Source organism: Manis javanica, chromosome X (genome assembly GCF_040802235.1).
Source record: "Manis javanica isolate MJ-LG chromosome X, MJ_LKY, whole genome shotgun sequence".
Classification (NCBI taxonomy): Eukaryota; Metazoa; Chordata; class Mammalia; order Pholidota; family Manidae; genus Manis; species Manis javanica.
The window spans coordinates 32,694,015-32,838,193 of NC_133174.1; the positions used below are offsets into that span (position 1 = coordinate 32,694,015).

The 144,179-nt window shown below is 48.9% G+C and overlaps 1 long non-coding RNA gene across 2 annotated transcripts; it reads right to left on the reverse strand.

Moving 5' to 3' along the window:
• Window positions 1-31,764: 31,764 nt before the first annotated feature.
• LOC140847391 (uncharacterized) lies at window positions 31,765-78,044 on the reverse strand. Of its 2 annotated transcripts, none has more exons than XR_012127375.1 (8): window positions 77,918-78,044; window positions 64,677-64,853; window positions 43,803-43,903; window positions 36,011-36,305; window positions 34,105-34,198; window positions 32,522-32,686; window positions 32,287-32,356; window positions 31,765-32,191 (listed from the first exon to the last, which is right to left on the reverse strand). It is a non-coding gene; the product is annotated as an uncharacterized lncRNA (long non-coding RNA). The 2 variants fall into 2 exon arrangements; XR_012127374.1 differs by lacking the exon at window positions 43,803-43,903 and adding an exon at window positions 57,626-57,687.
• Window positions 78,045-144,179: the final 66,135 nt, after the last annotated feature.

The window sequence follows — 144,179 nt, forward strand, 5'->3', positions numbered from 1 at the left end:
ATATCATCAAGTTCCAGGTCACAAACAGGAATTTGTCACTGACTGAATTTTATATGGAAACTGAGCCAGACTATCTTACTCCATGATTATAGATTCCAGCAAATGTTTAAATGCATCACGGGATAACCCACAACGCCCTTAAATATTGAATGCATGGTCAGTCTTTTGATGCTTCCAAAGGATGGAGAAAGCAGGTCTGATTTCCTTGTAAATTGTTGGAGTCACAGACCAGCAAGCTGATTCTAGTTACAGGCAGTCAAATGTGCCCCTACCCCCAGCCCCTTGATGAAATTATAAAGTGGCAGCCATGGCCTTGTACATCACAGTGCCCATGAAATTCTAGGTGCCCAGGTGGGAATTTGTCCTCTGTCTTTTGACCAATAAACCACAAAAAGATGTATGCTTGCTCTCACTCTCTCATTCTCTGATTCTCCCTTATCTCCCCTCCCCTTGAAAGCTATCCCACTTAGACCCAAGTCACAAACAAATTCCCCAGAGGAGAATAACAGGGTCAGGACATTCTCACTCCTCCCACCCTCAGCTAGAAAGCTTCTGGGCCACATAGGAAATTAAAGGAGACTTGAACAACCCTAAGAAAGTCACTGACTCTCAGGTCTCCAATACTGATGCCAACCCTGAGGTAACAATGACAGGCCACCCAAAATTCAGCCTCTCTCTGCAGCTGGGCAGAGTGCAGCAGCCAGGGACTAGTGCACAGCCCACACAGCAGATTCTTTGGTCCAGTGCCATTCTCAGCCTTCTAGAAAACTTCCTGCTCCCTTTATGGAAAACAGGTGTCCATGTCATCATGCATTAGGCTGGATGTCAGGCAGGACCCTGGGCTGAGAGCTGTTCCTGTTACCTCTTTCTGTTTAACAAAACACCCAACCTTGGTGGTATAAACAGTCACCACTTTAGTATGCTCCTGAATTCAGTGGGTCAGAAACTCAGATAGGGCACAGCTTGACTCCACTCCACGATATCTGGACTCTCAACTGAGAAGATTTGAGAGGCTGAGAGGTAACTCAATGGCTGGAGGCTGGAATCATCTGGAAGCTCCTTCACTCATGTGTCTAGTGCTTGGGCTAAAATGACTTGAAGGCTGGGTCAGCCAGGACTATTAATCAGCCCACCCACATGTAGCCTCTTCTTAATTGGGCTTCCTCACAGCATGGCAGCCTATAGTCAGACTTCTCATACAGCAGCTTGGTGCTCCAAGCATGAGTGTCCCAGCAAAGAAGACAGAAATTGCATGGCCTTTTCTGACCTAGGCTTGGAAGTCACGTAGCATGGCTCCTGCAGTGTTCTTTTAGTTGCAACAGTCACAAGCCCACTCAGATTCAAGAGAAGGGACTGTAGAGCCCACCCCTCAATGAGAAGCATGGCAAAGAATTTGCTACCACGTTTCAAAATCACCATGGGGCTGACTTCCGCATAGCACCCAATTTCACCTTCAGCCAGGTGTTCAGTGTCACTTGAACACTAGGGCAACATTTTTCCATCAGGATCGATGGTGGCCTTAGGGCAATGCTCAGGACAAGGAGGACAATGGGGGGGGGGGATGGCAGATGAGGCACAAAACTTCTGTTTGTCTTTTTTCAGCATCTATTTCTTTTCTCTCATTTCTGAGAATCTATAAAAGTCCTTCAGACCATCCCCCTGACGTTTTCTTCCAAAGTAAATGGAAAATGATGAGCCACATGATAGCCATAGTCTGGGCACAGATAATGTGGCTGCTGTCACTCAGAATGGTGGTGAGAGAAGCTGGAGACCGGCCTAGAGAAAGCAGGTTGCTCCGTGGTCCAGAGCTCAGGGGTGACCTAGATGGGAGTGGCCATGGTCAAGTTGGAGGTACAAAGCCATTTCACTTGTTTTCTTCCCACCCTCAAAGCTTGCATGCACACTGGGTTAGTCTGTGACTCCATCCCAAAGCTTCTGCCCTGAGAAGGGAAGTGTTAAAATAGAAAAGCAGAGAGTATCTGAGATTATGGCCAGAGTTCTCTGCAAGGAAGCCTTCTGGGGTGTTTATTTTCCACCCCTGCCCCAAGGATGCACCTGATAGCTTGCCCAGGCCTCTAAAAAAACACCCAACATTTATACAGACCCTTCCAAGTGTTGAGATAGGTAATGGAAGAGGGAACCCAACTCAGAGTTGGCAGAGAGCTTCTGGGCTGGGATGTGAGCCCTGCCACCATCCTTTTTACGGGTGAGGGAACTAAGGCTCAAAGAGGCTGTGATGTGCCCAGGGTCACCAGTGTGTCAGTGGCTGAGTTGGAGCTGGGCATCATCCTGCCCTCTGCCCAGGGGCACTTTTCGCAGCCGACTGGCTGCCAGGGTTTATACTTAGGGGAAAGCCACTAATCGCCAGCATTTAGCCAGCTCCACCAGCCACCCCGGGCCTCTGGGCAGCTCTGGGCCTGCCAGGAGGGTTCTGCCCACCCCAGCAGCCCACAGAGGCCCCCCAGGCTGCCAGGGCCACATTGCCGTAGCCTGCGGTCCGCCGGGCTAATGGCAGCAGCTGCGAGGGGAGCAAAGCCGCGGTAATTACAGCATCAAGGAATCACAGATGGATCAGCAAAGATGACATTAGGAGCATTAGACCTGGCACGGCTGCCTCCGGAGAGGTCGCTGGGAGGAGGCTGGGGCGGGGGCCAGGAGACGGGGGGGGGGGGGGGGTGCAGACTTGCCTCTGTCCCCTCCCCCCGCCCCCACCCCACCGTGCTCCCGGCCCAGGCTGTGATGACAATGCCAGGATTCTGAGCCCCTCACAGAAGCCACATCGGCCGCCAGCCTCGCGTGTGTCAGCGAAGATAACAGATGTCTTTCAGAAGTAATTGCTTGAAGCACAACTGGACAACCCCCCAGGAGGTTGCATTAGAGGGAGGGAGCCTTGCTTTGGCGGGCAGGGGAGGTGAGCTGGTAGGCAGCCCCCTCCCTGATTCCCATGATCCTCTGACATCCTAATGAGCTGTGCCGGCCTCTGTGGGAGATAATTATTATGTCAGCGATGCCCGCCTGCCCTTCTGCAAGCCTGGTTGGGGGCGATGGAGGTAGGGCGGGGCTCCCTGGGGGCATTTGTTGGGGGAGGGATTCCCCAGAGGCCAGAGCGGGCTGAGAGATCAGTAATGGAGGGAAGGGCAAAGTCTGGGTCAGTTACCACCTTCCAAAGCCTGAGAAATGGGTCTGAAGCAAATAGGCTGCCTTTGGCTGAAGCTGGTACCAGTAGGTGTCACTGTAAGGAAAGAAGGGGCCCAGGGGGCTGTCTGCGGACTGTGCTGGTAAAAATAGAGCTCGCCTGTGTTCCTACTGCCAAGTCGCCAAGCCTGGTGATTTATAAGGCTGGGAGCAGACGTGTGTATAAATGTTTTTGCGTGCGAGATGTGTAGCCAACCGCGTGGTGGCTTTTTGAAACTTACACGGAGAGAGCGCAGGGCGGGGGTAGTGAAGGCAGCCAGGGTGGGAAGCACATGGGCCACTTTTATGTAACACTCCTCTGATACACGCCGCAGTGGGGATTTATGCTCTCTTTGAAGTAAATTGCATCCCGGTGCACCATAGCATGAAAGTTAAGATTTACCATGGCTGGGACCTCCGAGACCCTGCTGGAAGCTAGAATAATTAGCACAGCATTTGGCTGCCTCTCCTCCCGCTCTGCGGGCGGTGACAGGAGTGGCACTAATAGATCTTCCAGGCTTGGGCCCCGTGTGTTATGGGGTCCACGGTGGCCGTGGGCAGAGGACTCTGGTCAACCGGAGACATGGGAACAGTGGGACCTCCTCCTCCTCAAGGTGCTCCTCTCTCAAAGGGAGGGACTGGGCCACAACGAGGGCTTTGGGAACCCAGGGAGCTCGCATATAAACCGATTCCAGTGCCAGACTCCTGGCTCTCTACAGGTGGGTGTGCTGGGGCACGCGGCCAGTTTGGGGATGCCTGCACTGTCTCAGCTCCAGCATTCAGTGGTTCTCAGAAGTCAGTGCCTGTCCCCCGCCTCCCCAAGCCCTCTTGACTTTGCTCCTTCCCCTGCCCCTCTTGCAGGCATTCCCAGGGTCCTTTCCCAGATCCTTCCCTGGGGCCTGGAACTTTCACGCTGGAAAAGCTGAGAAGTGAACTTGATCAACAAATCATGAACCCCATGGGGAGGGTCCTAACAGCTGCCCTGTCATCCCAGCTCTGCAGCTAATGAGCTGTGTGAACTTGAGCAAGTCCCTGCCCCACTCTGGGTCTCAGCTCCACTGTGTACCATGATATTGGGTCCAATTTTCACCAGATCATCTTGAACAGCCTCCTCAAACATTCAGTGGTATAGCTGACTCTCCTTCTCCCCAGGACACCCTAATGGAGCTCTAAGGAATCAAAGCACAGAAGTAAAGTCTAGTTATGGGACCCTGGGCTCATGCTAGGATGCCAGTGGGGGGTGGGGTCCAGATGGCACTGCTCACTGCAAAGATTACAAGCAACTACTCAGCAAGGGCTTTCCTGAGGTTGCAATAAAGTCATTCCACAGAGCAAAAACAGCTTCTCAGGACCCCTAGAGCCTCTCCTTCATAATCATATAAGAAAACTATACTAGGTAGACTTTTCCAAAGGCCCCATCTGATTCTCACAACGTTCATTTAAGACTGCTAATAAAATTGTCCCTATTTCACATCTGAGGAAAGTGAGGCTCAGGGAAATTGGCCCAAGTGAGTCACTGCAGTGTTGTAGAAATACAGATTTTGAAATCAAATCCACGTGGGTGCAAATCTCAATTCTACACACCAGCTGGGTGAACTAGGATAAATGGGAAGCTCTCCAGGCCTCAGTTTTGCCATCTGTAAAATAGGCATTACCTCAACCTAAACGAGGTCTCACAAGGGCTAACTGAGCTAGCACATGCGAAAGGGACACACAGGGCAGCCTCCCCGCAGGTGAGGTTAATGAGCAGAAGTTCCCCCAGCCAGCACTGCCCGGCCAGTAATGGGAGAGTAGGGCTTCCGAGCCAAGCCACTGGCTGCACGCCACTTTGCCTCCTGGGCTTTGCAGGGTAGCTGGCATGGTGGGGCCCAGGAAATACTTGCTGGAACGAATTACACCAGCTGCTGCAGAGGCCTTGCTGTCTGCACTGTTGTAAGGGTAAAAGGAGTAACACATAAAGCAGTGAAGAAGATTCTCCAAGGGAGCCAGGGGCTGGTGGCATGAAGAGTTTAGGAAAGAGGGAAAACCAAGCTTAAGAAGCTCACGCCACAGGATCCAAAGCACTGTGCAGGTTGGGACCAGAACAAGAAGGCGGCAGAGGTTCTTGGGCAGATTCCACAGGATGAATCCCCAAAATGCCCAGAGCAGTCTTTCTCTCAGATCAATTGTCCAAGGCTGGTGATTTGGGGAAAATCCAATCAATGAAGAGGAACCAGCAGCCACAAAGCCAAGTAAGATTCCTGAATGAACCACCTTCCTGCTTGTCTCCCTTCCCCCCACCACAGCCTAAATGCCCCTCACACCACGCAAACATGGGTGTGGGAGAGAAAGATGAAGTGACGGCCAACAGGGGTCTCCAAATCACCCCAGCAAGTTGCCAACCCCTCTCCCCAGTCCAGATTCTCTGCCTTCATGTGTCTCTGAGCTGAAAGTGACTGGCCATCCCACCCACTAAAGTGTTCCATAAGACCCAACTTCTGCCCCATGGAGGGGAGGGCACAGTGAGGCAAACCTCCCCCATTGATGGGGCCTGAGGCTCGCCTACATAATTACCCCTTGCTCCAATCTCTGAGGACACACCCAGGACAGGCGACACAGACTTACCGACCAGACAGGGCAGCAGAACACCCTGGGGTTCTTGATCTCTCCTCAAAGATCAGGGATGAATGGGTGGGTGATGGGGGAACTGAGTTCCCCAGCCCCTGCTGGCTTCTTGCTCCAGAGCCTTGTTGAAGGTCTTTCCAAGTGTCTTGCCTACTTTATCCCAACTGTGGCTTCAAAACATGCCTTTTCTCTGCTCCTCAGGAGGCAACAAAAAGACAGGTGATGTCCTGTAGACAATGGTCACATTTAGTTGACTGACATTCCACACATATGACATCATAGAAACAGAGAGGGCTTGGAAGCAGCCAGAACCAGGTTTGAAAACCAGACCTCACACCACTGAGTTGTGTGACCTTGGACAACCTACACAATCTCTCTGAATCTGTTTTGTCATCTATAAAATGGGGGTCATAATCATGACCTCTTAGGGGTGTTGCAAGAAAAGAGATCGTTCCCAAAGAAGTACCTGGCATTCAGTAGAATTTTTTTTTTCTAAGTGAGAGAGCTAAAGGTAGTAGAAAATAGCCTGGGCTCTGGCATCTAAACAGGTCTGGGTTGGAACCTGCTCAACCACTGACTGTGGCTTTTCACCAAGGTAGTGGATTCTGAGCTTTAGTCTCCTCCTCTGTGAAAGGGGCTAGTGATCCATACCTTTCAGGTTGTCTTGAAGAGTGGACGTATTTTACATAAAGCCCCCAGCATATAATAGGCACTTCACAAATGGCAGCCATTATTGTCTCTTGTGAAAAGAGATGGAGAATGGGAGAGACAACAGGGCCTGCTCAGACAGTGATGAGATCTAGGCTTCCATGTGGCCCATGAGCCAACCCAAGATGCCACCAAGGGCAACATTAACCATGCCTGGTCCCCACCCAGCAGGCCTGCAGGAACAGACTCCTTCAGGCTTCCCAGTGATTAAGATTTGACCTGACCTCTAACTGGCTGCTGCTGGCAGGGTGTGTGGGGGCCCAGAGCTAATTTTGTCCAGTTTCCTCAGCTCCCAATTCAGGGCTCTGCCCACACCTTCACTAGGGAGCGTAGCCAGGTGATCAAGAACACAGGAGCCACTCCACCTCGGCTTCCAGTCCCAGTGCCACCACATGGGGCCATGTGAACACTGGCCATGGAGTGGTCCCTCTGTGTTTCTGTAATGGGAATGATAACCATGCCTACCTCAAAGAGTTGCTGCAATGGTGAGACAGTGCCTAGCACATGCAAAGTCCCCAATTAATGTTAGCTACAATTATTATTCACTTCTTGCCACATAGAGCTTTGATCTCTCAAAGACCCATTAATCGTTCAGCCCCTTCTTCAAGTGATTTAAAAAAGCAAAAAACAGCAAGTGAAATTCTACATGAAACCATTCCTGTAATATTTCTGCTGCCAGGACAAATCATTAGGAGGGGAAAAGCCTGCCAGTGATACCACTGGCCTGCTCAGAAGGAGGAAGGAACATTAATACAGCACCTTCCTGTCTAATGGCTGGGGAAGAAGGAGGGGTGCTCAGGGCTGCCAAAGGAGGGGACACTGGAAGAAAGGGGGCCTGTCAGGCAGGAGGACCCGGGAGGCAGAGGGGTCTCTGTACCCAGCAGGGAGAGGTACAGAGAGGCTCCCAGGACCACTACCCAGCATGCCCTGGGCTGCATCCTGTGCTCCCAGCAGCGCCCCTGCAGTGCAGGCAGCACCCAGCTGGTATCTAGCTCGGATGCCCCTCCTCAGGCCTGGGGTCGTCCTCTTGCTCCAGGAACCTGCCTCCATTCCCCACAGGCCCTTTGCTATCCCTGAGGCTGGCCCCAAGAGACGACTGACTTGGGTTTGTGCCCCTTCTGCCTCTCTGACCTCCCCCTCCCCATTCTGGGCACCTGTTTCCTCAACTGAACAGTAAGAGATTTGGTCAAGGTCATAGGTTTTGAAAGCTGTGTTGGGGGTCCCAAGGGAGGACAGGGGCTGGTAGAGGCCTAGGTTGGGTGTGGGCTTCCACCTTGCTTCTCCCCGTGATGGCCCACCATTAGCTGATTTGAGGACTAAGGTTACAGATAAACAGGATTCTCTTCAGCGAAAGGGTTCTGTTACTTCAAACTCAAGAACATAGAAAGCCCCTGAGTAGAGGATCTCCAGCCACCCCTCCTCCTGCAGTGTCCCCTGTCCTGGGAGGCATTAAGGACAGGCAGGGGGAGTGGCCTGGCCCTGGCTCAGGGTCCAGAGGCCTTGCTGATCCTCCTTCATGAGTGGCCACCAGGCATTGCATGTCACAGTTCACCATCCAGCAAGGGCTAGCTGGACACAGCGTCCTGGCCCAAGGCCCACCTGCAGGAGTCAAGCCCAGCAGGCTCCTCAGCTTCCTGGCTGTGCCAGCACACTCCTCCTCAGAGGAGATGACCAATAAGCAGAACAAGCCCTCTTCTGCCTGGCCGCAGGCACACCACAAGGATGTCTCTCTGGTCCCTGTGGGATAGCTGAGTCACATTCTGGGATTAGGCCTGGAATGTCTCAGTGGGCAACTCGTCCTGCTGGGAAAGGTGGACAGCAAAGGGCTGTAAAGGTGTGGGGCCTGACAGAGCCCATCTTGGCACCTTCAGGAAGTGGTGTGAGCAACCAGGGCCCCCCTCAGGCTGTGAGCCCCCAGTTCTAAATCCAGTCTTGAGGTTCCTGATCAAATAGTTTGAGTCAGGAGGGTCCATCTCAGATAGTTTCCTAACAGCACATTTTGTCAGGGTGTTAAGCATGCCAAAGCTAGAAGTACAGGTGGGATTTCCTTGGAGGAGGAGGAAAGGCCCAGAATGGACAGTCAGAGACCCATAGCCCTTTTAATAGTTTTTCTGGGGTGTGGAGTGGAGCTCCTTGGTATAACAGTCATGGCCCTGTGAGTCAGGGACCCTGCTTAACCCTGCCAGGCCAGTAGCCAGCCTCTTCCTGCCACACAGCTCACATCCCAGCTCTCTGGACTCAGCAATTCCTGAGCAACAAGGCCACTGTTATGCTTCTGTGCCTTTGCGCATGCGATTCCCCACAGTGGAATGACCATCCCTTTCCTCTCCAGCCTACTTTCAGCCTTATCTGCTTGACAGACTCCTGCTCGTCCTTCAAAACCCATTTTCCCTTCCTCTGTGAGGACTTCTTTGATCCCTTACAGAGAGAGGTCTTCCTCTGTCTCCCCACAATATCTTACACACACATGCATGTACGTGCACAGCTTGTGGCAATTATTATATTTACTGGAAGAATTTGTCTTTGGCCTTCACGACTGGGCTGTGAGCTCCTTGATATAGTCTGTAACTTCTATATGCACATACACTTGATGATTGTATGTATTTTTGTCTCTCCTACCTAAAAAATTATTTGAAATCACATCAGGAATAATGATAACCAGCATTTATTAGCAGCTCTGTGTGTACCCGGCACCCAACAGATATTCCTCACAAGATTCCTGCCATGTGGGTATGAGTACTCCATTTCACAAATGAGGAAACTGTGGCTCGGGATGGTTAGATCCCCTGCCCAAGATCACACACCCAGTAAAGCTAAGCCAGGGCACCATCGTCATTGTTTTAGATGCCAGAGCCCAGCGTTGCTGCTGCTTTCTGGCCACACAGCCCTGCTGTGGAAGGTCTTCCTCCATGTCTCTGTCCCCAGTGCCTGCCAGGGGATGCACCATCCGTGCTTGTAAGCTGGAGGGACCAGGTGAAGGGACAGACAGCCTGACCATAAACAATCTGACAGTGACCCACAGAATGAGTGGCCCTGGCTACTCAAAGTCTGGCCCTTGGAGCAGTGGCATCTGCGTCACTTGGGAGCTTGTACTAAGTCTCAAATCCTACCAGGATGTCCTGTATCAGAATCTGCATTGGAACAAGATCCCCAGGAGATTTGAGTGCACAGTAAGCCTGTACTTTAGTCACCTGTTTCCACGATGAAGAGCCAGGGGAAGCTTCTGGCAAAGGAGCTCGCAGAGCTGATGGGATAGATCACCTTTAAAAAGCACTTCCAAAGCTTCTCACTGCACAGGTTAAAAATCACAATTTCCCTTTATCATTGCCACTTTGCTAATTTCTTCCACAACAATTTATTAGAAGGTAAAAAGTACCAAACATTTTTTAAGTATTTTTTTTCCTTTCTTTGATATGTTCAGCCTTGGGAATGAAAACCTGATGCTACAGAAAACCATCTGGCTTTTTGGACTAAAGCTGACTGTGCGTACACTCTTATTCTGCTCCTGGTACACCTCCACAGCAGGCATCGCATGGATCCACCAAGAGGCGTGCACTTGAACGTACACAGCAAGGCTAAGCTAGCCCAAAGCCCACCCATCCCACTGTGGAGCATCACACAATGGAATGTGAACACAGCCACAAGAACGAGCAGACTGCAGCTACCCCCAACAGGGTACACACATGTCACCATCATAATGTTGAGCAAAAGGCGCCAGACCCAAAACACGACACACTGTATGATTCATTTATGTAACCTTCAAAGATAGGCAGAGCTGCTCTCTGTGTGAAGTCAGGATCCCTCCCTTCGGGGCAGCAGTGCCTGCGAGAGGGCATGAAGGGGGCTTCCGTGGGGGCTGGTGGTGTTCCCTATCTCCACCTGGGTGCTCTTACACAGGGGCTTTTGGCTTGTAAGAATTTATCAGGCATACGCTTAGGATATGTGCACTTCTCTGAATGTAGGTTATACTTCAATACAAAGTTTTAAAAAAAAAAAGCTAATGGCGCTTAATGGCCTAAATTCTATGAATATGCAATAAACTTGCAGCATAAGAATTTTGTCCTGCAATTTGCCGCTGACTCGGAGTTCGGGAGGTGTCAGGGTAACAAAGCACCCCAGGGTGAGCATTTGACAGGAAGCATTAGCTACCCCCAGGAGCCTCAAATACCTGATGGGTTTTCTTCTGCTTAAAATTAAAAACCTGCCTGCAAAGATGCCGAGGAAGGGAGAATGCAATGTTATTAAGTGTGGGAGTTGAACTCAGTGGGGAGTGGGACTCAGCCACAATCGCTGGCTGGACACCAGGTGCCTGTGCCTGGAGGACGAGGCTGGTGACTTTTTTATTTACCTTTACATGGCCACATACACACACAGTCTTACCCACAAAGGCCCAGAGACATCCGTGGCTTAACAATGGTTGCCTGTGGACCACAGCACTATGGTGCTGGAAAGTGTAACAATAATATCTCACTCTGATTTTGCTGGTCCTGTGTGCCCGGCACATATTAAATGCTTTGTATGCATGATCTCATGGAATCCTCACGACCACCCTGTGGGGGACGGGCTGTCATTATTCCCATTTTCCAGATGAGGCTTGGCGCTTGCCCAGGCATAGCCAGGCTTACACCCACATAGGGTATTGCTCCAGAGCCTGCTTTGCCTCCAGGCTTCACTGCTTTGGAAGCTGTGCAGTCTCAGCCCCCGATTTTACAAATGTGACCATTGGGTAGGGTTGCCAGATTTAGCAAATGAAAAGACAGGCTACCCAGTTAAAGTTGAATTTCAGAGAAATAATGCATACTTTTTTTGGTATAAGTATGTCCCATGGAACATTTGGGACATACTTAGAGTAAAAATTAATCATTCATCAGAAATTCAACATATTTATCAGAAACCCAACTGACCTGTATTTTATGCAGCACCCCTTACCACTGGGACCCGAGGAAGTATGGCAACATATGAAGTCACATTGATGGTTTGCCCAGGACCCCAGAGTCTTCATTCAGTGCTCTTTCCACTGGCTATGGCCCTTCCCTGAACCTCCTCACATGCTGCATATTTACAACCAAACCCATTGCTTTCCCCAGTGCCCCCTCATATTCTTCATATTCATTCCCTGCTAAGCCAGGCTTGCTGTGCTGAGACTGCCCAGAGCTCAGAGCTGGGGTCACTGCAGCCCCCACCCTTAGGCTCAGCCCAACCCTAAGCTGTGGGGACATGGATCCCTTCTCCAGGGAAACCCTGGGCTTCCAAATTCATAGCACAGGGACTCAGCCTTGCCACAGATTCCTCTTCCACCTGAAGCCTCATTCCAGAAAGTAGAGGTTCCAGGCATCTCTTGCTACATGATAAGCCACCCGTAAACCTAGAAGCTTAAAACATGACAATCATTCCTTTTGCTCATAGATCTTCACTTTGGACAGGTCTCAGTGGAGAAGACTAGTCTCTGTGCCACAGAGTTCGCCTGGACTGGAGGAGTCACCTCCCATCTGGCTGGCTCACATGGCTGGCAAGCTGGGGCTGGTAGCTTCCACTTGGAGCCCAGCCAAAGCTGAAGACCGGGAGCCGTGCTTCCTCTGCACATGAGCCTCAGCACATACTCTGGGGCTCCTCACATGATGGCAGCCAGGTCCCAAGGGTGAGCATCCTAACAGAGCGGCAGGTGGGAGCTGAATCTCCCTTTCATTGTCCAGCCTCGGAAGTCACAGAGTACCACTTCTCCAGTCGAGGCAGTTGCAAAGATCCACCCAAGTTCAAGGGGAGAAGACCGATTTTACCTCTTGATAGGGAAGTGTCAAGGTTCTGGAAAATTGTGTGAGACTGGAAATATTGTGGCTATCTAATGCAAGTGATTTGGGACCACACTTGCATCTTCTAACCAAAGCCAGAGTTAAGACCTTTGGAGACCCTTAGCATGGAAAATGTTATGGCATGAACTTCGAAGGTGTTGGTTTGGAGCTCGAGAAATCATTTGTTTAAGAAACAAAATTCAAGGCAGCTGCAAAATAATGCGCTCAATATGATAGCATTCATATTAAAACACGTTCACAGAAATTCTAGGTTTCTGTGTACATGTACCTGTATGGAAATGCATTTTTTACAGTCTCAGAGAAGAAGCCTCCAAGAAGATAACAGTGGTCAGTCCTGGGAAAGGAACTGGGATTGGGGGCCACTGAGAATACAAAAGGGATTCAGGCTTTATCCATGTAGCCTGAATAATTTACAGTGGAAAGGCATTCCTGTGTTGGTTGGGTAATTAGAAATTTTTTTTAAATAATTAAAAAAGAAGGAAAAGTGGGACAAAAGGAAGAAAGAAAGGTACAAAGCTTTCTAGTTGATGTTAGAATAAAAAGCACAGTTCTTAACAGCTGAGACAGAAACATTCATACACCCACACCGTTTGCCATCTGACTGCATGCCTCCTAATGGACCAGTCCGCTGACTTAGGCCTTATGACTGGCTTTGACCAGTGGAGGGTGGACAGAAATGACAGTATACTGGTTCCAAACCTTGGCCTTAAGAGATATTATTTCCAATTGCCCTCTTGAGTTTGCCCTCAGCCATGAGAAGAGCCTGCCCCAGGTGGCTGTTTCGTCTTCAGCCTTGGTCCCAGAATGAGAGAAATGTGAGCCCTGAGCCCAGCTTTGACCTATAGAGCCTCAGCTGAGCCCTGCTGAACTATAAGACATTGAAAGACCTATGAGTGGGAAAGAAATGGTTTCAGGGTACAAAAGCCACAGTGGTTTCGGGGCTGTTTGTTGAGCAGCATTATTGCAGCAGAAACTTGACTGGTGCAATCTATAAGATCCTGAGTAATCTGGCCCTCGATAGCTATTCCAACCTCTTTACACTGCTTCTTTGTGCATGCAGTCTAGCCCCACTGGCCTTTTTAGTGCCTCAAAAGTTAATAATCTTCTCATGAGATACTCACTCTACCTGGACTATTTTCTACCTTTATTCAAGCTAATTCCAACTCTTATTTCATGTCCTGGAAGCTGTCATCTGAACATCCCCCACCTCCCATCTAAATTGGCTTCCACCTTGTTTGGCTTTCCTCATAGTCCTTGCCATGATTTATAATTTTACTTCTCTGTGATGATTTGATTTCCGTCTCCTCCCCCACTGTCCTGTGAGCTCCATGCAAGCAAGGGCCACACTTAATTTGTTCAGCCAATATAACCCCCCTGGTAGCAAGCAGAGAGCCTGGGACGTGGTGCTTTCTTGAATATGACTGAGTATTTCCAATCATGCTACAGAAATCAGAGGAGGGCCTCCTTCCCAGCATGGCTGGATTGCAGTAAAGGAAGTGGAATTTATTCTGAATGCTAAGGTATGGGTAGAATTTAATATGAGCAAAGACATGGCCATGGGGAGCTCCAGTGATTATAGAGAAGGACAGAGATGTTGGGCTGGGTCATGGAGTTAATACTGAGACAAGGAGGGACAGCGCCCTTCCCTACCCAGCTATGGCACTCCAACTTTATCCAGCAGCCAGTGGGGGGCCATGGGATGGGTTCGGAGCAAAGCAGAGAGTGATAAAAAGGCATTAGAAGTCTCTTCTGGAAGATGTCAGCAGGGAAGTCTGGCAAACTGGTGTGAGGTGAGGAGGGCATGAGGGATGAGAGAAGGAATACAGCTAAGCAAAGACAGTTACGGCTGGGGGGTCAGCACAGAGTAGCTTTTCCACTAACAGCTCAGTAATTATTTGTTGATGATAACGACTGGATATGGTGGAATAAGGTCCACATCTCTGCCTGGTATGACTTGGGGAAATGGCGTGAGTGCCAAGAGATACAGAGAAGACAGGAAAGTGTGCTGGTTGGAGGGAGACGTAAGCATAACTTTGTATGTCGAGTTTGTTGCGAGCTCAGGTTGTCCAGAAGACAATTTGGAGATATGTACCAGAACTGGGGAGAACTGCTGGAGACAATGCCCTAGTCGGCTTTCCTCAGAAGCAGATTCTAGCACAAGGATCTGTGTGCTGGTAGTTTATGGAATGATCTCCAGAAACACTGAGAAGGAAAGTGAGGTGGGGAAGACAAGGAACCAATAAAGGGTGAGTTTTCAAACAAGTTAGTACTGTGGGCAACAGAGGCCCCATCCTGCTGCAGCTCTCTAGGAGGCAGTCGTGAGCACCTGCCTGAGGGCAGGGAGCAGGTCCTTCCCCACTGACCCGAGGAAGTCCTTACTTGCAGACTGTTCTGGGGACCCCTTGTTCCTTGGCCCTCTCAGGTGTCATACACTCAGAGAGAGAGAGAGATCTCTGGTGGCTGAAGAAAGCCTTCAAGCCAGAAGATACAGGTTCTGGCGGTTGGAAGTGAGTAACCATGCACAGGAGTAGAATGGAAATGATCTGTTTTTAGTCCCTGTTATGGGCCAGGCACATCCTTAGATACCTACAAGTATTATCAGTTCCACCCTCAGAAGAACAGTTTTAAAGATGAGGAAACAGATCCCTAGAGCAGCAACTAAAAGCTCTAAGTGGAGGGTCACTGAGACCCACATTGCCAGAGGAACAAGCCAAGAAGACATGAGACCACAGTGTGTACAGGGTATTGGTGGGAGTCAGAAACTTCCAGCCCCCAGAGCCCACTTTTAAAGCCCACTTTAAGCAAGGGGAAAATGAAGACAGACAGAGAGCACTCTTGAGAGAGCCATGTTTAACTCTCTGAGTAATAACTTTTCATGAAAGCCAGCATTCGTAAAGAACATTGAAATCCTACTGCTGTAAATTGGCAGGACTGAGTGCTAGTCACTCTAAGATTCTGAAGGAAAGGAAGCATTTAAATTGCACTGATACAGACAGAGATGAGAAATTGAGTCAAGGGTGCCTGCTCCTGAAGATGAGAACGTCATCCGAGGGAGCTCGCTCTGGGGGAGTTCATCCAGGGGTGCCAAGCTGCACAGTGTATCTGACTCCCGGAAAGACCAAAATACTGAAGGGCCAGGTATTACAAACAGTATAACTGTGGTTTCTCAGCTACTTCAAGGACAAAAATAAAGGGAATTTTAAGTTATTGGTGCTGTGTGAGGGCAAAATAATTGGTTTTGAAGAACCATACCAAATGGCTGCGAAAATACGGGCCCAAAAACACTGGGAAGCTCAGTTAATGTGAAACAAATCATTAATCATTAACAATAGTTGGAAAACAGGCCTGTGCAGGCAGATGAAAGGAAACAGGGTTAAGAAGGTTGTGGAAAGGGGAGATGCTTAACTGTCTTTAACTACATGAGAGGTTACTCATTATCTTCTTATAGTTTGGTGATTATTACCAAGGCAGTGTGGGAGGTGGGGCTGAGTAAGGAGGAAAGGATGATTATATCAGAATTCCCTGAGAGAGTTTTTTCAAAATACAGGTGGCGCATGCTACCACTAACTTCAGCAAATCTCTCAGGATGTCTGTCTCATGCTCACTTTGATATCTGATGTCTGTGGTCCTACAGTCTTGTCAAAACTGCTATTTTCATGACCTGAGAGTAGGTCTCACTGTACCTTCTGTGCTGCTCCATGAAAAACAAAGGGCTGGCAGTAAGTTCTCCCCCGCCCCATGGTCCCTCTGACCAGCACCCAGGCAAGATCATTGAGACCCGAAGAATAAGACCTGGACGGCTTCACATGGCATTGTCTCCCCAGCGTGCAGCACATAGTCAGACATGTGGTTGTTGAATGAATGGCATAGATACAACCTCAATCCAACTAGAATGACCACTTCTAGGCCTTCCCTCAAAAGCAGGCTGGTTACTAATGGCTCCACGATCTCTCCTTAAGTCAAAATAGGAAAAGGAGAAATACCTACCCAGGGCTGACAGGAAATTGGTCCAATGACCTCATATGGAAAATGTGAGTTGTCTGAGTCATGAAGCAGCAGCAGCAGTAGTGAATGGGGGCCAGTCTGGGCCGCCCCAGGTCTTGTGGGCCTGACATGGCAACTGTGCTGTCAGGGCTGTCACGGCCGTCTCAGCTCCCTCAGGGAGGGCCACTTACAAAGATCCCGACCAGACTGCCCTTGTCCTGGGCCCTGGGTGATTTATGGCCACATCCCCACACACACACTCACTCATCCTGTCCACAGACTGAATCTGGGCTAAGGCCCATAAAATAGGCAACAGCTATTGGCAAATTCATTAATTAGGATTCTGTTTGTACTTTTATTGTGAAGGAAAATCATTTGTCAGCTTAAAGTCAGACCCAGTGCCTGATGAGAACTGTTATTCTAAGAAGGTATCGACTGACAACTCTGCATGGCATTGCCTCCTTCCCCAGCTCGGCATCCCAACCCTCCCCCACACTGGTCCGACAACACTTCCTGTCCCTCCACTTAATTCACAGCCTCTGTGACACATTTTGTTAGTTGCTTTCCCAGTAAGCCTACCCCTTTCTTCCCTGTCAACATAACTCCAATTTTGTCCAAGGAAAGGGCATCAATATGTGTCAAGGGTGACTGGACCCCTCCCATCTCTAGACAGTGAAGCTTGGTAAGTCAAAGCCAGTCACGGAAACTCCATTTCCTGTCCCAGGACACAATTCTGACCAAAGAGGCAAGACGGGAAGTCTGATGAGTCTCTTTTAAAGGGACTGGTGGAGGGCACATTCTCTTGTCAAGTTTGGACTTGTGTTGCAACACGACACCTACACCGAGTAAAGCCTAGTGTGAACACCTAGTGTGAACACGAGGAGGCAAGACAGAGGCTGAACACCAACATGCTGAAGAGAGCAGAGAAAAAGGCGGGAGGGACCTGGATCTTCACTGATATCAACAAGCACTAAATCAACCAACCCAGAGATTCTCTTGCTTTGGGGCTTCTGGGTCACAAAAGATGATAATCTCCCTATTGTCTACACCATTTGGAGTGAGCTTTTGGTTATTAGAACTGAAAGCAATGAATATAGGGACAAACATCTTGCTACACTATAACCAACTCAAGCTAAAACTACTCCAGATAGATGTCAGTTCCAATAGATGGCAATGCCTCTGTTCTAAATATTCCATGTGGTTGCCCAATTTCAGGCTCTCCCTAGACTCCAGTCACCCTGCCTTTGTTGGGAAAGAAAGAAAGGTCTCCCTGTGAACCACTTTCCCATCAGCCATCTTGCTATAACTGGAGAAAATCACCCTCCCCCCACAAAACCATCAGCACATTTTAGGCCAGAGAGCACAAACACAATGCACACACATACACACACATAGTCATCCTACATGTGCATGTCTTTGTTATGGGTTGAACTGTGTCCCCCAAAAATTTATATGTTGAACTCTTCAACCCCAGTACCTCAGAATGTGACCACACTTGGAAAGGGGGTCATTGGAAATGTAGTTAATCAATGTGAAGTCATACTGGAATAGAGTGGACCCTACTCCAATATGGCTGATGTAATAAAAAGGGGAAATGTAGACACAGCCACTCACCCAGGGAGAACACCATGTGAAAATTGGAATTATGCTGCCACACCCCAGGAACCATACAAGCTAAGAGAGACACCTTCCCTACAACCTTCAGAGGGAGTGTGGGCCAGCTGACAACGTGATCTTGGACTCCTAGCCTCCAGAATGTGAGACAATACATTTTTGTTGGTTAAGCCACTCATTTGGTGCTCATCTTTTACAGCAGCCCCAAGAAATTAATCCAGTGTCTTCAGTGAATAACAGAGTTGGTATAGTATGCAGAGGCACAGTTCTCCCACTGAGGACCATAAGGCCAGGGCCATACCTTTCAGGCAGAGCCCAGGTCTTCTCTAAATTGTAAAGTCCCTCCTAGGGTCCTCAGACACCACGCCAGCTGGGCAGCCCAACTGGGTAGCTGCCCAGGGCACCAGTCTGTTAGGGGGTCCAAAATACCACTGGAATAAATAGAAATACCCCTGCCAGTTGACAAAAGTTTCCACAAGCTTCTACCAAAGTAAATAGCAGCCTTATATGGAAATTTGAGAAACACCCCTGCCTGGCACTGACCCCTCTCTTTTGGTATTTTTGTAATATACACATACAGCTGCAATCAGCTGAAATTCTGAAACCAAATAAAGCATGGTGTAACTTTCCTACTTGCCACAAACAATGATGCATTTTATTATATAATTTGTAAACTCTTCAATATGCTTCCCCCACCCAATTGTCTGACTTAAGAAATTGTCAAAGAAAACTGATATGAGGAAAAGAACTATAAAAAGTGTAAGACATTTTGTCATTTTATTACACCATTAATTTTTCTACAGCCAGGGGAGGTAAGTTAGTGAGTAAATCTGTGCATAAAATGTTTTAATTAATAAGTTTGGCAGAGTTTGAGTCTGAACCCACAGTATCCTTTCTCCCCTTTTTCCGTGCTAGGAGAATCAGCAACTGCAGCTGCGAGTGTGGCCACAGCAAACAAGGACTCTATTTCCCAGCTTCTCACAGCTAACGTGACCACGTGGATAAGTTCTGGCCAATGAGATATAAGCAGAAGTATGATGTGATGATTCTAGGAATCTCGTACGGCTTCATCTCCTTGATCCCTTTTTCCTCTCTTCTGGGCAGAATGCAGCTTAGCGGTCATCCTGGACCATGAGGTGACCTGGGCATGGGAGACCATGCATGGCAGAGCAGTGGGGTACAGGGGCCTGGGTGCCTAAAGACTCCATAAAGCAGAACTCCCATGTCAGGCATAGTCTGCTAGTGAGAGAGGAATATACCTCTGCCTTGTTTTACATCTCTCTATGATTTGCAGCCCAATTCTGTTCTAATAGGAAATCCATTTTTTCCAAATTATTCCCATGTGCAAAGTGCTGCTAAGTCTGGGTCTGGCCTTGATCAGAGAAAGCATGGCTCTCTCTCTTGGTCTGGCTTCCATGAAGGCACTGCTGGGTGGTAGTTAAGATGATGAGGACTCTGTGAGGAAAGACACAAAGCATTGTGAAGGGCAGGGCCTAAGTTCCAAGTCCTGCTTCAATGGGAAGGAAGCTATGAGCAGCTGTGACAGTTTTTAAGCATAACTGCCAATTCTCTGACCTTCCTCCCATCAAAAGGCAGATTCCAATCCTTTCCCCTTGGATGTAGGCTGTCCCTTAGTAACTGGCTCCTAACAGAGTCTGTTGGGAGTGACACTGGGTGATATCCAAGGCTAGGTAGTAAAAGGTATAAAGGCTTCCATCTGGCTCTCTCTCATGGGGCACTCATCCTTGGAACCCAGATGCCACGTTGTGAGGAAGCCAAGAGCCAATTGGAGAGGCCAGGTATAGATCTTCTGATTGACAAGCTAGCTGGCATCTTGGCCTGCAGCCAACATGAACACCAAACATGTGAATGAGCAAGCCTCAGATAATCCAGCCCCTAGATTTGAACCACCCCAGCTGCACCAAGTGGAACAGATGAACTGTCACTGCTTAGCCCTGCCCAAATTATATAATTATGAGCAAAATTAATGTTGTCATTAATGTAAGCCACTAACTTTGGGAATGCTTTGTTATATAGAAAAAGATCATTGCAACAGGTGCCTACTCTGTCCCACAAGCCTACATGCCAGCATATGTGAGTCCCTTGCTAGCACTGAGGCTTCTGGAAAGTTCTAAGTTCATCTCAATGGGCTCCTGAGAAGAAAGCAGTGGTCCTGGGCCAAACCTTGGCTGGAGAACCAAAAGGGGCACAGGTTGGTGGTGTCAGGTGTCCAAAGGAGGGCAGTTCAGAACAGAGGGAACCAGCAGTGACTCCCTGCCTAGCAGTTCTAACCAGACAGCTCGTGCATGCTTGTGTGTGCATACATGTGCACTTACACAAAGACATGGGCAAAGATGGAACAGAACCCTAGCCCCAGGCTTCACGTGAAGCACTCCTCACTCCCCATCTTGCCACTTGAAGCTTCTCCTTCTAGGGTCCACCTGAGAGGACCTAGGTTTCATTTCATTAAGACCAATGGTGTTACCTAGGTGGACCCTCACATTTCTGGGAGAGTTTCTTGAAATGAGTCCCAGAGCCCCAGCAGCATTAAGATAAGGATGAGACACCCTCAAGAGACCTACCTGGTGAGAGAATCTCCAGAATCTTTGACTCTCTGCTAATGGTCAAAAGCCTCTCCCTGCTCCGGACTGAATTGTGCCCCTCCATTTATGTTAAAGCTCCATGTGATTGGAGATGAGGTCTTTAGAGAACTACTGAAGATTAAATAAGGTCATGAGGAATGGGTCCTAATAGGACTTGTGTCTTTGCAAAAATAGACATCAGATAACTTGCTCTTTCTGCATGTACCCACAGAGGAAAGGCCACCTAGCAAGAAGGTGGTCATCAACAAGCCAAGGACAGAGGCCTCCGGAGATACAAGCCCCCACTGGAACCTGGATCTGGGACTTCCAGACTCCAGAAGTGTGAGAAAATAAATGTGTGTTGTTTAAGCCCCCCATTCTGTAGTATTTTGTTGTGGCATCCTGAGGAGACTAAGACAGACACTCCCTGAGAGAAACAAATAGGGAGGGATCATGGGAGAGACAACACCTTAGGCCATCGTGGGCTTGCTGGCAGGGAGCATTGTCCTGGCACATCCTCGTTTCCTCGACAGCACAGTCCCATGCAGGGATTCCCTGCAGGCAGCATGACTGAGGGAATGTTTGCAAGGAAACCCAGCCTTACCTCTCTGCCCTCAAATCGCCCCTGGTGTTAAGCATGGCCCTCTCCTCACAGGGTCAGATGTGAACTCTCCCAGGGGGACACCACACGATCCCTGTGTGTTTGCCTGCAGGCATCAGGAGCTAGGGGCAGCTAGGCTAGGAAAGCCCTCTGGCCAGGGCACAGCGGAGCTGACATCGGAAGACAACTGCTGACTTCCCCTGCATGTTTTCTGGTAATCTGACAGCCTCTCTGCAGCTCAGAAGGAACCCTCCCACCTCCGTTCTAGCAGCTTGGCTGGTTCAGCAATTCCTGCTACTCCACAGCTGCCAACATCTGTAGGCTTCCTTCTGGGCTGCTTTTGTGCTTTGAATATAAGAGTATTTATGTCTGATTCCTACCCTCTACTCCCTATCCCCTACCCCCAACACGGAAGGGAAGGGAAGGGAAGGGAAGAGAAGGGAAGGGAAGGGAAGGGAAGGAAAGGGAAGGGAAGGAAAGGGAAGGGAAGGAAAGGGGAGGGGAGGGGAGGGGAGGGGAGGGGAGGGGAGGGGAGAGGAGGGAAGGGAAGGATCTATATTGCAGTTTGAAGATCCCCTCATCTCTCTATAGTGCCATCCTGTTGTTTCCCCTGGCTCCCCATTAGGGGCACTATGCAGGGAACCCTAAGCTGCCCCGCTGCCATCTGCCCTATCTGTGCACAAGCCCAGCAGAGCTTCTCTGCAGCCAGTGTAGACAATCTGGCAGAATTCCAAGACTTCGGGGTTAGGACCCCAGGGTGCAATGCGTTACTGAGCAACACTTCGTCATGCACTCAATTCAGCAGATTCTCGATCAACATTCACAGGCAGGCACAGCAATAAGCAAGGTACACAGGGCCCCTGCTTTCTACTTCAGAAGGAGACAATCACCAAATGAGCAAATGGCACATGGCAGTACGTCCTGCACCAAGACCCAAAACAGGGTGCTGTGGTGGGGCTCCTGTAGGTGGATGGGCAGGAAAGCTTCCCTCAAGGGACCTGTAAACCAAGATCTAAAAGACACAAAGAAGCAGGCATGTAATGACTGGATGAAAGAACATTCCAGGCAGAGGGAACAGCTAGTACAAAGGCACGGCCTCGGGAGGCAGGAATGAACTCAGTATGTTCTAGAAATAGCAGGAAAGCCAGTGCACTTGGAGTTTCCAAAAGGGTGACAGGCATTGGCAGCACAGAGCTCAACAGGGACCAGATCACATAAGGCTGGTGACACCAAGACAAGGAGTCAGGATTTCAACTAGGGTTAGGGAAGGGAGGTGACCTAATCAGATTTCCAGTTTTCAAAAGATTGTTCTGCCCATATGATACCTATCAATCACAGAGAGAAAAATAATCACCTGGTGGAGAAACCTGGCACACACCACCTTACCCAACTGATCAAAGTGAACATTGCTGGTACTGGATCAAATGGCCAGCATGTGCCTCCTGATACCAGGCACTGAGAGGGACATATATCACTCCACGGAGTTCCTGCCAAACATGCGAAACTTGAATCTAGTCACAGGCAACAGCTGACAAAGCCCAACCAAGAACAGTCTACAGAGTAACTGGCCTGTACTCTTCAGAAGTGCTCACATTAGGAAAGACAAAGACAGTCTGAGGCACCACGTCGGATTAAAAGAGATTAGAAAGACACAGCAACTGAACAGAATGTAGGATTCTGGATTGGATCCTAGTCAAGAAAAATATTTTATTTCTTTTGTGATGAAGGACATTACTAGGACAACTAATGAGATTTGAACAAGACCAGTCAATCAGGTAATAGTCCTGGATCAATGTTAATTTCCTGATTTGGATAAACTATACTGTAGGAATTTTGAGAGAATGTCTTTGTTTTTGCTTTTTTAGGGAATATGCCCTGAAATATTTAGAGGCAAAAGAGCATCGTGTTGCAACTTCATCACAAAAGATTCAGGGGGGGAAATAATCCTGTGTGTGAGTGTGTGTGTGTGTGTGTGTGTGTGTGTGTGTGTGTGTGTGTGTGTAGAGAGAGAGAAGGCACTTTCAAATCGGTAAAATGTTAACATTCAGGGAATCTGGGTGAACGGAATGAAGGAACTCATAGTGCTATTTTTCCAAATTATTTCAAAATCAAGATTATAAAATAAAAATTTTTAAGTTCACTGACTGCTGGGTAGAGTATAAACATCAGGGGAAGGGAAAGCAGGGCCTAGGTAGAAGGCGCCTGCCTGTGGCTTCAGATGCCCTGCTAGGGTGCCATATGGGCCAAATCTTTCAGATCTGATTCAGAAATCAGGACCTTGGGAAAGCCACTCGGTCCCCAACCATCCTGCTAATAAGGGGCTCAGCCAGTGCCTCAAACAGCTCCTGTGACTTCCCTTTGCAGCCATGCTGAAAAGCAATCAAACATGAATGCCCAGGGAGGACTGAGCAGTGTGCTGGGCACTCAGCACTGGAGGCCTGGCAGGGAAGGGGGGATGGGCTGTGGTGCCCACTGCCTAGTGTCTCCCACTGCCTGCGGCCCCCTTGGCTGGCCTCAGCCCTAGGAAATAAGGCCCTCCAGGCCCCAGCAGGCCTTTGCCAATATTCTTTTGACCTGAGCAGGGGCAGGCCAAGGCTCAGTTCTGAAAGTATAAAGGGACAGCTTCCTCAGGGGCCTTCCCCTCCCAGCCTGGTGCGGGTGACACGTGGCGCAGCCAGCCAGGCTGTCTAAACAAGCAGGGGTTTAGCCTCACACCAGACACTCATTAAACAGGCCAGCCACGGGGCTAATCTGGCGGGCCGCCTCTGGACGCCCAGCTCCCACAGGTGGACGGGTGTGCGTCGGTCCTGAGTGCAACTCAGGAAGCCGGGTGGTCTGATGATTCTGGACAAATGTGCCGGCTGTTGCCTGGGACAGAGAAGCCTGCTCCTCCTGCCCTCCTTTATCATGCACAGAAACAACAGCGCTGTCGGGAAGGATGAGGGAGGCTTACACACCCCACAGACACTGGATCTCCTTCCCTCACTTAGCAGTTCACAATTTGACACCCACAGCCTGCTTTGCTGGATTAGAGACATTGGTGGCTTACAGAGAAAGGAGGCCGGAAAGGAGACGTGGTGATAGATCGCTATCATCAGGCTCCTGAGGAAGCTGTCCTTTTATTCTTTCAAAGTCTTTCACAGGGACGGCCAAGGCGTAGTGACTCAGAGCCTCCGGAATTGGAAGCAGCCAGGGCTGTGGGTCTGGGTGGTGATGTCGGCCTGTGTCAGGCCCGGTCCCTGGCGCCCAGCCAGCTGGGAGGCTGGAAGACTGGAGGTTTGCAGACTCATAAAAAGAAAGCTCTTATTCCTCTGCCAGACGAGAGTGCACCAGGTTCAGCCTGGAGACAAGAAGGGGCTGCTGGTGCCAGGCCATTCACGCCTAAGACAGTGTCATCCCACAGATCGGGAGGCTGTCGAAGATCTGCTGCTTCCTCAGGGAAGGAGGCAGCCATGTCAAGGGAGGACCGCACCGGTGACCCACTTCCAGGTGACCCAGTTGCAGGTGAGGAAACTGGGACACTCGGGAGATGGGATGACTTAGCCTGAGGCCCCCTACTAGTACCTGTCCCCCACTTCCCTACGGTACTGAGGCCTCTGGGAAACTCGGGGACATAAAGCAACAATGACCCATGTCTTCCAAGGTAGCCTGGCCCCTCGGGTTTGAGCACTCATGCCTTTTTCCCAGGCTGGGGCAAGCCTATGATGTTTCCCTACTTTTCAGAATCTCTCCTCTTGACTTGAAATGGCATCAAGTGGGATTTCTATCTGTGGGTTTAAGACCAGCCCTGTTTGTGTCTGTTTGTTAATTAATTTCAGTCCATCACGGATGGATATTTTTGTCAAGTACAATAAAAATGATTTGCTAGAAAAATGAAATCAAAAGGAAACACACGCTGTAAAATACAAGCCCAAACTCCTATCAATTAGATTCAACAGACATAAACATAGTCCGTCAAGTTGCTATCAAAGTTTCTACACACTTGCTTCCAATTTCTGTACTTAGCTCACAGTGGACAGGTGCCAGTTCATGGGCTGTCACTGACCCTCAGAGCACACTTTGAGTAATGGCAGCAAAAAATCCAGGTCAAGGCGTGTGCATTCTAATGCCACCTCTATTATTATCTGCCTGCGTGGTTTCCCCTCTGAGCCACCACCTTCATTTGCACAGAGCCGACTCACAAATCAACTCACACTACAGGCCAATGAGCAAAGAAAGATGCCAATGCTTGTCTTTACAGCAGATCTATTCTTCCGAAGCAGAGCAGCACAGAGATGGCGATGAGATTTTAGTTGTCTCCAGCAGACTGAGTGCAATGCAGTCATGTAAATGGTCCCTTAAACACATGCCCAGTCTCTTTTAGGTTTCCATCCCACTGCACTGCTCTTCTGCACTATGCTGTTGGGCATACGCAGGAGAAAAATAGAACTTATGCCAGCGCTTCTCACACTTTACGGTGCACACGAATCCCCTGGAAAGATTGTTCTGCACAGGTGCTGACTCAGCACAGCTGGGGTGGGGCCTGAGACTCTGCATTTCTACCAAGCTCCCAGGTAATGCTGAGAATGCTGGCTCTGAGACCACACTTTGAATAGCTTATAAGGGATGAAGAGCTTAGCGGGCCTCAGGCAGAGAGAGAAATCAGGCCCCTGGACACCCCCCGCCAACCCCTTGGGACCCTCCGGAACCTTCCAGGTCTCCTCAGTGGAGTGGCTGCTCCTGGAATGGTGATTGCTGAGGTACGATGGCTCTCCCTCTCTGGAGAACTCCTGGTCCCACTCTCTGGGTGCATCCAGAACCCTGTTACCCCAGCCAGCTCGGCCTCCCCTCAGCAATCATTGCTGTCATAGAACCCTTGAAGACTCTCTAATGTACTGCATCTGGAGCCTGGCCTAGGCCCGCTGGCCCTCAATACAGTAACCTTCCACTGAGGGAACCAAGGGGTGCCATTGTCGGCCCCCAGGAGCCAAAGGCAGCCCTGCTCACCACACAGAGCCAATCTCCGAGTTTTCTTCAATATGGAGTCCACCAGATGAGTGTGGGGTTCAGCCTCCAAACTGTCCTCCCACAGCCCCAAACACAACCAGGAACAAACCTGCCGTTGCCCTAGACATGCCCTCACTTCTCAAATATATATCCCTCCAGCCAGACCCCAGAGTGGATGAGGAGGGCTCCCTTGGAGTGCTTCCTCAGCTCCAGCCCCGTCTTCCCACTGTCCTCCCAAAACAGAAGGGACAGCCTCACCGTAGTCCTCCTCCTGTCTGGTTGGGATTTCCCTCTCAACATAAAGTAATAACTACAGGAATGTAGGAAATCCTTTTCTCCCCACACAATGTCTGACTCCCACCTGATTTCCTCCCTGTGGGTTGAAACAGTCTAATTTGACCCAAGCTGAGCAGTGGCTTCCTTGGTGAGCAACAGCAGCTATTCCCTGGTGCTCTGGAAACCCTGAGACCCCCTGGAAATTCACATGAAAAATAGTGCTCCAAATGATCTCTGCTCCATGGGAAATGACAGCGTCTCTCTTGCTAGCCCCAATAATCTATAAAACGACCATTCTCTTGGCACCTTGGAAACAGAGCATATTTCCAAAGGATGCCTGTGGCTGGACGTCAGGTAATTAATGAGCACCTATGGGGTGCCAGGCACCTGTGGAGGGCTGGAGAGATAGGCAGTCAAGGTCTCACTTTCCAAGTACACACAAGCTTAGGGTGATGGCATCATTGTACCCCACGGTGGGTGCTGTGACATACCATTCTGGTCCCCGTTTGGGGTCTACACCAGCTGCTGAGAGCCCCCTGGTCAAGACTGCACTCTCCCAGGGAAGCCTGCACCCGGGGAGTGATGGCTGCAGGGGTATCACATGGGGACCACTCCAGAGCCCCCTATGGGTGGGCTGAGGATGACTATCTGGATCCCAGCTCATCTCCTTCCTCTGCCCACTTCTGTTTCCTTCCTCTCCCTTCCTCAGGTGTGGACCCCGAAGGCCATCCATACAAAAGTCCTACAGGCTGAACACTCTCTCAGGGTCTGTTTCTCAGAGAACCCAACCTTCATCAGCCCCAGTACCTGGGAGATGGGGAGATGGCAGATGGGGGATGAGGGATGGGAAAGCAAGCAGTAGCTGTGACCCCACTCTGAGAAAGAGTAGAGCTAAGAAGGGGGCACACTCTGCCCCTGCCACCACAGCTGCCCCTCCAGGAAGGCAAACCTGTGCTCACCACCACTTCTCCTTGGAGAAAGTGATGGGAGTAGCATCTGCTGAAACAGAACCCAAGGGAGCCAGACTCATGAAACTGCCAGAGAGGCAGGCATCAGGATGCGAGACAGACCCACAGGCCACAGTGGGGCGAGGTGGCGAGGCACACAGAGAGAACACCAGCCTGGCCATTAGAATTGGAAGTTCCCTCCCATCCAGGCTGGGCTGGGTGATCCCTTCTCTCTCTTGACCTGACCCCTCACTTCTCAGTTAAGGGGCGTGCATCTGGGGATCAGGTGGCCGGGGAGGCCTTCTGGCTCTGATATTCTGGCCTTGTGCCTCTTGGATGTGGACCAGAGAGCTGGGAAAGCAGAGCAGAAATCACCCAGGAAGATGGCATCTCTCCTTTTCAGATAGGTCGAAGGGAGTCTGGTTGGTTTGGGCTGAATTGTGTCCCTCCAAAAAATGGTACATTGCAGCCCCAGCCTCAGAACTTCAGAATGTGGTTGTATTTGAGATACGTCCTTTATTGAGGTGATTCGGATAAAATGAGGTCACAGGGCAGGCCCCAATCCAATCTGATGGGTGTCCTCATAAGAAGAGAAGATTAGGAAGGACACAGACACACACAGGGGGAAGACCATGTGACAACACAGTGAGAAGGTGGCCATCTACAAGCTACAGAGAGAGGCCTCAGAGGAAACCAATCCTGCCAACACCTTGATCTTGGACTTCCAGCCTCTAGAATGGTGAGACAATAAAACTCTGCTGTTTAAGCCACACTGGCTCTGGTCCTCATTATGACAGTCCAAGCTCACTAATACAGGGGTCAATTAAATGTATAGACAGTCCCAAACCTAGTGCTGGGAGGCTTTGTTCCCTATCAGGAGGCCCTGGACCACTCCCAATGCCCCAAGAGCTGACTCTACTTAGAAGAGGCTTTTTTCTAAATATTTTCTCTCCAGGTTTCGCTGGAGACAGACACAGACAGTCAGGGGCTTGGAGAGCAAACCAGGCCTGTCAAGAGCGGCCTGAGGACTGCCTTTGTGCAGAAAAGCCAGGGAGCAGGGCTGGCCCACTCCCAGGCAGCAAAAGGGTAGGCCCACACTCCCCTTCCTGGGTTCAAGCCAGGGCACCCACTGCGGCTGGGGAGCTCTGGGCCCAGGCAGACCCCAGAAAACAGCCAGCAGCCCTCCAGTCAGCTGCTGTGCGTTTGTTTTCACAGCTGCTCCTTCCGCTCGGCTATTCCAGTGAGCAAAGGAATCTGTTTGTCTGAGAAAAAGAATGCAGCAGAGAGGCAGGAGGCAGCCCTGGGCAGCCCAGGCAGCCTCAGCAGCTACAGAGCTCGCCAAAACCAGCCAGACACCCAGGAGAGTCACCCAAAGGCCTAGAGGCCCAGGTCACGGACACAGAGACACCCTCCGCCCTCACCCTCCAGACAGCCCTGCTCCTCCATGGGCTATGGCAGGCGCCAGCCTGGCAGCCTAAGCGTACAGAGCAGGGACCCACCCTCCTGAGGTATTTTATTTGCTTCTTTCTCATTTACAGACAAGCCCCCTCCCACCACAAGCACACACACTGCAAAGAAGGTCACTCAGCTGTGTGTACAAAGGCCAAGTACACAGAACTGAAAGGAACAAGCCCACAGCCAGGCCTGCTGTGGGCTGGAGATGAAGGAAGAGGGAGGTGGCGCCCGCTCCAAGGCCTGCTTGGTGTCACCCTAGCCAAGGGAGGCCGTCTGCTACACTGGGGGTCCAGCCACAGCCTCCAGACCTGTCATCTTTGTTCTGGAGCATTCTGGAGAGCCCAACAGGAGCCCCAGCAAAGCCAGTCCAAAATCACCCCGCAGTCACTCCTGATACCCACATCCCACCCATAACCCCTCACCTACTCCCTGGACTGAACAAGAAGTTGCCCTGGGGGTTGGGACAGTGGGGGGAGGGGAGGGGAGACATCCCTTCCAGCTAAATTTTCTAGATTACAGCAGGCTCCTGGCTCTGAGGGGTCAGATTTAGGTTGGAAAATTCCCCACTGCTATCTCAGGATGGCTTGTGCTGAATCCCTCAGAGGTGTAAGAATGGACTATACAGTAACTGACCCTTCTCCTAAATCTTTCCTGGTCAGATTAATAATCTAGGCATAATTGAGCTCCTCCCCTGGGTCAGCCAGTTCACCCTGGAGAGGCTTTAGGAGGTTGAGGAACTTGGATGCGGTCATACAGCAAGAATGCCCAAGGAAAGTTGTCTGAGGCTGGGCTTTTCCAGAAGCAATGCTTGAGACAAGGATTTTGGGTCAGGCGACTGATTTGGGAGTGAGGAAGTGAGGTGGGGAAGGGAGGTGTTATCAAGCAAGTCACCAAGTGACACACCAGAGGTCAATCCCCCAGGACTTCTCCCAAAGACCCTGTAAAAGATACCTCAATATTATGCCACCTGGGGTGTGAGAAAGCTGGGGTATTTATCCTTTAGTTCCCCTCCATCACTGCTCCCAGGGGCATTGCTGCAAAGCCCTTAGAGGGGAGTCTCTCATGCCCTCGGGAAAACATTCTGGACTAGTGAATATCAAGAGAATTTGGGTGGGCCACCAGGAGCATCTGCTGCAGAAGTTGACCACAGTCCTATGTGAATCCCAAGCCTTACTGGGTTCCCTGCACAACTGCCCCTCACCTAACACCTGACACTGGAATCCTCAAGGGCCACCAGCTGGTCTGTGATGAGGTCAACCTGTCTGGAGTTGGGATGGAAGACATTTGGATAGAAAAAGCCACCCCAGTGCATGCATACATGCACACACATACACACACACACATGCACTAGTGTGTGCCACTTGAATGGGTTCAGAATGGCGACACCCTTGAGAATCCCCAATGTCACATAGGGTAGGTAGGTGGAAACCCTCTCAGAGGGGCCCCACATCTTGGGAGTGAAGACCTGGATCTGATCCCCAAATATGTGTGACCTTGGGCAGGGGACAGGTTGCTGGATGCCTCAGTGTGTACAACGAGGGTATTAATACCTACCTCAATCCCCAAAGGCTTAGTCTAAAACTTTGAAGTAACAGGGTGGCCTTCCTATCACAGTACCTGGTCCACACAGGGTAGTTGGCCATATTTTTTTAATTGAGATAAATTCACATAACCTAAAATTCACCATTTGAAGCAGCTTAGAGTGTACAATTCAGTGGCATTAAGGATATTTACAGTGTTGTGCAACCATCACCATCATTTAATTCTAGAACATTTTATCACCCAAAAGAAGTCTGTGCCCATTAAGCAGCCACTCCCTTGACTCTCTTCCACCAAACCTCTGCCAGCCACTAATTTACTTTCTGTCTCTGTAGATATGCCTATTCTAGAGATTTCATACAAATGCAATCATACAATATGTGTTCTTTTGTGTCTGGCTTCTTTCATTTAGCGTAATGTCTTCAAGGCTCATCCATGTTGTAGCGTGTGTCTGTACTTTGTTCCTTTCTATAGCTGAATAATATTCCATTGCATGGATAGACCACATTTGTTTTTCCAATTCATCAGCTGATTGACATTTGGGCTTTTTTCCATTTTGGGGCTCTTATGAATAGTGCTGCTATGAACATTCACATACCCATTTTTGTGTAGACGTATGTTTTCGATTCCCTTGGGCGTATGCCTAAGAGTGTAATTGCTAGTCTTATGGCAACTCTGTGTTTAACTTTTTGAGGAACTGCCAAACTGTTTGACAGCAGCTACACCATTTACATTCTCACAAGCAATGTAGGAAGATTCCAATTTCCCCACACCCTCGCCAATACTTGTTATTTTCCTTTTTTAAAAAAAATTATAGTCCTCCTTGGGTTGAAGAGTTATCTCCTGGTGGTTTCGATTTACATTTCCCTAACAACCAGTGACATTGGGCATCTTTACATGTGCTTACTGGCCCACATATTTTTTTTAAGATGTCAATCATTCCCAGAATGAATAGCCCTGGGATTAAACCAGTACACAAGAGTAAACTGAGGTCAATAGGACAGGGGACTCCGGAACACACTGGGCCTCTGTCCCCTTGATCCAGCTGTCAGAGCCACTAGATGACTTCGAAGGTCTGGAGTGTGGGGACAATGAGGTGGCTAGGAGCAGTGGCCTTTGTAAGCAGCCCACAGATGGAAGAGGAGGGGCATATGGTATCAGCTAATTTATCTACTTTTTTCTTTCTTTTGGATAAATTCCCAGGATTAAGATAACCAAGACAAAGAGGACAGAAGTTATTGTTGCTACACCTTTTTAGACCACCACAAGCCACATACGTGTGTACAGAGGTTTTATGCTTTTGGCCTCTAAAGCACTGGCTATCACTACAACGTTTTAAATGTTTTTGGTAACTGCACAAAAATTGTTTAAAAAGTTTATATTTGTTGACATAATGTAAGAATGTAAAAGTTTATATACATTTCCCCTTTTTAGTTACTTGGTATTTTGGTCATTTATTAATATTTTCTTACCAATTTGGATGAGCTCTTTCATTAAAATTACTTTATCAATCATATTATTTGCCCATAATCTGGCTTCTTGTTATAATTTGACTGAACTGTGATTTAGGTTTTTTGTCTTTGTGTTAAGTATGTTTGATTATCTGTGCAGGTAACATTTATTTTCTATTTTCAGATTCCTTCTATCACATCCAAACTTAAGAAGTCCTTCCTCAGAGCAGAACATGGTTTTAAGATGAGATTCTTCAGAGGAAAATATTCTAGCTTCTAACAAATCACAAAATCCCTCTGATGGCTTAGGTGACATTCGTTTCTTCCTGTCCCCGAGGTCCTTCCAGGGAGGGGATATCATTTAACATCACAGTTGAGGGCATGGGCTCTGCAGCCGGATGGCTGGTTTGAACCCCAGCTCTGTCACATGGGCAGAATACTCGGGCCTCAGCTTCCTCATCTGTAAAATAGGGGTAATAATGGTACCACTTCATAGGGTTGTCGGGAAGACTGAACGGTACCCTAAGTATATCTAAGTCTCTCTAAGTAAAGCACCTGGGTCTCGCTGGGGCCTCAGATCTCCTCCGGCAGGTGAGGAAGGATGAGATGGGTATTCATTCTGGTCCTGCCAAGAGAGAGGATTACCCGCGAGTCTAAGCCTGGTTCAGTGGGGAGACGCCTCACTGGGCTCCTGGGGCTTCCCTGCCAGCTCTTCCCTCCCCTGCATTCCGTTTGGTCTGACCTGAGGTCAGTCAACTGGGATGGTGAACTCACCCGGCTGCCGGCTTACCTGCTCAGAGCCCAGCTTTCCCATCGTTGCTTTTTTACCCTGAGGGGAAGCAGCTGCCTGTGAAAACAGCCCTGCTGGTTCCGTCACTTGGTCTCCACTGCCAGGGCTGCAGCCCAGTCATCCCCCTGCCCCCAGGGTGGCTCAGACCCAGGAATTTTAATTGACCTGGAATTAGAAACTTTGTTAACCAGAGTAGCTGAAGAAAGGCCTGAGGGGAATTCAAAAGCCTGTGACTTTCAGGTGGGGGAGTCAAGTCCCCAGGAAGCCAGTCAGTGGGGGGTGGTGACAAGGCTTCAGTCAGGCAAGCCCTGGGGCTGAGCCCCAGAGACTCCCCACTGTGGAAAGCAATGACCCCTTTGTTCCTCCAATGGGGTGGAGTTCAACACCCTCAGCTTAAAAGAAATCCCCCTTATTCCTAATTTTCCCCCCATCCACAAACATGCAAAAGAGCGATTAACAGTAATAATAGCGGGCCCTGTCTTGGCTTTGCAAGCTGTTCTCACCTTCACTGTTTGAGTCATTCCATTTGTCAGGCAAGGGATGTGAGCATTATTGCTCCCATTTTACAGAGGAGGCTACTGAGGCTCATCAAGGTAAACAGTTAGGTCCAGGTGTTGTCAAGTTGGGTGCCAATCTAAGTCTTACCCTAAAGCAGTGGCTCTCCACCTATAGGGCATCAGAATCCCTTGGAGGCCCTGGGGGCTCCAGCCCCACCCCCTGAGTTTCTGATTAGTGGGTCTACCTGGGGCCAAGAATTAGCTTTTCTTTTTATCCCCCCATCTTTAGTGCAATATAGCTGACAAAAAATTGTATATATATCAGGGGTTCCACTTGATGTTTTGATATATGTCTACATTGTGAAATAATCTCCACAATCACCCAAACGAAATGAAATCTGTATCATCGCAAGGAGAATTTGCTTTTCTAACAAGCTTCCGTGTGCTGCTGATGCTGTGGGGCTGTGGTCCACACGTGGAGAACCACTGGCCTAAAACGTTTGCCACTACGTTGTACCTCCTCATTGTGTTAATAAAGAAATGCTTCCAGCAGCCACGGATGGGCAGATTTGGGTGTTTTTCCAAAGAATCTGTTAATGGCAGCATGTCTGAAACAGCCAGCAGAAGCAGCAGCCTCCAGCTGTGGGGTGTTTCACACAAAAGGAAAGGAGCTTGGATGGCAGAAGCTGGAGTACCTGGCTTGGAGACTTGAGCACAGGGGGTTAATTCTGGGTTCCTTCTGCGGAGTGCGCGTGACTGGGAAGGAAGAAAGTGAATGATTGCTTATATATAGAACCATCAAGGTCTTGGCCGTGTAAAACCCAATCATTACTTCCAGGTAGTAATGCGTTTTAGGCAATGTCTTCTGCTTATGCTCAGCAATGCATGAGTCTCAGAGCGGTGGCCAGAGAAATGGCGAGTTGTCGGATATTGAGCGAGTGATAATGGAATCCAGGAGGTGGAAATTACAAGTCGAAAAGTAAAATCAATGCCCTGACTGTGAAATGACTGAATGCCTGGTGAGGAACTGTGGAGAGATGCGCCCCCCACCCGACCTTGCTCAGCACCAACCTTTAAGATGCTCACCCGTTCAGAAGTTCCTTGAGGGCAGGGACCATGTTTTAATCATGGCTAATCATATCATGTCAGAGCTGAAATGGACCTTAGACAGCTTCCAGCCCTGGAATGGCAAATCGGTTTCATTTTGGTGCCAGCTCCGATCGTTTAGTGATGGCTGCCTGAAGCACTGGGCTGAGAAGCCTTCTGCCAGTCTCTGGGCTCTGCAGGGAGTCGAGCCTCCATCAATTAGCTATGCTTACCACAGGCAGGGGGAGGGGAGACAGCACTTCGCCCCCGATTAGCCAACCCCCATCCATCCTACCTGCCCTGCTCACAGATGAGGGGAAAAGTGCCCCACAGCCCTACCTATCTCCCTAGCCACAGCCTCTCACACTCCTTGTCCCCCAGCAGCCATTCCCTACCAGACCAGGGGGTCTGTGTGTAGCATTTATGAGTCCATGAACTTGAATAGGAAAAGAAAAATTACATCTTCAGTTTTACCAACCTCTAACTGAAATTGAGCACTTCCTTCCACTACGACATGTAAGCAGCAAGCCATAGTAGGTATCATCAGCTGTCCCTGTGACTGTCACCGGTGGAAACCCCAGCTTTCTGTACAGCACATCGCAGTTGCTGCTGGTACCTCTAAAGATGGCTTACACTCACTAGGTTGAAATGATAGTAGGTACTAGATCTGCCACTAAATCCTGTGGTTGAGTGCATCGATAAAGAAGCATGTATATTACTGCATCACCAAGTTGTTTTTAAATCTTTGGATAACTGCATTTCAACAGAACTGGTTTCCTCTGTAATCCTATTTTATGCATTTAAAGACATTATTCTGAGAAGGGCTCCATAGGCTTCACCAGATGCCAAAGGGGCACAGAATCAGAAAAAAAAAAGGTTAAAACCCCTGCTGGGGTTCATTGATGGCAAGTTCTGTGTGTCAGGACCCCTCTTGGCCCCAGTTTCAGTTGAAGGAGCGGATGTGGGCAACGTGGGCCGTCTTTGGTACCTTGTATTCTTTACTGTCACTTGGCAGCAACTGGCAGCTGAGACAGTGCGAACTGGCTTCTCTCCACTCTGGGGAGACAACTGACCTCAGGGGCTCCCTGGGCTCAGATGCCCAGACAGTGACAGCTCTGGCCTTGTGCCAGGCCTCACTGGTTTGGCCTTCCACAGCAATGGTCAGTCTGGGTTACAGACACAGCAGCTTGATGCTTGGCGCAGCCTTCTTCCTTCTCCTGCGGCAACCCTGCCCTTGGGCCATGCTGGCCCCCAAGAACCTGGGGAACCTGAAAGGCAGGCCTCCAGATAGCTTACTGCTTGTCTGCTTGCCTGCTTCTCAGCCTCAGGGAGGACGAGAAAAGCAACCTGAAGGTTTCAATCACTGAGCACAGGCCACATCACTGTTTTCATTTCATTTTCAGAATGCAGCTACCCTCCTTCTGCTAGGCAGGGAGATGCTGAATTCTAGGCTATTATCCCTGAAAGACATCTCAAAAAATTGTCTATTCCACACATCCCCCTCCATCCACTTTACAAACCAGGATGCAAGCTAGGAAAGGCAGGACGACCTGCCATGTAGCGCTGACCTCTAACCGCCGGGCCAGTCCTTTTCCCACCATCGCATAGACTTATAAATAATGTAAGATTGTGGCATCATAACCATCTGTCTCAGATCAGTGAAAAATAAAACTGCAAATTCGTTCTTATTCAAAATCACCATTTGATTAAGTGGGAAAATCAGAACCACTTTGGCTGCCCACTTCCAGGGGGCTCTGTTCACAGTGGCTTCTCTGTAACTGGCACAAGTGGAGGGCCTGTGTGGAATTCGTGTTTGTTTTTACTTTCAAAGACCCCCTGAGGAATTCTAGAAGTGTGGGGTAAACAGTAGAGGCCTTCCATTTCCCATCAGCATCAGAGACAGTACCTCCAAGATGCTTCCAGTTTAGAGGCTGCTCCTTTGCTCAAGGAATCTTCCCCACTGCCTTTCAGGTGAAGAGCCATGCCTGAGTACAAGGTCCTTCCCTCAGTCGAGACAGGCAAGGAGCTGTAAGAAACAGCCCCCAAATCTCCATGGCTTAACAGAATGTATGAACGTCTTATTTCTCACTCAGGTCACATTCCAATGTTGGCAATTCCACATGGTGATTCAGAGACCCAGACTCACTCCATCTTCTGGAAAATAGCACTGCCAACTTCAGTATGTGGCTTCCAAAGTCGAACTGGAACAGCAAAACAAAATGAATGATCCTGAGTGGGAGATTCTTATGATTCAAGCACCTCATTTCTACCCACATTCCACAGGCTAGAACTCAGTTACATGGCCCCAAACGAACTTCAAGGAAGGCTGGGAAATGTATCGAGCTATGGACTCAGAAAATAGATGTGGTGAGAACAGAGTGTTGGCATTGCCACGGTCATTAATGTTACACTATTGTTTTGGTAAAAGTTCTTTTGGATGCAAATGACAAACCAGCTTAAGTGGAATAGGAAAATATTGGATGGAGAGGACCAAAAGGATGCCAGATGCTTTGACAAATCCAAAAGGATGTTGGCCAAGGAGATTCAGGAAGAGCTGGATGAAGGAGTGGAGATCATCAATAGCTTCCCATTCTATAGGACCCCATAGTTTTTGCCCCTTTCTTTGCTTCATTCAGTCATTCAACAAATATTATTGCACATTTACTAGATGCCAAGCCTGGCTTTACTTCAGTGAAGCAAAAAGACCACATCCCGCCTCTCCTATAGATGACATTATATATTCAGTTCACTCTGCAAACCTGTTCTCCCTTCTTTGTGCCCATGTTTCCAAGGACTGCAGTGGTCCTTGTACAGAATGCAATGGTGCTGGCAGTGCCAGCTCTCCTCTTGCAGAACTCTGGTGGGGCCATGTTGGCCTGTGGCTCTCCCAACTGCTATTTCTGTCCCTTCCCCAGCTAGTGTCCCCCATCTTTTACCTACAAGATGTCTGGACAACTGGTTTGTGCAATCACTTGTGAGAGAGGGACAATTAGATGAGGGCTTCCTGCTTATCATGCAGACCCAGTGTCCCAATTTGGGTTTCCAAAGGCAAACCCAGAGACAAGAATTCCAGTGTAGATGGTTTATCTGGGAGCTGAGCCCAGAAAGCACTAGTAGGGAAATGAGGAAGTGATATGGAGAGAGGAGGAAAGGCAATAAAGAGTGAGTTCATGAGCTGGTTCACACTGTGGGCAACCGGGGCTCAGTTCCCCTGGGTACCTCTGACCGACCATGAGAAACACACCTCTGAATTGGCCCACCAAGGGGTAAGGAAGCTCAGTATTCATGCATCAAGTCTTTGATGGTCATTGGTTGAGATTCACCCCCACTGCAGGCAGCCAATCTCAGAGTGCCCTCAAGCAAAAACACTGAGGACGCTCTGGGCACAGCATTAGCAGTCACCTCTCTGCCAGGGACCAGGGCTTACAGCCAAGCTCCTCAAAGTGCAGTCCAGGACCCTCCACTCAGGAATCACCAGTGTGGCTCATTATGCTTTCGCCCTGCCCATAGACCCTAGCTTCCCCATAGCTGGGGAGGGGCTGGAGTGGGCACTTCTTACACATTCTCTGGGTAAGTGATGCTTACTTACCCAGATTGTGGCCCACTACTCAAGAAAATCATTCTAGCTCCTCACTATAGCCCACAAAACCCTCCTGATCTAGCCCTGCCTACCAATCAGGCCCCACCTCCCCCTCCCTCCACACTGGGCACCTTGTGTTCCAGCCATGCCAGCCTGTTTGCTGAACCCTCCAAGCTTGGCCCTGCCTCCGGGCTCTTGCACTTGCTTTTCCCATCCCTGACTGCCCCTCCCTGTCCGCCATCTGCCTCACCTTGTCTGGCTCTCTACTTCAAAGCCTTCCCTGACCACCTGGGCTGAAATAGCCCCCCACCCCCGCTCCTTACCCAACATGACTCCTCTCCATGTAAGTTACATGAGACATTCATTCATTTAATTGTTTGTTGCTTGGCCTCCACTTGGGTGGAAGCATCCTAAGGAGAGGGGCCCTCTCTGCTTTGTTCATCTCTCATCTCCCATGCCCAGAACTGAGCCTGGAACACAGTAGGTACTCAGGAAATACTGGTTTAAGGAGCAGACCTGGGACCCTCCACTTGCTCCATGATATAATTTCAGGAGTAATTACCTATTCATACAAAACCAAGGAAACTGGACATGGGTCAGTGGGGGACAAGGGGGTGTTTTCCAAGGTAGCAGGCTCAGACTCTAAAGTGGAAAGCATTTAAAACTGTTTCCCACCCCCTCCCACATACCTCATCAACCACCCATGAACCCCTCACCTACCCAGCCACTGACCTGTGGGAGTCCCAGTCCTGGACCACAAAGACAGGCAATCTGAAAACCAGAATCTCAGAATCTTGAGTTGGGGACACACAGTTGGGACTCCATAAATAAGAATGCATCCATTCTAACCTCACCTGGGCCTCTGTTCCTTCCTCTATAAAATGGGTATAATACTCACCTGAGAGCATTGTTGTGAACATCAAGAGAGCTGATTAAATTCACATATAAACACTTAGCATAGTACTCAGTACATAGTAGCATTCAATAAATGCTAGCCTAAGATGCTTTTTCCTACTATCAGGCTGCATAGGGCACTGCCTGGCACATAGGAGGCCCTGGGAATGAAAAAGAGGTCTTGATCTGGTCCCTAGGGTCTCTCTGGTCTTAAAGAGCCCAACAGTAAGGAATTACCACCTACAATGGGCACAGCGATGGAGCTGGGGAGACCTGGCCCAGAAACCCTAGGAAGAAATCAGGGATAACTTTGCTAGTGGGGCCTCTAGGAGGCTGAAGAAGAGACAGCTGAGCCACTGTTTGGTCTCATTCACCTTGCAGTTCCCAAGGATTGGGCTTGGAAAGGCTCTTAGATAATTGCTTTCACCCAGCAGGGCCGATTCTTCCATGTTCTTCACTGAGTCCCCACTTAGGAGCTCAGTGAAAATGAAAGAAAATTCTCACAACCGCCCTCATTTGCATCTCCAACCTCACTTCCTCCTACTTACTCATTTTTCTGAGCATTACTTTTTGACCCTGATCCCTTCACTTGGGACTTGGGGCACAGACACAGTCCAACTTGATCTTGTTTCTATTTGCCCCTTCTCTGGAACCCTCCACCTCTGTTTAGTGGTCAGCTTAAAGTGGGGCTTGGCAAGATATCACAGGGGAAAGATTATGAGGTATCAGTGGCCTCTTGTGTTTTGCTCTCCTTTCGGCTCTGGGAGGGGAAAAGAGGCAGCCCACGTGGGCGACTCAGAAAACAAGCCGAGATAAGAGCTTCTTGACAAGCCTGGCTAGCAGGCCCCTCATTCACACCGCTTCAAAGACAAACGTTTTCCGTTTGTCGATTTGTTTTAGGCCTTGCCGAATCTGCAACTCTGTGGCCTTGACTCTAAAAATAAATCTCCTGCAATAATGACGAGGCTGTTGCAAAGAGGAAGGCCTGCAGAGAAGGAAAGGTGGAGGGAAGCAAAGTGGAGAGCAGGCAAGAGAGAAACTAAATACCCCAACAGGAAGAAGGGATGTGGGGAAATTGCCCTGGCTCCGCCCTCCCGAACGCTGGCAGGGCCTCTGCAAAAGCCAAGAGCACTGGGGGACACCCTCCACAGGGCCCGAGGTCCAGTAGAGCCGGACCATGGAGGAGAAAACTGTCCTATCTAGCCACTGTGACCCAGCTCAGCTCAGCTGCTAACTGTGGTCCACATACCAGCAGCTTCAGCATCACCAGCGAATCTTTAAGAAATGCAGATTCTCTGGCCCCAGCCCAACCCTGTTGAATCCGGATCTGCATTTTAACCAGCTCTCCAGGTGATCCGAATGCACGTTAATTTGAGAAACAAGGCAGAGTCCCTGGTGCTTCACCGCATACTGCTTAGATGAGCCAAACAGATTCTTGATCTTCCTCCCTTTCCACAAACGAGAGCTGAAACCTTGTGCTGCTGAGAGGCTTCCTCCGGGAACTCTCCTCTGGAGAGAGGCATCCAGCTAGGATCCTCGTTGACCACAGTTCATTGATGAGAATGCCCCCACTTCCCCATCCACCCCCAAAATAATTAGGCATCTCTCTGAGCCATCCTGTGATCATCAGACGTTCACATGGCCACAGACTCATTACAGACCTAGTCACTCCCAAGGGTCTCTCTGGGATTTGTCATTTGAGTCCCTTCCTTTTTCCTTCCCTCCCACTCTCATTGCTTTGCTTCTCCTTCCCCAGCTCCTGGCCTGAAATGTTTCCCTGTCTCCTCATCTTTATGAAACTTTATTTCATGGTCTTGATGTGAGATTTTGATACACACTGATTTCCCCTTCACTCTCTCCTCCCCAGTGTCTGGCTGAGATATTTCAACCCTCCTTACTGCTCTCATCAGTTCTCCAAAGAGACTGTCCTCTCCTCCTTTCTGCCTGGGCGGTCATAAACTGGGTTATTTAGTGTGGACTCTGGTTCCAGGCCGGGCAGGTGAACAGTCAGGCCATTGTTTAGATGCTGAGCAGGTGACAAACAGTTATGGTTGCTCTTTGCTGGAATTCTAAATACTGGCTGTCACTCTTCATTGACTATAAAATGTACAAATGTGAATGATAAGAAAGAACATAACTGTGCCCCATCTTATCAAATTTATTTTAGCTGTGCTTTAAAATCAATTTAATTTGTAAATTATTCATGGCATGTAGCAACTATTACAGACTTGCACGACCAAAACCTATGCTTTAAAGATTGTGCTAAGTTTTTCAGAACATTTCGTGGATTTTTTTTACCACTTTTCACTATGAAAGTAATGCATATCTGTTTTAGAAAATGTGGATATGACAGATAAGCAAAAATAATTATTTTATTAATATCACCTCTAATCCTACAACCAAAAAATAACCATAGTTAACATTTTACTATATATCTTTTCAGTCTTTTTTCAGTCTACACATATGCATACACACACACACACACACACACACACACACATATATGTATCTCGCTTTTTTTAGTCACTGTATATGTGCTAGCTTGTCTCCAAAGATAGCCGCCATCAATTCCTTCCCACCTGTTCTAGAGCCCAGCCCAGCCCTGCCCCTTACTCCCCCCATCACCCCCACCTCCATGTTCTGGAGCTGGCTCAGACAAATGCTCCAGAGCAATTGTGCACATCTCTTCCCAACTCCATATTGCATGACATCATGTTGATAGCTTGAAATCAGCTATGATGGTAAATGTTACCAGTAGGGGCTTTTTGTTTTCTTCAGACATCCAGTTGTTAAACATTTACCAGCACACTGCTGTGTATGTATATGCCCAGGGTCAACTTCATGGGCATGCAATTTGAGCAGTCAAACAGGGACCCATGATCAGAATGGCCTTGTGCTTGGTTTAATGCTCTGCTGTCACCAGCTTGAAATTCTTAATAATGTTATGTTTGAATGTGAGCTTTGTAAGTGAAGTCTGATGAGACAATAGAATATGTGTGTGAGTGGAGGAGATACACACAGTATGTGTGTCTACCATTTCTTGTTTGCCCTGTTAGCATTGATATTCATAACGCCCCATGAGTCCAGAATTCTGGGGAACCCACAATGCATGGGATTCAGCAAGTTTCAGAGCAAGAACAAGGTAAGTGTGTGATGTCTACAACTGAGTAAATGGAGGAGCTGGCAGTCCAAAGAGGCCATGCTTTCCATTTGAAACAGTACTTGCTCCAAATGCAGAAAGAAAGCAATGGCATTTGAAGAAACACAAATGTCCAAGGAATGTATCATATTCTTTCTTGTTACTTCCCTCTATTAGCCAGCCCCTTACACCAAAAGTGGTGACATAGAAGGAAAGGGGAAGATGGAGCAACCCATAGCTCCTTGTCCTTTCAATCCTTCCTTAATCCACAGTAAGCTGAAGGTAGAGTGTTGGCAGCATGTGTGCATATCAAGAAGTCAAAAAAATACTGGAGTTAGTTTTGTGCAGCATTTCCATAAGACTGAAATACATATGCATGTACCAGCTACAAAACACAAATTGTATGATTTCAGTGATTCTGTGTAAGAGTGAAATGCTCTTATATTTGCATTTAAAATTGACATTGTACAATATATAGATGAATGGTAAATTCATGTTAATAATTTATAATTTTAGTTTTCCTTTACTCAGAACCACCCTGAATAACAAATGTAAGAACACCTTATCAAGAGAGAAACCATGGGAGAAAAAGGAAAAGCTCTATATTTTAGTACCTTTAAGGGAACTTCTTTCCTGTTTTTTTTTCTTTTAACAAGGGGCCCTGCATCTTCATTTCGCACTGTGTACAGCAAACTGTGGAGCCAGCCCCATGCATGCCACTCCCCACTGAGAGGTGGAGTCTATTCTTCCATCTCTTGAATCTAGCCTGGCCTATGATTGCTTCAACCAGTAGAATTCCATAGAAGTGAGTTTTGTTAGTTACATGCTTCACCATAAAAGGACCGGAGGTTTCTGCTTCCTGCCTCTTGGAGCCCTGAGCCACCATGAAAGAAGTCCAGGTTACTCCACTGGAGAGAGAGAGGCCATGTGCAGGAACACTGGGGTGCCAGACATGTGAGTGAAGAAGCCACCTTGAAAGTCCAGCCCAGCTGAGCCTTCAGATGAAACCAGCCCCAGCTGCCTTCTAACAGCAACCACATAAGAGACCCCAGGCAAACACCACCCAGCTGAGCTCTGTTGGCCCACAGCATAATGGGAAATAATAATAAGGTGTTATTCAATGCCGCTAAGCTTTGGGATGGTTTGTTTGGCAACAACAAATAACTACAACAATATCCTTCCCCTTTTGTAACTTGCGTTTCTAGATTTTAAAGAGAAAGTTCTAGATTTGTTTCTTCCAGGAATTGGAATGCCAGGTAGAAGATAGTAGAGTGAGATGCTAGCTGCAATGAATCATGAGAGTAGATCTCAAAGCTTAATGTGTCTGAGGTTGACCAGGGTGGGGAGAGGAGGAATGGGAAGATATGAAAAATGCAGCTTTTCTGACACCAACCCCCCAGATTTGAATTCAGTGAATCTGGGGTGTGACTGAAGCATCTGTACTTTTCCAAGACCTGACATGATTCAGAGGCAGGCTTTTGGCAGACCATTTTTCAGAGATGCCGCTTTGGGGGTATTACTGCACAGTGGCAATGGGCTGTCATTTTTTTTTAAATAAGGCATCGTTGATATACAATCTTAGGAAGGTTTCACATGAGCAACATGGTGGTTGCAACATTCACCCATATAATCATGTCCCCCCCCACTCCATTGCAATCACTGTCCATCAGCATAGTAAGATTCCACAGAGTCACTACTTGTATGCCCAGCTCCTCACATGGTACCTTCCTCAAAGTGGGTCAGCAGTAATTATTTGTGAAATTAATTAATTTGCATTATCAGTAAATGTGAAGCATCAAACAAAGCTACAGACTTGATGTTATACCGACATCACTGGATAGGATTAGGACTCAGTGGACCTGGCCTGAAGACCTGTCCCTGAAGGACATTTTATAAAATGTCCTAAAAGAGAGAGACAATGAGCACATCTTGGTAAAATTAATTCATTCAAAGATTCCCAGAAATGGGTGAATCCAATCCCTGGGAAGCAGCTTCCATCTGGCCCCTCTTTAATGGAGGGTTTGGTGAGGGCTCGTGGGTGCTGCCTGGTTCTTAGGGCCACAGGGAATGGGTTTGACCACTGACCTGGACCAAAGGACAAATGGGCATCTGAGTGGCCAGCAGAGGAAGAGCTTATGAACTTCAAGGCCATGAGCATGCACATTACTCATCTTCACCTTCCTCACCTGTAAAATGGTGGAAACAGTACATATCTGACGGGGTTTTCATGAGAATTCAAGGTGACACACAAAAGCATCTTGCACAGTGCCTAGCACATAATAGCTCCTCAACAAAATGTTATTGCCTCTTCCCTTTCCCCAAACTCTTACTACCTTAGATGATCCTCTCATGCATCAGCTTTCTCTGAAGATACAGCAGTGTTTGTTATAAAGGACACTTAAGATGATAGGTGTATCAGTCAGCTTTTGCTGTAGAACAAACTGCTTCAAACTTAGTACCTGGAAACAACATTCCTTTATGCCTGCTTTGCATCTCTAGATCAGCTCATCTCACTTGGTCTCCACTGGAAAGCTCAGCTCCTGATAGTTGGTTTACCTGGGCATCTACCCAGGTAGTCTACCATGTGTTAGTCTACCGTGGTTCCTCATTGCAGACTGGGGTCAGGTCTGACTCTGGGTCCTAAGTGGAAGGGCAGCAGCTACCTGGAGAAAGTGCTTCTCATGGCAACGGTAGAGGTGCAACAGGGAAAGTCCAATGAAGCAACCACATTTCCAGCTGGAAGGACAAAAGGAGGAGATGGTAGAAGTACAGCCCAGAAGCCGGCACCACCTGGCAAAAGCTGGGGCCACGGTCCATCAGAGGGAACTGAAGTTATGGAGGAGATCCAGCACTGCAAGGGTGCCATCCAGCCCAGAGAACAGGGAAAAAATACCCTGACTTCTTCCTTCTTCCAGCCCTGGGACTTCCACCAGTGCCTCCCACTGGCCAAATGTATCAGGAAGCCAGAGAACAAGAGAGCAGTTCTCCATGAGACAGAGCTGGGTAGAAATGGCAGGGATGGGTCTGGGAGCAAAGAGGTGACTGTGACTGCGCTTACTTGGCTCAGACCTGTACACACACCCAGGTAGCCCATTGCCCAAGCGCAGCGCCCCACCCATGCCCTTGGCACTGGTTGATCCACACCACAGGCGTCCTGCTAAACACATTCCTGCTCTCCTGAGGACTGCTCCAAGGAGCACGCTTGGGATGCATGCTGGGCCGGCTCACAGGGCTGAAGAGTTGGCATTTCTGGGAGTGGCCTTCAATCAACAATGGAAAGGAGCTGTGGCTAATATCCCAGCTTCTTCAGCCCGGAGCAAGCTCTACATTGTCCCTTAGAGGTCCTCTGTGGGACTGAGTCCTGGTTGCCCACAGTGTTCGTGTGCTCAGTACCACATTCAGTGCTGACTTCCTTGCCTTCCCTCTCATTTCTACTCCCATCCCAAATCAACTCCTTCAGCCAACCTCACACAACCACCCAACACAAATCGCAGCCAGGACTTGTGCCTTCTTGCCATCGTGCCTTAGTGCAAGCAAGTCCCAGGACCAGAAGCCAGGACCAGGACTGGGCACCGTCTACCCATCCCTAGGATTCATTAACCAACTCCCTCTCCAGGGCCCTATTTGCCTCCTCCTTCCCACTTAAGGACAGCTTCCTTTCCATCCCTTCCAGGGCTGGAAGAGCAGAATGAGAGAGGCTCAGGGACCCCCTCCAGCAAAAGTCAAGGGCAGACTTGGGTGTGAAACGTTCTCCCAGAATCTCTACCCTGTTCCCACTCATATGCCCCCTCATCTGCCCCCAGCACCCCACAAAAGACTGACTCTCCTCAGAAGGAATCGAGTTAAGTGCTGCGTTACCAAGGAACTGCCACACTAGCCACCAAAGTGACTGCTCGTTATTTGAACACTTTCTTCTATTTGACTGAATACAGGAAAAATGTCACAAATAGAATATTCATCATCCCCCTCGCGCGCCTTTTCTTCCTTGCTTATCTCCCTGCTGTCATGTACGAATCCCGGCTTCAGTTTCATTTGGTATGTTCAGTGCGTGCCGGGGGAGAGGACGCTGCGGAAAGCCTTGCCCACATGCTCTGTGCCATGACAGCCTGCCCTCCCCACTGGTGACACCCCACCAGACAAACGCCAGTCACACTGACCCCTCGAGGGTAGGACAACATCTGTCTAAGCAGAGAGGCCTTCTACTCCACATGGAGGGAACAGAAAGGACCCAAGGAGCCTTCACAGCCATTTAGTAATTCTAGGCATGTCACTTTTACAGACACCTCAGCTTCCAGAGCTTTTATCCTCAGGTGCTTCTTAGAAGATGCAGGATGGCATCCCCACCCCACTTCAAACACCGTCTGTTTCGAGATCCTCAGAGGGGCTAACACCGCCTGCCAATTTCTCAGCTACAGAGTCATCAGTGCGAAGCATCTCTCCCTGCCTCTTTTCCATCAGTGCCAGAGATGCAGTTTCCCCAGCCCCGTCCTCCTCCATCCAAACCCTGCCCAACAGATTGCCCTGTCAGGCTGCAGGCAACACGTTTCAAGGACTGGAAAATCAAAGTACTTATTGCCCTGACAATTAGATATTATGTTCAACTGCAGTAACACACGCCTGAAAACTGGTGCTTAAACAAGAGAAGGATTTATTTTTCTCTTCTGTAATATCAGTCTAGAGGCAGACCACCCAGGGCTGCTATGGCTACTCCATGAGGCCACCAAGGACCCAGACACTTTCTCCTCCATTCTTATAGGGTGAGCATCACCCCATGCTGTTTAGATGGCCAGTGGAACTCCAGCCAGTACATTTGAGTTTCAAGCAGGATAAAGAGGAAGGGCAGACAGGGGGTCCCAGGCTGATTCAGCATCTCTTCTAAGAAGCGTTCCAGAAATCCCACCCAAGAACTCCAGCTTACATCTTGTTGACCAGTAGCTGCAAGGGAGGCTGGGGAATCTAAGTGTTTAGCTGGATACATTTCCATCATGCATAAAATTGGAGTTCTATTCATGTTATGGGCTTAACTGTATCTCCTTGTGGTTCATATGTCCAATGATCATTAGTCCAGTCCGACTGGTGTCCCTATAAGAAGAGGAGATCGGGACACAGTCACACACAGTGGGAGACCACGTGAGGACACGGGGAGGAGACAGCAGCATCTACAGGCCATGGAGCCAAGGCTCAGAATGAAACCAACCCTGCCAAGTTGCTGCCACCTTCATCTTGGACTTCTAGCCTCCAGAACTATAAGAAAATTATTTCCTGCTGCTTAAGACACCCAGTCTGTGGTACTTTGTCGAGGTAGCCTGAGCAAACTAAGACAGGTAGTAAGGAGGACAAAAAGAACGGTCATGGTAGGCAATCACCAGTATCTGGCACATTTGGGAGTGCCTTGTCTCTACTACACGAGCTTTCTCAGGTCCTTTTTAAGGTATTTTTCATCAGGTGGTATCCAGAAGGCCTGCACCATCCCCACCTTCTCCAGCCAGCTCTCCCCCAACCTCCATTTCTCTCTCGTCTTTACACAATCCTCCTTCCTGGAAATGCTTGCATTAAAAACTGTGGCCTCTCTGGAATGGTTTGAGAAGGACTGAGTCTAAAGTCAGTGTTTCATTCCTTTGCTTCATCCGTTATCTCCTGTGAAAATGCAAACTGAATGGCAAATGATCTAGATCTGGTCAGCCAGGTTGTGATGAGGGGAAAGCATGGGGCAGGACCAGGACAGATGGCTGGAAAGAGGGTGTCAAGAGCCAGAGGCCAGAAGGGGGGCATAGAAGGCCCAGGTGGGGCTGCTACCAGCAAAGCAGTCTCACACACAATATTGAGCTCATCCTTCTTTGCTAGAAGGGGATATGGAAAGGTACTGGGGTCAGGATCAAAATCTTTCCCGGGGAAGACCTTGTGCCTCCACCCCATCTTAACCTCTGATAAAACCACATTCAGACATCACCTTCCCACACATTCATTCCCCTGCTCTCCCTTCACGGCCCACCAAGCTTCTCGGAGGAAACAAACAGGCAGGGGAACTGGGATGTTCTGCCTCCCCACCATGTGCCAAGACACTGGCTCCATCACAAGAGATGCCACAGGCATGGGACATTATCGCTGGTCTTTGCAGAGTCTGACAGTTCCCTATCTTCCTTCCTTCATCAATCCAGTCACTTTCTGCTCTGACAAAGAACACCTCAAACAATTATTTCAAGAAGTATTAAACTTGCAAATCCTTTCATATCCAAAAACACCTTTAATTTGCCCTCACACTTGAATATTAATTAGCCAGTGTGCAGTATTTACTTGTCTCAGCACTAAACCCACCCTTTTGAACTCAGCTCTATACCACTGAGGCTGGGAGACTGCAAACATTTCCCAGCTGCCTTTCTGGTAGGTCCTGCCAATAGGAGGCACTGGTAAGAGGTCAGAAGGCAGAAGAAATAGAAAACCTTCCTGCTTGGGGCTCCCCCGGGATGCAGCTACAGGTTTCTCTTTTCTTGGTTGGACCCTGACTAGTACAGGCATAGAATTCAAATTTCAAAGTAATCTTCCCTCAGAATTTTGAAGACATTGCACTACTCTTTTCACTTTCCAGCTGAAGTGTTTAACACCAGGTTACTATTCCTTATCTCTCTGGAAGATTTGGACTTTTTAAAAATTACTCTTGGAGTTCAACATGCTGATGCCTTCAGGGATGGTTCCTTTATAATTCTGCCTGTTTGGCACTTGGTCTGCTCTCTACATGTAAAGGTTGAAGCTTTCCTCCAGCTCAAGGAAACTGCTTCTTCTAGTGCTACTTTGATAATTTCCTTTCCTACAGGTTCTCTGTTCTTTGCTTCTGAGAATTCCTATTAGATCAATATTTGAATTTTAGCTCCTGATCTACACCCCCTAATTTTTCTCTTATGGCTTTTTAAAAAATCTCCTTGCCCCATTGCACTTTTTGAGAGAACCTTACAGCCCAGGCCCATCTTCAGCCATGGCCAGTCGGCTAATCCACCAAATGCATGTATGAAGTTAGCGATTGTACTTTTTGCATTCCAAGAACCCTGCCATATCCTTTTGACAGCAGTCAGCTCTTCATTTGTGGATAGCACTCTTGCCTAATTTAAATATCTCTCTACATCCTGGGAGAATACTGTGAGGGATTAGTTCTCTTGTTTGTTTAGTTTGGTCTCTCTCTTCATAGTGCTGGTTTGGTTTTCCTTGAATATGTTTGATAATTCTGTGCCCTCTGTTCCTGTTAGAGATGAAGGTCCAGGCTTGCTACAGTGAGGCTAGTGTGCATTTTCTAAACTCCAGTGACAAATGCCCACTCTCAGAACAGTGAAAGCCAGTTCTGTTATGGAAGCCTGAATGCTCCTGACTGTTTTGGTGAAAAAGGGCTTGGATCAAGCCACCCTTCCTTGTTGACATTTGCTAGCTTGTTCTCCAAGCATGGGGACTCCTTTCCCTAATGGCCACCAGCTGGGGTCATGCCCTTTTCTCCAGACACTGTGAGGTTTCCAGATGAGAAGCCCCAGTTTAGAGAGTTGTTCTTACAGCTTTAGCCTGGAGGCATGTATCAGGAGGCAACTCTCTGAGAGCTGGGCACAGGCGCAGAAGCCTTGAACTCACTATGTCACCCAAAGCCCCACAGCGCATCCTCCCTACCCCAGCCCTTGCTGCCTCTCGTCTTGTGATTCTTTCAGAGTCTGTCAGAAAACACACCTTTGAGGGAGAGAGAGCTCTCTTCGACCTGTGTGGAATTTGGGGATCTTCAGCACTGCTGTGAGGATCTTGTCTTCATTACATCTTCTCAAAATTTCTGGCCAACTGATGACAACTTACCCAGCTTCCCAGCTAGGCTTTTCGTTTCATGCAGCATTTTAGTATGAAAAGCTTCATGTGTATATTAAAATAGATAAAATCTTATAATAAACATTATGCTCAATAAAACAAGTCAGTCACAAAAAGACAAATACCGCATGATTCCCCTGATATGAGGTATCTAATCCAAATCATAGACACAGAAAGTAGAAAGGCGGTGGTCGCCAGGGATTGGCGGGAAGAGGGAAGTGGGAAGTTGGTGTTTAATGGGGACAGAGTTGCAAGGTGGGAAGAATTCTGGAGATTGTTTGTACAACAGTGTGAATGTATTTAACACCACTGAAATGTGCACTTAAATATGGTTCAGATGTTAAATTTTATGTCATGTGTATTTTATCACAATTAAATAGTTTTCTAAATATTATAGTTAATCCCCCCATGGACCCATCACCCAGCTTTAGCAAGTATAATTGGTTACCCTCACTCCCGCCATGCACCCCTCCCAACATTTTTTTTTTTCACTTTTCTATCATTTCAATGGAGTTTGAAGAGGGAAGACAAATAATAAATTAGCACTCTCAAAACACAAACTCGTTTCTTCAGCATTGCTTGAGGAGATTCTTAAAGCTGGGTAATGGCTACAAGAGGGGGGCTTCCCTTACCCTCTTCTCTCTGCTTCTGAGTATGTTTGAAACATTCCATAATTAAATTTAAGAAGTCTAAATCATCATAAGGTGAGACATCACCAAGGCCTTAAAAATAAATAAATAATAAAAAGTGAAAATCAATGTTCGAAGAATGAAGGCTCCTGAGTGAAGTGTTTTCTCCAAGCCATTCCTACACTGTCTTGTCGTCCAGCGATTCTCAGACAATATGGCAGCGACAGCTGTGCCATTCTCCTCCAGCTTGAGTCATTGAGAATTGTGGGGTGGGTGGGGTAAATGTGTAGGGAGGAGTGCCTTGTCCAGGTGAAGAGAATGGAAGTGGGGATGAAGGGCGAGGATCTCCAGACCAGCCTCCCCAGGCTGCTGTGGCCTGGGTCACACTCCTTTCCTGACAGAAAACTTACCTGTGAGCAAAGCAAGAATCAACAAAAGTCCATCTTACACTTTTTCAGGCTCTCCTTCTTATACTTTATTTGCTCCAAAGCCTTAAAAGTGATCTTATAATTGGAAACTGAAACCTTGACTGGACATTTGATTGTAGTAAGGAAATGTTCATTTTTATTATTTATTTTTAGGTATTTATCACCTAAACTGTCGAGCACCTAAGTGCCGCCACTATGGTTATGTCCTCTTTCAGAAATACATACTAAAATAATGGTAGATGAGATGACATCATGCCTGGCATAGGCTTCAGAATAACAAAGGAGGATGGATACATCCCCATATGTTCACCCAAAGATGCATGCTAGAATGTTCACAGCCGCTATTCATAATGGCCTCAAACTGGCACTACCCGAGTGCCAAATAAAAAGGGAATGGCTACACCATGGCACATCCATATGAGGGAATATTACTCAACAATAAAGAGTAATGAACTACTGAGGGACACAGAGCCTGGATGAATCTCACCAACATAACACTGAGCATCAGAAACCAGACTCAAAAGTCCACACTGTCCAATTCCATTCACATAAAGGTCAAAACCAGGCAGAACTCATCCATGCCATTAGAAGTCAGAAAGCAAAGCAGCCACCCTGGGAGGAGGCGGAGTGAGCAGAGGGAGGTGTCTGAGGAGCTGATCAGTTTCAGTCTATGCCTTTTGTGCTGGTTATGTAGCTGTGTTCAATGTATGAAAATGTGCTCAGTGCCTGCTTACCATATGTGTGCTTTTATGTACATATATATTATACCTGGATTAAAAAATTGTAAATTGTAATAACACAGGAAGAGCATACGGAGAGGGCAAGATGGGCTGTGGGTTGATAGTTACTGGGGCTGGGTGAGGGATATATGGGGGCTCGTCATACTGTTTAATCGACTTCCAGGTGTATTTGAAATTCTCCATAATAAAATAACTTTTTTAAGAGACCTTATTTTTTAAATACGTATTTTCTACCTTGGGGGTGGGTGAGGATTGGGATTATTGTTTTTAAGGAAGAGAGAGGGGAAAAAATACCCAAATTCAATGACCTGAATTTCTTTCTATTAAGAGTAGATTAGTTAGTCAAATCAACTTCTCTGCTCAAAGAATCCCTCAATCCTTCTCTTAGCTTCCTCTTCAATTACCTTCCACATCCCCATGAAATGGACCTATATAGTTAGGGGCAATTGTTTTCACAAGAAGAAAGCTGTCCAGAGCTTCCATTAGCCACTATGCATTTTCATTGATTTATAGATGTGTGCCTTATTCCAAAGATATATTTAAGGTACCCAAGATGCATACAATGGAACAGCATAAAATAAACTACAAGTAAATAAGAACAAATGAGATAAAGGGAAAACAAAGATAGGAAAGTAAGATGGAGCCAAGAGGGAGGTGACTACCCCACTACACTGGAAACAGAACACAAGTTTGAGGCTGAGTTCCCCAGCAACCCTCGTGGAAAAAGGAAGCTGGATCACACTATGATTCACAGAGCTGGTGATACAAAAACAAAGCCAACAGTCAGAAGCACGAGTGTTCCTAACAAGCAGATTGAGTACGCACGTTCTCACCATGGATTATCATAAATATAATATTATGAACACCCTCATATTACACACAGCAACAGAACACAAGACTTCCTTACCCACATGCATACAACTGTAGTGCAACGAGGGTCAACAATGTACACATCTACACAACCATAGGGACTTTCTCATTACTTCCTTCAAAATAGGCTGATGGAGAACCTCTAGATGCCCTTCAAGGAAAATTGCTCTGGGTGGCCAAATGGGGCCTTCACACTGGGGTGACTTTCCATGGGGCAGACTTCAAAGTATCCAAAGATTCCTAGCCTAGAAGCCATGCCCCAAGATTCAGGGGGTCCAGGATTCCTCGGCACACTAAGCAAAGGTGTGTGTGTGTGTGTGTGCATGTCTTCCAGACAGTGGGTCCATAGCTTTCTTTAGAGTCTCAAAGGTGCCTATGAATTGAAGGAAAGCAAAGAGCACCCACCTGGGGGAAAATAGGCAGCACAGGCTTCAAAACTTCCACATACGCGCTGCTACTCTCGGGCTCCTGGCACATAACTGCTTAGGTTGCCAGTGAGGACCAGCCATGTGGGTTTAACACAGAATGGAGCTCAGGGTAGGACCGGAATCCTCCTGTGAAGCTGAGCTGATCAAACCCAGGTCCAACTAGAAGACCCCCCGCCCCTGTTCAAAGACTTGCTGGGTAAAGGGGCCTCAGGAGCGAGGTAACTTTGAGAAGAGGGAGAGAGCAAGGTGCCACCATGGTCCCAGCCCATTAAGCAGGGCTACATTAACCTCTACCAGGAGAATTTTTTCCTAATTTAAGACAATTATAACTAAACACCCACCTAAATCATTTTTAAAAAGTCATTAATCTTTGATTGTGTGCTTTCCTAATGAATCTTCCAAGCTCAACTAGTGCCAAATGTGCTCCAAGGTGACCCAGGTGATTAGTGCCCCGGTTATAAGCCAAACACCAGGTACAAGCAGCAGAATCCCTACCGCAAACAGTGGCTTAGGATCCAGGACAATTAAGCTAGAGTTCTTTCTGCCAATAATTAGACAGTTGTTTATGAAAACTGTTGCTGGATGTCATTACTGATAATAACAATAATTAACATTTATTAAGTATTTATTACATGCCAAGCACTCTATTGTCTCCTATAAGCTTCACAACAGCACTCTGACTGTGGTGCTGGTCCATTATTCCCATTTTACAGATGGGCAATCCAAGGCTTAGAGAGGTGAAAGACCTTGCACAAAGTCAAAATGTAAGCCAAGATTTGTCTGATTTGCCTGCCTTTGCCCTCAACCACTGTGCTGCAACATTTCAGAATATGAAACATTCAGCTCAGCAACAGTGGTAAGGAATGGTTAAGGAGTTTCGAAATTAAGATGCAGAGGGGACAGTGGTAGGGAGGAAAGAAACTTCTGCTTATGGTCTTAAAAATAATTGTCATATCCATTAAGAAACTTCTCCCTGTTTCAATCATCTATTATTTTGTAATGAACCACCCCACGAGGTGGTGACATTAAACAACAATTTAGGATTGCCTCTCATGGTCTGTGGGTTGGCTGGGCTCAGGTGAGTGGTTTTTGCTGGGGGCCATTTATGCACTTGTAGGCAGGAGCTGGCTGAGCTTGGAGTCCTCTGGAGACTCAACTGGGCTGGACATACAAAATGGCACATGTATGGGGCTGGTGGTTGATACTGGCTGTCATCTGGGAGGTCACCTGTCAACCTGAGTGCCTACATGTGTGCTTTCCCTCTGACGGGCTCTGAAATTTGAATTTCAGTTGTTTAATTGTTCACTTGTTTAATGAATAATTTTTTTAGTATAAGTATATCCCAAATATTGCACAGGACATACTTACACTAAAAACATTCATTGTTATCTGAAAGTTAATTTGGGGATATCCTTATACTAAAAATATTAGTAATTCACCTGAAATTCAAATTCAGCTGAGGGTCTTATATTTTTATTTATCTGGCAACCCTAGTAAGAGGCTGCTCTTTCCCTGTGCTCAGTGATGTGGTTTGCAGGAGTTGGCCTTACCTCTTGTATTAGTTTTCTTTTGCTGTGTAACAAATTACCACAAACTTGGCTGCTTAAAACACCACCCATTTATTAGCTCATAATTTCCATGGGTCAGAAAGCCCAGCATAGAGTGGCTCAGCCAGATTCTCTGCTTGGAAGCTCACAAGGCTGAAATCAAAATGTTGGCAGGGCTGCATTCCTTTCTGGAAACTCTGGGAAAGAATCCACTCTAAGCTCCTCTGGTTGTTAGCAGAACCAGCTCCTCCTCACATTTTCCACCTGGCTAGGGTAGGACAAGTTCTTCTCATGCTTTGAATCTCTATGATTTTTTCTTCTCCTTTCTCTTCTGCCACCAGCCAGAGAAAGTTCGCTGCTTTTAAGGACTCGTGATTAAATTAGGCCCGTTCAGATTGTCTCTCTTTTTTAGGGTCAGTTGTACTATATAACGAACACACTCATTGGATTGAAATCTCATTACATTTACAGCTTCTGGGGATTACATGGCATGGGATCCTGAGGGGTCATTCTTAGAAATTCAACCTACCACACTCCCAGACCCAGGGGTAGGTCCTGAGAGTCTTAAATCAGTGAATGTTTCTGATGTCTAGCTTTAGCCCAGAGTCAATGAGATGGAAGGAATTATTTACCCAGGCTTTGGGGAAAAAACCTTTGTTCTCTTCTATAGGATTGGATGCTATCTGGGCAGAGGTCTGGAAGTAACAACATCTGAGAGCCACAAGGGGTGGATTGAAGGAGGGCAGGGGCAACCACAGAGCTGGAACTGGAGGTGGGCCAAGAGAGTAAAGCCAAGAACTGGGGTGGTGATAACATTGTAGCTCTGAATTAGGCCACTCTGGAACCCCACTCAACTTGTTGACTTTTTACTCATGGGGGCCTAAAAAGTTCAGGTAGTTGTTCCCCATCAATTTCCACTGAAATGTTCTTAACTGATGCAAGAGATGATGTCACTGTCCTGACTGGAGTGTTTCTGGCTCCTGATAGACTGTGTTGAACAATCACCAGGTAAGTTCCTCATTTGTAAAAACAAGGCCCTGAACCTGTGCTCGTTAGGCAATCCAACAGCAGGAAAATTTCTGTCCCTCAAAGTAGGGAGAGAATGGAATAACTCTCAGAGAACAGCAGGTGTCCTATAGATTTCAGAAGCCTGTTTTCCTAACTTTACCAATCTATTCAGGGAGGTAGTCAGGCTGACCCAAGTGTTAACATGCATAGGAAAAGCACCATGTTTGACCTAGCTCACCGTCACTTGCCCTTTCTGGAACTTCCTCATGTATTTCAATCACCTGCCCATTCTCTTTCCCAGGGCTACTTCAAGAAGAAAGTTCTCATGAAACTTCAGCCTAGTGCTACAGCTCTGCCAGCCCCTATTGGCATTGACAGATTCGGGTAGGGGGGCAGATTTTAAGAAAAACCACACAAAACAGCCGATGATATTTGGAGTGCTAAAACCTCATCTCAACATAACTAGGTTCCCCTTCTCCCCAGGATATGAATTTGCTCAGTGTAGAGGGAACTCAAATTCACTGAGCAGCTACTGTGCGTCAACAGTGCTACCTGATTAGTAACCCTGCAAGCACATAAAGCCCTGGATATACACAGAGGCACTGAGGCCTCCAGCCCATGAGTGAGGAGGGGATGTTTTTCACTCCTTTTACTGGAGAGGAAATGGAGATTCAGAGACATAAATTAACTTGCACCAGGAATCAAAGGAAGTAGGAGCCATGGGCAGGATTCACACAGAAGGTCACCTGACCCCAAAGGTAGTCTGTTCCAGTGCCCCATCCTGGGCTGGCTGAGTGAAAAGTGACTGGGACTATTTTGTTTAGTTTTAATCTTCCCAATAACCCTGAAAAGTAGGTATTATGAACACTGGCCCCATTTTACAGATGAGCAAACTGCTTTACAGAATAACTTTTCCAATACCATAAAATGAGTTAAGTGCAGAATTGGGGTTTGAGCCCAGGGTTGGTGGTTTTTCCTTCTGGCAATACATGATGGGGGGCAGAGAATCAGAACAGATAATACTCAGGTATCATTCATACACCCATTAATTAATTTGCTTGCTTATGCATTGTTTTTTATCAAATGCCTCTGTTGTGTTAGGCTGTGAGAAAGGCTCATATCACCAGTCTATGACCTCAAGAAATGTGTATTCTGTTAAGGAACATGATTTAACTGTGTGCCCAAAAGGAGCTGGCATCTGTAGAGGGTCGTAAAGGAGAGGTATGATTTTCTACAGGTGAGAAGGGAATCTGGGGTTATGTGAGAAATTGAGGGCAGAACATTCTAACAGAGCACAAGGGGAGGAAGGATAGCAGAAGAGGAATCCAGTGGCAGGGGAATGTCAGAATTCACTGCAGGGAACAGAACCTGCTTTGGGTATTTTAACGGAAAGGGTTTTATTACAGGGAATTGGGATGTACTAACTACATCATTGGAAGTGCCATGGAGAAGACATGCATGCAGACCCTCCAGGAATGACCTCGGGCTACCACAGGACTGACTCTCCAAGGGAGCTACTCCCTGAGCCACACTGAGAACACTGGGAGTCAGGGGGTGCCTCTGGGACTACTCGCTTCAAGAACAGAGCCAGATTACATGAGTATATACACATACCAAAATTCATCAAGCTGTACATTAAGATTTGTACATTTTATGGTATGTACCTCAATAAAAAATAAAATAAAAAAGAACATAGCCAGAGCTTGGATCTAAGAACCAAAGAGCTGTTGACATCCAGTTCAGGAAATTGCAACATGAGCCTGGCTGCTGCTGGCACGTCTCACCACCCACAAAGCCAGGGACCTGGTATCAGAAAGTAGCCACAGAAACCTCCACATCTCCACAACCTTGCCTGCATACAGAAAACCAGCCAAAGGCAGATGAATAGGACTGCCACCACATTTCCATCTTCCAAGTCTTGAGCAGTCAGAGCACATCCAATTGGTGTAACCTATTTTGCATTCAGAGCCTGAGTTGCAAGGGAATCGGGGAAAGATGGTATGTTTTGTTTTATTTTGTTAGCCTTCTGGCTTCTGCTATACAGGAAGGCACACACATGGAGGTGGCAATGGATACTGAGCACCAATAGGCAGCGCTCACTGGTAAACCACTAACCCCACAAAAATCGAAAAGCCCTGATTTGTAACATTTGCCAGTTTCCACGGTATAAATAGTCTCGTGGTGGCTGCTTTTAAGCTACTAATGTGACATCACTGAACTCAGAATTGGGAAGAAATGTGTACAGTTGGCTCTCACAAGTTAGTACAAACCATTCCAGTGCGCCTCTGCTAATAGATCACATCCAATTTACAGCGGCAGCACTGGGGAGAAGGGATGGACCTGAGCAAAGGATTGAGGATGCCATGTTTGCTCCAGTGAAAGACTCCCCACTCTTGTCCAACACGCCCATTAATGGCTTCCTTCCTACCTCAGCTGCGTCCTCTGGCTGCTTTCTCAATGCTGAGAATCTGATCTGTGTGGACGACAGCCCTGAATAAGGAAAAGAACACAGCCAGTGAAATTAGGGCTTCCCCACAGATGGGAGACCATCTCCAATGCTACGCCTCCCTGGCCCTGGCAGATTAAGTTTCATCATCCTCCCTTTTGTGCTCAAATGTTCACAAGATGGCAACATGAGGGAATTGGAGGACTCCACACGACAGAGCCAAACAGGAGGCCATTTGGTGACCAGTTTAAAGAATCTTGGCCAGAAGGGGCAACTTCTGCCACTCTCCTCCATGTTTGCTTTTATTCCATATTTAGTTGGAGAAAACTCCTCAAGTTCAACCACTGTGAATTATTTCAACAAAGAAGATAAACTTCAAAAGGAGCCCCCTTCAAAAAGGGAAAGAGAAAAAAACAAAAATAAAACATTAGATCTTAATTTAAATTGGACCTGTGACTATAGGGAAAGGAGGAGGTGGCTTTATTTTTTTAATTGAAAACACAACCCTTTGTGGCTGGAAGCAAGAAGTAACACAAGACCGGACAGGACCTTGCTGAGGCCTCCCAGACTGGCAGGGAAAGACAGCCCAGCCTCCTCACTGAGGACTAATGGGCTTAGGCAAACAGTAGTGTGGGAACACAAATGGGGGTGGGGGGGTGCCATATATAAAAAGTTACGGGACAGTTCATCTACCTCAAGTGTCTTACAGCACACACCTCTTGAATTTTAACGACCAGAGTTACGACTGAGCAATTAACCCCATGTGCGGTAGCCTTCCACCCAAGACAGCCAGAGACAAAAGGCAGAGATGGCAGTAGGCTCTCTGCTGTCAACAGCCAGGCCTCCACCGTCCTCCTCCTGGACAGGAGTAAATGGCTTTTCTTTTCACACCAGGCTCTCCAAAAAAGAAACCACACGAGCAGGGGAACTACTGTATAACTAATTGTTTAAAAAAAAAATCCTGTTTCATTCAAATGTACCGTAATTTTAAACGTTCAAACGCAGGTGGTAAACATCCCTTTAAAAATGCAAAAGGCCCAAAGCAGGTTTTAAGCTGTTCAGAATGTTGCCTAGTTAAGGATAATGATTAGCTATTCAATGCAAAAATCACTTTTCTGTCCAGGGTGGCACAACAGTGGGGAATGAGTTACTGAAAGAAGTTAAGAACATGGTTCCCAAGAAATCCTTCTGCTCACTGGAAGGTGGCTTTCTGGGGGTTCATACAGTGTCTTGGAAAAGGGTACCTTTGCCAAATGTCCCTTACCCATCCCCAAGCCCACACATTCTGACCAAAGCAGAGACAAGGGAGGAGAGCCTGCCACCCACAAAGGGCCTGGGAGCAGAGGGCAGCTGTTGCTCTTTTAAAATAGGAGTGATGACAGTAAGAGTGGATCATTAGGACGGAGTTGAAGATGGTCTCACTGCAAGTATAGCGGCTCTCAGTGCCCAAGCTGCCATGAAAGCAGTTCCAGAGACGGAAGGGAGAGGACTATGTGTGATCGACATGCTCCAGAGAAAAAAACAGATTGATCAAGTTAAGTCATGACCGCCAACCCCCCTCAAGTCACATGCCACCAGCTCTGTAGCCCTTTTCCATGGCCTCACCTGATCATGTCCATCTTGGCTACCAGAGATTGTTACATGGAGTTTAGTTAAATAATGGATGTGATTGTTTTAATGAAAAGTTCACTCTCTATAGGAAAATCAATAATGGCTACATTGTGTCCTACTCTTGTTCAGGTGTGAGTTGAATGTATTCTCTCCTAGCTGGGCTGCCCATGACAGGTGACCAGCTGGAGGAGTTGGCACTCTGAGTTGGAGGCCAAGTGCTGAGGAGAAATAGACAACCCCTTTAGGAGTAAGTCTTGCAAAACGAAACCTTCTGAGAATTCATCATATCCCCACACAGAGTTGGCTCTGTGGCTGTTCAGCCAGTGCAGTCACTGCAGGACCCCAGGCTCAGAATTGCCCCATGTTTGCAGTTCATGGTCTGCAGTGGCCATCCTGAAATTCTGAGTAAGTTCATCTTCCGATTTGCGTTATGTAAGTGAAGTCTAATAGGACAATAGAGCATGAGTTGGGGGCCTGGAGCCTCAGTTCACACAGTCTCACCCCTCGCCCGCTAGCCCAGCAAACACTACTGGCATCCACCCCTGGCTGGCGGGAGGACCAAGGTGGATAGCTGTCCCAGAATGACAGGGCGGGGCATGGCAGAAGCCATCCCCACCCCAGGCTGGTTGCACCAGAGAGCACCTGGCAAGCCAACAAGGCCGAAGCAAGCCCTTGGCCTACAGCTCTCAGGAACTGAGCACATCCCAGCAGGGAGGCGGCAGGCCCTTGGGATACTCCCAGGGGAAGGGGAGAGTGCCTTCCCTGCCCACAGCCAGGCCCCACCATGTAGGTCTGGCTGGAGAAAGGGGGACCTCAGCAGCTAGTAGGCCAAGAGTGAAGAATCATGAGGGGGGGCCCCCAGGCACCTGTGAGGGTTCACTCTGACCCCAGGAGAATCCCTATACCCAAGGGGAACATGACATTAAGTAGCAAGTAAAAAAACACGACTGGTTTCAAACAGAGAGACACTGCAGAAGAAAGGGAAAGGGTTGTCATTTTAGTAACTTTAATGGCACTTGTTCTTGTTTTTTGAACAAGGGGCCCTGATTTTTCATTTTGTACTGGGTCCCTTAAATTATGTGGCTAGGCCTGTCACTGTGTTTTACCCATATTTTTATCCTGAGGGCTAACACAGATCCTAGATTGCCTCTCACTGACTTCTATTATTTGTATGGGCCCTCAAACCTGGGCAAATGAAGATTGCTCAGCCTAAAGCCTGACTTTCCCCATACAGAGCCAGGACTGGGTGTCCCAAGCAAGGTACATGCCCAGTGGTGAGCTGCTAATGATTAACAAAGATTTTCTGGGCCTGATAGCCCTGATTTATATATGTCATTTGCCAATTTCTGTGGTGTAAACACTCCAAGCAAAGGTGATTTCAAAACACCCATGTGCTATCACTAAATAAGGAATCTGAGGAGGTACACACAGTCCACTCTGGGGTCAGGTAGGAGCTGGCCCCAGTGCCTGACACTCCCTCTGAATCCCCCAGGCATTAAGTCAGAGCCCCAGGAAGCAAAGTGAGATAATAGAACAGAAGAGCTTTCTCTTTCTCCTGGATGCAAACAAGGTTTCCATCTTGGCTGCACATTGGAAATCACCTAGGGAGCCTTACAAATGCGTATACCCACACTCCAGCCCAGACTAATTGCATCAGCATCCCTGGGGGTGGACTAGGCAGCAGTATTTTTAAATCTCCAGGTGATTCCAATGTGCAGCCAAGGTTATAAACCTGGGTGGATCAGTGGTTCTCAGACCATAGTGTGAATCAGAATCCCCTGGAGGGCTTGCAAAGCACCCATTCCTGGGCCCTATCCCCCAAGCTTCTGATTCTGAGGGCTTGGGCTGGGGCCCAGGAATGTGAATTTCTAACAAGTTCCCAGGTGATGCTACTTCTGCTGGCCCAGGGTCCACACTTTGAGCTCCACAGTTTTAGAAAAACCCTGCCTGGCGTCAACCCCCTGGGGTTCACCCTGATTAAGGAAGTGCTATGTATAAAACTGTTACTTAATTGGAGGCCCTGGAGTTGGGGTTTACAGAAACCTCCCCCCTATTTGTTAAAAGTGAGAGGCAGGCACCTGGTAGTAAAAGGCGGCTGCACGGTGATGTACCACTTGCTTAATTAAAAATGCACATGAGGCCAGAAGGCCAGCTTGATCAACCCCACGTTTCTCCTTGAGGGATTTGCTGCTGGACAGGGCTGTCTGAGGAGGGAGCAGAGAGAGGAGACCTGGGCTGTCTCCCTCTCCAGAGGCTGCTGGGCTCTTGGGCTTGGTCTAATCCACTCCAGGGGCGCATCAGCCTGTACCTGACTTCTGAACTCCCTTCCTAGATTCTTTCCTGCATTTGTAGGTCTCTAGTTCACCCTCACCTACTTCTGCACTGTAGCCCTTTCTCAGGCTAAAATAGGGAGCCATGCTCGGCAAACAAACTCTGGTTACTGATAACAACATCAACCTTTTTAAAACTTCAGTGCTGGAATTCCTGCTGGCTTCTGCCTGGAAAACCATCAGGTGAGATCTTGGGAAGGCCAGAGTGTGTAATCTTTGTTCACAGCAGCTGCCCCACCTACTCACTATCTAAGCCTCATTCTTTACAAGAGACATCTTTTAAAGGTAGTTGAAACTAAAACTAAACACATGCAAATATTCCGACCCAGGAATTCCACTCCTAAGAACCCAGGAGAAATGAGTTTATATGCAGAGACAGGTATATGAACATTGGCAGCAGTTTTATTCAAAAGAGCTAAAAAAATGCAAACAACCCAAATTGTCATCAACAAAAGAATGAATACATAAGTTGTGGTGTCTTGGTACAATGGATGCTACCTAGCAATGAAAAAGAAAGAGCTATTGATACATGCAGCACCATTGATGAACCTCACTGACATTTGGAGTCAAAAAAGCCAGGCATGAAAGAGTGCCCGTGTTCTGATTCAATTTACAAGAAGTTCCAGAACAGGCAAAATGAATCAATGATGATAGAACCTAGCATAGCAGTTAAAAAGGTGGGGTAGTATCGACTGAGAAGGAGCAAGAGAGAACCTTCTGGAATGCTGAAAATGTTCTCTCTAGTGATCTAAGTGGTGATTACATGGATCCATATATATGTAAAAATGCACTGAGTTGTACACTTATGATTAAAGTGCTTTATGATATACAAGGTAAACTTAAAGTTTAAAAAATGTATTTTAGGCCATGCAGCCTCAGGCAGTAGCTTTTGATACCTGGGAACTCAGGTTTGAAAAAATTTGACAGATTAGCAAAGATTTATTTCATCCTGAATTGGCCAAGATAAAGAAATGGTTCCCATCAGCCCAAGACCCTAAGAGCCAGCACACTAGGGTGTGACCCCCACCAGGATGCTCTGATGGCTTATCCTGGGCCAAGCACCTCGCCAACGGGTGTGTACTTTCACCTCCAAACAGCCCTGAAAGGTGAACAGTTACTATCCCTATTTCATGGACAAGGAACCTGAGGTTTCAGAGAGCTGGAGTAATAGCTGAGAAGAGAATCCAGCCCTGTTGTCACCAAGTCTGAGCGCCAACCATTCTATCAAACTGAGTCTCCAGCAGAAGACGTCCTGTGTGTGTTACAGAGAGCAGTCCTTAAGAAGGGCTGATATTCTTGTTTGTGCCAGGGACCCCTGCAGCATCCTTCGGCTGGTGAGACCAATGGACCCCTTCTCAGAATACTGTTTTAAATGCATGCAACCAAAAACTGTGGAATTGCAAAGCAAGCCAATTACATTGAAACAGGCATCAAAATATTTTGTGATATAGTCAGATGTGTACTTATTTAATGCATTAAATAGCAAGGTAAATAACTACTGGAATTTCAAAAATAATGATGAGTGTAAATGGTATTTGGAGCTATCTGCAATAACTAATGCGATAGAAAAATATCTGTGACTTCTGTTGGTGACAAAGTTATAGCTACTGCCAATATTACTGTGGTTTCCTTTCTTACGTCCTTTAAAGGAAAAGCTAGAATTAGGTTAGAGGTTAGTGAAAATAAAGATGTGATTTTTTTCCCAAGTTCACGGACCTCCTGGCATCTATCAGTTTAATAATCCTGCCTTCCCGGAAGCAGCCAGAGGCCCTGGAGGGAGAGGGGCAGCTGCGCTGGATTTGGGGACTGGCTCTATCAGGAGCTCACTGGGTGGCCTTCCAGAGCTCACTTCCTCCCTCTGGCTCTGGTCCCCTCCTCCATGGAAGAAAGGAGGTCACACTTAGGCACTCTTCACAGTCCCTGGCTCTGTGCTTGTCCCCAGAAACTGCACGGGCTGCCTCCGGGGCTGTCTTCAACCTATTAAAACATGTTTAATGTGGCCTTACCCTGTGTTAGGAGCCTGGAAACCCCTGGGGGGGAGTACCTCTGCTTCCCAAATGCAGTTGGGTCTGCCTCCTGAATGTGGGGCCCTGAGAAAACCCCCCAAATGCGCGCGCCTTCCTTCCTGGCCAGTTCCCCTCCAGGAGCTGGTGTGCCTCCAGAGAACTCTTATCGCTGCCTGCCTCACATTCGAATGATCTATAGGCAGCTCTCTCCTCCCCAAGCGGACCCGGGAGGACCAAGAATGTCTTCCTTATCTGTCAACCCCCTTCATCCCGAAGCAGGGGAGTTTGCAGTACGAAATTCTTTGTCACATTGATTCTGTACCCAACGGAACCTGGGTTAAGTGAACAGAGCAGAGTATACGACCTGGGTTCAAGTCAAAGCAGTAAACACGGGAAGATAAATAACAATGCAAGGGTCCGATCAAGCCCCAGCAGGGGTGATTAATTACCAAACACCCATTTCCAAAGCTAAGCACCAGGCAAGAGGGAGCCCAGGGGCTCAGACCCTGTGTCCAGGAGACTTTTTGCAAGCAGAAGGGCTGAAGACAGGCCTTGAAAGCCAGCAAAATGTAAACTGGCCAAGGGGAGGGTGCCCAATGGCAAAGGTCAGTAGGTCAGGTTCCAGGGCACAATTCTCAACCCATCCTGCCAGTTCCACCAGTTCTACCGGTTCCATGGAGCTTCAGACCTGAGCACAGCAGGAGCATTTGGATGCCCTTCCCCAGAGATTCAGATTTAATGAGGTGGGGCCCAGGCATGGGGATTTTTTTAAAGCTCCCCTGTGATTGGAAAGCAGGACCAGGACAGCAGCCTGCCCACTCTGGCAGTGCAGACCCTGCTCCAAAAAGAATATACCTGCTGCGAGGGCGGCGGGGAGTTGGGGGGCTTCTGGGAGGTGAGAGGCAAGTTCTAGGACCTCTCTGAGTGAGCCTGCCTTTCCAGTTTGCTTTCACTAGTATTGGCCAACGTAGGCATCTGCTGCCAAGTTTTTTTCTCCTTCACTCAGCAAACATATATGCAAGGGCCAGAGCATCTGGCCCAGGGGTTGTGGTGGGTATAAAAGGGTCTGCATGTGTCTAGCCTTACCTGCCAGTGTGCATAAATAAAGTAGCCTCAGCAGCAACAGCACGATGTTACGAAGTCTTTACTCCCACCTCAGCTGAGTTTCAGCCAAAGTTCCCGGTTATTTCCTAAAACCTCCAGAGGGCTTCCTGGAGCAGGGAGGAGGGGTGGCCTTCCTGACACCACTGTGGACAGGACTCCCTGTGGAAAGACCAGGCCTTAGTCAGAGACAGAGTAGGAGCTGGGGGTGAGGAGGTTGGGGACCAGATACCAGGCACAGAAAAAATGTAGTTTTTTTCTCCCACTCTGGCCCCATTTATTACAAAGGCATAATACCAGTATTTGCCCCAAGCCAGACACATTCATGTATTCAACAAATATCGACAGCCTCCTGTATGCCAGGCACTGAACTAGATGTTGAAAATACAGCATGAAAAAAAAAACAGATGTTTTTTTTATCCCTGGCCTCATGGAGTCTGCAATTCTGGTGAGAAAGAAAAGCCAGAAACAAAATAGCTGAGTAGACTATACAATGGGTCAGGTGGTAATGAGTGCCAAGGGGTGCAAGAGACAGGGAAGGGGATAGGGTGTGCATGAGAGGGAAGCAGAGAGCCAAGGAAATCCTCACAGAGAAGCTGACTCTGCATAAAGACCTGAGGAGGAGCCAGCATTAATTAGTAGGAGATGGAGGGAACATTCTAGGCAGAGGGAAGAGGAAGTACAAAGGCCCTGAGGCCAGAGCAGCCCTGCTGGTGGCTGGGGCAGAGGGGTCAAAGAGAAGGGAATAGAGCATGAGGTCAAACAGATGGAGTTCCAGTCACATAGACCTTACAGGATGCCACCAAAGGACAATAGAGTCGCCATCAGCGCTGCTTTCTCCCTGAGTAAGCTGGGAAACTTGGGAGGGCTTAGAGCAGAGAAGTGACATGCCAAGAGCACTCTGACTTCATCATTGAAACTAAACTGGAGCGGGCAGGGGTGAAGAAGAGGCCAGCAAGGAGTCACAGCAGAGAGAGCATCGGGGCTCGGCCCAGCCTGCTGGCAGCCACCCATGAAAGCGGTCTGGGGGTGTTATGATCATGAAGTCCACAGGGTTTGCTAACCAAGCAGATGCACAGAAGGAAAGAAAAAGGAGAGGCCAAAGGAGATTCCAAGTTTTGGGGCCTGTGAAATGAGAGGAAGGGGTAGCTCTTTACTGAGATGGCTGGGGCATTGGTGAGGCTGCTGATGGAAAAGGAGGTGCTGGGGAGGGGATGTCATGTAAGGCTGAAGTGCCTTTTTGCTATCCCGTTGGCGATGTCAAGGAAGTTGAGCTGGCAGTTGATAAGGCTTCTGTGACCTGTTTCTGAGCTTTGGACTCTAAATGCCTCTCCCGGTCCTGGATGGGGTCACAGGCGGCCCCCACCCCTCCATCATCCCTCTGGAGCCCTTCCTCTTTCCATCTACCAAAGAAAAACAAAGCCTCTCGGTCCATCAGCTCCTGGAAATACTGAAGACCCTGGCACCTCAGGCCAGCCAGCACATGGAAGGCCCACCAAGAGTGCACCCACTTCAAATAGAGACCAACATTCCTGAGTAAATAGTGGGAAAAACATCTTGACTGGGACTTGATCTTGAAAATGTCACTTGAATCATAAAAATGGGTTTTTTATCTTTAATAAAATGGAGCTTCTACGTGCAACTGTGTACTCATTCTTAGCAGTAACAAAGTGCTAACAAGTTTGGTTGGAAGTGCAAAGCTTTTCTCTTCTCCCCTCCCCAGCCAAAACACCTAGTGGCAAAACAGCCTCCAATTCACTCTTAATTTTCACATGCCATCATAAAGAGGGTCATTTTGGCAAAAAGGTTCAAGGCCTTCATCGTTATCCCAAGGGTGTCTCTTGATTCTTTGTTCTTCAAAGGGTCCTCTTGTGGAAACTCCCATCATGCCTCCTGCTTCAGGATCGGCTCTCCCATTGGAACCTGGCTAACTGGGCCAGAGCCTGATTAATAACTCCTTGTGTGATAGTAGCAATTCTCGGCATGGTTTTCATTGACTTCAGGAAATTCAGCAGCTCTTAAGTTCACTTTGCAACTGCATTGCACTGTGTTTGGGCTGTGGTCCGGCTCCTGGAGACTCCAGGGAAGGAAGGACACAGCTGGTAAGCAGGGACAGCTGGCTGGATAGGGACAAATTTCATGTGGTCTGTTCATTACTGAGTATTCCTCTAATATGACAGCTTTGGCTTTCTGACACAACCACATAGTAACAGCGACCTAGAGGGGAAACGTTTGCTGAATGAGGAGCCCCTGGATGTGGCCAAGGTCATTCCAAAATACCAGTATTAGTCCCCCAGTTCTTGTTCCACTGGGCACTTCAAGATGTTACCATCTAAGATGCAGAAAGGTACATGGAAGTTTCCCATCCTGCAGCTACGATTCTGCAACCCCAAAGTCTTTCTAAACTACCGGCTGCATTTTCTTTCTTTTGCTGTTTTTCTTCACAGGCCCAACCCCAGAGGCAGGGTATTACCCATGCAGAGCTCTGCCCCACAAAGCTACATTTATGTAATCATTCCACAACTCACAACTCCTGAAAACTTTGAAGAATGTTATTAGGCCCTGTAGGCCAGAAGAGCCGTTTCCAGGGTAACAGCAGCGCCACACAAAGGAAGCAAGGCCATTCCGGTCCTGCACACCTCTTGGAGTTCAGGCTGCTGCAAAGAAACACATGCCCGGGGCCTGAGGGACACTTCCTGTGGTCCTTACCCCACAGACCTAGCACCCGTGGTGACGACATGCACGGTGCACTCAGGGGCCATACCTCCTGCTTCAAATATCTCATCCTGTTGTCTTGTCATAAATCTACCCATACATGTCCATCAGCACATCCCCATTTGTGGTCTGGAAAAGTCGGCATAGATGTAAGAGTAACTCCTGCGCAGACTTTGTTTTTCCACCGTGTAGCTGGAGGCCAGCCGCCTGGCCTTTGTTTGGAGTAAGAGGGAGATGAAAACTGTCTCTATGGAAGAGACAGCTCTTTCCAGGTGCTTGAGCAACTCCAGACCTGGAGAGCATGACCGTGCCCCTTTGACCTTGCCCCCAAGATGAAACCCCAGTGTCCTTCTTGTCTGAACATGACACATTTCCCCCATCTGATATGGAAGCTTGGAAATGAAAAGGGAGTTTCTGGAATCACTGTCCATGTAAGCCTTTTCACCCTGTGTTTGTTGGCTTTTGACATTGCCTAATCCAGTCCAGATCTGGCAGTATCCCTGAAGGGGAGCCATGAACAGCCAGGTGGAAGACCCCCACTGTGGGACTCAGGACATCTTGTTGAAGTCCAAGAATCGGACTATAAAGTTCATGGGGCCAAAGCAGGTCATGGCCACTGGGTTGCTCCACCCTCTGCTCCTCCTCTGTCTCTGTGCACCCCATCTCCCCATCCACATCAACACCAAACTCAGCCTTGACCTTGAGTTTACTTTTAAGTTTCTTTCTCAGGAAAACTCTGAGCTAGCGCTGGAAAAACATGTTTCTGCCGATGGCACTGAACTTCCCTCATTCATATGGAGTCAGACCTTCTGATTACTCCCACATTAAGAAGAAGTGAGTAATAGGAAGCCCTTGGGATTGGGGGCCTTTACTCTTGAGAATGGAAGAGCCCAGCAGAGTGAAAATTAACACGTGTGACAAAATAAGAGACAGGGGCAAAGCTGAGTGGCACCATTAAAATCCAATAGCAATTCAGAGATGGGAGCTTTCAGGGCAGGCCAACTTAAGAAGGGGTGGGTGAAGGTTTGGGGGTTCTTGACAGAAGTAGAAGATTTCCATAGAAGGGGAGGGCCACGCAGGGGGCGGCAGAGCCAAAGCACAGAGATAGGAATGCCCCTGACCTGTGTGAGCAGAGAGCACAATCTACAGAAAAAGAGGGTTTACTTCATTTTTAAGAAATTTGAGCCACTCAGCATTACCAGTCATGAACTACAAGGTACCTACTATGGGCCAAGTACAATGTTGGAGCCTGCAGGAGATCTGAGGTGGGTTCATCAGGACCAGGATAGACCAAACAAGGACAAAGGACCAGAACAAAGTGACATGTCTGCATTTGGGTCCCCCAGGCTGACACTGAGACAAGGATCTGAGTGTAAGTAGTTTACCAGGGAGGAGGCAGGAAGGGCAAGGCAGCCAATAAGCGGGTTACCACTATGGGCGCCTGAGGCTCAGTCCATCTGGGGACCTCTGAGAGTGCACAGAACCACCATTCCAGAATGTTCCCCCCCCAGGCAAGGGAGCTGGATGTATATCCACCAGCGTGCAGAAGTCACTGGTTAAGGGCTGCTCCCAGGGAGCATTAATCACCTGGCACTTTCTGTCTGCCAGGTGGCCAAAGACAACCCCCTAGGACACAGGTGCTGGCAGCTGTGTGCCCAGAAAACATGAACACTAGGAGATATGGGTGAGGCATCAATACCATCTGCTGTCCCTGTGGTAGAAGAGGGTTGGGGGGAGAGACCATGGACTTGTGGTCTCAGTAAAGACCCTAGGACAGAGATGGGTTCCCAAATAGTCCTCAAAAGATCCTCGGGATTCAATATGCCAAGCAAGGTGGGTGGGGAAGTGGCACATCATTTCACATATAAGCAGCATGAACAAAGACGGCTAAGCAAGGGTCACATCTGGGGGAGGCCAAAAGGTATGGCTTCACTGAAACACAGTGACTGGGAAGAGCAGAGGGGGGACGTGGGCCTTCATGCCAGGCAATAGCTTTATTCCTCATCACATAAGCAGTGGGGAGCCACTGAAGGTGTCCAAGCAGGGACGGCACTGAGTTAGGTTTTGGGGACATTAACCCGGTCAAAATGCGAGGGGATAACTCAGAGGTGGGGCAACGAGGGGAAAAGTCCCCCAAAGAACTATTTGTTAGCCACAGAAGTGATTATTTCACCAGGGAGAGAGATGAAGGGGGCTCCCTGTGGCTCTGGCCCCCAGAGAAAGGCCCCTGAAAAGAACCACGTGGGAGTTGCTAAAAGGGGGACCAGCCCCTCAGCTGCCTGGCCTGATTGTTCCTGCTGGCAGAGATGTGGGCCCACTCATTTCTCTCCTATTTTCTTTCCTCTAAAAAAACGCTTTTGGCCTCTGGTTTCCAAAAGCTTTGCTCAGTGAGTTTAAACAGCATCTCACAGCATGGCCGAGCAATAACAAATGGCGCCTGGTGGCTTGCCTGCTGGTGGCTTAAAAAACAATTGATGACTTTTAATCAGCTGAATGAGCATGGGACAAACGACAGCATGGCCTGAATGCGGCCCAGACGTCATCGTCATCAACTGACATCAGTGGGGAGGAGGGAGGTGCCCTTCTGGCGAGCTTAGGAACAAACAGGAGCGATTCCTGGCCACTTGGGGCTCCAGGAGGCAGCCCTGCCTACACCCCAAAGCTGCAGCCTTCCTTCACACCTTTTGGGGAGACCAGGAGAGCTGGTTGCAGAAGCCAAAAGGGTAAGCCTCTGGGAATTACATAACCCTGTACATCATGTCATGGGGCCTGGTGGGCAAAGAGCTGGGGTGCTGGAGGGCCAGGCAGGACTTAGGGCCTCCTGTGGTCCTAGTAACCTGGAGAAGTCAATCCCCCCTACCACCACCACCCAGGACCTCAATTTCCTCCCCTGGAAAATGGAGGCAATAAAGGCAAGCTTGCTTTCTCAGGTGATCTCACAAGTGGGATAGCTCTGGGTCAGGACTGAATGTCTAAAGGACTAGATTTCAGTAGCCATTTGTGTATTCTGCCCCAGCACCACCACCACTTCCCACCCACCACCTCATCCTGCCCACACACCAACTGGATACTCCCCAAGCATTTCTGGTAAAGGAGTACAAATTCGAGCAAAGATGGCAGCACTGAAAGCAAAGGGATCTAACTGAGCACTTGCTATGTGCCGGGCCCTGAGCTAAGTGTATATGTGCATCATCTCATTATGTCCTTTTTACAGACAAAAAAACAAGCTCTGAAGGGTTAAAGAGCTTGCTCGCAGTTCTCAGCTACCAGGTAGTGTGAGAGATCAGAGCCCACACCTACCTGGCTTCAGAGCCTTCCTCTTACTCGCTTTTCCAGCTCAAACTGGGCCCAGCAGCAACCTAAGAAAGTAAGAGGCTGGGGAGACATGGGGCCCATTGTAGGAGCATATAAATTACCTTAAAAAGTGCCAGAAGTCTGACTAGGCAGCTAGAAGTGATGCTTACAGGCCATGCCTGGGTCAGTACCATAGCAATGCAAGACCTTTATGCCATGAAACCTCGCTGACCACCAAAAATTAGGGATTAAGAATGTACCCCGCAGGATCACCTGTTTTCACTTCAGACTATCTGGAGAGCAGATTTTCCTGATGCCCTCTCTGCCTGCAGGCCCCTTCAGATTTCCTTATACCTGTTCTAACTACTCCCTGTTACTCATTGTCCCCTCTCTGCCACCAACCCATCACTAGGTCCATATCACAGACCCAGTCCCCACACCCAGGAGGAAATCTGGACTCTTCAGGATCACCACAGCTAACACCTGCTCATGCACCCTCCATGGCCAACTGCATTGCTGTTCTTCACCCTGAGAACTGTCCCTCCCTCCCTGGATTAGGCTGGGTTGCCTGAGACATGGGCCGTGAGGTGGAGACCTGTTTACAGGACGTCGACGGGAGGGTGTTCTTGGGAACAGCACCTCTGAGGGAGTGGGAGGCAGCAGGATGGGGAAGTTGAACTACCATGCAGTTGCAACAGAAGCCTCAGCTGACCCCATGGAAAGTTCTGGAGCTGGGATGGCCCTTCAGAGATGTCCCGAACTGACGCAAGGGGATAAGCCCTTGTATACCCCTTCCCGTAAACCAGTCATTGAATACAAGTTGGCCCCGGGAGAGGGGTGTTACCTTGGGTAAAGCAGCTCAACACCCATCAGCTAAGGGCATTCTGAGTGAGCAGCCATGCCCCCACACCTGAAGGGGAGCTCTGGGGGTGCACTATGGCATCCACTACTCTATTCCACAAAACTCATCTTGCAGTTGGCAGCTCAAGCCTGACCCATCCTTGCCAGACTCCTAGTCACTACCTGATCATCTCGGACTCTCCCCCATTGCTGTATGGATCATCCCGCTTCAGAAATGTGAGATAACTCCTTGCCCTCCATCTGTAGACAGTGAGAAGCAGGAATCGCCTTCCTACCTGAGCCCAGGGCCCGGGGCCCGGGGCCCGGCTCCCAGCACACGGAGGTCTCTCCCTAAGCGCTAAGTAGATGGATGCTGCATGGGAGGTGCCGGCAGGCCCATGGGAACTTTCCAGCTTCCACAATTTCCACTCTGTCCGTGCCTCAAAGTGTCCATGTGGCTTATGCTGATGACAGGCAGACACAGAGAAAGTCTGCTTCTACAGCCAACCTGGCAACCTCTCTTGGGCTCGGGCCAAGAAAGTCCTGTCCTTGTTCCCTTCCCCGTCCAGCGTTCTGCTGCAAGGCCATTTCCTAGTTAAGAGGGCCAAGTGCATTTAGAGAGCTCCGTGCCAGGGAAAGCCCAGTGCCACTGCCAACAGTGCTACATCGCCATTCTTCTGAAGGAAATTACTATCGATCTCACAGCTCTCCTCCCCATGCTGTTTGCCGGGGACAGCCAAGGATTCCCGTGCCAGCTGGGCTCCCAAACGGCTCGACTGTTCCTGCACCAGATGGCCAGACCAACACCCTCTGGCTGCCGCACACCCCCAGGAGACGAGGCTCTGACGTCTATTTGCCTGGCTTTTTATGCGCGGAGGACAGTGGGGTCAGAGATTACACGGACAACCACATTACAGTTAAAATCTCTGCACATCGAAAACATTTCCAAATCCCAGTCATTATCAATGGAACCAATGAAACAGGGAAAATTTTTCTCTAGCCTGACTTTCACTGCTCATTCAACAGAAACAGCTGAGTGCCTACTTAGCCAGAAGGATGCTGTGGCAAACAAGATCGTTCCTACCCTCAAGGAAGTTACAGTCTCGCAGGGTGTAGGTAGGGTGACTAAATCATTTATTGTTCAAGCCAGGACACTTTTGAGAACATAAAGGGGATGTGATTAATACTTAAACCAGGGTAGTTGGTATAAACCAGGACTTGTTCCAGGCAAACGAAGACACTTGATCACCCCAGATATAGATACAACAGGACCAAAATGGGGGAGTTCAGATAATGGGGGTGTGGTAGTGTTAGGTCGTGCCACAAGGTGGCGCAATTGAAATACTCGTAGCTTTTCTTTGTTTTTGTTTTCTATCTTGATGAAAACTAATTTTTCTTTCCATTGTGACAGAGCAAATAGAACCTTTCCATGGTGTGCTAGAACCAGACAGTACTGGTTTGTGAGAGCCAATCACTAAATTTTCAGTAGTTTTGTAAGCCAATTGTTAAACACAGCCATTAATACAAATTAAATTAAAATAATTAAAATTACAATAATTAAAAACTTAACATTGAATAAACCATATTAAAAACAAAGGTAATAAATACTCAAAACTCATGCCTTCTTAATGACTTTACTACAGTTTACTATTATCTCAGATTAATCTGTTTTATCCTCGTGAAAATGCTATTTAATGGTGTGCTATTGCACATCTTTCCCAACTCCACAGTCAGAGCCATTGCATGGTAGCTTGAGACTGGCCATGGTAGAAGTTTACATCATGGAAATCAACAGATGCTACAAATCAAGGCTTTGGAAAGCAGCGGAAGGAGTAAGGCAGCCAGTTGTTAAACATTTAACCAGCACACTGCTGGGACCAGCATTTAAGTTTCATAATTTATCCGGCCAATTTTCATGTACTTTGGGCAGTTTTACCACATTCCCCCAAATTACAATGTCCTCCCCTCAAAAAAACACAGAAAGTTGGGAAAGAGGGATCACGTTCCTCCCATAACCTCATCTGGACACTCAGGAATGGGGAGTCCATATAGACAAGCCAGTTCAGTGCTAAATGCCACAACAGGTGTGAATCAGGGGACCCACAGCCAGGCTCTGGACTGCTGTGGAAAGCTTACTCCAAGTAATTGATACCTGGCATTTGCATATTCAAACTGACCAATGGGGAACTTAAGGTATCTTGTCTGTGTTTGGTGAGATGACCTCAGTTCTGCCCACCTGCACCCCTCATGCTATAGGCATGTGGCACACTCAACAACAGGGTTATTTGAAAAGAGGTTAGCCAAGGGACTATTTACAGAGTGTGCGCAGATTACAGAAACCACAAAGAATAGGGGTAGGGAAGTGCCCTGGGATGAGCAACAGTGCAAAGCTGTTCCCAGGACCTGGGCTGAAGAGGTGGGGGGCTGTTAGCAGAACAGGAATGAGCTCTAGGTGAGGGCTGCTGGGAGCTCAGGAATGCAGCCCCTGCCAAACTGCAGCCCAACTGGGGAAATAAATACCCCCACCTCCTGATTTCTGCTAGCCAGATTACCCATTGGAGCATCTCAGATCCGGGGGGTGAAAACAGATCTGCCCAACCAGTATGGTGCTGCCCTCATTGGTCTGCAGGCCCCAAAGGACAAGTCAAGGCCCACTCATCTGTGTGAGGCCTGGCACAACAGAATGAACCACAGACTGGCTGTGAGCCTGGTGGCAGGCAGGCCGTTGCCTAGCCAAGCCAAAGACCATCCATTTGACCCAAGCTTAATGTATGGATGTGTCGTAGCTGCACATATGCCTATAATTAAGTCTCTGCACTGGTGTGAATTTTACCTCGATGCTAATAAAGCTCAACACTCAGGGCCCTTCCCTTGCACAAACCCCTTCCATGACCCCGGCAGGACCCTAGCAGTTACAGTTTGTTCCTCACCACATTTTTGTTTAAAGAAGTCTGCCCACCCCCAACTATTATATACCCTTTAGGCCCCAAAACTTGGATCTGCCCCTGCTGCTGGGACAAGAAAGGGACTAGGCTGGTTACCCTGGTTTCTCCTTCCAGGGGTGAGTCCATTTGTGGGGTCCAGGAGAGTAGATGTCAAGCCACAGGATGAGGACCCTATTGTCCCCACTACCATCCTGAGGGAAAAGAGGTGTTTGTGGGCCACTACCTAAAAAGCAGGACCTAGGAGAGAAACCAGCACCCCTGTCCCTCCTCCTCACCCAGGTCTGGTGAGGGTTAATAGTTATGGGGCTAGGCCAGGCCTTTGGTGGCCACTCTGGAAGAGACAGGTGCCCACCACCTGAAGAGTCACCGTGCATATTAGCATAGTAAAAGCTCTAGATAAAGAAAAACATTTGGCTTTGTTTGCCCAGGGGTTGCCTATCCTTCCTGGAGCTTAAGCTGAAAGCAAAAGGGTGGGTAGGAATCAGGTAGGAGTGAGGCTTAGGGCATGGCCTGAGCCAAGGCCCGCCCTGACAGGCCTGGAGAAGTGGGAGAAGCTGACTGCAGCTGGAGGGAAGAGGCTGAACTGGCAGAGCAGGGCAGGCTGGCCCAGAGGAGACAGCAGCTCCAGCAAGTCTGGGACCCTGAGGGCAACAGGCTACCATGACCTCAGAGCTGGTGGACTCCCATCCTAGGCAGCTCTCCCAGCTTGCCTGCTGACCCCTTGCATCCTTCTGACTGTCACTGATGTTTGGGGGATGAGCAGGAGTGGACTCGGACCGTGGGGTGAGCACATGCTCAGGAAGTCTCTCCCCCATAGCCTCTGGTTCTCCTTACCTGAGAACTGGGGTGACCCACAGTGCCCAGTGCCCCTCCCCCCTAGGGCAGCAGATAACCCTGCTGGCCCCTCAGAGGGGATGCTCCCCTCAGATTGGTTTCCCAGGGACAAGGAGGGTTTGGGGATCCCCTGACCCACTATGACCAAAGACATTGTCCCCAAAACTACTGGCCATGGAGCTGCAGCCTGCTGCCACCAAGGAAAGTTTGGCTCCAGAAAGAAACAAGTGGCCTGCAAGAGTGGCCCTGGCTGTTTCCTAAGCTCTAGAGTCCAGGCCACTGGGTGCTGACTGCAGTCCCATGAGCCCTCAGAGCTGCTGGTGTGGGGGAGAAGTGAGCATTCACACATTTATTCTCTTTAGAAAGCTTGGAGGATGGGCAGACGTGATGTTCGAACCCTGGGCAAGACATCAGACCTCCATGACACCTACCACCCTCCTTGTTGTAGGCCCATCCTTTCTTTCCAGCAAACAGGATCTGCGGATGGCATCTCCCAGGCCAGAGTGTGGACGTGGCTTGGCTTTCCAGGCTCAAATTAGCACCCTGATTATGTCAAATATGACACATTCTCCAAGCTAATGACCTCTGCCCTCACCTTAAAAAGCAGCCCTCCACTTTCCTTGAGCAGACAGAGACTCCAGCAGTTCTTTTGTTTTCCAATGATGCTTTTTCTCCTTGATACCCCTCCTTTCAATCTGATTTTGTTTGGTGTCTCTAATAGAGCGGGGCTTCCCAGCCTCCTGTCTTACCCTGGCCCCAGGAAGAAGCCAGTCTGGGGAGTCTGATTCAATGTACAGATTTGTGGGGTTGGCGTACATCTCTCAGATCATGCTCAGAGTGACCATTCAGAAAGAGTCCTGGGTCTCTGCATGCAGTCTGGCCTTGGGACTGGTTTTCTAAGAGGAGCCAGGCAAGCTGGTGGGTAGAGACAGGCTTTTTGGCAGCATGGGCACTGGGCAGAGATGGACCTGGCTATACCCAGGAGCAACTGGAGGAATAAATGCAAATGATTAGCAGCATGACCATCAGAGTGTGGCAGCTGGCCACCTAACCCCAGACACAGGAGAGTGTCTGGTGCCTAGAACCTTCTGGAGCAGGGAAAAGGAGCAGCTGAGAGCTCCTTAGCTCCACCCTTCACTCTACATGGCCCTGCACACAAGAGTGTCCCACCTAAATGATGGAGATCGTGGGAGTGTGAATGATGGTCCCTGTGGCAGTCTGGGTTCTCCAGGTAGCAGACACCACATGGAATCAGAAGTTCAGCCTGTGAAGGATCAAGTGAGGAGGGACCAGGCAGGGAGAGCCTTCAGACCAGGGTGCAGGTCTGACCCGAGAGAGGAGGGAAGGTGGAGGGGGTGGGAAGAGACTCCGACACAGAGAAGCTCTGAGAAAGTCCAGCCAGGCCAATGGAGAGCTCCAGACAAACACTGCCCAGCAGAGAAGTTCCCCATCAAGCAGAATGGCCCAGCTCTGCTGCCCCATGTGCTCGGCTATTGATGGGGACAGCCTGAGGACAGTGTGGCCTTGGCAGGAGCAGAATGCTACAGCAGATCCTGAAGGGAAGGTGCCATAGCTGGGGGCTGTCAGCTAATGGCAATCCTCCCAGGACACTCTCCACTACGGGGATCCCCGGGGGTGCCCTCCCATGGCTGCCACAGTCCTTTTGTGCTAAGGCAAAAGAATGTATCAGGGAGGGGTGTGAACCTGGTCCCATGACCTCAGACAAACTTTTCCCCCTCTTAGTTTCTTAGTGTGTGGAGGAAGGTAATTCACCATCATCTTATCTACCCCCACCTTTATTAGGATACTGAACACCCTAGATTCTGGTTATTTTAATCTTTGAGCTCCTCAAAGGTGGATAGAGAATCAGAAAGGATCTGAGGACTGAGAGGCATCCACCACTAAAGATAAAGACATTCAAGGTGGGAAGGGTCCAGGGTCCTCGTCTATTTGCAAGTACAGAAGGGAGGTGGGGCTGACCCAAGACCACTCAGCTACCCAGTTATTGATTTGATTATTTCACAGAGGTGTATTGAGCACCTGCTCTATATGGATGACTACTGCATGCCCAAGAGAGGCCATGAATTTCCTGAGGACCCAAGGGGCTTGAGCAAGAAAAGCCTGCTGCCCATGTTCCCCTCCCCCACCCCCACCCAAGCAGGTTTCCCATTCTCAAAGGAGAGGGGTAACATTCCAGATCAATCCCACTTGGCCCTGAGGTAGAGAGATGAGGGGGTTCAGAATGGAAGTTCCCTAAGAATGGAGAATATAATCCCAAGGATTTACAAATACACTCCCCCTGCACCACCAACTCACAAGTATGGCATGCGTGCACGTACGTACACACATGTAGCCATCTTTGGCATCATTAATAATTTATCTTTATAGAACCCTGTACAGTCTACCAATATTAAAGCATTAAAGCATTATCTCATTATTATAATCACAAGAATTGCTTTGGGGTCGCCTCATTCTTCCTGATAATGAAGTTGGGCCCAGAGAAAAAAACGAGCAGGGTCAAATGGCTGGTAGGTGGCTCTTAACCTTTGGGGCTATCTCAGATCCCTTTAAACACCCTCCCTTCCGAAAAATACATACCTGCTCAAAATTCTGCAGACACTTTGCAGGTCCCTACTCCAAGCCCTTGCAGGGCTGGGCAGGTGAGGGTGGAAGGGGGGTTAATCCCCCCTCCCCTCAGTGGTGGGAGACCGGACTAAAGTTTTGGCCTGGTGGGACTGAGTTACAACAGGCAGCCTCTGGATGAAATCACCAAGAGAGGACTCTGTGACATCACAGCAGGATTAAGAAATCTCCCAGCACAGGATGGGCATGGAAGGGTTAAGGGGGTGTAGGGTTTGTTTTTCACCTCTGAAGACTGTTATGGGTCATTAAGAGCACACAAGGCCTAGCAAGCATTCCCTTCCCTGGGCCTGTCTCCATCGCCCAGCTCTGCTTCCCAACAAGATAAGTCCTGTGCAGGAAGACAGTCCTGCTTCCCAGAGACGCTGGGAAATCGCCCCAGATAAGGGCTGTTGCTCCCAGTGTCCGAGTAACCTCGGGCCTTTCTGATGCAAGAATGGCAGAGCAGAGAGGCTGCATTTCTTGCCGGATAAGGAAGCGGAATCCTTTCCTTGGCGTCTCCTAACACGTTGTTGTTCTAGGCCACTCTGGAGGAAGAATCCTCACCCCGGAATGCAGTACGGTGCAGGCAAAAGTGGGGCTGCTGTCTCCAGGTGGTGGGGAGGGACCTCGGCGTCAGTGTTGTTGAGTTATGGGGGTTGGAGTGCTCCAGTGACACCTCAGCCGCCTCCTGCTGGGCCCATGTACAACTCTTCACCGCCACCCGCCACTGGGGGCTTCGGGCACCTCCGCCCCCAACCCACCACCCAGGTGGTACCTGTGCCCTCGCAGGTGAGGAGAAAGGGCTGTGGAAAACACCATTACTGATAAGTAAGAACCCCTTTCAGGTTTAATGACACGTTGCATCCATCCTAAAGCTCTAAAAAAAAAAAAAAAAGGCCTTCTCGAGGGACGGCGCCTTGCGCCTGTAAATAGGAACGACAGGCCGGGGCGCGCGAGGGGGAGGGTGCACGGCGCGACGCGGGTTTGTAAATTAACTGGGGGCAGCAGAGTAAATACATTACACACGGTATTTATTATGCGTCCGGACCTCGGAGGGCTTCTCCAGCTCCCGGACGTGGCAAATCTTGTCCGGAGCGCCGCAGGCCGCGCTGCCGAGGCCACTGCGACTCGGCCGGGGCTGGGGGTGGCGGGCTAGGGGGGTGCTTTGCATCCCGCGCCCAGGAGCCCCTAAGCAGACCCCTTACCGCGGCTGGAGGTGGAGGGCATGGTAGGGCGGGGAGAGACGTGGCCCCGGGCGCTGCTCGGGCGAGGGCCCGGGCGGGGAGGACGGCGGGGTGTGAACGGGCGGCGCGCCCAGCCCCTTAGCATTCCGCCGGCGCGCCCGCCATCGCCGCGTGCGCCCCCGCGCCCCACTGTAATTACCCCGATTACCAAATGAATCTCGCGCTTTTGTGCTCGCCGGGCGGTGGGTGCGGGGAGGCAGTTCTAATAGTTGTCATTAGGGCCGAGGGAGGCGGGGCGCCGGGGGCTGGGGGAGGAGCGCGGGGGGGTGGCGCCGATCCCTTGCTCGCTAGCTAGCTGGCGGTCCCGGGCGGCGCGCAGGCCGCTGCTGGCTGCTGAGTAATGATTTTTTTTCTAATTGGAGGCGAACAGCGGCCCTAATGGATGGAGCCGCTCTCGGCGCGCTCGCTGCGCACGCCCCTCGATCAATACTGCTTGCTACGACCGCCGGGCTGAGCTCCCCCGCCCTTTGTGGTCAGAGATGCTGTGGGGGCCGCCAATCTCCCTCCCCACCGCGTCCCCCACTCTGCCTCGGCCCCCCGGAGCGACCTCCGCTTCCCCGGAACCCCTCCCGCCCTTCCCGGACCCTCCATCCCCTCTGTCCTCACACCACGCCCAGCAGCCTGGTCCCGGTGGCTTTTCAGCCAGGGCAGGTTGTCAGGGCGGCGCAGGGGTGTAGGGGGAGGACAGACTCTGGATTACTCCCCCTCCCCCTCCGTTGGCGACCACGCTTCCGCCGATCGCCCCCAGATCGCCCGAGGCCTGGAGGAGAGCCAGGCACCGGCAGCCGCCTCCGAGTGTTTGCGCCGGCTGGTCCGGGAAGAGTTCGCTGAGTCCAATTAAAACTCCCCGTTCCTTCCTCCCTGGTCCCTCTCTCAGCTCAGAGCCGCTCCTCCTTGGCCCCTTCAGTTTTCTGTAGAAATAGAACCATGGGGCACAGACACACAGGCTGGGGTACCGTTCTCCCAGAACCCCCTGGTCTGTTTAGCTCAGAAAGTGGGCAGGGAGGAATCCTTGGGAATAAGGGGTCAAACGTGCCCCCTGTTTTGCGGGCTAGGTTCCTGCACTGCTACTAACTAGCTGATGACCTTGGACAAAGACTCAGCACCTAGAGGCCCTTTCCCTTCTATCCTGCAGAATTTTATCGAGCCCTACAAGCTGGGCTCCTATGATACAGCATTCGAAGGAAAGGCTGAACCCTCCCACTCCTCCTTGCACTTTGTAGACCCTGCCCGCTGCACCCTAGTGAGAAAAATTTGGAACTCTGGGCTCCTGGGAGGTCCCAGCTGCTCCATCTTCTACCCTCCCACCATTCTGCACACTTTCTGTTGCTGACAGCATCGTGCACAGCATTGAACATCACATGGCATAATAAACACTGATTTATTTGTGTCAGCCTTCCCCAACTACCACGTAGTCTCCATAACGACTGGGATTTTTGTCCATGTTTTATCCCCAACACCTAAAACAGAGCCTGGAACATAGTAGGTGCTCAGTAAGTATTAGTTGTATGAACAAATTGAAGGAATTCAAACTTGACCCAACTTCATCTACTCTCTGGGAGCAAATAAGACCTTGGCTTCTCACTCCTTGGGTTGTGGAAGCAAATAAGACCTTGGCTTCTCACTCCTTGGGTTGTGTGACATAGTATTTTCCAAAAATGACCACAGCAATATTTTTGGTCCCACATGCTCTTCCCAAACCTTGCCACTAGCCCCTTTCAAGAGAAGTCTGTTTCCTCTCCACCTGCACCTGGCCCACCCTTCGGGACTGCCCCCATGAATAGGATATGGTCAGTGATGCTGCAGACTTCCTAGTCTCGGTCATAAAAGGTGATATGGCATCCTGGCTACATAAAGAGGCCAAGGTAGGTATTCCAGCCAAAAGCCCCAGCTAATGTCCCAGCTGACAGCCAGCACCAGCCACAAGATAGGTGAACGAGTGAGCCTTCAAATGATTCCACTGAGCCACCCTGGTCAATGTCAAATGGCGTCACCCTTCAAGCCACCCAGCTGACACTAAGTGGAACAGAGACAAGCTGTCCCTGCCAAGTAGCAAATTCATAAGCAAATTCGATCATGATGTTGTAAGTCACTAAATTTTGAGATACACTGCAACCCAGCAGTAGATAGCTGGCTCTCCTACTCCAGTGACTTCTCTGCAGCCCCCTTCTTCCCAAGTACACCATGGGCCTCTTTGTCACTGCACACACAGCCCCGGCTCTTTTGAGAAACTCAGCTCTAGGCTCCACCCCTTCAGCTAGCCACTTTTTTAAGAGTCCTCAGCAACCCTATTTCATTGCCACAGTTGCCTAGGTAAACATCAGCGCACTAGGAATCGAAGCTGGTCTTTCTCTGGGCCTGCTCCTGAGAGGCCCAACTCAGCAGAAGGAAACCCCTCTGCCTTGCTGATCAGCACTGCCACCGTCCTCCTACCAGCTTATCCTGTTACATCTCCCTGGTCAGAGCTCTCCCGCCCTGTGTGACTTCCTACTACTCTCTACATTCTCCTCTCCGTGCCAACAGCAGCCCCACATCTTCCCCTTCTCTCCTACTTCACAGAGACCATGGGAGTCACGGTCTAGACTCCCCCACTGTCCCAGCATCTTGCTACCACAGTCTGTCTACACCACCCTGTCCACCCGCCCTCCAGATTCAAGAGAAGAGCATCCTCGCTGCTCAAACTCTAGGGCAGCATGGAGCAATAGACTTTTTTTTGCAATGATAGGACTGTTCTATATCTGCACTTTCCTAGCCCCTAGCCACATGTGGCTGTGGAGCACTTAAAATGTGGTTAACATTACCAAAGAACTGAATTTTATTTTATTTTATTTTAATTGGAATCATTGAATGTAGCTAATGGCTCCTGTATTGCACAATGAAACTCTAGAGATTAGTCCCTCCTTCTCCCATGTCCCCAGCCTCACCCTCCCCATTAGCAATTAACATTTCCCTCCAATCTTATGCCCTCCAACTACACCCCCACTCGTGGTCCTTTGCAACCTAATTTCTTAATGGATCTGTCTCCAGGGCCTCTTCCCCCACTTCTGATCAGCTCCCACACCTACCCCTCCACCCTCCCACCCCGTGCCTCACTCAGGTCTGTACCTGCTGTTGTCCCCACCACCCTCCCACCTCCTCGCCACCTAGGGAACTCTGACACACTTGGAAGCCACAACTGAAAAGTCACTTCTCCCAGGAAGTCTTACCTGATACCCTCATCCCCAGATAGAGTAGATGTCCCTGCTGTGTGTTGTCATGGTACCCAGTTCCCTGTGACTGTGCATGTCACAATTTGTTGCAATTGACTGTGGAATTTCCAGGCTTCCCTGTGGACTGGTTACGCCATGAGGGCAGAGGCCAAGCTCCCTCACTCATCATCACACACAAGTGCTTGTACAAGGCACTTAATGGGTGCTCAGCAAATATTTGTTGAAGAAATGCCCTAGGAAGAGGAGGGCAAAAAGCCATAAACTAGTGGGGAAGGCCATAATTCAATAAGCAAGTGACAGCTGCTTCAGTGGAGGACCCAGTGGGTGGGTGGGAGCCCTGGGTCAGGGACACTGGGGTTTTGGCAAAGTCTGCCCAAGAAGGTGATATCTCCAGCAGACCTGAAAGGACAGAATGCATCTACCAGGTGGGTAGAGCACAACACTATTCTGGGGAGATGAGTGGCATAATCAAAAACTCAGACACGAAATAGCAAGAAGCAGAAAGAAAAGTACTGGTGTGAGTGGTCAAAATAAGGAAGTTTCTGGTGCCCCTGATGTTTGATACCTCTCTCTACCATAGCCTGATTTCCTGTGCCAGGGCCACCTGTCCAAGATGCCCCTGGGAAAAGGTGCTGTTTTCCTCCGGCTTTCAAGGTGATCTGTGTACTCGGCTCAAGAGCTGATGTTTGCAGCCAGGAGGTCGGAACACCTGAGAACCACTTCGGTAAACAGCCAGGTCAGGCTGCCTCTGGAGAAGGCTTCTGGGTGGCGAGAGGAGAAGGGGGAGAGAGAAGCCCACCAAAGGCCTGCTTGAGCCTGTTCCTGGCCTGCCCATGTGTACAGTGAAGGCCTTCCTGAGGAGAGGGTGCAGCCCTGACTTAGTGCCCCTGGCAGCTCCTGCCATGGGGGTCTAACCAGTAGTATGCTGGTGAACATTTAACAACCAGGTCTGGGGCAGGGGAGTCTTCATTTCTAGCATTTGCCAATTTCCACAGAGTAAATCTTCCTGCCATAGCCAATTCCAAGCTATTGACTTGTCACTGAAAGCGAAGTTGGGAAGAGATATGCATAGTGCACTCAGCTCTTGTGAGCGGGAGCTGGTGCCAACACACCAGTGAGTTTAGCCCCATGGCTGAAAGAGCAACAGCTCGTCATTTATAGCCAGGGACTCCTAAGTACAGAAGGCCAGGCTAGGAAGCAGAGGAATGAACAGGAAGGGGCAGGGTTAGGGGCCCATTAGCTGGGCTGAGGTCCTGGGAGGGGAGGTGGCGCTGGGTGCCAGATCCCAGCCCAGGTGTCACTGGATGGTCTGGCAGCATTTGTTCATGTGTTTGCTGTCTCTTTCTCATGACTCTCAAGAACTCAGGCTTCTCGTGGGCAGACGCTCATTACATTTCTAATTGAGAAGGGTGGGCAAGCTTAGACCCGGGCCCTTCTCCTGGAGGTGGCCAAGGAGAGTGGCTGCAGACGCCGGGCCACAGGCTCAGTGGCCCTGGGCTGTGTGGGGGCTACAGGGTCAGACACAGAGTGGGTGAGGATTGCTCAGGGAAGACAAGACTTCCATTGAGTTGGATGAGAGGCTCCTGAACCAAAAGGGGCTCCAGGCCTCCACCTCTACAGAAAGACCCCCTCGGAGCAGGTCCAAGGCCCGGGAAACTAAAGGCCATGCCCCTGCCGCTTACCCTCAGACCACCTTCCCCACTCTATCCCCCAACCCTGCCACTCACCCGAAATCCTTTTCTCTTTTTTAATCCTTTTCTTTGTACAAAAAGGGGAGGGCAAGCACTGCTCAAACCGGCTTCTCTCCAACCACTGCTGAGAATTAGACTGAAGGGCACCACACATGCGGCAGAGGATAGGCCTACTTCCTGATGTGGGCATCTCTGATAATCACCGTGGTGGCTTCTCTTCATGCCGGCAGCTCATTAGGGTTTCTGGGGCCAGGCCAAGAAATTGCCAAGGACAAGACAGGCAGTGTCTGCCTGGAAACTCGGCAAAGCCCACTCCCCTCAGCGCCCTTCCTTCAGTGTAAGTGAGGGGGTGAGTTCTGCTGAGCTAGAATGGCGCCTGACAAGTGACACTTTGACGAGAGACGCATTGACGAGTCCCCAGGGAGACTGTGGAGTCTGGTTCCTGCAGACAGTGTCTCCCCTGAGGCAGTCTCCGTGCTTGAGTGCTGAGTGTGTGTGTGTGTGTGTGTGTGTGTGTGTGTGTGTGTGTGTGTGTGTGTGTGTGTGTCTGTATACATCCTGCTTCTCTGAGGAAGATTCGCCCAGCTCCACAGCTTGACAGAGGCCCTTCTGAGTCCTTGTGGGGCCCATAGACGTGGAGAACACATGTGGCAAACCAACCACTGGCTGCTGAGCTCAGGAGATCGCTCCTGGGGTTGCCCTGCCCTCATCTCCTATTCCAAGCCGGTCCCCTTCTTATGGGCAGCTCTTACCTTGGCTCTGCAAGGGGGAAAAGATCCAGCCTCTGGGCATGCGTTATGCCTGACTCAGTGCAAAGCCCTGGATCATACCTGGGCCATCATCCCTGTGCTAGGCATTGGGTGAATAGAGAAAGAAGTAAAACAGCATCCCTCCCTTTAGAGAGCTTGCAATCGAAGCACTGCAGAAGATGGTAAGGATCATCTGTTCCAAAGAAGCCAAGGTCACATGGAAAGCTTTCTGAAAGAGGTGGCATGTGAACTTGAAAAATGCCTAGGCCCACAAAAGCCCATGGAGATGGAACAAGCAGGAAAGCCAGCTGTCTTCCAGCAGTGGCTTGTGGTGGCGCATCAGAGTTCCTTTTGGGGAAAGTCCATGGGATAGATGTGGACGGGAGAGAAGAATCAAAGAAGCTCAAGGCAGGAGAGTGTGCCAGCAGCCAGCTGATCCCCCTCGGCCCCTTCCAGATGCCAAAAAGCAGCCTCAGCTTTTCCCTCATGTCCTGCAGGGAGTGCACCAAGGTCACACGTGGACCCCTAACTAGATGGCATTGAATGTCTGAGGCTACATGTGTGCTGAGTCAAAAGGCATTGCTCCCGTGCTCGTCTCCCTGGGGCCTGCAAGGGAAAACCTCACTCCTCTTCCTCCAGCAGCCCTTCAAATACTCCAAACAGCATGGGTTGGCCATCTACTGGTGCTTCAGAAACACCCCAAAATGTAGTGGCTTAAAACAACAATGGACTTTTTTCAGGATTCATGGGTCAGCTTGGCTCAGCAGGTGGTTCTTCTGTTCCCCATGACATCAGCTGGAGTCACTCATGCAACTGCACTCATCTGGAAGTTTGGCTGGGTCTGGGACATCCCAGATGGCCTCACTCATGTCATGGCAGTTGGTGCTGGCTGTTGGCTGAGGTACCTCTGCTGTCCTCTACTGACCTCCTTCCCCAGCAAGATAGCCTGGACTTCCAGCCTGGCAGTTCTATTCAAGGGAGCAAAAATAGATGCTATCAGACCTCTTAAGGCCCCAGCTCAGCAATCAAATGTCAATGCTTCTACAGCATTCTATTGGCCCAAGCAAGTCACAAGCCCAGCCCAGATTCAGTGGAAGGGGAAATAGACTCACTCTTCTCCTTCGATGGGAGGAGCAGTATGTACACACAGAGATGGAGGAATCAGTGTTGGAGGTCCATCTGAAGCCATCACAGCCCCAATATATCACAGTTCCTCTGGTCTGTGTAGTTCACATCCCTTCAGAAGCTCCTGACAGGCCCAGAGTTCTTTTTTCAAAGTTTCCCCTACCCCTCCAAACCCACTCTAAACACCCCTTTTAGGCTTGCCCTAGAACCTCCTTCAGTGGGGTAGGGGGCCGTCTGAGCAGCATGGAATATTGACAGCTTTCAGGAGATGGGTTGAGGCTGCAGCAGGTCTAACCTCTAAGGCAGCCCCCACATTGACTAGGGCCAGTGGGGGAGAGGGGCCTCCTGATTGAGGGTATTTAGAGCCACCCTGTCTGAAAGGCCTTTAGGAAAGAAAGCTTCCTGGCTGGTAAAGACACTGGAAAACCTGTCACAGAGCAGAACAAAGTGTTCTTTAAAAACCCTAAAGACTTTCGATGTCCCAGCTGGTCACTTGGAGCAAACACTGCTGGTTAGGAAACTCGTGCTGCTTAGCTGGCAATTAATCACTTAAAGCTCGGTGACGTCCTGCATATTGTCTGAGTTGTTATTTAACTCTGGCTGTCTTTATGCTGCCAGGCACTGGGCGGAGCCTCTAATACAGACTGCAGACTGGCCCAGAACACCTTCTTCCTGGTGGGAGAGTCTCTCCTCTCAAACTCCCTCTCTCTCTCTCTCTCTCTCTCTCTCTCTCTCTCATCATTTTTATTCTCTTCTTTGTATTTTTCCGTTCTATAAGAAGTATACTGTACTTTGACAACAAGAAAAAAAGTATTATAAACAAATTCAAGGAGCCCCTGACAAAGATGTTCATTGCAGTATTATTTATATTAACAAAAACTTGAGAACATCAGTGTCCAGCAATGAGAAAATTTCTAAATAACTTATTACAAATTCAAACTATGATGAATTCCACAGATGCCAAATTCTGAAGCCATTTAAAGTGATGTTCTCTAAGAGTCTTTAATCATACAGAAAAATGCTCACAGTAAAACATTAGGTGAGAAAACAAGCAACATTCAAAAATTTTAAAGGGTTTGATATGTGGAAATATGCTGATAAGAGCTAGTACTTATTAAGCACTTGCTATGTGCCAGCACTTACAGAAACCATCTCATTCCATCCTTGCAACATCTCTATAAGGTAAGTACTATTCATATCCCCGTTTTAAAGATGAGGAAACTGAGGCACATAGAAGTTGAATCACTTATCCAAAATGACACAGCTAATGTTACAGGGGATAGATTTGAACCCAGAGAGCAAGCTTCCTCTCCCGCACTCTCAACCACTCCACTGTGTATACATTTCCAGCGTGCTGGAAGGAGATGTGTTACAATGTTAACAGCAGTGATGTCTAGCTAGGGATTACAAGTAGTTTTTGTTTTTGTTATGATTTTCTGTAGGTTCCAAGTTTTTCACAACAGGGCATGATTTACTTTGATCCCTGGGAAGAGGTAAGTATTTTAAAATAAAAATAAGAACAAATGGGACAGCTGGCTGGCCAAACTCTACCCAGCGGACTTAAGGCTTGCAGCCTTTCTCTGATGCTCAGATGGCCATCCTGGCTCCCTCTGGTTCCCCCTCTTGGCTCTCCAACTTAGGAAGCAGAGAGACAAGCTCCCCCAACCCCCGGCCCTGGGCTCTGTTCTTGGCAACTCCTCATCAGTATCTGACCAGACCTTGCAGGTTCTAAATGACTGCAGAGAGGCAGCTGCTTCCTCACACAGAGCCACCCGCATCCCTCCCACCGCCTCACCCCGCCCATGCACCCCTCTGGTTTCCCGGCCCCAGCATCTGGCAGACACATGTGTCTTATCCCCACTCCTCCCAGCTCAGACCATGCCTTGCACACATCCTGCCGTCACCCAGGGCAGCCGGCATCTTGACATAGATAACCGCCTCTGAAAACACATCTACCCACTGGCTGCCCAGCGCAGAGAAGCCCAGAAACACTTGAGTGGTGCAGACAGCTTAGGAGGTTACAGCAGAGGGTGAGCATCTTGTAAAACCCAAACAGCCTACCGCGTGGGGGAATTGAGAGAAAATGGTACGTCTCACATGAGAGCCACTGGATCGGCTGGTTTGAGGCTACTGAGGAGGAAAAAAGCTAGACACAGCGCCAGAAGCTCTATTCTGGCAACAGAACCTGGAGGTGGGGTCTTGCCATTACTCACAGCAAGGAGGTCATCCTCAGACTCATTGACATTCAGTCCAAGCCCCAGTGGGATTCATTTTGTCCCCGTGAATGTCAGCCTGTATTTATCAGTCAGTCAACAAATATTTATTGAGCCCAAGGCAGCAAGTTACAAGGTACCTGGGTTAGGGAAGGGGTTCACAGGGGATGGGGAGGGACAGTCAGCCCCTCATCTTCCCTGCTCACTCCCCCCACCACATGCACACACACACACATTTTGAACTGCTGATGTAGGGACTTAGGAGATTGGTTCTGGTAGATTTCATATGGTTTTAATGGATGGTTTACAGGCTGTTGGATAGAGCGGTAGATGGATCATTGCTCCCCATTTCCCCTCCCCTCCCTGCATTAGAGTTGTCTACCCATACCCCTTGACGTGTGATTTTGCAGTTTTTCTCACTAGGAGTGGAATGTATTCCCCCACCCCCTGATTTTGGCTTGGACCTGTGACTTGTTTTAGGCAATGGAGTGTTGGTAGATGTGATACAAGCAGACATTTGCAACGTGCTTGTAAAGTGGGACTAGCCCTCTGACGCTTCTGCCAGCATCACAGGAAGAACGGACCCGGCTACCAGGCAGGACCACGGAGCCGACTCTGACTTCCCTCCACCTCTGCCTGGATCTAGAGCTGCCCGGACTAAGGCAACAGGCTGAGCAACTGAACCACGGTTCCACTCAGTCCTCAGCAGCTCTTCAAGGTAGGGCCCATTTTAGACAAGGAAATTGGGCACAGTGAAGTCACCTGATCAAGGTCACATGGCTAGGGGGCAGCAAATGAAGATCCCAACACAGCAGTTCAGCTCCAGAACCTTTCGGGTGAGCTACCACAGTGAAGGGTTCCCTGGGAACCTCCTCAGCCAGTAGATACTGGGTTCCTGGGTAGAGTCCAAGCCAAAGGGAACATTCCTCACCTGTGGTGACCTGGTAGTTGTATTTCATCTCAGCCCTAGATATTAAAGACTGGAACATTCCTGCCCACCACCACCACCACCACCACTATACTCACCTGCTTCAGAGGCTCAGAACACCTGATCTTCATCCCATGGCCACCAGACCCAGCTGGTGGCACTGAACATGCCTCTGGGCCCACACCACCCCAGGAGGTGCTGTGGATTGCCCTCCTGCTGGGCCCCATCTGCTCTCACACTGGGACTAGAAACCTCAGGCAAAGTGAGAGGAGCTCTTTTTTCAGCCTCCTGCCAGGACCATGGGCTCCCTCGGTTACAGCCATTATGGACAGGCCCTCAGCCCTTATGACCAAACCCCAGGCCCATCACAGGACTCTTGTGGAATAGGCTTCCACAGCCTGATGCGCAAGCATGGTGTCCTGGGTTTAAACTAGAAGGAGAGGTCGCTTTCTAGTGTAAAGTCCCTGAAGTGACCCTATGGCTTTCTGACACATGCATGTGCATACATACAGCTCATCTGTACACAGATATCTTAATTTTGGCCTTAAGGTCTTGAAGGGTAGGGAAGAGGGGTGGAAGTACTGTCTGTTACTATTAGAAAAGGAGATTTATTGCAGCCACACTAATTTACACTGAGTCCAGAGGATGGCTAAACAGTCCGTCACTTGCTCAAGTCCTTCAAGTCTGTATGAAGCAGATCTCCCTGAGTTGGCACAGAGTTGGGCTCTGAGCAGCACAACCAAAAATACAAGTGCCTTAAGCAAGCCAAAGTGTACTTCTCCCTCCAATTCTAAACTAGGTGGTTGGGGCTAGTATGGCAGCTCTGTTCCCTGAAAACCACTGTGGCAGGTGGTATTTTTCCAGAACTGGCCACAGCAATATCTCATATTCCTCATGCTCTTGTGCAATATGACCTTGATGCCCCTTCCATCAGGGAAGGGGGTCTAATTCCCCTTCCCTTGACTCTGAGCAGGCATGTGACTGGGCCTGCAAGGCTGAGAGCCTTTTGAGAATGGATCATAAAAGTTTATGCACCTCCTTGTTCACTGAACTATTCCTGCTTGGGGCTCATGGAAGACATCCAGCTACCCTGAGGCCACCACGTTGTAAAGATGCCAAGCCACATGGAGAAGCCATGCATAGGTGCTCTGGTTAGCAATCCTAATCTTTAGTCATCCATTGTAGTCCAAGACATGCAAGTAAAGCTATCTTGAATCTTCCAGACCAGCCCTTCAGTTGGATGACTATCACTGAGTGACCTCAGTCAACACCACCAAGAGTGAAAGAATTGCCTGGCCACGCCCTGCCAAATTCCTGACCCACATAATCTGAGAGCAATAAAATGCTATTTTAAGCCACCACGTCTGGGTGGTTTGTCACACACCAAAAGTAATGGAACAGGGACTCAGGTTCCATCCAACTCATCGGTCTGCCACACCTACGGGGCATCCTTATCCTCACTGTTCAAAGTGGTGTCTAGAGCTCCAACCATCACATCTGCATTCCAGACAGTAGGATGTTTGGAGGGACAAAGAGGAAGGACAAAGGGCATGACCCAATTGTCTGTTAAGGAAGTTCCTGGAAGATGTTTTGGGACATGATGTCATATTGACTGGTGTTCAGTCATGTGATCATACCTAGTGGTAAGAGAGGGTAGGGGACATCATCTGTATTCTAAATGACTATGTGCCAAACTAAAAATCAGGAGTTCTATTACCTAAGAAGATGAAGAAAATGAATATTCCACAAGTTTCTTTTCTCCCTCTTTCCTCCCTTACACCCCTACCCCCCAGTTATTTATACGCTCAGCCCACCCCACAGTCCTAAGCTGAACATCAGGGCTGAAGAAAACTATAGATCTTCAGAGTGAACATCTAAAAGACAAATGAGTGCTTCTCTAGCTAGTACTGAAGGCGCCTCTCAAGGCATAATTTCTGATGCTAACAAAGTTCCTGTCTCTCTTCCTTCTAAAAACCCTTCCCACAGAGAATAAGGAAAGATGGTAGTTTGGAAGGAGAGGAGGAATCTGGCCTGTGACATATATTAAGTAAGTATCTGTTAGTGTATCCAACACTGGCTCGTGTAAGCCTTGCTCTAAGACGTGATACAACCATCATCTTCATTTAAGAGATGAAAAAACCTGAGGCTCAGAAAGTTTAAGAGACTCCCTCAAAGTCACACAGCTAGGAAGTGGTGAGGACAGCAGGGCTGTTGGAGCAGCTGTCACAGTTCATCCCCCAGCATGAGGTCAGGTGCCAGGCCCCAGGGCAGTGGCTCTGTAAACACCAAGTCCAAGCGCATCCCTCCCCTGAACTCCAAGGGTCTGCACTGTCTGCTATGGAGACGCAGTGTCTGTCCTCCCAGCCGACTCCTTCCTGCTCCCTCTGGATCACTAGTGAGTGTGCCTGAGGGCAGGAGGCCAGTGTTGTGTTTAATCACCCGCCACCTCAGCCAAGAGCAGCCGTCTTGACTCCTGTGAAGCAGGCAGGCTCCGCAGTGGAGCTGTCAGAAGCCGAGAGCTGGTGTGCGTTGCGGGGAGGGTGGGCAGCAGCCACAGCTGAGGCACCAGGAGGTTGTTCTCTCTCAGCTCGGCCTGGGTCACGCTCCAGAGCTTCACGGCCCAGCCCGAGCCTCCCATCTGGCTCCCCTCAGAGGCAGGCTCATGACTTGAAGACAGCAAGGCAGGTGGGGGCATCCCCCACAGCCTGGAAATCAGCAACCTTTGTGATGTAAAGAACCATCATAAATGACAGGAAAGTTCTGGATTTGGATGGTGGTGATGGTAGCACAACAACATGAATGTACTTAATGCCCCTCCACTGTTCATTTAAAAAATAGTTCAGATGGCAAATTTTATGTAATATATATGTTACCAGAGTAAAAAAACCACCCCAAAACTTAATGGCTTGAAACAGCAACCATGTATCAGCTCATGAGACTATGAGTCCACAGCTTGGGCTGGGCAAGGCTGGGCGGTTCTGCTGGGCTCCCCTGGGCCCACACATGCAGCTGCAGTCAGCGAGCGGGTCACCCCGCACTGACTGGTCTAGTGTCTGCTGGTTGTCAGCTATGGGGGGCATGTACCTCCAGCTGCCTAATCCAGGCACGTATTGCTGTAACCCAGGTGTATTCACAGGTGTAGTGGGTCTCAGGAACACCAGGAAAGGGCAAGCCCCAACGCACAGGCACTTTTCAAACCTCTACTAATCATGTCTGGTCACGTCCCGTTGGCCGAAGCAAGTCACACCACCAAGCCCAGAGTCAGTGAGAGAGGGGACTTATGGGGGGTGAGCACAAGGAGATGTGAGCAAATTGAGGGCCGCTACGGCCACACAGCTTGTCCATGAATTATTTGTTGCAACTACTACATACGTGTGTGACCTTATGAGGTGTGTTCATTTTCAAAACAGAAAAGAAATCTGCTTGTCCAAACCAGCAGCTACTTTAGCCACTGAAGGCACAAGATGCCCCCAGGTGGGAGAGCAGTTTCTAAAAATGAAGACCAGAAAGAGAGAGAATATTCTACCGTGAAATCTTCCTGTGGAGATCCAAATCAGAGCCCACATCCTCAGCTCTCCAGGAATTCTGCAAGTTCCGGGGAAGCAAGCAGGATGGAAGTACCAGCTGCTTCTATCCCATCCCCCCTTATAGGCAGATCATGATCCACCAGGCCAGCCCCCTTCAGCACTGATATGCTGAAAACTGGGGTCTGAAGGAGGAGAGGTGGGTGTTGAGAAGTAGGCAGAAAATGGCTCCTTCCACCAGTTTCCTTTCTGCCCTGCCCCAGGAAAGAGCAGCCAGAGAACAGCTGTTTCCTTTCCCAGGTGACCCGCCTCTCCCAGGAGGCAGGTAGAGGAGCTGCTCCGCCCGTGCTGCCCTCAGAGGCCCGCAGCCGGGGCTCGCGGCATGGCAAGGACAGTGGTCATCCCCACAGCACAAGCCTGCCCAGGTAGGGGGACACCCTGGGTCAGCCCACCAGCCCCACAGAGTGACCTAAGGCAAGTCACTTAGCCTCACGTTAAGTAAAATGACAACTACTTTAAGCCCTCCTGCAGGGCCTTTCTGAGGGTCCTAGGCCCTAACCCTTGCATGCAACAGTCCAGAACACAGAGAAGATGCTTAACAACCATGGCTTGTCTTTCAAAATGGCTGTGTCTCCCAAGCCACAAGAGAAGATAGCTTCTGGGGTCTAGGCCAGGATAACAGGGCACCAAGGTTGCTTTTAAACCCACGTCTGGGCAGCGCATCCAACAGCCCTCCCTTCCACCAAAGGGCCATTAGGGCAGTAGTGCTCCCAGCCCCCTAGGCCTGATTCTGGTTAGCCTCCCTCTCCTCTGCCCAGGAGTTATCCTCAAGGCTCCCACCTAACATTGTCTAAGGATGTCCCAACCGTCCCTCAAAGCCACATTTCTCACTCACTGTGGTGGGGTTGGAGAGGTGGCCTGACAGGAAGGAGGTATCATGTCCGTGTGTGCCTAGGGAGTGGCCACAAGTTGCTGTGAGGCTGTGTCCCTGCAGGTTCCGGGCAGGCCAAACCATGGCCACCGTATACCACATCTCTGGAATACGGGTGCTGTGCTATTGAAAGAATTTTTATTTTTCTCTTCCCTGGACCTTCCCACCCAAATGCCAAGCAGGGAGAAGTAAGGACAAGAGAGTATTTTTAATGACTTCATGTGGTAGCAGCAGTCCTCCAACACAGAGCATGTTTTGGGAAAAAACAATTAGGAATCTCATGGATGAGAGAAATAACATGAGGCCAGGAGATGATGTTCTTTCATCCCTATTCCATGAGGTAGACCCCTCCTCAACCTCCACACCCCTTTTTACCACATCCCCCGGGGCTCCCCAGGTTGACCAACAGCGCCTCAGATTACCCGGTGGTAGACCCCAGCCTCATTTGGCAGGTTGACTTGGCAAACACTGCCCCCACCTGGTTCAGTTGGTTTATTGCAAGTTCATTGGTCTCCGTGCCCCCACCAACTCCATCACACTCCATTGTTTCTTTCTATGTCTGTTATACAATGTTTTCCTCTTTCATGAGTTAACAAAAATATCTCTGCCTCGGTGAGGCTCAGAACCTCATCCCCCCTGCTTTGAGAGAAATCTTCTGCATCCGTGGATGTTTTGCTGCCCTTGTCTAGCTTGGATTAATACTTAGTCCATAGGCACACACCTGATCATCTACATTTGCCCTCTTACAGCACTAAACTATGTTTTCTACCTTTATCTTGCATCTACCTACCACTTCAGCATTTTATTAAAAATAAAAATAAGAATAATAATAAAGGGAGAAATGTGGGATCAACATATAAATCAAGTATAAAAATCAAACGAATATTCATATTGGACCTGATTGTTTATAGTTCATAATGCGTGATCAAAACCGAAAGTGTCTGTGATGAATGCCCTTGTACTGTTCACCATGTAAGAATTTATTCACTATGTAAGAATTCGTTCACCATGTAAGAACTTGTTCGTTATGCTTCAGAAGATTGGAGACTGACGAGAATTAGGCTTGAGATGGATTAATGATTGTACATTGAGTATTGACTCCCCTATACTGAATCTTATTGTTGTTAACAACCATTTGATCAATAAATATGAGAGATGCCCTCTCAAAAAAAAAAAAAAAAGAAACTTAAGTGCTAGAGATGGGGCTAAAATGGAAAAAAAAATATCTCTGCCTCCTAATTTTTACTTAGACACGGCTGGAGGGAGGGAGACAAGCGAGGGCCCTGAGAGTCTGCAAGTCACCCTGACGCACTTGGGGTCTCCCTTACAGCCTGGAAAGGGTGAACCTCCACCTTTTTCCTTCTGGGTCAGTCTGGGAAGGCTGTGGGCCTCCAGCTGTCCCCTGAGTGGTCCTTGCCTCCTTATAGCTAGGGGAATATGGCCATGGTTAATTGGGTAGAGCGCTGATAGGCACGGAAGAGGGGACAGTAGATGACCCTGATAAATCCATCCTGGCTTTAAAGCTTTAAATAGGAGCTACCCTCCTGCCTCCTTTCTCCAGGTTCAGAAACCTGGACAAACAGCTCCCCCCTCCCAGGGCCGATGCCCAGATCCGGATGGAGGCGGAGGAGAAAGCCGGCTGCGGGAGGGAGAGGGTGGCCACGCTGCTACCACTGCCGCCGCCACCCCCTGTGTATAAAACTCCCTTTGTATGCAGGTCGCCGGCTGCTCCCCATGCCAGGTGCAGCTGCCAGGATTCTCAATGCGGTTTGAACACAATTTGCCAGTGTTGGTTCAGCTCCGCTGGCTTCCAGTTGGGGGGCCATATGCTGCCTTTAATCTGCCTGTGCGATTCTCACCGATGTCAATAGGCGCGGGTGGATGGGTGGTTCGAATGGCCCGAAAGCGGGGCTTGGATGGTGCTCCCACTGCTGCCAGGCAGCCCAGCTCTCCACACCATCAAGGACCACCAGCAACTCCTCGCAGGAGGCCGCAGCACTGGGTGGCAGGGACAGGCATGGCCAGCCGCTGGCAGCTGCCCCTGTGTTTGACTGGGGCGCGTGGGAGCCTCTCCGGTTGGCCATCCCCATAGCCGTCATCGGGCCTTCCCCTCTGCAGAGATCCCTGCCAAGGAAGTCGGCCGGGGAGGTGCCAGCGCTCAGTCCAGACTTCGCATTTCCCTCATTCTTTCTTTAATTGGATTTTTGGTCCTGCTGGGCAAAATAAGCTTTTCACTGGCAAAGCACTCTCGCCTCTTCTGAACGCGCAATGGTGCCTGGCGGCTCCGGGCGGCTCCAGGCAGTATTGCCATCCTCCCCCACCAAAGCATTCATTCCTTCTCTCCAGGGATACAAAAGTGTGTGTGGATGCGTGAGTGTGACACACGCGCATCCACACACACACACACCACCACCATGTGCGCACACACACACACACACACACACACACACTCTGCCAGGTCCAGCTGAACTCGGCCTCCCTCTGAGAACTTGCTTTTGAGGCCTCTTTGAAAACAGTGATTCCCACTAACCAGATGAAGATCCCAGCTCTCAGTGGCCCAGCATCTGGTACGGCAGTCTGAGCTGGGGCCCAGGGGCTGGCCGCACCCTCAGCAGCTGGGCTGCCTTCTCTCTCGTGTTAGACCCTCCTTCCCTGAAGCCCTACAGGTCCCAGTTTTGTGACCTGGGCATAAATTCAGGTGCAGAGAAGCCATCTCCCATCCCTCCTTGACAACCAGGCAAGTTAGCTTAGCTTAACGTGTGTTTGGGTAGTGGGTGGGGGTCGGGAAAGCTGCGGGAGAAGCAGGCAGATAAGCTGGAGTCTGACTGAGAAGTGACATTTTACTAGCAACACACAACAGAAGACACTGGGATACTTACTCTTAGACCTTGGGCTGAGCATTTGGGAAGAAAGGGGAAAGGAGAAAGGGAGGGGAAAGAGAAATAGGAAAGGAGGAGAAGAAGGGGAAGGGAGGGAGAGGAGAAGAGGAAGGGGGAAGGGAATGGAGGGAAGGGAGGGAGGGGGAAGGGAAGGAGGTAGACCAGAGGGGAGGAAGAAGAGGAAAAGGAGAGGAGGAAAGGAACGGGAGGAGGAAGAGGAAGAAGAGGTGGGGAGGGAGGGGAACAGCCATGACCCCTCGCCCCCACCACCACCACCATCTTTCAAAGAGGTGCGTGTTTCTGGGAGGCAGCTCAGAGGACAGGCAGAGCTAAAGCCTAAGCTCTCTGGGGTTTAACCAGGCGTATTACAGAAACGCAGCCACAGCCTGTGGGACCCTCACTTCCACAGTGGCCAGGAGCCCAGCAGTCCTCAATCCCAGCTCCTGGGTCGAGGGGATCCGCAGCTCCCCGAGCTGCCCCATTATGCCCAGGGTCCTCAAGTGTTAGAGACCTCCAAGGACCTCCCCCCAACCAAAAGCGCCCCTGGTGGGGGGATGTAAAGGCGCCTATTAAAATACATAGCGTTAGGCTGCCGAGAAAGCTGCTGATGGTCAAATACATCACAGTATTTCAGAGTCCCGGTTAACAAGTACCCATTAAAATTTGACAACCAGGTCATAGCGCAAAAAGCGCTCAATTTGAAAAAACTTGAGCGCTTTCTGCTGGTTCAGCAAGACAAAGCCAGTTTACCTGTCCCTTGTATTTTAAGCCCAGAGCTCCAAGGCTTAGCTCCTGGGTGCTGCCTGGTTAATGGAATACAGGGCGTTTATTAGCCAGGCCACATCTGAACCCGGCTTGTTAATGAGCCTGCCATTGTAAGCTCGCTGTTAGTCAACCTGCCTTTTTTTAATCAAAAGATAAAACAGTCGGTTATCAACGATTAATGACTCTTACAGTATCCATATGAGGCTCATATTTATCTTTTAAAAGAAAACGGGAGGAAGAAAAACGACCAGATTTTGTTACAGTAAGCAGTTTAAATTTGCTCTGGTAAGTTGAATTCATTCATTCATTAATTCAGTCATGTGTCTGGGAGAAGCCAGCAGGAGCTCCTTCCATCATAAGAACTTCTGACTGTGAAATAAACCCGAGTAACCAGATTAACTATGAAGTATGCCTCCGTCAGGTTTTAGGCATTAGTTCTAGTGTAGTTTCTGGGTGTTCTAGCTTTTTGTAGTGAGTTGCTGACTCTGGTAGTCCAGGTAGCAATTCAGCTGGAGAAGAAATCTGGTTCCTCTCTGGATTAAAAATAGAGCTCGAGTGTGCAAGGACATTTTTGTGCGCTGTTGATTTAACCGAGCATACCCATATTTTAAATAGATTCCCATATGATTCCTATATTTTTGTGTAGCACAGTGTGTAAACATCTCTCCACATCTTAACACACAGTGGCATATATGCACACACAGGCACATACACACACATAAACACACAGCCAAATGGCCCCTGTCACATATATGTGCATGTGACCACACAGAGAGTATGGCTACCAAAACACTCATTTTAAACTGTCTGGGGGCTTACAACAGATAGTATGATACTAGCATCTTTTATTTAGCAACCCAAGATATAATTTGACTAAAAAAAATAATAAGTCATTAGCTGGCTCTCATCCAAAGTTGGGCTCTGCTGTTTTCTGAATTGGCTGTCTTCATGTTGGCCTCTTGCTTTGTATTTTCCATCCTCTTTTCTGAGCATCTGGGTGCTCTGGGGGATGAAAGCTGCAACCATTACATGAGGATACTTGAAATCACAGCCAGAAATGTCAAGGTGCTCCTTCCCACATCATCAGCAATGAGATACACTCAGGTTACAATGCCAGCCATTTTGGAAGCTAAATGATGGTTTTTTACAGGGCTGCAGCACACCATTCTGTTTCTTCTAAGAAAGACAAATACTGGTTCTGTAGTAGGCTGAGGATCACAGACAAATTTCAGAAAAATCCAATGAGGTCTGTTTCCTATGGTTTAAGCTGTCCGGGTCTCAGGCTTTTTGTCTGTAACATGGTGATATCAGCCCCTGATCCACCAGCCTGCTGGAGGGCCAGGAGAATTTAAAGGAAAGAAGAGAATGTAAAGGAAATGCCTAAAGACTGTTTCAGGATGGGAAACTCACAGTGCAATTCCCTGAGAAGGGCGTCCCTGGAGGACCTAGGACCACTGCTGTTTTGCATATCCATGTCCTGGCTTCTGGGTTAGGAGAGGGGACTGCTGGGGGTGGGAATGTGGAGAAGGAGTCCTGGTAAGAGGCTCCAGAAGCCCTGTCCTCACTAAAACTGTGAAGTTCTGGGAAAGCTTCTGGTCAATATCATCCAGAGGGAATTGAAAAGGCAGGCAAGGAGGGGCCATTCTGCCTGCACTGTGCCAGCCATTCCTTCTGGGGACCAAAATGTTTAAAATAGTGAAGGGCTTTGCCCACAAGATATGTATTAAGTACATAGAGAAGAATCATCACTTCGTACTGGGGAAACCTGGCCGACATCCCCTTAACCAAACGACAGCCTGACATCTCCTGCCTCCCAATGCAAAGCACTGAGGAAGGCACAGCAGCACTTCTATGGTGTTCTGCCTAACGCGCAGGACCTGAATCAAATCCCAAGGAAACATCAGACACATCCAAGGTGAGGGACATTTTGCAGAATACCTAGCCTGTGTCTTTTAAAAATGTCAAAGGCAAGGAGCTCAACTAAAGAATGAGGAACAATCCTAGATTAGAGACTAAAGAGACATGACAATGAAATGCAATATGTGATTCTGAATTGTATCTTGGAACAAAAAGAAAGTTTTTTTTTCTTTTGTGAAAGGGCAGTAGTGGGACAATCAAAGAAAGGTGAATGTCTACAGATCGATAGCAGTATTATAGCAATGTTCATTTCCTGATATTGATAGTTGTATCATTGTTGTATGGCAGACTGTCCTTGTTTCTTAAAGAAATCTATACTAAAATATCATAGGTAAAGGGTTATCATGCCCACAACTTATTCTCAGGTACTTCAGAAATTTCTGTATCTATAGCAGTCTGTCTCCCTATCTATTTAGCTATCTATATCTGTCTACATATAGAGGGAAAACAAAGGAATTGGCAAGATGCTAACCTTCAGAGAATTGGGGTGAAGGGTGTATCAGAAGTCTTTGTACTATTCTGCAACTTTCTCATGAGTCTGAAATTTTTTTAAGCTGAGGATAATAACTATATGAAGGGCTTTGAGTTTCTCGTTGGAGCAGCAAGGAAAGAAATAGCTGGGTAGTGGGCTGGAGTCAGACTTGGTGAGTGTGAGGGCTCTCAGGGGTCAGAGGACCCACTGATTATGACCAGCAGAGAGGAAATGAGACTGTGCCCAGCACTGGTGCTGACCTCATCCAAAAGCTGCTGTGGAATTTTTTGCACCATATACACTGAAGCAAGCTGGGAAAGTGTTGTTTATGGCTGAGTGCCCAGCATGGGGCTGACCACTTAGTAGGTGGTCAATCTGGCTTCGTTGCTGAATAAATGAAAAGTGACTGACTGACTGACTGACTGACTGCATGAATGAATATGCTGCCACCTCCACATCACACACCACAGGGCAGCAGGCTCTACGGGTCTGGCCAGGGCCTTGCACTTCCCTTTACTGGCCTCGGCTGGGTGAGAAGGCTTGAATGGCAGTGGGAGTCAGGGCTTCCTGCATTCATCCAAATGCGTATGCAAGATTCATTATTTAAGCAACAGCACATCCCCCAAATAAACACGTGTGTCTTTGCAGCCCCGCGGCCCGGGAGCACTATTAAACACACAGCGGCAAAAGGCCCAGGCTTTCGCTGCTGCGTGCAATTTCCAGCCTGCTCGCTATTCTTTTGTCACCGCCTTTTTATTGGTTTTCTCAAAGTGGTTACAATGCTGTTATTGTAAAACCCTCACAGCAGAAGAGCGAGAGAGGCAGCAGTGATGGCGAATAGAGCAATTTCTGCCGGGAGAGACTGCACACCTGGTTGGGAAGGCTACCTAGCAAAACTGGGGGAAGCAGAGGCTTTTCTTTGCTTGGGTCCAATTGACCCATTTGTAAATCCACTGGGAGCCAGGGCAACCCTTGAATTGCCTGGAAAGTAAATGGCCTTGACGCCTTCTGCCCCTGGGGAAGCCCCTCTTGAGAATCTCAGCAGGCCCTCCCCCTTTCACAGTCCAGCCCAGCTTCTGGCTGCATGGGCCGGCCTGGCCCCAGGCAGGGGTGGCCTGGAGGACAGAAGAGGGGCTGTGACTCCACCTGCATCCCCACTCCTCATCTGCAGGAAAGACTTTTTTCATCCCACTAGGTTTTATGTCCTGAGGTATAATTCACATGCAATAAGATGCGCACGCTGCAGATGTCTGTACTCCTTTTACACCACCCAGCTCAAGACCTAGAGCGTCACTGTCCAATACAAGTTACCATAAAGCTGAAAATGTTCTGTATCTGTCACATGTGACTACAGAGCACTTGGAATATGGCTTATGTGACTAAGGAACTGAATTTTTAATTGTATTTCATTTTACCTTAAATAGCCACATGTGGCTAGTGCCTCCTATATTAGGTAGCACAGATACAGAACACATCCCAGAAAGTTTCTTTGTGCCCCTTCCAGTCAGCACTTCCCAAGAGGTAACATCTTTTTCAATTTCTATCACGGGAGACCAGGGATTCTCCACCATGACTCAATTGACTTTGGGGACCAGGTAATTGGGGGGGCGAGCTGTGTACTGTAGGTTTAGAAGGTCCCTGGCCTAGAGCCCCAGATGCCAGTAGTACCCGCCCCCAGTTGTGACAACCAAAAATGTCTCCAGAAATAGCCAAATGTCCCCCAATGGGGGGTGGGGTGAAGATGCACCCCTGGTTGAGAACCACTACCCTAAATTAGCTTTGCCTGTTCATTAACTCCAAATAAATGATTCCATACAGTAATACTGTGTGCAGATTCTTGATGTTTTTTTCTTTTATAAAGAGTAGAAATTTAGTGCTCACAAATCTGGAGACCAGAGGGCCAAGATCTGGGTGCCAGCATGGTGGGGTGAGAGCCGCCTTCCAGGTCACAAACTTCTCTCACTGTATCCCCATTTAGTGGAAGGCTGTGTGCAGCTTCCTTGGTTCAGCACAATGTCTGGGAGATTTAGCCAGATTCTGTGAGTGTAGGTAGCACATTCCTTTGCACTGCTGAGAAGTATTCCACTGCGTGGATGTGCCACTGTTTGTTTATCCATTTTTCTATTAATAATCTGGCTTGTTTCCCATTGATGGCTGTTATGCACAAAAGCGGCTATAAACATTCATGCATAGAACTTTGTGTGGGCACACGCTACCATTTCTCTTGGGCAAAGGCCCAACAGTGGAATTGCTGAACCACAGGTAGATGCACGTGGTTAACTTCATCAGAAACGCTTTTCCCTTCTCTGCTGTGCCAGTTTAAGCTCCCACCAGCAACGTAAGAGAGTTCCAGCTCCTCCACACCCTCACCATGTGGCGTCATCTGTCTTTAATTTTAGCACTCTGCTGAGTGGGAAGGCCGCAAAGCCATCCAGAGCAGTCAGATGAAAAGTTCAGTTATGAACAAAAGCATAAGACTTGGGAGACCCTGGCCTTAGTGAGGTGAGTTCACAGAGCTGAGTGGGCCTTGGAGTCCCCACGGTGGTCTGTGACAGGTTGCTTCCCAGCCATGCTCTTTCTGTTTCACAGCTTGTAGGAGGAGCGAGGCCTCAGGAGGTGCCATGGCAGAGAAAAAACACAGGTGGGAAGATGATTCCTGGAAAACAGTTTGCATCACAAATGAGAATAGCAGGTAAAATGCATTCAATAGGAAACCCTCGACCCCTCCCCCTCACTCACCCCCATTCCATTCCCAAAACACACACACGCAGACACACATACACACACACACACACACACACACACACACACAAGCCTCCACTAGAGACAGAAGACAGCAATTATTCTTTGCACAGGGAGAGGTAATGTTGACGATGGGGAGACAAGAAGAAGACAAGAAGGATTGTGTAGCTGCTATGTGGGGCATTCAAAATGGGCTGGGTTGGAGTTCAAAATGATTTGGCTAAGTACTTGCCAACGCTTGGAGGGCATGCCCTGCGAATATTGTGAATTAGATACTAGAAGATGGGAGATACTTCAAAGAAATAAATCCCAATCCCCACTTCGGTGCGGCTTCTGGCCTGATTTTCGATGGAAAATAAACAGGGCAGCTCAGAAGTTGGAGGTAATATAATGCCACCAGGACCTGGACACAGAGAGCTGCCTGTATCGGGACTGACAGAGTGTGACAGGTTAATCCAGAGGGGTTTACCAAAGGAAGTCAGCAATTTAAAGGAGAGGCGAGCCTGGAATTAACCACAACCACGAGACAGAGAAAGCACCCTGCCATCCCAGTAAGAATGGGTCAACATACGCTTGTTCGGTGCTGTGTCAGGACCTTGTTAACTGCAATGCTCCCCTAAATCTTTATCTTGGGAAAATGTTATTCCCCCCACAAAAAAAAGCATTCATCTTGTTTTAGAATCACAAGGAAACTCCTGGTAATGAAGCAACCTATGCCTGCTACTACAGTCAGTGTGGGTCTCCTGTGGGCCACCCAGGAAACATGTGACAACATTATCTTGTAGAGGTCAGAGGGGACAAAAAGGAATCAGGAGTCCCCTGAACTGGCATCACCCATTCCATCATGTCTGAGGAAAGAAAAGGCTGAGACTGGGAAATGGCTCTTCAGGCATTTGGAAGGTGGACCTCAGTTAACCTGGGCCAAGGACTTCGATCCAGTTCTCTTGGGCCTAGACATCTTGGAGCTGGAACATTCTTAAGGACACCCACCAGTGGTAGAGCTCAAAGTTGACATCGGCTTGGGGAGAAGAGATGTTAGTCGGCCAGGAAATCAGAGTGGGGAAGACATCAAGCTGAAGATTATATGCCAACTGCTCCAGGTTCATGTTTCTCTGTATTTTCTCTTTGCCTGCTTCCAAAATATTTATTAAAATGTGAGCTCTATGAGGGCAGGGGCATCATCTGTCTTGTTCACAGCTACATGTGCAGCTAGAGATGTAGCTGGCACATTGCTTACTAACTACTTGTTGAACAGCTGCAGAGCAAAACCCTAATGGAATGCTCAGTCCTTGATTTAGCTGAGTTACACAACCACCTGGGAAGGCAGAGTATTTGAGAGCATAGAAAGCCTACTTGGGGTATCACAGAGAACCATGAAGCACCCCTAAGACCAGAAGGACAGTCTTGGGGTGACCTGATTGAGGAGTGCAGGGGGAAGGTAACCTCTCTGAAGTTCCCAGTTCCAGCCATGTTCTCAGCCCCTCAGTGCTGGCTGGACTGCCATTGCCAGACTCTGAGGGTAGTGGGACTTACTTCATTCACCAGTGACCTTATGTGGCTTGCCTCCTTATACAGGCCCCTGAGCCTTCAAGGTGTGAACATGAGCAAGTTTCCAGAGAGGAAAAGCTCCAGGCAGACAGGTAAGGCTGGACTCCCAAACTGCCCTTCTGGAATGCCCCTTCCTCCTGTGGTTTGCACTTAGAATCTGCAGGCTACTCCCAGGAGAAACACCCTTTATGACTGGTCTCAGGAAGATGGGTCTTTTTCCTTGTTTCACTCCAGCAGAGTTGAGATAGGCATTTTTAAATTAGCTTTATTTTTGAAGGAGGAACAGAAACATAAGCAGCATAAAATCACACCTGTTTCCCAAGTCCAGACTCCAGGAGGTAGGCATGCCTGGACACAGACGAGCACCCTTTGTTCCAAACTTATGGTCTGGAGTCAGATAAGGGAGCTGGAATGCCAGCTGGCCCCAGCTTTGCCTAAGTCTCCCTGCTCAAGCCTGCAGCAAGCCAAGGCCATCTTCCTCCAAGAGGCAAATGCCACCTCTGCCCCAGGGTCTGTGGGGACTTATTTCCCTGTCCTTCTGCCTCAGAGATGGTAACTCCCAGCTCCCCTGGGTCTCTGCCTCCATGGTGTGAGGGTGCAGCTAGCCTATGGATGATTTGCGGGACAGCCGTGGTTGACAGCCGACAAATAATAGAGCGCTCTGGGTCTCTGTTATCTAATCCACCTACCTCTGGAGCTTCTCCAGGCAGCTCACTCAGGAAGCGCCCCTCCCCCCACACCATCTGGAAGTGGTTTTTGAAAAATCTACTCATTATTGTTAAAAAGCAACACATAGGCATTTGCAAGATACAGTTGCAACAGCAGCCCTCAACTGTAAGTTCCTGGAAGGTAGGGATGTTTACTTTGTGCCCTACTGTAGAACAATCACCTGGTGCACAGTAGGACCTTGATAGATGACAATAGAATGAATGAAGAATCAATCAACTTACAATAAGGGTGTTCCAGTTATTTCTGTATAACAAATTGTTGCAAAATGTGGCAGCTTAACAACCCATTTTATGCTTGAAGTTTCCATGAGTTGGGAACTCGGACAGGGCACAGTCACAATGCCTTGTCTCTCTGCACCACATTGTCTGGGGCCTCAGTTGAGAAGACATGAAGGTTTGGGGGCTGGAATAATCTACAGGCTGCTTCACTCATATGTCTGGCATTTGGGCTGAAATAACTTGAAGTCTGGGCTCAGCTGGGACTGTCCATCTGAGCACCCACATATGGTCTCTTTATGCAGATTGGGCTTCCTTACAACATGGCTGACTCAGAGTTCTTACACCACAGCCATTCAGGGCTCAAGGTGGAAGCTGCCTGGCCTTTTACAACCCAGCCACCACTCTCGGTTGAAGCTGTCATCAGCACATTCAAGGAGAGGAGAAATAGACCCCACCTCTCCTTAGGAGGAGTGTCAGAAAACTTTGGCCTCATATTTTAGAACCACCCCTAAGGGCAAAAGCCCTGTCTCCCTTAGGTATTTTGCACTCATTCCTTCAACAGAATTTATCTTTTGCATCTATCAAGGGTCAAGCCATAGGTTGGGTGGTGTGCAGAGATTTAGCAGATGAACAAAACATTGTCTCTGCCCTCCTGTGGCCTGCATTCTACTAGAGAAGACAGACATTCAACAATAAACATGAAAACAAATGCATACTTGCAGATCATGATAAGAGCCATTAAGTGGGGAAAGTGCCCTGAGAAAGATCAAAGGCACTTAATTCAGATGGGAAGTATCTTGCTCCTCTAGGAGCAAAATCTGATGCAAAGTTTTGACTGTAAGCAGTGTCTTTGGAGGTGGTTTCTAGAAGCACCAATAGGGCAATGAGGACCTGAAAGAGCAGGAAGGAAGCTGGAGGATGTATTAATAAGTAGGCTACCACCACCAGGGGTAAATGGCTCTCAGTGCCATGGGATACTCCTGGTGGGCAGTGTGGAATACCCCTCTGATTGGCCCCCTGAAGGATGAGGAAGCTGGGGCACCTAGCCCCCAAATCCCAACTGTCATAGTTGGGGTCATTAGTGAGAGCTGCCCTTCCTGTGAGCCTGGTGCCCTCAGGCAGCCAGGAAGGACCTCAGGTGAAGGGCTCCAAGTGCTGGTGGAGGGGGCCTTCCTTTGGCCCCAAAGGTGCCTGGCCCAGGGATCAAAATGACCCTCCTTAAGCAAAGGATCATTTCAAAGAAGGTCTTCAAGAACATACGATTTGTAGGTGGTCCATATATTTGTCTGTGTTGTGTGTGGTTTCCCAAAGCCCGATGGATTTGCCAAGCACCCAGAGGCCTTCATCTAGGGCCCACTGGTCAACCAAACTCACTCAGCCAGGGTGCCCTAGATAGCAACACAGTCTGGATTTTCTTCCCAATGCCTGTGGGTTTGAGACGACTGTCTGCACTGACCACCCTGCCCGCACCCATCTCTCCCCTTTGTGACTAATGGAAAACATTGACAAAATTGCCCATGAGCAGGTAAGGTGGGGCTGTTTGTACCCACGAGAGCATTTTCCCTTTGTCTGAGGTTAACTGCCAGGAGTTGAGGGTGCCACACCCCAAGGCTCTGACCTCAGCTGAGCTTAGGTGCAGAGAGGCTGACCCACCTTAACTTATCACAACACAGTTCCTGAGGGGCCTGTTCATGCCCAGTCAGTTCCCCAGGAGGGGAGCACCTGTAGGGAAAAATGCTAAGTGGTGCCTTGGTGAGGGGTGGTCACATTAGCAGGAGACCATACTCTTGATGGGTGCAAGGTTCACGGTCAAGGCTGGCCAGTGGTTCTCCACTTCTGGACCCCTTAGTGAGATTCCAAGAGAACACACAGCTCCTCCTCAAAGCTTTACCACCCTAGGCTCCACCAAATCGCAGGGCTGCTGTGAACCGGGGTGACGTTACGAAACCACCATTTAATAAGCTAGAGCAACGGGAGGGAAAATAAGCGAGGGGCGGAGAGAGAAAGTATTTTTACTAAGACAATATAATACTCTCTTATCTTCAAATAACCAAATAGAATTTCTGCAAAATTTTCAAACAGCATTTGACATAATGACCCTTGTAAAGCATCCTTTTCAATTCCACTGTTTCTGAATATCAAGTACATGCTATGCCCTGGGTTAAGTGGGGTTTTTTTTAGGTTGAAAAAATAACAATAATGACTGCCAGGGTAATGAAGGTGCTTGGTTGGTTGGGTAACTGAAGTCAGGAATGAAGCCCTTGGCCACTTGTCAACACGTTTTCCCGCTGTGCTCTCCTCCTTCGCTGGCTGCTTACCTGAGGGCAGTTAGCCTATGCGCTCTGGAGTGCTCTCCCAGGCGGCGGCCCATCCCCCAGTCCTGCTGGGTCCCCATCACCCTGAGGACAGCCCAGCTGTGTAGTGTGTCTGTGAGAGAAAGAGAGAGATAAAGAGGTGGAAGGGGAAGGGAGGAGGAGAGGGAAAGTGGAAGGGAGGGGATGAGATGGTGGGAAATGGGGGAGAGGAGAAAGAGAAAGGAGGGGGAGAATGGGGGAGGGGAAGAGAAGGGGGAAAGAGAGGAGGAAGGGGAGAATGGGGAGGGGAAAGAAAATGGCAGAGGGAAGAAGACAAGAGGGAAGGGAGGAGAAGGGAAAGGAAGGGAGAGAGGGAGATAGTGGGGATAAAAGGGCGGGGGCAGGAGGGAAGGAGAGAATTCTACTGGGATGGAAAAGCCAGGAAGTCAAATTCCTAAGCCAGTGATAAATAGAATCCCAGCTGCACCAAGAGCAGAGCAGTGGTAAAATCATTCAAATTCAGAATTGCTGACAGTGGAAAATAAACTTATCATTCTGGTGAATGGAAACTTCGGGAAGGTAATGTCCTGGACTCTGGACCTCACAACCCCCATCCATGGTAGAAGCCACAGAAGCCTTGGTGGGATAGAAAGGGGTCTGGGCACCTGCACGACTGCAAAGCCCTGGAAGCCTTCAGGTCAAGTTGCTAAAAGTCCACAGAGACCAAGAAAAGAAGCCAGAAGGATGCAGTAAAGAAGTTGGAAGTCAGAGGATGGGAAAAAGAGCCAAGTGGCTGGGGCAGGGAGGGCACAGAACTGGAGACAGAACCCCAGGAGCCCGAGGCAGAGGGTGGCTGACCTCAAGAAGAGATCCCGCCATCTAGGATGAGGAGGTGGATGGAAGAAGGCTGCAAGGCGGCAGGGAATAAAAATACCCTCCAGGGTGTAGGTTTGGAGGTATTTCCAGCAGCATTGATCAGAAGCCTTGCCTGTGTGGTGGACAAAAGACTCAGAGGTGCCAGAATCTGGGTCTGAGCCCCGCGCCCCCATGCCCAGAGTCCAGGTGCCCTAGGGATTGGGCTTGGCACCTTCTTCACACAAACAATACTTCTGCTTCCTGTGAGGCCTGGGCAGCAACTCTCCTCCTGACTGTCCCATCTGGGCAGGGGTACTGGCACTGTTATTAGGAGAGGGACAGACCTCAGGGGTCCGTTTCACTGATTATAAGCGCCCCTCCCCCAACTTCTGAGAGCCTGTACCTTGGACTCTTTGGAGGCCGCCCTCAACCTACTGGAGCAGCTCACCCTCAGAGAGCCAGAAGAGCCTGTGAGTTCCTAGTCCTACTCCCAGGGTAGCACTGAGGGGGTGAGGGAGTGGCAGCTCAGCTCTCCGGCCTGGAGTCAGGACAGACCCTGAGGTATGACTTCCCTTCCAGAAGCCACCCCACCCCGACTGCCCACTGGGGTCAGGCTGAAGCTGCCCTCTGCCAAGGGCCTCTGTCTGAACCTGGCTGCCTCCCCTTCCCAGCCCTGCTTCCCCCATACCCACATGGGTATCTCCAGAAAGCACTCCTGTAAGAAATCACTTCCACACAAATCCTCACCTCAGGGTTTGCTTCTGGGGAAATGGCAGCTACAGGGCCTGTGGGCTGAGCAACAACAGTTATTGTGGGTAGACACATACAGATGGCCCCTCATCTAGGCCTAGGAACAAGACAGCCCTGCTGGCAATGAGCGCATTGCTCAGAGGAGGAGGCGGAAGCTCAGCGCTCAGAAGGGACTTAGCCAGGGTGGCATAGCTGGTGAGCAGAGCAGCCTAGATGAAACCCAGCTGTTGCTAGCTCCAAAGCCAGAATATAGTCCTTGACATCCCACTGGAATGAGATCGGTCTGCAGGCTTTCCTGTGGGGAGCCCTGCCACTGCTGAGAAGGGCTAACATCTCCAGGCCCTGTGGCCACAGGTGATCTGGGGTGACTAAGGAGTGAGCAAAAGCTCCATTCAAGCCCTCAGTGTAGCAACCAAAGCCTCTGAGTTCACCAGCTCACCAGGAGCCAGTTTCCCAAAGCCCTGCTGGGTTTGCCAAGCACCCAGAGGCCTTCAGCTAGGGGCCCATGGGTCAACCAAACTCCCCAATCTCTGTGTGGTTTTTTTAAGACACCCTCCAAAAGCCAGCACTGACTAGGATGAGCTCAGAACCTAAAAAACACCCCGTGAATAAATGTTCAGGGTTCTGTCCGGAGACACCCACAGTGACTGATGAGTCATCAGATGACCAGCTGTCACCACAGAGAGCTATATATAGACAGGGAAGGCCGGAGGTGTGCCTGGGACCTCATGCAGGGTGGTGGGGACATGAACCTAGGAGGCAAGCCCCAGCTGGGGGTCGGGCCTAGAGCACCTGGAAACCGTGCCCTTAGCTCCCCCAAATAGGGGAGTCTGGTCAGAGAGCAGCCAGTCCAGAAGGCTGCTTGAACTGGAAGCAGGCAGCAATGGGGATGGACTATGCCAGCACACTGTGGAGGATTACTGCTAATGATGGTAATAGGAGAATAATGGCTCAGAGAACTTCCCACACATCACCTCATGTTCTTCCCATCTTACATCCATACAAAGGACTGATTAATGTCACTGCCATTTAGGCTGCCCAAATTGAGGTTGCAGACCCCAGGCTTAGTTAGGCTAGGTCTGCATTGTTCAATATGTATGGCTGTTGAGCATTTGAAATGTGGCCAGTCCACACTGTGATGGGCTCTAAGCATAAAATACACACTGGATTTTGGAGACTTAGTTTTTTAAAAAAGAATGCAAAATACATCATTAATAATTTTTTCTGAAATGTGTTGAAATAATATTTTGGATAAATTGGGTTAAATAAGATGTATTGTTAAAATTAATTTCACCTGTTTCTTTTTACCTTTTTAATGTGGCTACTAGAGCACTCCAAATGACATATGTGGCTCACATTTGCGGCTCGCATTATATTTCTATTGGACAGCACTGGGTTACAGGCTAGAGGCCAGAACCTTCAGGAAATCCTGGCTATGCCCTCTCCTGACAAATAAAGCCTGCTTCCTGGTTCAAGGCAGAGAGAAGCCAAGGCTGCTCTCCAGACAATGCCAGTGGCCAGGCACAGCTCCACAGACTGGTCACAGAAGGCCCTGGTGACACCAAAATTCCGTGAGTACCTGGGAGCCTCAAACTTGCCCCTCATGTTTTCTGAAAATTCACAACCTTCCTGAGGAAGAATGATGAATCCTCTCTGGCCTTGACTTCTCCCTTCCCCCCATTTAATGCCCAAGAGAGTTCAATGCTTGTGATTGCAAAAAAAGACCCTAAAATAAGGCCTCTTCATGACTGAAACAGCCCTTTTCCTCCCATATGCAAACAGCAGAGTCAATCAAAGGAAAGAAGGGAAATGAGAAACAGAAAGAGAAATGCAGGTGAGAATTGTCACGAGACAATTCACACCTAAAGGAAGAAACTATCTCACAGACAAACACAGATGTCAGACGCTTTGCCCACTGAGACCCCGGGGGGGTAGGGGCAGAGGGGTGTGTGTATGCTCCAGCGTGCATGTGCTCCTCACATATGCATGTTGATCCAAGAGAACTAGAGAAACATTAAAAAACAAGGCAGGCAGACAGAAACAGAACAAGGACAAGAGAAGAGCAGGAGGCAAAACCGTACAGAAGCCTGGGTGCCGGGTGTGTGTGTGTGCGAGCGCGCATGCGTGGGGGTGGGAGGGCTAGCGGGGGGGAGGGAGTTGACAGCCTCCCTCTTGTGGCCAGGGCTGCCTTCTCTGTGTCAGTTTAAATTATTCATGTCAGGACAATGGAAAGAATATAGCAAAATAAAAAATGCATCGGGATCGGGTAGAGCCTGGATTCTTGTGCAGTGGAAACAGCCCTGGGAGGAAGGACTGCCTGCCTGGTGCCCAGGAGTGGGCTGGGCTGCAGGTGGCTTTCGGTGGGGAGTGTTTTCCTGCTGGTTGGGTTCCTCCAGTGTTGACAGAGCCAGCGCTGAAGTGCGCCCCCCCCCACCCCAGGGTCAGGCCTGGAGATGTAGAGAGCTCCATGAGGAACCAGGTTCTCCAGTCAGGCAGGCCTGGTGGGCACCTGCAGAACACAGCCAGTCTCAGTCCAGGCCACAGGCTGCCCTGCTGCTTGCCACCTCCTGTCACCCCCCCAGATGGACTGACACTTTGTTCCAGCCTCCCACCTACCCTGAGATGGCTCCTCACTCGCAAGTCTAGCATCCTTAGATGGCCACCAGTTAATTCCAATGAAAGCAGTTTAATAGGCTGGGGGACAAGGAGCTGCCCTCCCCCTAGGGCTCCCACCCCTCCAGGTAATTACATCTAGACAGCAGCCTGCTGGGAGCCTGTGCCCACCTCGGTTACCTCACTGGAAGAGGGTTTGCCTAAAGGGGAAGCAGGATGAATGTGGTTGTCTGCTCAGGCTGCCATGACGAAACACCACAGGATATTTAAGACTGGTGGCTGAAACAAGAGAAGTTTCTCACAGTTCTGGAGGCTGGAAGTTCAAGATTAAGGAGCTGGCAGGTTTGGTGCCTCCTGAGGCCTCTCTCCTTGGCTTGCAGACAGCTGCTTCTCACTGTGTCCTCACGTGGGCTTCTTCTGTGGGCAAGAATCCCTGGGGTCTCCTCTCAAATTTCCTCTCCTATAAGGACAACAGTCAAATTGGATTAGGGCCTCATTTTAGCTTACTCACCTCTTTAAAGGCCCTGTATCTAAATGCAGCCACATTCTATGGTACCGGGAGTTGGGATTTCAACATATGACTTTTGCAGGAGGGACACAATTCAGTACATAAGAACAAACAACAGAGAAAGATAAGGCCAAGTATACACAAGGCAGGGTCAGGGAATGGGGACAGCTCAGGGTGGAAGGGACTACCAGTGCCTGATAAACCCTTCTGTCTCCCTGCCTGTGCCTACAGCCCCCTCCACATATATTTATAAAAACTGAAGGCCACAATTCTTTGGGAGAGAGGTCTGGGGGAACCTTCTCCTCATAACTGATAGTGACCATCTTCCCAGGGCCAAGGATTTTGTATCCCAAACTCCAGCTGAGCGTCTGGCTCCTAGCAGGGAACTATGATGGGGGCAGAACAGAGGCTCTTAGGCAAGGCTCTGGGTCCCTACTCACTTAACATCTTGTCACCAATGAAAGTGACTCCAGAATGAATTTGGGCTTAAATCACAGAAGCCCTCTCAAGGTGAAAGGAAGAAAGAGAGGGGAAGGAAGGAAGGAAGGAAAAGAAAAGAAAAAGCATTGGCAGGTTGCATTTTCCATGCTGGCCACAAGATCTCCCATGCTACACACCCTTCCTGCAATCTGATGTCACTCTTCCCATCAAGGGCTCGAGGCTATGGCCCCTCCCCTTGAATCTGGGTGAATTTGTGACAATGGTAGAGGTGTCACTATGTGGCTTCCAAGGTTTTCTCTCTCAGGATACGTACTCTTGACTCTAGCCACCATGCTGAGGGGAAGCCCAGACTACAGGGAGAGATCTCCTAGAGATGCTCCCAGTGACGGCCTCAGCTGAGATCCCAGCAAACAGCCAGCATCAGCAGCAGGCAGGTGAGGAAAGAAGGGAGCCTTCTATACAATTTCAGCCACAGCATTCTCTGATGGCAATGGCACAAGGCAGAGAGACACAGAGGCAGAGAGAACCACCTAGCTGAGGGCAGTCAGCCTCCAGAACAGCAGAAGATAATAAAATGATGGTTGGTTTTTTAAGTCATGAAGTTTTGCAGTGATTCATTATGCTGTAATAGATAACCAGACCACAGGCCAAAACACACACACAGACACACACACACACACAAGTCGCACTTCGGAGGGCCTGTTCAGAGGCTCCTGGCAGCAGGCCTGGGTGGCCACTACATAGGCTCTGGGGCCAGGCTACCAGGTTTTAAATCCCTGTTCAGCCACTTCTTAGCTGTACAACCTTGGATGAGTAAATTAACACCCTGGCCTCAGTTGCCTCATCTCTGAACCAGGAAACATACTTGAGCCCTCCATAAGGGATGGTTTTGAGGATGAAATGCGATAACCCACATCAAGTGCTCAGAACCGCGCCAGGCATGCAGTAATCGCTCAATAACTGCTTGCTCTGATGAGATTAGTCAACATCTCCCTTTCCGCTTCCTAACAGGTGGGCTGAGAAACATGCCATTTCTGGCAGACACTCTGCTGACCGTCTTTTTCCATCACACTGAGGTCACCAGCTCCGCCCCACACTTATTTGTTTTGTAAAAATGTCAGCAGCTGGGGCCCAGTGCCTTCCGCCAGCCCTTGTGGGAAGTAAGCTCCCCTCCCCTGTGGTATTTGAGTTCTGTTCCTTGCCACTGTCATCTCGCTCCTTTGCCTTGCAAACCATTGATTAGCAGAAGACAAAACACTGGCTAGGATCGGACCTCAAGACCTGTTTTTGAAGTTCCCTAGCCTGGCCCAGCCACAGGACTGTGGGGCACAGCATAGGCAGCAGTAGAAGACACCAGGGGGCCAGGCTTGTAAGACCCTCTTGCCTTTCCTTTGGTGGGGTGGCTGAATGCTGCAGCCCCGGAGCTCCAGGTTCTCCTGCACATGGCTGGAGCCAGGGACTCACCTCCCAGAGGTGGCTCCCGCAGCCTGCAGCAAACCAGGGCATGCCAGGTGGTTCCAGCCATCGCAAGTTCTTCTCACTGCCCTGGCCCCTTGGGGTGCCAGCAGATGCCAGCTCCCTCCCCTTAAGAATTGAAGCAGCAGGGGACAGAGTAGAATAAAGTCAGCAACAGTGACCCTTTCTGTCCGGCTAAGGGCCTGCCTGGCCTCCAGAAGGACCCCCTCGACTTTCTCCTCTGAGCAGCTCCTTGATTCTGCCCCACGCTAAGTCCCCTGTCTAGGCCCCCATGCTTCTTGACTTCCCAGCTCTCTCACTCTGTTCCCATCTTACAGTGAACTGCCCCTGGATCTTCTTTCTCTCTCTCCACTGACAGTAACCAGCTTCCCTAGGCAGCACCTACACCCCACACTCCTCCCTCCAAGTGGCCAAGGCTGGACCCCAGTGGCTCTGCAGGCATCTCCCGGGCTGCAGGGTGTGCAGGCAGCCCTCTCACTCAGAATAGTCCCTGCCCCAACCCCTTCGGTCTCCTTGAAAAATTATCTTTGGCCTCTAGTGAACAAATGGGCTCATCAGAAAGGACACCTGCAACTGCTTTTGCCACTACAAGCTTTGTCAGCGGGCCACTGTTAGTATCTGGACCTGGACAGATCTGCATTGCAGGGGACAGCCCTTCCCCCCAGGCAGAATGTTAAGTGCCCTTGGCCCCTTGCCCACTAAATGCCAGCAGCACCCCGCAGTCATTGTGACAACTAAAATGTACCCCCTGTTCCAAATCCCCCCCACAAAGAAAGGGGAAACGGTACCTGAAGAGGGCAGCACTGTTTGTCTTCGGATAAAATTCTTTCTACCCTGTGACAGTCACCAAACAGCATCCTCTGCAGAATCACGTATGCACACTTGATGGGAGAAATCCCCCTCACATTACTTACTCCGGGTCCATCGCCACGAACCAGCCCCTCCCTGGCCCCGTTTCCACACTCACAGGCACACACTGAGAGTGGGGGCTCCACACCGGATGGAGAAACCGGACCTTAACTCTATTGCCTTCATGAAGGCTTAAGTATGGGTCACCCCAGTAGATCACTTGCAGCAAGGTGTTCACTGAGAAATCATTTGGATAACCCCACACCTGCCCTTCCACCACTGGCATCCCTCAAAAACAACCCAAATAAAAACGCAACCATGGTTGGAAGAGCGCCATTGGAGCTGTTTCTTCCTCGAGGTCTATTAAGTCGAAATTCCCAGTTTAACTCTGAATGCTCAGCTCTTCTGCCTCTACTGTGAGGTCAGTGTCATGCCTTTAAAAGGTACAACATACCTTTAAAAGGGAGAAAAAATATAGTCTCTTAAAGAAAGAGAAAATGGAATAAAATGGTCCTCCCACTGCCGTGTCTACTGGCTGTGTCCACTTTTCAAAATAACAGGAGTGCTAGCACCTTCTCTGAGCTACCTTTTTACCAAAACTCACAGCCAGCCTGGCATGGAGTACCCACCCCCAGATCAGCCAGGAGAGGAGACACCCGTCCTGGCATGGACCTCAGTTTGACATTTGCCAACTGTGTGGCTTGTCCGTGGGTTGAGCTGAAGTAGGCCCAGATACCTTGGGCAGTTTCTCTTCTTGGAACAGCACTTCTTGACACCAGTAGCTTTTTGCTGATATCTGAGAATCCCAACCTCACAACGAGGGCCTGGGCCTAAAAGTTTAGGGGCTTTTACTCTTCTGAGGGTCCACTTTGGTGGGGCTGATGAAGCGTGTGGCCTCCATTCCCCAAACAAGCCATGCACGTGTAGATGGGGGGTGCACCAACACGTGTGCACCCACTCACCCAGAACTTTGCACACAGTCCTGAAACCTCCTAAAGCCCATCTTCAGGCTGTGGATTGAGAACCCAGCCCAGATTTACCCCAAGAGGAAATCTGATGTAAAAGAGGCTGTCATGGCACATACAGATATGATTCAGTACCAGCTGGTAAGGAGGCCAGCTCTCCAGCAGGTCCTCCTAAGTGAGCCAAGAGCCTCATAAAGACAGTGGCCACTGTAGAGAGCTCCCCTGGTTTGCAAATACAGCCAGAGACAATGAGAGAAAGCTGCCGGAGCCCATTGTTGCTCCTGAACACACCAAATTTATGTGGACTGCTAAGGAGATAGGCCATGAAACAAATGACCTTGAAAAACTCAAAACCCACTGCCCAAAAAGTGAAACAATTCTTGCAGATGGCAGTTCCTGTAGCTAATAACACGGCATTGCCCTACCCTTGCATAATGCCTTTCTGTGTGAGAAAGGCAGAGCTGCTGTTATTGTTCCCATTTAGAGGTTGCAACTGAAAGGAGGTCATGTGAAAAGCTGAAGTGATCTCTGAAAGGACATGCTGGTTCGTAGTAGTAGGGCTAGAAGAGCTTGAGGATCAGTGACCCCCAAATCCAACACTCACAGGAATTATAGGGAAGTATTATACCATCAGAGGGTCATCAATTAACTGTAAGTGTAATAACCACGATCTAGGACTGTGAGCCCACCCCGCAAAGTTCTGCCCCCAGTCCTCCGGCAGTCCAGCTGGGTCAGGAAGGGGAATCGCTCTAAAGGTTCTTTGCTGGAATTGGTGCTTGGGAGCCTGGGATTTAAACTTGCACCTCTACCCCCAAATATTTTCCCCATCTCTTCCCTTTTTCATACTGAAGTAAGAGGCTGTTGGAGTAAAAACAGCAAAAAAAAAAAAAAAAGGGTTGAGGAGCAAGGAAGAAAGGACAAAGCAAAACTGTATAAAAGCAAAAACTCATACTGATGCCAATAAGAAAATGATGGAATCTATGAGCAGAAGACAGCAGGTAGAGGAAGGTATTCACTGTGGCAGTGCCAGGTGCCCCCAAGACCAGCACTCACACCAGCACGACTCACTCCCAGTTTTATCAAATGTTTAGCCACTGCCTAATGTGGGTCACTATCTTTTCATCCTCCTTGCTATCTGCCACCCAACCCTAAGCCAGGACCATATGTCTTAGGGTTTTTGTTATGGCTGAATCCCACTTCTGGTACCAATTTCTATATAAGCTAGGTTATCCTGAGGTAATAAACAATCCCCCAGATCTCACTCCACAGTCTTCCAAATCCTGATGATTCTTTCCATGTGGTCTTTTCATCTCAAGGAGGCTAGACCAGGCTGCTTCACATAGTGCAGGCAGCAGGTGAACCAGGCAGGCATCCATGCCTTGTCACATCATGCTACCTTCATGTTTGCTGATGTCCCATTGGCCAAAGCAAGTCAGAGACTAAATCCAAAGTCAGAGTGAGAGGGGATTGCCCATGGAGGTGGATACTGGGAGATGTGATCCGTTGGGGGCCGTATTTGCAATAATCTACCACACACATGAGCAAAATCTCTCCCTACACACATGATGCCTGAAATGCCATCATTTGCCTTTTAGGCCTTTGGCCTAGGCACTGCCCTCTTTTGGCTAACTCTTTTGAAAATCAAGCATGGCTTTATTGCATATTCTATGACCCAGCAATTTCATTTCAAGGTATATAGCCAAGAGAAATGAGTGCTTATGTTCACCAACAGCCATGCACACAAATGCACATAGCAGTTTTATTCATAATAGCCAAAAACTGGAAATAATCCAAAGGCCTGCCAAGAGGAGAACAAATAAACTGACCATGATGTATTCATACAAAGGGACAATACACAGCCCTGGAAAAAAAAAGAAATGATTGGTCCATGCAACAACATGGATGGATGTCCCAGGCAATGCTGGGTGAAAGGAGCCGGACACACAAGAACACGTATTATATGATTCCATTTATCGGAGGTTCAGACACAGACAAGTCTAAACTGTTAGAAGCCAGAATAATGGTTACCTCTGGGAGAATGTCAACTGGGAGGGGAATCAGGAATTTCTGGGAGGGTGCTGTCAAGGTACTGTATCTTGATCTAGGTGATTATGGATCTATACTCTTGTAAAAAGTCATATAGAGTGGTGGACTTCATTGTATGTATGCTAAATCCTAATTGTTTTCAAAGTACAAAATAAGAAGTAAAAATGGGTTTCCTGGTTCAGCTGCTCTGGATAAGGTGACCTGAGGAGGGATGGGTGGGAGAGTCTCCCCAGAGCTTCTCCATCTCTGCAGCCAGCAGGGAAAAGACCTTGCTCAGGACCTGAAGGGTTCCTCATCTCCAGGCCCTGGTGGAGCCACTTAGGGCTGGGGCCTGGTGGTGGTGGCCCTGCGGGCTCCTCCATGCGGACAGAAATACTTTGCCGAGCCTTTGTTCCAGGAGTTGATCACGGAAACGAGCTGGTAATGAACAGCAGAAATAACAGTAATTAATAATGAGCAGAATAAAAATGGATTTCAAATCCTGCAGCTAATTTGCCAGGAGACTTATTTCTGCAGCAGGCAGCCACTCTTCCCTCAGCCTGCTGAGTAAACCGGTAAGTGGCAGGACCCCGCGAGCCAGCTCTGGGAAGGGGCGCTGGTGGGAGGGGAGGAGGGGCAGGGAGGTATGATAGCCCAGGGCAGGGAGAGTGGGCAAGCCCATGTCTCTTTCCTGGCCTCAGTCATGGGCTCTGCACCCACCAGGGAGGGTAGCAGACCCCAAACTGCATGGATGCCCCTCAGAGGCCGGACAGCCTCCCCTGCCCCCATGGTGACTGGCAAGCCCAGGGAACCACCCCCAGGGCACTACCCCCAGGGCAACCCCTTGGATTCCTGGACCCTTGTTACATATCCCCCACCAATACTTCCCCCTCTGAGGAATCAGGGCTGTGGGGGGAGGGGGGAGACCACACAACAAAGGAAGGAAAACCCTTGTCAGAGAAGGAAGATTCTAACTGGAGCCTTAAATGCTGCAGAAAGATAATCTTTCCAGTTCCCCTTGCACAGACAGCAACTAACCATCGCCCCCCACCCGCCCCCACCATAAACCCTCACCGCCCTTTTCCTTCCCAACCCCGCACCCTGCCCTGCCCCAAACAGGCTGATTCATATGGCTTTTATCACTCCATTAAAAAGTGGGTACTCAGGGGTCCTTCCAACTCCCTCCAGGATGTGGGCAAAGGCATCCTAGGCCTCCTCTGTTGGTTTTCAGAGACAGATCTTTGGTGGGGAGGGGGCCAGAGCTAGTAGGTGAGAGTCAAATCTATTAAGACCTGCTTACACCAGTGTCTTCAGACAACCTTGTACATGGCCAGTGAGAAAAACACTTCCCTTCCCATCATGCCCTCCCCTGCATATCCCAGGTCCCCTCCGGCTGTCCCTGGCCTCTCAGGGCTTTTCCCCTGACCCTCTAACAAGGACACAGACTCCAAGCCCACCATTTGCTTATACTGTCACCCCTCCCCAGCCCCATACCCCTTTGTTCCTCAATGTGCTCATCAGCTGTGGGAAAGCCAAACCCTAAACACAAAACCATTTCTGTCTTTGACCATGAGCCTGTTGGAGGCTCTATGCTGTCACCTCAAGGCCTGTGGATGAGTGTTGGGGGAACTCCTCAATTCCCACTTCTTGAGAGGCTGCCTACATTGACAAATGAATTTCTCTCTCTTCAACTTTAGCAAAGTGGATTCTTCTTGCTAAAGGCTAAGTACTCACTGAGTTGCAAGTTTTAGCAAATGAGGCCATTGTGGGGCTATTTCTGAGGGAAAGAAAGGCCAGCAGTGCCAGCAGCAGCTCCATCCACCTCCCACAAGAATTGGGCACCATTATTTTTACATTGGGGAAAATTCCATCTCTTATTTCAAAACCAACTAAATCTGGCTTCATCTTCTGCAAAAGTACACACTGTTGGGTTCAGAAGGCAAGGGCTTCACAATTCGAGACAGTTCAGAGCAAGTAACCAAAAGGAATCTCCAGAAGAAGATGACTTGGCAGAGTCTAGGAAGGCTTTTTTGGTGAACCCCCTGCAGTTAGGGTACCAGCTATGGGCAGAGGGCAGTAGGAGGGAGGCCCCCAGATGACATCATGCTGACAGCACAGCCAAGCTCTGAGCAGGGAAGCCAGCTCCCGACTAACTATGAAGGGCCAAGGAGAGGGGGTGTTCCTGGTAGCTTTGGAAACCAGTTATATTAAGTTTGCTAGGGCTGAAGCAACAAAGAACCACTGACTGGGTGGCTTAAACAACAGAGTTTTATTGTCCCACAGTTCTGGAGGCTGGAAGTCCAAGATCAAGGCATTGGTAGGGTTTCTTTCGTCCGAGGCCTCTCTCCGTGGCTTATAAATGTCCGTCTCCCTTCTATGTCTTCACATTGTCCTCCCTGCGTGTCTCTGTGTCCTAACCTCCCCTTCTTACAAGGACACCAGTCAGTTTGTATTAGCGCCCACCTACATCACCTCATTTTAATTTAATTACCTTTTTAAAGACCCTATCTCCAAATACAGTCACATTCTGAGGTACTGGGGGTATAGGGCTTCAACATATGGATTTGGGGGAAGACACAATTTACCCATGATACCAGTACAGGGTTTCTCTTTTGCTTCTGCAGTTATAACTACATGGACTGGAGTTTCCAGGCTGGGAGAAGACCTGCTTACACCAGTGTCTTCAGACAACCTTGTCCATGGACAGTGAGAAAAACATGGCTTTTGGACAATACATAACATGGGCTGTGGACCATACATAAGAGGGTCCTTGTCTGCCCTCTCTCCAGGCACCTCCCTCTGCAAATGCTCAGCACCCAAGTCCCACCCCTCCAAGAAGCCCTTCCTGATTTCTGAACTCATATGAACTTTTCATTTGCCAGACTCCACTGTGTCCTGAGTATAAATTTGCTTTCTGAGTAAAATCTTTGAGGATAGGAAACCCCCTCCCGACCTTCCCCCCACCCCACACACGCACAGCCAGTATCTGTTTCCTCCCTTTCTGGGCCAGGTAGTTTGGGGAGTTGGGGTTGGCCACACCCCCAGCTGCAGGGATCAGCCTGATTGGCTTAACCAGAGGACACACATGACCAAATTGGCCCAATCAGAGTGAACAGTAGGACCTTTTTCTGGGAATGCTGGGACACAGTCTCTCTTCTGGGCTGGGTTGTTTGTGGAAGAATGCAAGGCTTAAAGTACAATCACTGCAACTAAGGTGCCAGCTGGGAAGCAAAAGGCTAGAAGTTCCAGGGATTTAGATGTGGATGGGCAGGGAACGACTACTGTGTACAACCTCCGAAGCCCATCCAGAGACAACAAAGCAAATAATGGCTGCTGATGTCATATTTAGGTCCTAGATCAAGCCATACCTGAAGCAGTTACCCCTGGACCATTTGGCAACATAAACCAATAAATTCCCCTTTTGCTAACATTGCTAAAATCCTAACAACTAAGCCCTGTGATAACAAGGATACACAATAAATACTATGGAAACACAGCCAGGACCTATGAAAGGCTTTGTGGATGAGAAAACTGGGGCCAGAGGTAAAAGGATTTGCCAAGTGCATTCCCACTGCACCAGAAGGGATGAAGGCCACTGTTCCCCCTGCCCTGTTCCCCAAGCCTTGCCCCTGGGTGAGAAGGAGGGGCCAGAGAAAGCCAGTGTGAAGCCACAGCACCCTCAGCCCCCCAAAAAGGAAAACTCGGTTGCAAGCCAGAGGCCAGAGGGGAGGCAAGGCAGGAAATTGAGTGGCTCTGTGTCAACCACACATGCCAAGTCACCTGGAGGCTGTAAGCAAGAAGCTAGTGCAGAGAAGAGGAGCAGCTGCCAACCCAGGCATAGGCATGTCGCTGTTCCCAGGACCTCAGAGGGCCCAATCACATGCTTGAAAGTACCCCCCCGCCCTCAGGAAGGCTGTCCCAAAATGAAATGATGGGCTTGGCAGGCTACTCTAGGGGCGGAAATATGTGAGCCATGGAACAAAATAGCCAGACACTGGTCACAGACAAGTACTTACGGCCATCAGCATAGCCATCAGATGCCTTGGATTTTCCAGACCAGTTGACATTTCAGTGCTCTGTGCTGCTGTCCCCAGAGGGGCAAATGAACTTCAATTTTCAGGAGCTACATTGGGCCATGAAGGAACTTTGGGAACAGGAGCTGAATCAGTTGTCTACTGCCATGTAACAAATCACCCCAAAACTGTTTAAAACAATGTAGTTTAAAACAATGTCATTTGAGGATTTAATAATATGGGTAACTGTTGGACCACTGTGTTGTATATCTGAAACTCATATAAGACTGTATATCAAAAAAAAATATCATTTGAGGTTTTTCTTTTTCTCGTGGTCCTGAAGGATGACTGGTCTCAGCTCAGTGGTTCTTGCACTTTTGTGTGTTTGTGGTCAGATGGTGGCTGGGGCTTACTTGGATGCCTTACTTGCATGCCTGGTGCCTGAGCTGAGAAGACTCAAACATCTGGGCAGTGGTGGGAGGGGGGTGGGAGTGGCATACAGAATATCTGGGATACATCAGGCATGTCTCCAACATCTTCAGAGTAGCCAGACTCCTTACATGGCAGTTCAAGACTCCAAAGACCTGTGTCAAAGGGAGAGAGATAACGAGAAAGACAGAGAACCAGGTGGAAGCCATGTCATCTTTTGTTACCTAGCATTAGAAGTCATGTAGCGTCACCTGTCTCATGCAAATCATTAGAAAAGAGTCTGACCCATATTCAAGGAGAGGAACTTAGACTCCACCTGGTTGGAAGGACCATTAAAGAAAGTACAGATATGATTGTAAACCACCATAGAAGCCACATCTGGCAAAGCAAGAAAGTCAAGGAACCTGGGTCTCCAGTCCTATGCAGTGTTAGGGCTGCCCAGGACCACCTAAATCTGGACTTCCGAAACATGACAGAGAGATCGAATTCTACTGTGGCCACACCACTGTCACTGAGGTTCTTTGGTTACTCTTGGCCCAAAATAATCCTAATGAAGACAGAGAGCCTGAACTGCTATGTCCTGTTCCTGGCACAGAGTAACCTCTCAAGCCAAGACTGTCTATGAATGGATGGTGCTGAGGGAGGGAGGGAGGGGGTGTGTGGCAAGAAAGAGCCGGAGTTCAGATCTTAAATATGTTACTCCATTGTCCTATAAGTTCACTTATATTTGTTAGGCTGTGTCCCAATATCTATTTGTTAAATGAGAAAACATGCAAAGGAAACATAAGTACAAGGAAATAGAATGTAAATTGTAAGCGCCTATCAATGGAATCAAAGAATAAAGTACAGGGCATAAACAGACAAGAACAGGTACCCAAAGGAAAGGCTCTCAGGCCGGCTCTAGGCTGTGTCATAACAAAGTCCTTTGTTGTAGGACCCTTCTGTTTTCCTCCCCTCTTCCTCCTTGTTTTCTTTTCCTTCTCCTCCTCCTCCTGTTCCCCTCACCCTCCCCATCCCTCTCCCCTCCCTTTTCTGTTTCCTCCCCCTCCTCCTTCTTCTTCCTCTTCCCACACCTACTTAGTGCATATTTCTTAGCACCTTCCCCAAGGAACCCAGGAATTTTCTGATGCCCTGGGCAGAGGAAAGAGAAAATCCATCCATCCACCCATCCCAACTCCTCGGCAGGCCAGGCAGCTGTAATGCCAGTGCTCCCTCTGCCCTTGTCTCCCTCACCACTCCCACCCCACTCCAGTCACTGCACCACATGTGCCCCTTCCGGCCTTTGCACATGCTGTCCCCTCTACAGAAATGCCTGTCTTCCCTTACTGTTCTGGTCACGTCCTACTTGTCACTCACCTCTCAGTTTAGACATCACCTCCTCTAGGAAACTGAACTGCCATGTCCTGTTCCTGGCATAGAGCAAGCTCTCAAACCAAGACCCCAATCAAAGCCTACACCTCAGACCCCAGTGGGGAAGGTGCCCTTCTCATGTGTTCCCAGAAGCCTGTGCTGCCCCTTGTTGGAACACTCAACCCACTGGGTTGGAATGGTCTGCCTTGGTTGCAGGGATGGTGTGCTATCACTACAGAGCCTCAGAGTGTGCCTTCCAGAACATCGGCAATAGCAGTCTAATGGCTTCTGCGTCCCTGGATTATACCAAAGATGAACCCAGAAGAGAGTGTCCCCAGTGTTACGATATTTGGAGGGAGTGCCTTCCTACCTCTCTCAGATCAAGGCACATGGGCAACCCCTGTATTTCTGTGTCTGGGTCTAAAGGAGCCCGCTGTGTTCCTTGGGATGGTTCCCTAGAATCTGAGTTTTTAGCACACTTGAGCAATGTCTTTTCTACCCTTTCCCTGGACACTTCTATTATGAAAAATTGTACTTTTCAAATATGGCCACAGCAATGTTTCTGGTCTTGCCTGTTCTTCCAGAGTCTTGCCACTCCCATCATTTCCTCTCCCCTTGAACCTGAATGAATTAGTGACTGTTCTGACCAATAGAATATGGCCAATATGATGCTATGCGACTTTCAATGCTAAGGTCATAAAATGCAAACAACTTCCACTTGTTGCTCTCTCTCTCCGCAGCACCATGCTGTGAGGAAGCCCGAACCACATGGAGAGGTGGCATATAGTTGTTCTGTCAACAGCTCTAGCTAAGGGCTCAGCTGACAGCCAGCATCAACTGTCAGACACATGAGCAAGCGAGCCTCCTTCCAGGATGTGCATGTCTGCCTGGCAAGCAGGCTCCCTGGTGTCTGCAGCAGCAGAGAAGCCCCGCGCATAAAACTAAAGGCACAGATACACGGTTTGCACTCTGGGTAAGAGGTCCTCAGTGTGAGTTGAGGCAAAGCCCTCATGGAACTGTCCACCACAGCCACAGCTGGAAGTAGAGGTCAGGCCACAGGGCACTGAGTCAGGACACCAGAGGCAAATGATCCAGCAAGTTCTTTAACCCTTCATATGAAAAATAGAAATCATAACAGGGAAGTTGTAAGGATTAAATGTAGTAAATTATGCGAAGTGAGGGACATGCTGAAGTACTCCATAAATGTTAGTCTACTAGGAACATAAAAGCTCCCATGGTCCCACAAAGACTTGGTAAATCTATAGCACATTGACTGCTCTTGAGAGCCATGACGTCCAAATGCAAGCCTGAGACTAAAAGGGCATTCCAGAACACTGAAAACTTGGCTTTGTAGATGCCTTAGCTTAGAACATTGACTCTACACCATAATATATAGAATGGGGAGGAATGAGAGCGGTGTTCCTGTGGCAGGGAAAGGGAATAAAGGCTGCACCAGTCTGAGAGTTTCGCTGACCAGTAAAAATGTTTCCATGCCAACACAAACCCAAGATAGGCCCGAAGCTCTTAGGGTACACAGGACAGGAAAGACACAGAAACCCCAGAGAGGTTTACTGACATGGAAAGGAGAGAAGAAGAGAGGGGCTGGGGTGTTTCTGCATAGCAGCTGGCAGGGAAACCCTGCATGCCCTGGGAAGAAGGTCCGCATTTGGCATGGAGCTGCAGAAGTAAACTGGCATGGCTAAATGAGGGGCCTCAGCAGTGGTCCCAAGGGTGGCCCAGGTCATGCACAGTGGAGAGAGCAGCCAAGGGCACCCATACCCCCAGAGCACCCAGAAGGGCTGACCAAAGGGGCCCACCGGGGGTGTGTAGGGGAGCAGCATGCAGGACCTCTGGCCCCAGGGCTGTGACCACCCAGGACATCAGGGTCTCTGATTCAGTGCAGGGGGGACCAGCACAATCCACCCAAGGCCAGCAAGCCCAGTGAGTGGAGCCAGGAAACGGGCAGCATGGGAACACATGTTCCTTGCTCAGGTCCAGGATGGCGTAGAACTCCCTCCTGCCCTCCTCAACCCAGGGCCACAGCTCACACCAGGGCAGAAAGAGCAAGAGAGAATCCTGAAGAGACAGCATTGGCCTCAAAGTAACCATGATTCAAATCTGAAGTGACTGTTACCTCGGCTCTGCAAGCTCAAGTTGTCCACCATCAGCAGAAAGGGGGGCTCACAAGCCCACTTAAGACTGCAGTTTGGGAGAAATAAAGAAAAGCTACATCTTAGCACACCTGAGTGTCAGGAGACTAGAACGTCAACCCAGTACACCAGACTTTACTCAAGGCTTGGGAATAACAGGAGGGAATGAAGTTGGAGTGTGGCTTACCCATAAATAATCCAGCTGACAAGCTGTGACTTGCTCTCCAGGGTCTATGTCCCTGCAGGAGGGGGCAGGCAGAGGAGGAGGGACAGGATGTCAGGAGCCAGTCGGAAAGAAGACAAAACGTGTGAGTCTCCTTTCTGGATCCTGCTGCCTCTCTCAACAACTCTTAATTACCAGCAATCAGCTCTTAATTACCTACAACAAGAGAGACCAGGGAAAACACAGATAAATGAAATCCATAGATAATCCCAAAACCCCATTTTGGTCGATAACATCATCCTGTTTCCCCAAGTAACATCTTGCCAGGACTTCTGATCTCCCAAGTTGCAGGATAAAATTATCCCCAATCCCATTCTCTCTTTCCCCTTGCCCTGGCTACCTCCTGACGGTGCTGGAGGAGCTGCTGGGCTCTAAATGAGCCCGATCATGCCTGGGAGGTGACTGTCAGTCTCCAAGCCTCCTGGCCCTGGACTGTTTTCACTGTCTGCTTGCCCAACAAACAGGAGCGCTGGCTGCGAATCCAAGACACCTTGGAGGATAGTAAGGGAGGAGAGCAGGTGCCCCAGCAAGGGCCTCCAGGACCACCACTGTCCAAGCAAGGACTGCTGTGGCCCCACACATGTCCACAGGAGCCAGGGGCCTCTTTGTCCACACCTGAGGCAGGACGGCCACCCAGAGTGGAGGACAGAACTAAGGCAGGTTAGAGCCTGGAGCCAGAAGAGGAATGGAAGCAAGATGGCAAGTCCGGGGGCTCCCCATTTCCAGACTTTTCCATAGTCAAAGATTCGTAAGTGTTCTGTCTGTCCTCCGGAGTGGGCAGGCAGGGTATACACCTCAGATCTGAGGCTTAGGCCAGCAGAACTCTGAGAAAGCTGCCTATTCTGCTGAAAGAGCATGTCTTGTGGCCAATACCTCGGGGAAAATGTCCAATTGTAACCCAAGGGCATCAAAACCTGTGCCAAGTATTAATTAAAAAGGGGAAGAAAAGAGGGCAGGGGGATCCACAGAATACTATCCCCCAACCCCTTCATGCCCTCTCCTCCCCCACTCCCTCCCCTCCATGGCCAAGGCAGCAGGGGGCCTTTCAAGTCAGAGTAGTGAAAGTTGAACAGAAACCTGAACATTGCTCTCCCTTTCCTGACTTTTCTTTTTTCCTACAGCCCAGTTAACACAGTGGACAAGCCAATCTTCATTCCCGCAGGCCTCATTAATGAACCTGCAGTAGCAAATGTGCCTTGTTATTGCTGGAAATCTGGAAGCAGCACGCTCCCCACCAACGTGCAAATACCACACAGAAAGGTCCCTTTCCCCTCCCCCTCCACTCCTGCCTCTCCCAGGGCTGTTCAACAGCTAATGCCTGCAGCTGAAAGTTCCAGAGCCAGACCCGCTGGGCAGCCTGTCCAAAAATGCCCCGCACAACCGCACCCTGCTGCATGTCTCTCTCCCCAGCCCTTGCCCATCGCCCCCTGCCCCCCTCCCAGGTATCTCCAGAGTTGAGTCACTCACAGGGGGCAGGGGGCAGCACACAGGGAGTCCCAGGGAGGAGGCTGCCTACTGAGGAAGGACTGAATGAAAAGCTAGCACTCAGCTGGCCCACATACCTGCTTCCAGGCCTGCAAATCCAGACCAGACAGTGCATCCAAGCGGGACCACTGGGCCAAGTCTGAGAGGAGACTAAGGAATTACTAAGGGCTATGAGGCTGCAGCTGTGGGGGAGTGGGGCACTGGTGGCTGCTGTGGCCTCATCCTCCCAGCTGCCTCCACCTCACCCCACCCCAACCTATACTCTAAGTGTGCTTTAATGCAGCCAACACTAACTTGATTTCATCACAGGGAGACGGGAATGACTTTTCTCCAGCCCTCTGCTTCTGTCCCGTCTGTCTCTGATGGGGACAGTTGGTTCTGCCTCATGAGGTCAGATTTTCAGGCTTTTTGGCCTTTTCTTAGTCACTTTATGACAACTTGAGTAAGGGAGAGGCCAAGAGGGAGAGATGGAGAAAAACACAGGCTCCAGGTTCAAAGCAGTTTCCTACAACCCAAAACCAACATGTTTCTGGGGGGCCATTATGCACCTCTCCTGTCACCTGGCGACTCAGGATGCTGGAGGGCCACACAGCACAGCAGGTGACACATACCAATAGCCTTCTCACCAAACTGATGAGAAATCACATGATGCAGGAAAGTTTTCAGAAGGGGAAAGAAGAAAGAGAGAGAGAGAAAGACAACATTCGATTTCCCCCCTGAGGAGGTTGACATCACTCTCCGCCAAGCAGAAATCGCCTGCCTTTCTCCAAGCCAGCATTCTGGAGCTGCTTTCTGATTATTTCAATCAGCCTAATAACAGGGACATTTGAGGCAGCTGCCTCGGCAGTTTGCAGGGTTTGGCTTTTCTGCTGGCTCCTATAGAAGCATAATTTTTGCTCCCTGAAGTTTACATGCAGTGAGGGAAAAAGGGTTTGGATGGATTTCCTGCCCTCAAAATAAAACCATTCCACAATTTGGTTCTAAGTCCAGCCATCTTTTCACATTGACTGGCCATCTCGAAGCCCCGCTGCTGTGTCTATGAAGTGTTCCCATTCTCAGCCTGTTTCCTCCCCAACAACAGGAATGGCCTCATTTGGGTTCTGTTTATTCCTTTTTGCAGTCCGCAGGCCTCGGGGTCCCACGGGGTGCACTGGGTATGATGGTTCCCCTCGCAGCTTGTTGCTTCATACCAGGCATATGCGGAGGGGTTGCCAGCAAGGCCTCGAACCTCTATAAGAACAGAGAGAGAGAGCAAAGAACAGCCCTCTCCACTGTGTGCCAGTTCACTGGACTGTGCTTAATGCAAGGTGCCTCCCGGGGTAACCAAGGTTAAAATAAAACTCCTATTTAGGAAGGCATCAGAGAAGGTTAACAAACATATTACATTGAACTACACTTATGGAAATCATAACTCTCAAGTTCGGCGTGCTGCTCTGAGTGGGAGCAGTGCCAGGTGTTCGCGCACGTGTTATCTCACTTAATCCCCACAATAGGAATGTAGATATTACAGTCACCATTTTCATTTCAGAAATCTGGAAAACCCTTCTGTGAAGTCATTTTTTTCTGCAATCGCAAATGTTCCCTTCTCTGAGCCTATGTGTTTCTTAAACACAGGCAATCCTAAATAAACCTTGAAAGATATGACCTTTAGGAAACAGTGCAGGAAGCGATCCATCTTTCCGGATGCCGTAATTAGTGGGAAGGTGTGGATGAGACGGAAGGGGGTCCTCTGCCTAAGATGCAGGTGAGCTTGGGCAAGGAGTACCCCTCAAAGGGCTCTTCGCAGCTGTCAGCCCGCAACCTTCTCTCTGTTCAGGGAAGCACTCTCTCAAGCGCTCTCTCTTCCTGTTTTTGTCTATTCTGTCCCTGATTGGAAGTTTCTTTCTGACACCACTGCCCACATGCAAGACTTGGTTAATATCTTTCTTCTTGGTTGGAAAACACTTTCTGCAGCCTAACTGTCCTGAATATTTCCTGATGCTCTTCTCCTGCAGGTTTTCAGAAAGTGGGACGGAGGTTGTCCCAGACCCAGAGCAGCCAGATGTCTCCTGCCCACCACAGGGGGCAAAAGAGCAATTAAAAGAGGCTTTTATGGACCACCTCTGCACTGGGCTTCCCAGAGGTCACAAAACCCACCCCCAAGCAGGCAGCAATGTGCTTCCCTCACTGAGCAGAGCAGAGCCTTCCCAGGAGAAGTCACTAATGGGGCCGGGTGACAGCTAGGAGACTGATCTGTTCCCTGACTATTAGCCCAGAGCACGTGTCTCCCTTGCTGACAACTTACAAGGCCCCAAACTTATTTCAATGATGCAGTCATCACTCAAAACCTTGAGACACTCCACTTTTAGAACCACTGCCAGAGGTTGACAGACCCCATGAAAAACTTTGTTTCATTGCATTAAGCTTAGTCCCACACCCTCAGCTACTAGTCTCAGAGTACAGGTCATCTATTTGGGAGGTGACCCCAGGAAATGCAACTGAGAGAGTGAGATAAGAAAGAGGGAAAAGACAGAGAGTAGGTTAAGATTTCCACCTTGGGCAACTGATCCATTTGGGACCCTATGGGAGAATGTGCAGAACACACCTCAGAATTGTCCCACAGAGTAGTGATAAACAGAGACATTGATTCATTAGCTCCCCCGCCTTGGTATTTGAGAGTCGCTCCAAGGGTGCTCATTCCCTGGCACTCGCAATGCCTTTATCTCACCTGCAAGCCACTCAGAAGGGCCTTCATGCCTTCCAAGGCCAGACAACCCCTTCTGGCAGAGACATACAGGAAGCCATCTGCAGGTACAAGAACTGTCAGCAGGGGCCTCTGCAGAGAGCAGAGAGCACATGGGCAATGACAGCAGCTGCTGCAGATTGGGATGACTTTGGAACCCTAAGCAAGAAATCAAATCCACCTTCCGAAGGTAAAGACTGTTATCCACAGAGATCTTTAGGGGAATAATAATAATAGCTGGAGTTTATTGAGTGCTTATTGGGTGCCAGCTGCTGTTCTGAGCATTTTATATGCACTAACCCTTTAAGTTCCCACACACCTGTAGGCTCCGTTATATCCTTTTGACAGATAAGGAAATGGATGTGCCACAAACTCCAAGGCAATTCTCCAGACATCTTTGAGCAGTGAACCCATCATGGGAATAAACAATCATCCAGGTGAGAGTTTTAAGGAGATAAGGTAGATACATGTATATATAAATATATGCAAATGCAAATGTGTTTTGGTATGTATGTCTGTTAAAAGCAAAAATAGTCTCATTGTTTATACATGAACCAATGAAAAACCAATTAACCAATTACATTTTGACCACCCTTAAGGCCCTAGGAGTTTAGAAGCAAGAAAAGCATGTGCTGGAAATACTACAGATGGCTTTATGGAAAAGATGGAGCTGTGGTTGAAAGGTGAGGAAGCAGCATGAGATAATCCTGTGGGGGAGGACAGAGTAGGGCATGGAAGAGCCAGTTCATCTGGCATATTAGTCAAGATGTCAGTAGTGCTGTTCACATATTTCCAGCTCTCTGCTTTCCTAGCATATGGTAGAACTATATCATCTTGCTCTCCTTTGAAGTTAGATGTGACCATTAACTTGATTTGGCAAATGATATGTTAGCAGAAATTACTTGTGTCCCTTCTAAGTGGAAGCCTTAAGAGCCAAGACATGATTCACCATGTTCTGTTCCCCCTTAGAGGTGATCACTGTGCACAAATTAAGATGAACTTTCCATCTACCTGCATATCTGAGTGACTATGACAAGAAGAGCCTCTCTCCCTGCTGACCTACACAAAACATGTAGCATGAGCAAGAAATAAACCTGTGTTACTGGGTTACAAGCCCCTGAAATTTTGGAGTTATCACTACATATAATCTAGCCTATCCTGACCAACACACCAGGTTTATGCTGCCATAACAAATAACCCCCAGATCTCAGCATCTCAACAAATGAATTTCATGTCCTTGCAGGGTTTACTGCAAGGCAATGGATGAAAGGGAAATGTGTTCTGATCCATATTGTCACTCAGGGACTCAGGCTAATGAAGGCTCAACCATCTGGAACATTGTGACTGCTCACCCAGTTAAAAGAAGGCAGAGGATCCTATAGGTCCATCCCATGGCCTCACTGTAAGAGTATCACACATCCAGCTATATTTCATTAGCCAGAATTGTTCACTAGCTCTGCCTAACTGCAAAGGGACTAGGATGTGTGATCTCCCCCATGCCCAGGAAGGAGAGAAGAGCTGACTATTGGTGAGCATTAATAATGCCCACCACACCTAGCTCTGGAATACTGGCAAGTAGAGAGCAGTTGGAGGTATGGAGAGCATGGGCCAAGATGAGGAAGGCTTTTGAAAGCCAGAACATGATACATGAGGTATCAGGGAGCCACTGTAAGTCTATGGGCAGGGCAGGGACATGAGAAAGGTTGACTTAAGTATCACTGGACCAGCAGTCTAATGCTGGACAGATAGGTATGCAGGGGGTTGGTGGAGGTGGGCTGAGGACTATATGCCTGTATTCAAGGAGGTTTATTGGGAAGCTGTTGTATTAATCTAGGCCTGTGGTGATGATGGTTTGGGACCCACTGTTGTCAGAGGAAGAGAAATGCAGAGTGAATACTGTGACATCTTAAGGAAAGAGGAATTATAGATACTTGGGAGCCCAGGCTTTGACATCAGACAGAGCAAAACTCAAATCCCACCTCTGACACCTAAAAGCATTTTGGTCTTGAGCAAAAGAGATAACCTCTCAGAACCTCAGTGTTATTATCTGCAAAATGAGATAATATTATTTACCTTATACAGCTATGGTGAGGATTAGAAGACTAGTGATTATGTTTGTAAATTGAAGGTGGAAGTGGTAATGATGATGGAGATGGTGGTGGTGGTGATAGTTTTGATCGTGGTAGTTGTGGTAGTGGAGATGGTGTTGGTGATGGTGGTGGAGACAGTGGAAATGGGAATGGAGCTGGTGAATCATAAAAGGACTTAGATTAAAGCTTTGGAGAATAGAATATTTAGAATTAGGGGGAAAGACAAAGAAGAGGCTCCCACTATATAAAATGTAGAAGTCATAGTCAGAAGATAGAAAGTGAGCTATGAAATCCATGATCCTAGGAGCAATAAGGCAAAAACAGTTTTAGTAAGAAGGCATAAGCTCAAAGTGGACATGGAAGATATGACCAATGGTCATTAGATTTTACAAATGACTATGATCTGGTAAAACGGCAAGTTGGTAACAAGGGATTAACAGGGACTAGGCATCTAAGAGTGGTCCCAGCTGATGTATACCTCCTTTTAAAGTAGTTTGGCAGTGGGAGGGAGGATAAAGGGACCTGTATCCATCAGAAATGTGTTTGGCTACAAGTAACAGGATTTTTTTAAATAAAAAATGTAAGAAAAGAAGTCCATGGAGAAGAAGAAAGGAAAAATATTTGCAAAAATGCTTTGCAGTCACAGAATTGAAAGGATCAGCCATAGAGGACAAAAAAAATCAATAGCTAGAATTTAAAATGTGGCTCTATTTCACTTATAGCTTCTTCTTTTCCTAACAGATCTTTACAGAACATTCACATTGAGGAGCCCCAATATTTGGATGATCCATTTTTCATAGAGTCCTTGCAAGATGTCCCCCAATATCTCCTCTCTCCCAGCCACCCAGGAGAAAGACTACATTTCCCAGGTAGGGGTGGTCACGTGCCTAAGTTCTAGCCAATGGGACATAAACGGAAGCATTACGTGTCAGCTCCCATGAATCTTCCTTAAAAGACAGCTGGTCCATGCCTTCTCGGCCTTTTCCTTTTAGTCACTTGCTCTATTCTGTTGTCTTAAACACAGGTGTCATGGCTGCTATCATGGACCATGGGTCTAAAGGCCCCATTCTTCAAAGGGCAGAGCATTGAACTTGGAAGATCCAAGATCCTTGAGGATTTCATGGAGCAGAGCAGTATTTCCAGCTCTGGACTACAAGCCCAGGCCCATCTACCCAGACACATTCCACAAGGAAGGGACAACTGGCTTGGACCACCCACCAGAGTGGTGTCTGAGATTCACCCACACAGACCAGCCCTCTCCCTCTGCAAGCAGCAGTCTCATGGAGGGCTGGCCCCAGTCCTTCTAGGCACCACTCTGTAAGAAGGGGGAGGGAGGTTGACGTTGCCCTCCGCCTCCTCCTCAGGCTAGAGAAATCTTAGAAGGAAGGTGCCCGAGTGGCCCTTCAGAGCAGCTTGTGAGACATTCGGTCTCGGGGCTGGCTGGCTGGCTGGCAGCAGGACAGATTCTGATCTCAGTTGTGCATAGCTAATAAGCAATGACTTCACATTGGCGTGGCAAGCCGATTTGAGTGCTTTCAAGGACAAAATGTATCCTGCTATCAGGAGGTGAAAATCAGAACGCAGAAGCACCACATCACTATTTCTAGAGGCAAAGGAAAAGCTTTTAGAGTCTGGTTCCATCCTTGTTCTGAAATGAAGTGCTGTCCTCAGCCACACCAGCCCTACGCCCCATACAAGCTTCTGCATCATTTCCCCTTATGATTCATCTGGCACATCCCACCAGCTGCCTTGTTCTGCGGTCATCTTTTGGGTAGGTGTCCTTTCTCCCCCCATTCGTCCCATGGCCCCATTATGAACTCCAGAAGAGCAAGGACCCTGACTTCCTCACTTTGTAACCTCATTATGTAGCATTACACCTGGCACACAGCAAATGCTCAAAAAAGATTTCTGATTAATCATTACTGCATATAATTTCAGGATCTTTGCTTGCAAACAAAGGAGGAAATCAAAAGAAACCATTTGTGCCCGTCCCCTAATTCCAGGCCAGCCTCACAAAGCTGCATCTAGTCCATTTCAAAAACCTGCCTCTTGTAACCTCCAAAGTTTCCGAGAGAACTTGCACCAGCCCTCCTTAGTAAAAAGTAGTGATACAGGTTTTCCAATGACTAGCCTAATTTCTCCTGTCGCAGTTTATAACCACTCCATCTGCTCTTAACGTCAGCGTGACAGTGCAGCTGCTCACCGCCACCTACAACCTGGGCTGACATTCAGCCGAATGCACCTCTCCAACAGCCGTACTGGTTGTTAAAATACCAAAATAATTCTGTACCGAGTAGTACATAGCCGCTACCCCAGTGCCCCTGAGCACCCCCACCTGCCACCCTGACCACTCTGGTGATTCCCCTGGGACCCCCAGAGCATACAGGGCCTCCAGAAGCCCACATCTGAAGGATAGTTTTGAACAACCAGTGCCCACATTTGAATTTCACCCAGTCATGGCACTTGCGGCTGACTCTTCCCCAAGCTGAAGAACAGTAGGGCCAGCAGCCTGTCCCCCACCTCAGGCATGAGTGTCCAGTGACAGCAGCCTCAGGAGATATGTGGGTCCTGTCCGGACCACAGACAGGGGATGGGTACTGTAAGCTGCCCACTCTAAGAGGAGAGTGAAGTCACTTACCAGAAATAGGAGGGGACCAGATGCACAAATTCGAGACAGGAGGCCAAAGCCCGGTCTGTGAAGCCATTAAAGGCCAGGATGGGGCTGCCCTGGATTTAGCTGGAGCCACACCTGAGCTGCACACCCACAAGAGACCAGGTTCTAGGGCACAAGAGAGGTCAAGGCCAGCCAGGGAAGAAGCAGACTTATCTGTATTACTGACTCCCTCTGCCAAGCCTGGAAATGCCCAATGAGAGGGTTGTGTATGTTCCAGAAGACAATCAAAACCCATGAGAAACCCCAGGGGACACTAGAGGTAGCCTTGAAGTGGTGGCATATACAGGGATGGTGGATGGCCAGAAGCAGAAATGAAAGAATGGGTAAGACGGAAACTTTTGAAAATTGGCTCTTGCATCCACCAAGGCTTTGGGACTATCATTTCCTGCCCCTCCATGGCAGAAATCTCTGACAACAGCCTGAGTTGCCAGTGCCAGGGTCATGGGCTATGATCAGGCAACACCAGCCTGCTAGGTGAGGAGCTGATAAAAAGGCAGTGAGTGGTAGCAGCACCTGGCTTGGCCCCCTTCCCCTTCCCCTCCAGCTCCCAGTTTCCCACTCCCCTATTTGTTTTCTCTGAAAGCAGGTCCTCACAAATCACTTTTGCATACATCTTTGACTCAGGGTTTTGCTTCTGGAGTATCCAAACTAAGACACAAGGCAACCCCTCTCAGTGAACAACACAGCCATCTCTCCTGCTGCCCAAGTCAAAAACCTTGGAAGCAACCTGAACCCCATGTTCTCCCTCATGCCCACATCCAATCCACCAAATTCCCTTGGCTCTAGCCCCTCAGTGGCTCTGGAATCTTCTCTCTCTCACACAGTCACGATCTGCATGGACTACTGAAACAGCTCCTAACAGGCCTCATCCTTCCTGTCTTGGCCCCTCTAGCCTATCCTCTAGGACAGCACAAGCAGTCCCACTGTAGCAGGCCTTGGAGCTCCCTGTTGCCCTCAAGAGAAAATCCAGTCTTACGCGTGCGTGCAGTGTGTCTCTTGCCCTGGGCCCTCACACCCATCAGCCTGTCTCTCACCACCCACCGCCTCCCCAATGCTCCGAACTTGCTATCTCCAGGTCTTCACACACTCTTCTCTCTGCCTCCAACAGCTGTCCTCTCTCCCCCTGTAGCCAGCTCTGAGCTCACTCTCCTTCAGCTCTCTGTCTAAATGCCCCCCGGCTCTGGAAACCATCCCCTCTGTCTCTCTCTCTAGACCAGGCTAGCTGCCCTGTCTCATTTACCCTTCCACTCTGAAATGAACAGTTTGGGTTTTATCTGCCCCTCTTCCACACGTGGCCCCTCTCCCCACCCATATGGTTTCCAAGGGCAGCACCATATTAGCAATTCGTAATCCCGTCCCTCCACTGAAGTTGACTGGTCTGGAGCTGGACACCTAAACAAGCAGAGCCAATGAGACCCTTTCCCAGAATTTTTGGATCCAGAATGGAGGAAGCTGAGTGATCTCTGACTGAGTGGCCAAAGTCATGAGATATAATGCCCCAAAGCATCAGGCATTATATTCTTATGCACATGAAGAAAACTAGTCTGCAGTGGAAAGAAGGGAGATACTAACAAGTGGAGAGGAGATAGAGATTCCTTGGTTCATCGCATCCTGAAACCAGACACTTGTTGCCATGAGTTCTATGAGATGCCCATTTCCCTATAAATGATGGTGGAACTTAAACTCCACTTACTTTTAAGCTAGGTTGAATTGAGTTTTGTTCCTTAGAAAAAGAGAGACTTAACTATTGAGCAAAGGTCAGACTCCATTGTAAGGGCTTGTTCAGCTGGCCCTCCTCAAGTCTGCAAGCTCCTGTCCCAGTCTTCTTCCCTGTGGAATGGGGGCACCGAGCTCAGTGCTTGGCGTGTGGTAGGTGTTTGGCACACACACATGTGGGCAATGGTAGTGGCAGTGGATGTGGCGGCTGCTTATTGCTGTACAACAGGCACAGATTAGACTGGTCATTTCATTCTTCCAGGGGTTGCCAATCTGGCAGCTCCCACATCCCTTCCTGTACCCTGTGAGCAGACAGAGGGGGAGGGTGGAGCATGGGCTCTGTGACTCAGTTCAGTTCTATGCTTAAGGAGCCCAAAGGGGGCATCTGATAGCTTGAGCAACACTCCTAAGTAGCTTTCAGCCTGGGACAGGAGTCTGGCTGATCCTCCCAGAGGTCCAGGAGTGCGTCTGCTGTTCTTCAGAGGCTCTTTCATTTCCCCAACCTGATGTTGAGGACATACCACACAGATGGTAAACCCATTACCACAGGGCTCTGGGCCCTTCCAGAGAAATGGGATCCTATTCCTACAGACCAACACACTGACATTTGGCGAGCCCAGGAATACATCTCAGCTCAAATCAGTCCACAAATGTGTCTGGAAGATGCACATGGCATCCTTTAGAAATGTCAGCCCCTGGTCATAAGCAAGGGTGGGGAATGTTCTGTCACTCCTCAGGGACAGCAGCGCCAAGGATAGCAAACACCAGCCCTTTTGCCTTTGGAGAGCAGGTGTTTCCCAAAACGGAGCCACAAAGGGCAAAGCAAGTTAGCTACCAAGGTTTAAATAAGGCATAATTACTCAGCTCACAGTTGCAGGCCCTTCTTTGATTTTTAGCTCTACAAAGGCTCCTATCCAGGCTTCTGGAAGCCAAGCAGGCCTGCAGGTTTCCCTTTCTTTGTTTATTTTCCTCTCATTTTCTATGTTATTATTACACATGTGAGAATATTTTTTTATTTTGGTATCATTAATATACAATCACATGAGCAACATTGTGGTTACTAGATTCCCCCCATTATCAAGTCCCCACCACATAACCCGTTACAGTCATTGTCCATCAGCATAGTAGATGCTATAGAATCACTACTTATCTTCACTGTGCTATACTGCCTTCCCGGTGCCCTCACCACCACATTATGTGTGCTAATCATAATGCCCTTTATTCCCCTTCTCCCTCCCTTCCCACCCATCCTCCCCAGTCCCTTTCCCTTTGGTATAACTCTTAGTCCATTCTTGGGTTCTGTGAGTCTGCTGCTGTTTTGTTCCTTCAGTTTTTCCTTTGTTCTTATACTCTACAGATGAGTGGAATCATTTGGTACTTGTCTTTCTCCACCTGGCTTATTTCACTGAACGTAATACCCTTTAGCTCCATCCATGCTGTTGCAAATGGTAAGATTCGTTTTCTTCTTGTGGCTGAATAATATTTCATTGTGTATATGTACCACCTCTTCTTGTATCCATTCATCAACTGATGGACACTTAGATTGCTTCCATTTCTTGGCTATTGTAAATAGTGCTGCAATAAACATAGGGGTGCATATGTCTTTTTTAAACTGGGCTTCTGCATTCTTAGGGTAAATCCCTAGGAGTGGAATTCCTGGGTCAAATGGTATTTCTATTTTGAGTTTTTTGAGGAACCTCCATATTGCTTTCCATAATGGTTGAACTAATTTACATTCCCACCAGCAGTGTAGGAGGGTTCCCCTTCCTCCACATCCTTGCCAACATTTGTTGTTGTTTGTCTTTTGGATGTTGGCCATCCTAACTAGTGTGAGGTGATATCTCATTGTGGTTTTAATTTGCATTTCTCTGAATATTAGTGCTGTGGAGCATCTTTTCATGTGCCTGTTGGCCATCTGAATTTCTTCTTTGGAGAAGTGTCTGTTCAGATCCTCTCCCCATTTTTTAATTGAATTATTTATTTTGTTTGTTGAGGCACATGAGCTCTTTGTATATTTTGGATGTCAACCCCTTATCGGATCTTTCATTTATGAATATATTCTCCCATACTGTAGGATGCCTTTTCATTCTACTGATGGTGTCCTTTGCTGTACAGAAGCTTTTTAGTTTGATATAGTCCCACTTGTTCATTTTTGCTTTTGTTTCCCTTGTCCAGGGAGATATGTTCATGAAGAAGTTGCTCATGTTTATATTCAAGAGAGTTTTGCCTATGTTTTCTTCTAAGAGTTTTATGGTTTCATGACTTACATTCAGGTCTTTGATACATTTTGACTTTACTTTGTGTATGAAGTTAGTAATCCGGTTTCATTCTCTTACATGTAGCTGTCCAGTTTTGCCAACACCAGCTATTGAAGAGCCTGTCATTTCCTTATTGTATATCCATGGCTCTTGTATCACATATTAATGGACCATATATGCTTGGGTTAATATCTGGGCTCTCTATTCTGTTCCACTGGTCTATGGGTCTGTTCTTGTGCCAGTAGCAAATTGTCTTAATTACTGTGGCTTTGTAGTAGAGCTTGAAGTTGGGAAGTGAGATCCCCCTCACTTTATTCTTCCTTCTCAGGATTGCTTTGGCTATTTGGGGTCTTTTGTGGTTTCATATGAATTTTAGAACTATTTGTTCCAGTTTGTTGAAGAATGCTGTTGGTATTTTGATAGGGATTGCATTGAATCTGTAGATTGCTTTAGGCAGGATGGCCATTTTGACAATATTAATTCTTCCTACCCAAGAAAGAGCATGGGATGAATTTCCATTTATTAGTGTCCTCTTTAATTTCTCTTAAGAGTGTCTTGTAGTTTTCAGGGTATAGGTCTTTCACTTCCTTGGTTAGGTTTATTCCTAGGTATTTTATTCTTTTTGGTGTACCTGTGAATGAATTGTTTTCCTGATTTCTCTCTCTACTGGTTCATCATTAGTGTATCAGAATACAACAGATTTCTGTGTATTAATTTTGTATCCTGCAACTTTGCTGAATTCAGATATTAGTTCTAGTAGTTTTAGAGTGGATTCATTAGAGTTTTTTCTGTACAATATCATGTCATCTGCAAACAGTGATAGTTTGACTTCTTCTTTGCCAATCTGGATGCCTTGTATTTCTTTGTGCTGTCTGATTGCCGTGGCTAGGACCTCCAATACTATGTTCAATAGAAGCAGGGAGAGTGGGCATCCTTGTCTTGTTCCTGACCTTAGAGGAAAAGCTTTCAGCCTCTCACTGTTAAGTATGATGTTTGCTGTGGGTTTATCCTATATGGCCTTTATTATGTTGAGGTACTTGCCCTGTATACTGATTTTGTTAAGAGTTTTTGTCATGAATGGGTCTATGGAGATGATCATGTGAATTTTGTCCTTCTATTTATTGATGTAGTGGATGATGTTGATGGATTTTCGAATGTTGTACCATATTTGCATCCCTGGGATGAATCCCACTTGATCATGGTGTGTGATCCTCTTGATGTATTTTTGAATTTGATTTGCTTTTTTTTTTTTGAGTGTTTTTACATCTATGTTCATCAGGGATATTGGTCTGTAGTCTTCTTTTTTTGTGGTATCTTTGCCTGGTTTTGATAACATGTGAGAATATAATATTTTATGTTAATTTTTGAACATGTATTATTACATTGGTATGGAACTTACTTTTATTTCTATGGTGCAGAGTCCCCACCCATCTTGGTCCCATGTCCACCCAGTGCTGCACCACCCCCACACTACCCATTTCTTGTTTCTCTCTCCAGAGTTAATTTATGCAAATACAAGCAAATACAAATACATATATTCTTATTTCTCTCCCCTTTTTATGTAAAAGGTAGCATGCTATATACACTGCCTTACACCTGGCTTTTTTCACTTAATCTACCTTCAGAATTTTTTCAATCATACATAGGGGGATCCTTCATCTTTTGTTCAGCTGCAGATTATTCCAGCACATGGATGCCAGTTTATTTAGCCTGTCACCTCCTGATGGGCATTTTGGCAATACTGCAGTTAAGTGACCATGCACAAATGTCATTGCACACATATGGGGGATTGATTGCATTGATGACCCCAAGCCTTAACTTCTTCCTGTATCCCTGCCCTTTGACCCTTCGCTTTGCTGCTTCTCTCATGAAAGAGGCACAGTGCATTTTCTTGACCCTTAAATGTGGACTTCACCATGTAACTTGCTTAACGGACTTAATGTAAGCAGAAACTTTAAAAAGCACTTGAGGTTTCAATTTCCTCTTTTGTTTCCATGCAATTGCCATGATACATGCCCAGGCCAGCCTGAAAGCAAGCTCAGGCTAGCCTGCTGGAGGATGAGAGCATGCATGGAGCAGGGCCAAGTGGCCCAGATGAGACTGTACTGGACAAGCCAGCCCCTAGCCAATATGCCAGCCGACCACAGTACCTGAGTGAATGTGGCCAAGATTAGCTGCATCTAACTCAAATCAGCAGAACCACACAACCAACCAACTAGTTAGAAATAATAAAGAGTTGTGGTTTTAAGGCACTAAAAGTTTGGGATGGTTTGTTATGCATCAATAGGTAACTGATACAATGTACAATATATGTGCCAGATAAATTCCCAAAAGTGGAATTGCTGAATCCAAGTGTGCACTTGGAATTTTGATAGATAATGCCAATTACTCTGCATAACAATTGAACTAATTTACACTACCACAAGCAATGTATGAGAGCACTTGTTCGTAGACAGCCTCACCATCATAGTAGGTTACCAGTTTTTCAGATATTTGTCAATCTGCTAGGTGAAAAAGAATATCTCAGTGTGGCTTTAAATGCATTTTCTTGTTATGAGTGAGAATGAGCAACACTTCATATGTTTAAATGCCATTTGTACCTCCTTTTCAGGAAACTGTGTGTTCATATCTTTTACATATTTTTCCTATTGGATCAGTGATATTTTTCTTAGTGTCTTCTAGGAACTCTTTATATATATGGGTGAGATTAGCATTTTGCCTGTGATCGCCTTTACCTGAAACCATACACTCCAGATGAGAAGCCTAATGGTGGGCAAAGTGGGGAAAAATTCAGACAGCAGAGCTTCAGCATAAGGTAACTTTTCCTCAATCAAAAACTCTGTATTGAGCAATTTTGGTTAGAGGCTCTGGGTTAGGCATCTGCACACTTTGAAAAAAAATATGACATAGTGCTCAAGGAATGTTCCAGAGATGACTATGCTTAAATCCCCACGTTTCTACCCATAGTCCCTGCCTAAGGGGTGGGCTAGGAAACCAATATTTCTCATGGCCTAACCTCCCTGGCCAGTGCTGATTGGGAAGGGCAATACACCTGATCTAGGGCAGAACCAATCCCTAACTGGACTGAGCCAATTAGATTCTCTTTTGAGATTCTGAACTCAAATGCAAAATCAGTCAGAGAATAGTAGACCCTAGAGCTATAAGACCACTTTGCAGAGCTGGCACTGCCATGTGGGGCAGCCATACAGAGCCACATGTAGTCAGACAAATGAACCAAGGAAAAGCAGGGTGCAGAGACAGAGCACAGCAGTCATCCAGAGACCTACAGGGAGGAGTGGCCAGGCGCCCCAGCCTGAGGAATAGACAGACAGACTGCAGCCTCATTTCCAGGTTTCCAGGGTTCAGCTCCTGTCCCCATAGCCCCCAACAGTTTTCCTGTAGTTGGGTTCTGCAAGAGGCCTTTTATCCTGTTACTAAACCTCCTGTTTCCTTGAACTAATTTAAGCAGTGTTCTTAGTCTTGGTATTAAGAGTGTCCTAAGACAAGGAATGTTCATATCAGCTGAAAAAAGAATAAAGTATTTCCACCTCATATGGCGTATTTCTGCTGCTTTAAAGAGTTTCATGGTTGCCATCACTTCTCATTTTATAGCTGAAGAAAGTAAAACTGGAGAACCTGGGTGCAGAGCCCAGCCATGAGCGGAGGCACCTGCTGCCAAGTGGGCTTTCCTCCCATCCCACCTTGCTGCCTTCAGGACGAAGCATTGTATAAGTGCGTGCTAAATCATGGTGCTAAGGCTCTAAGTGCTAAACAGTTCTCGGGCGAGGATGATCAATACAGGCTAGCATAGCCAGAGAGGCTTGCCAGGCCCCAGATGACCTCTCCAGCTCCCATAGCACCCACCCCCCACCCAGGGGTACTTGGGGACACTTCCCACAGTCACCCATGCTTATACATGTGTATGGGACCCTTCCTGAGAGGAGCACTGGCTTGCTAAAGGAAAATCAGACTACTGGTCTCCCAGAGAGATATGCTTGGCCTGCAGAGTGGCTCACCTGGCCGCTATGGAGGACTGGCCACCTCTGCAGGGACATATGTGGTCACGCATTCCACACAGGAATCACTCTTCCCACTTAACCCATCATCCCTGACCATACTCCACACATCAGAAGTGGGCAAAGGAGAACGCTGAGTCAAGTGGCCAGTCACTGCCCCCTCCCATCCATACGTACCTCTTCCAGCAATCAGCAGAGGGGCCCAGAGCTCGCAGGGGACTGGCTAGGCTAGGAGGGAATGGGAAGGGGTGGCCACAGGGAGGCTGGGACAGCCTCCTGCACCTAGGACTCCACACATCACTCTACCCCCATGGTAGACCTGACAGACCTCCCCTGTGGGGACAAATGGATCCCCTTTGTCCTTCTGTCCGCAGCCACATCAAGGAAAAGAATTAGCTCTCCCAATCGTCCCTAAGCACCCACAATGTACAAGACATCCTGCAGGGCATTGGCATCAGTTCTGGAAGCTTCTGGGCACATTCTCTAAGCAGGGGAAGGGGACTAGGAGGAGGGGGAGCAGGAAATTAACCTCCTGCCAAGTAGGACGGAAATGGAATTTCTTCCCCTCCCCCTTCTTCTGCCTCCCTCACCACCCCTCCCTGACAACTCACTTTTTATCTCTCTCCAATTACAGTTTTAAGCATTTAGGGTGTTGCTGTTTTAGTTTTAAAATTTGTTAGGCTCAATTTGTGCCACTTAGTAAAACCTCTTTTCCAAATGAAGCCAAATTAGAACTAAAACACTGCAAGCAATAAAATGTGGGCATTTCATTTGGGTTGGGTTGGTTTTTTGATTGTTTTTGTAAGTGAACCCGAGAGGAGCATCTGGGAGCCTGTCTCAGGCCTGGGTGAGGGACAAGATTCCCTCAGGTCCCCAGAGGTCTGTAGTGGGCTGGGGCCAGTCTGCCACCCCACCTTCAGGACTGCTGGACCAGCCTCTTGCACGGCTGGGCGATTAGTGAGGCTTAAAACAGACAGTTCTCTCTACCCCTTGGCAGCGCCCTCCCCTCAACCCCAACTCCTCAGCTGATGGTAGGAGCCACTTCCTGCTAGCCAGATGCACCCTGGGAGGCCCTGTGCAAGCTGGTAGCAGCACCCCCACTGCCACAGCACAGTATACAATAAATAGATTGCAAATTGAACTGAACTAACTGAAACGGAAGGCACAGTCTAGAAACATCTCCTCCCGCACCCTTGCCATGCAATGCCTGAAAACACGCCCCTGATTTTGATGACCATCCCATCAGGGTAAAGGTAGGGAGGGCCCAAGGAGGCTGATGGGAGAAAGAAGGAGGGGGAGGAGGGGGAAGTGAGGGGAGATCCTGTGCTACTACTTAGGCATCTGGTATTAGGGGAGTTGGTTGCCAAGCAGGTCAGAGAAATTTCTGGCTGATGAGCCAAGGATCTGCACCATGAGCTGGGCCTCCCTGGGGCCCTGAGGAGGTGACATCTG